The sequence below is a fragment of the Tamandua tetradactyla genome, chromosome X, assembly GCF_023851605.1.
Source record: "Tamandua tetradactyla isolate mTamTet1 chromosome X, mTamTet1.pri, whole genome shotgun sequence".
In the NCBI taxonomy this organism is placed as follows: domain Eukaryota; kingdom Metazoa; phylum Chordata; class Mammalia; order Pilosa; family Myrmecophagidae; genus Tamandua; species Tamandua tetradactyla.
Window position 1 is genome coordinate 92,594,253 of NC_135353.1, and position 107,820 is coordinate 92,702,072.

Below are 107,820 nucleotides of genomic sequence, written 5' to 3' on the forward strand. Positions count from 1 at the left end.
TAAAGCCAAGCTTCTCCCGCCCCCTGCTGCCGTTGGGCTGAGGCGCAGCTAGCTTCAGGCGGAAGTCATCGTTTTGGCGCTACCCATCCTATTGCCCTCGTCCGCCACCAAAAAACCAAAAACCAAACAAACAAAAACAACCAGAGTGCTTCTGTCACCTGTAGTTTCTTAACCTCAAGCCAGATTCTTAACCTCAAGCTGTTATTGTACCATATGAACGTCTTATAAATCATCTTCTACATATTTCATCCTTTCCCAGCATGAATTAAATCACTTTTTTTTTGGTGTAACCTGACTCCACATGTAAATGCCACAACTAAGAACTTGCCTTCACCCTGCCATTAAAAAATGACCAAGGAGGGGGAAAAAGTCTTGTATTGAGGTTTGAGGGGGAGATCTACCTTCACATAGCCAACCCAAGCTTTGAACCGCTTCCCCCCATTTAACAATTTCGGTAATCCATCATTTTAAACACCTAGAAGATTCCAGGGATGCAAAAAAATATTAGAGTATCTATCATCATGAGTTGATGAGAGCCATAAAATGTAACAATGCAATGCAACAAACAAGTGATAGAGAAACCATTTGAGGAAACAGTATATTCTTTTACTCCTGTTTTTCCAATCTTACTTTTTTTAATCTAGGACTTAGCAAAATATAAATATTAACAATAAAACGGGGAGAGGCTTACTAATCTTACTTATTTTCGAAGCAAGATGTGGTCTTTTCATATTTCTTCTCAAATCCGTATCTTAATATGTAGGGTGAAACTAATCACAGGACCATTTGTACTTTTAACTGGAACCATTTGAACCCAGTTCTCACAGAAGAGCACCAAGTCTGAAAATGTTGCAGAACTCAAACTAGTACACAATATACAAATATTAAATAAGTTAATAATTGTAAAAGGCTTAGAAAAGTCTCTGGCACACAATACACATACCTAAGTGTTAATTTCCATCCCACCTGTTGTCAAATTCCTATTAAGCCTTGACAGACATTTAAAACCTCCCAAACCAAATGAAATTTTAGAACTGAATTATATATTTCAGAAACAATTATCCCTTCCCTCCCCCTTACACCCACCAATATAAAGTCACAACTTGGTTTGCAACTATAATATTAACTCTGCTTTAAGCTTTCAAAGAAATTCACTAAAAGGCAGAAAACAGAAGTATCACCTTATCAGAGGAACATCAAATCTACTAGCTCTCTAGTTCTTTTATACAAATATTGAAGTTTACCTTTATGGGCCACAGGATCCTCTACAAGTCACGTACATTTAGGCACTGAGCCTTTCCTTCACTCTAAAATATCTTGTATCTGTAAATGCATCATCCTAATCCCCTTTATCAATGCATAAGCATATTAACATTTTTTCACAATTACTATAGATATATATTATTTTGACTGACCTTTCAAATTAAGCATATATTCAAGAAGTCTGGTTTGCTGGTGTCAGATAATTAAGTGCCCCACAAACGCTTATTAGATAGTTTTAATACCTCGACTAAAGTTATTTGTCTTCAGGGTGTGAACTCAACTGTGCCTCTACACTATCACAGCACCTAGAGTGTTGTTTATTAAATCAATTTTAAAAGAACAGATCACAGGTGCTAAAATAATTGTTTTAAAATGAAATTAAGAATTATTTATGATTCACCCTAATTAAAAAATACTTCATAGCCCTCTAACAACACTGTAAAGACTGACGATGCTTCTAAAATAGGTCAATTACCTAAATTCTTCAGATATACATATACTTAATAGGAAGACAATTTGATGACCTTCCAACTCCAGGTATTAAAACTCTTAACTGAGGTGATGTGCTATGGGATAAGTTTAGTACATTTTGTGTGAGAAGATAAAATTTTGTACCTGAATGTGTAAACTGCAAAACCAGAATATTCTGACGGCATAAAGAATTTCAAGATTTAACTACTACCATTCTAGTAGTGGCCATGATAGTTTTAGAATTAATCATTAGGACAAGGTTAGTTATAAAATTAAGTTTTAGAAGCTTGCTCTCAGTGATGAAAAGATAATTAATGGGAGACTGAGAATTCCTTGAAGACATGTTTATTTTGCTTAATCATATCTCAGGATTACATGTGAATAATACTTAGAACTATTATGAGGAACATTCTAAATATGAGATATTTGTCCCAAATTTTTTTAAATAATGGTACTAGTTACCGGTTTTGTAACCTACTTATTTTGCAATAAATTTTTCCCACTCAAATCATGTAATTATTGACTTTAGTGCATTTGATGAGAAGCTAGGACATACTATGAAAGCACTTCTAGTATTTCACAGTAAGCAAAAATACTTAGAAATATTTGGTTAAGTTTAAATCCTTATATACATTAGGTAAATTTGGAGATTCCCGAAAGCCACTTACCTAAACTTTTTATAGTTATCAGATAAGTGGATTTTAGTAATCTCTAAATCTAGCTAATATAGGCAAGTTACTCAACTGAAATTTCATTTTCTTCATATTTGACCATTGCCAATGCACTACTGCAAACTATTTTATAAGCCTTCAACCAAGGAAGTAATGAAGCCCTTGGTGCAAATATTTTCTTCAGCTATACATGAAATCCCTTATCATATAATGAATTTAGGATAATCTACAAAATGAAACATTGTTATAATTACAATAAGGCAACAGAAGAGGTCACAGATAATTGTGAATCAACTATTTTTTATGTCAGTAAACTGTTTTTGACAGAACACTTCTTTAGTAACATTTTCAACTTCTCTAAACAATGCTATATAAAGCTCTAAATAAGTGTGCCAAGGAAGCAAGGAGCAGGCTAGTTTTCAAATATCCTAGTAATTTTCTATGACCACTCTTCCATTTGATTCTGATGACATCTTAAGTTCTCCAGGCAGGAGTGAAAAGAACTTAATGGAAATTCCAAACCTACACATAAATGAGGTACAAAAGGATTAAGTGTAACCAAAATCTGGATACCAAATTTTTAGCTCAAAGATGATTTAAAATACCTCTTGAAATCATGAGCTATAATTTCAGACTTGTAGGTGATAGCCAAATTTTCCTTTTATACTACCTTACAGAGAAAAGATATTTAAGAATTGTATAGCATTTAGACTTTAATATTAAGACAAAAGTTAAATAAATGAAAAGTGATCAAACTTGGTTTCATTTACAAAGGAAATAAAGCCTCCGATAAAGGTTTCAAATGTACTTTATTTCTTCAACAATGTCATATTTTAATGGGTACACAATGCTTTTACTTGTCATGAATTATGAGTTGCTTTTGAAACATTTTGGTATCACACCAGCTGGGATGATTACTGATCTCTCCATTCCTTTGGGGTGACTCTGCCAACAGGGGACAGGTTCCATTCTATTCCAATTTGTGTTGCTGTCTGTAAGAATTAAAATGTTGTCAGTTACACATATTTAACTCCAAGTCCCCCTTCTCTCACAGCCCATTTCTTGAAAGTGACAAAGATATTTTGCTCTATAGGTTAGAAATACACAGACACTCATCTGAGATATAGCCCTCCAACAGATTAAAACAGCAGTGCTGTCCAATAGAACTTTTCTGAGATGATGGAAGTGTTCTAAATCTTTGATATCCAATACAGTAGTCATTAGCCACACATGGTTACTAAGCAAGTGAAATGTGCCTAGTATGACTGAGGAACTGAATTTTTAATTTTATTTAATTCAAATTTATATGCCATAGTTCTATAGTACTTGCTCAAAACATTGTTTCTTTCCATTACAACCAACTAAATAACCACGAAAGAGCTAGTTTTAATAGCCCTTCATTCTTAAGGACTTTATTTCTAAAAGCTCCTCTGATGACACATTTGTTCAACATCTGCTTATCCTTCTAATTATGTACACAATTATTTTAATAGTAGATCTGATTTCAGGATGATCAAGTGAAGAATGGAAAAAGTGTACTAAATAAAGTTTGTTTATCAAGGCAAGAGTTGATTTACCATTTAAAACCAATATAAACATTTTTTATAATTTCAGATTTTCTATTTTTAACCAACAAGAAGAGTGACTGCTAAGTATATTATTAAATATACAGATGTAAAAAAGCTAAAATATTGAAAGCAAATTACTTTACATCTCATCCATCAGAAGCACTGTCCTCAGTTCCAAGCATACAATTTTAAAAGAAAAACTGATAAGTGGACTGTGTCCTGGACGGTGAAAGTCCTGGAAACCACATAGCAAAAAATGACTGATAGAACTTAGGATGTTTAACCTGAAAGAGATGATTCAGAGAAAGAGATGATTGCAATTTTCTAATATCTGAGAACTGTTACATGGACATGGGATCCAAATTTCTATATAGCAATAGACTAATGGGCAGAATTTGAAGGGAGGCAGATTTTAACATACCCTTTTAACATCTACCTTTTACAGGTACATGACATGAAAATGGCTGCTCCTGATCCAGTAAACAACTTGTTATTGAAAATGGATGAGTACTGAATGTGGAAGAAGAAATTCCTGCATTGCTTAATCCTAACTATAATTGTATGCTACTGTGTTAAAATGTGTTGAATACACGTGCCAAAGAGGAATGAGAAACAACTAAAACAGAAATTACTAATCAATAGTACTTACATATGTCCATACAGCAACACAGAAAGTAGCTCCACTAGCTAATACAGCATTACCATATTTGTCATGGAAATCAGGTGCGCGTTTCTGGTGGCTCAGCCTTGCCATTGTTTGCTGAATGCTTCGAACTTAAAGAAAGAAAAAAGGAATACGGAATCATATCTATCAATTATCAGAAAAAACAGAACTATGTGACTCATACTGCCAATCAAAGAAGCCAAGGAAATTAACTTTACAGTATTATGCAGTGCAATAAAATATTAAAACACTGTAGTTAAAAACAAAGTAGCATACTTTGAAATACATCTAAAATAAGACTGATGGATAGATAATGTGATAAACACAGCAAAATGTGAACAGGTGCAGAATCTACATGATAGGTATATGAATGTTCATCTGAAAGCTCAATTTATACAATTCTTCCAACTTTTCTGTAGTATGAAAATTTTCATAACAATGCTGGGGAAGAATGCAAAGAGGTGATGTTAGTCCATTCACTAAAAAAAGATATTTGTATAACCTCTGAAATTTGGCTCCTATTCATTAATTTGAACACTGATGTCTTAAATTTTCACTAATGTTTACTCAACAGTGTTCAACAACTCACAATATACAAGGGTAAATAAACTCAAAATAAACAAGTTAAAGCACACTAAATATTTATGGCCATAAAAAATTTTAAACCTAAAAATCAGGGCAATTTTGATTTTTAAAGAAATACTGATGAATAAGGCATCATGCTAAAAGAAATGGAGTATATAAAAATGTGTAAGACGCAGACCCTGTCGTCAGGTAACTTCCAGTATAGAGATTAGATATGTAAATATGTATTACTAAAGTACAAGGAAGTAGAATTTTAGCTAAGCAGTTTGAATGATAAGTACAATTTGATAATGAAAATGTGGGAAGGGAAATATGGACAAAGACAGAAAAGCCGAGCGTACTGGAAAATCAACTTTGGTTGAAGGACAAGGTATGTAAGTAATAGGGGTAACACTAGAAAGGATCATGAAGGGCCTTGAATGCTGGGCCACTTTTTTTTTTTTTTTGGTAGCTAAAGGTTTTTGAGCAGAATGACAAGTTTAAAACTCTGCTTTTTACTCAAGTAGAAAGGGTAGAACAATTATTTTTCAAATTGCCTCCAGAGGTACTTAGGAGGGCCGAGGAAAGAGCCTGGAAAAGGCGTTATTTTTGATGCTTTGTTTTGTTTTTTGCTTCCTCTCCAATCTATGTCACAAGTCCCAATTGTTTTAATGAGGGCTTCAAAAGGTACTTTTGTGTTAAGTATTGTAATGAAAAGCATGTTAGAGAAACAGCAATGTTGCCCATTCCCTACCAGCATTTAGCACCTAATGGCTTTTATGTAATACAATAGGTTATTTCAGGAAACTTATTTGACCTTTATTGGCATCTTCTTATAACTGCTTTACACAGCTTGTTTTCATCTTATCCGACAAGTGCAAGAACCTGCAGTGTGAGAACAATTACAAGCTATTCACATATAGGACATTTCTCCCTAAATGAGAGAAAGAGAAACTTGTCAATCTCACAATATATTCTGTTCTCGAACAGTTAAAAAATGTGTGCTGAATTCCACCTTAAAAACAAAAGACAGTAAACACTTTCCTGAGGTGCAAGTCTCTACTACTTGTTCAAAGGAAAAAGAAATGAAAAGTGATCACCAAATTGATGTAAGTTTGGGTAATGGATGGTGGTGTAGGTAGCACAATATTGTGAATTTAATACCATAAATTGTATAATTTAAAATGGATAAAACATGAAATTTTAGATGGTATCTTTTACCAGAATAAAAATTTTATGAAACATAAAAGTATTTTTTTTAAAAGTGATTTAACAAACAACTCGGCAATACTTCATGACCTCAACACTCAGAGGATACCCAACAAGATTTCTTTAGACCTCTCCTCTGTAACAAGAAATGGTTTAGTTACCGCACACTGGTAATCTCATACAATCCTCAATAACCCTATGAGGTAGGTATCATTTACTAACCCCCTATTTTCCAAAGAGGGAAACTTAGGTTCAGAAGTTAAATTATTTGTCCAAAGTACAAGAAATAATAAATGTGACTTGTGGGATATGAAATGACAACAGGGCAACTATTTTTTTTTAGCTATTTTCAAAATTGCCTGAGTGTTAAGAACACAATCTAATAATACCCCCAATGACTGTAAAATGAAAAAGAAAAAAGGCTAAACAAGCTAAATGGTTATTCCTTAAGGTCACCTTCACTTTTAAACTGGTAACGCTGCAAAATTAATTACTCAAGGTCACCTTCAGTGCAAACCAAGTATAGAATTTTTCTCTCTAATCTAGGATATTTTCAACACATAATGCTGGTCTCAAATTTTCTCTATACCTGCCTAATTTTTAGATTAAAAAAAATGACCACAATTGCTTTCGAAAGAGCTAATATTCAGTTAATAAACCACAAATTAGTTCAAAGTTGTAATACCATTCAGATTGTCTCCCTGCAATTAAACCAGACGAAAAGCTAAATTTACAGTTTCCTTCCATTATGGCTATAGGAATTGAATAGGAAGTTCTACGTGGAATTAGGAATACATGTACTCCCATAGCTAAAATTTAGGGAATCGCTTAAGGAACAATTAAGGAATTTGGGAAGTACCCACCAAGCGTGTCAGTCCCTGAAATAGTAGGCTAGTGCATAACAAGAAAGCAGGCCTAGGCTATGACTCTCCGGTAACAGAGAGATGGGAACCGAAGCAGAAACTCCGGGTGAGAACGCCAATGTTAAGGACATCTTTCCAATTACTTGGGGGGGTGGGGGGTGGGGGAGGGGGAAGGGCTGAGGACAGATGAAGAATGGATATAAGTCTTCTGGAAATGATTTGCTCACCTCTGAGACGACTCAGTACGTTTTTGGCTAAAGGAAACATCCTGAAGTTGTAGACACGATTATGGCAACTGCAACTGCTGGCTTGACGTGATCTAGCGTCCCTTACCCTTGTAAAGAGCCCTGAAAAACAAAATGGCTTTCGGCAGGAATCCTTAAAGAAATTTGATGAGATCTCGCGATAGTTGGAAAAAGCCTGCAGAAATTGTCATCTTTTCTCCGTAGAAGAATGAAGGGTTTTGGGAAATGTAGTTTCAGACTTTATAAATGACCTATGATGTTGTTTAAGGAAGAGTTAAGAGAACCCTTTGAAACCAGTTTAGGGCTCTTTAGAAGAAAGCGAAGACACCATTCTTAGGCTGAGTCATTTAAGGCATCAGCTTCAAGATGGTGTTTAAGTTCCACAGGCTTGGGTTTGTACACACTAGCTCGTTCTTTCTATCGCCCCAAAACTTCCTTTACTTCTTTTTGTCTCCTTTTATTGTATAGTAATTGGCTCAACTTTTTTATTTTGAAATAGTTTCAAATTTAGGGAAGATTTGCAAGGACAGTAAAGTGATAAAGCAAATATAGCAAACTGTTGATTGTAGAATCTTGGAGGTGGATATTCAGAGTACAATTTCTTCCATTTTTCTTTGTTTGAATATTTTAATAATAAAATATTGGGGGCAGGGAAGAACTGTGTACTCATTACTTAGGTACATTAACTAGGAATATTTTGCCACATTTGTTCTCTCTTTCTTTATATATATATGTAGTATTTTTCTGAACTAATTGATAGTAGGTTGCACACATTATATCATGCACCTGTGCCTGTTAATACTTCAGGGTTCATTCCCAAGAGTATCCGCTTACATACAACTACAGTACAATTAATCAAATTTAGGAAATTTAATACTAATACAATACAGCCCATATGCCAATTTCACCAGTTGCCCCAATAAAGATGTCTTGATGTACAATCCAATACAGGTATATGTATTGAATTTTACTGTCATGTGTCTTTAGTCTCCTTGAACATTGAATAGTTCCTCAGCCTTTCTTTGTCTTTTATTGCATTGATTTTTTCTCCTTACAGGTAAACTTTATTTTCTCACTTTTACATATGAAGAAAGTGAGATGGAGAATCCTTAAGTGACACCTAAAAGATCAAGATCAGGCCATCATAAGTGACAAAACTGGTAATGATCCTTCTTTCAAGCCAGTTATTTGGTACAGGTTCCCTCAATTTGTGCTTGTCTGAAGTTTCCTTCTGATTAGATTCAGTTTATTCATTTTGGCAGAAATTCTACATAACTAATGCTATGTTTCCTCAATGCATCTTATCAGGTGGTATATGATCCCAGTTTGTCCCATTATTGATAATGTCAACTTCAATCATTGGGTTAAAGTAATGACCACTAGGTTCCTACTCTATAAAGTTACTGTTTTTCCCTTTGTAATTAATAAGTCATTTGCACAGAATTCATTGAGACTATGTGAATATCCTCTTCTTCCTCACACTTTCACCCATTACCTTTTGTATCCATTGGTGAGATTTGCCTAAATCAGTTATCAATATGAAAACTGCAAAATGGTAGGTCCCATGCTCTATTATTCCTTCTATATTTAATGCTAGTTATTCCACTTTAAGGAAAATTTTATCTTCTTCCCTATTTATTTATCAGTATGACTTCATGGGTACCTATTTTACTCAGTGGATTCTAATACATTACTGTCATGATTGATTTTAATGATGGAATTGTCCCATTTGTGTTCAGTGAAATTCTCTTCAATCTGGCTTCTATGTCCCTTTGACATGTCACCATCATTTTTTGACCACTTCTTTACTCTCTGGCACGAGATGTTCAAGGCTCATCTTGCATTTTCTGTAACCCAGCCCTGGAACCAGCCATTTCTCTAAAGAATCCTTATTTCCTTTAGTGTAGACATTTAGTAACCTAGAGCTGGGCACTAGATGTGCTCATTATTATTAAGGTGTCATTGCTTCTAGTCCTTTCAGCGAATAGAGCTGGGAATATATATTAGAAATCATATTTATATGATACCTCCAATTTCAGTCCAATCCCCAAAAGTTCTTCCTTGCTTTTCCTCATATCACATTTGTATCTCCCTTATTCCACAATGAGAATCCTAGCTCCTGAAAACATCAATGTTTTCATTTATTACCTTGCACAAAATATATTTTCAGAATTGCTAAACCACCCATATCACTATGAAAAACAAAACCTACTAAGTAGAATTCAAGATTTTCTTGTTTTTATCTTTTAATTCAAATTAAGAATCTATAATAGTGTGTTCATAAGTTTAGACTAGTTCTTTCTTTCTTTAGTGTGGTTATGTTTTTTTAAAAACATTTTTTATTGTGAAATATAACATACATATAAAAAAGCAGTAAATTTCAAAATACATTGTAACAGGAAGTTATACAATACAGTTCAGAGTTTGGTATGGGTTACAGTTCTATAATTTCAGGTTTTCCCTTCTAGCTGCTCCAAGACATGGAGAATAAAAGAAATATCGATATGATGATTCAGGAGTCATACTCATTTGTTAAATCCTGTTTTCTCTATTATAACTCGTCCTTCTCCTTTGATTCTTCTCCCAGTCTTTAGGGCTATTTGGTAGATGCCCATTCTTTTTTTTTTTTTTTCATGTTGAAAAGGGGTGTTGACATCAAGGGATAGGAAGAGGCAACTAGTTAATGTTCTTGGAGAGGCTCTGGGATGTATCCAGGCCTTACGTTAAGCTGTACAGAATTAAAAGCCCTCATTCCCATTCTGGGCCCCATATGTTTGGGTTGTTTGAATTATCTATCCAGACAGGTTGAGTTAGATTACACATCACAGAAAATTCAGGTTTTGGACAAAGTAAACCTGTCCTCCTTTGGTCTCATAGAGTAGGAGAAGTTCTAAAATACAATGTCCTCCTTACACCTGTATTCTGATTTACCTTAGTGCCAACCCTATCAACTTTATTCTTATCTCTAATTGAAGCTTGATCCCATTTTCAATGTCTTTAACAGTTGTTGTATGTGGTAATGCTGACTTTCAGACACGCGTAACTCCTACTCTGAGTCTTAGGTGTCATACAGGTATTCAAAGTTACAGGGAAATACTAGGTTATACATATATTTGACACAGCCTGTCAAAATGAAGAAACAACAATTACAGCTCCAAAGTAAATGAGACTGCTATAAGAGCTTACAATCTAGGCCCCAATTTTTTTATAAGTATTTTCTGAATGAGACCATACAATATTGGCTGTTTTGTTTCTGGCTTATTGTGCATCACAAATTGTCCCACAGGTTCATTCACAATGTTGCATGCCTCCGATTTGTTCCTTTCTGTAGCAGCACAACATTAGATCATATGTATAAACCACAGTTTGCCAATGTAATTCTCAATTAGTGTATCCTTCAGCCACTTCCATCAATTGGGCATCATGTATAATGCCCAAAGAAAACAGTACATGTCTCACATTATCCTCACTAACTGGTATAATCATCAACACTCTTAATTTTAGACAATTTTCATTGTTCTCAAGTGAAAAATAACCGATAAACACACGCTCACCAAATAGAAAACAAAAACCTCCCCTTAACTCTTGTCCTTCCCCCCCCAATTATTTATCCCTGGTATTACTATGGTACTGTTCATGTCTTCCTGTTAAAACATAGCATGCAATAGTAGTTTTCTCCCTGTTTTCTCATATTATAAACTGTTTGCAGAGGATTCATAACTTTGAAGTAGTTCATGCAAGAACTTATTAATATTTGAAGAGTTATTCGGTGGGATACATGGCTCTATACAAGCCCTTTCAATCCTATTCACCTTCAATATGGCAATATTACTTATAGACCCACTAATGAACTGCCTTCACTCTGTCCATTCCCTTACATTTAAGTTCAACCTCATTAGCTAACCATTCACCCACCCCTAGCTTCTGTGTATGTCGAGGTCCCATGTATTCTGTATTGTAAGCTTCTGAGTTTACCTTTACCAAGATCATAAAAGCGAAATCATATAATATCTATCATTTTGTATCTGGCTTACTTCAGTCAGCATTATGTCCTCAAGATTCATCCATGTTGTCATATGCTTCAGGATGTCATTTCATCTCACTGCTGCTCTGTGAACTTTTTTCAACTCCAATTTTCATTTTCAAAATTTACATGCAGTAAAATTCACTCTTTTTTACGAATGCATAGGGTTTGGGTACCACCACCACAATTAGGAACAGAACTGTTCCATCACCATAAAAATTCCCTTGCATGGCCCCTTGTAGTCAACCCCTTTCCTCTCACCCAACCCCTGGCAACTACTAATCTGCTTATCCTTTTGGTTTTTGCCTTTTTCAAAATATCATAAATAGAATCATATGTCTTGGTGTATTTTACTTTGCATTTTTCTTATTGAGTATCCATACATATTGCTTTTCATATCTCTATATCACCTCTCTTTGCTTAAGAATAAGCTGTCTTCATTTCTGTACCTGCCTCTTTGTCTCTCCAACATAATGAAATTATGTCATATGATATGTTCCATCCCATCAAAATACATTCAAATTATAGGCAACTGACTTTATTTTGTTGGGTTTTTTTCTCTTGAGTATACTATTCTTCACTAGTAAAATCATCCCTAGTCAACTCACTATGATAAACAGAACTTGGTCAAATAAATGGAAACTTCTTCAGCTATGTAGGATTTTTATTATATTTAGATGGGTGAATTGGATGTTTAATGAAAACCCTATATGACCATGATAACTTTTTTTTTCCATTCTACATATATATTCAGTAATTCTCAATATCATCACATAATTGCATATTCATCATTTCTTAGAACATTTGCATCAATTCAGAAAAAGAAATAAGAAGACAACAGAAAGGGAAATAAAACAATAATAGAAAAAAAGATTATACATACCATACCCCTTACCCCTCACTTTCATTGATCACTAGCATTTCAATCTAAATTTATTTTAACATTTGTTCCCCTTATTATTTATTTTTATTCCATATGTTCTGTTCGTTTCTTGACAAGGTAGATAAAAGGAGCATCAGACACAAGGTTTTCACAATCACACAGTCACATTGTGACAGCTATATCATTATTCAATCATCCTCAAGAAACATGGTTATGGGAACACAGCTCTACATTTCCAGGCAGTTCCCTCCAGCCTCTCCATTACATCTTGAATAACAAGATGACATCTACTTGATGCATAAGAATAACCTCCAGGATAACCTCTCAACTCTGTTTGTAATCTCTCAGCCATTGAAACTTTGTCTCATTTCACTCTTCCCCCTTTTGGTTGAGAAGGTTTTCTCAATCCCTTGATGCTGAGTCTCAGCTCATTCTAGCATTTCTGTCCCACGTTGCCAAGAAGGTCCACACCCCTGGGAGTCATGTCCCATGTAGACAGGGATAGGGTGGTGAGATTGCTTTTTGTGTTGGCTGGAGAGAGAGGCCACATCTGAGCAACAAAAGAGGCTCTCTTGGGGTGACTCTTAGGCCTAAATTTTAAGTAGACTTGACCTATCCTTTTTGGGGTTAAGTTTCATATGAACAAACCCCAAGACTGGGGGCTCAGCCATAGCTTTGGTTGTGCACACTGCTTGTGAGAATATCAAGAATTCAACTTGGGGAAGTTGAATTTCTCCCCGTTCTCATCATTCCCCAAAGGGGGCTTTGCAAATGCTTTTCCACTCACTGATCGAATCACTCTGGGATTCATTGGGACATCACTCTGGACAAACCAACAAAATCTCATGTCCTACCTGAGATTCCAAGTACTTATGGCATTCAATGAAACTATCTACATAAATTATATTAGGAAATGCACTAGTCAAAATATAAATTTTGTACCAAATAAACATTTTTTGCTTTAGTCTCACACATAAGGTGATATTTTAAAATATTAATTACCATCTATTTTCAGCACCCTGCAATAATGACATTCCTTTGTTCTTCCTCATGCAAAAACATTTTTAAAATTTGTACATTTAGTCACTATTATTATACACTCTAGGCATTCCTAGATTATACCATCTCAATCTTTATCCTCTTTCTTTCTGATTTCATTTATGTCCCCAGCCCTCCTCCCTCTATCATTCTCACATGCAGCTTCATTCAGTGGACCATGATAACTTTTTAAAAGAGCCTTTCAATCGTTTGCACCCATCTCTGTAACAAAAATAACATGACAAAGAGGGCATTTGCTGTCTATAACCCATAATTTGAGTCCTTGGTGGTGCTTTAAGTATCAAGGCGTTTAAAGAAAAACCAACAACAACATGAATAGTTTTAGAATTTTTGATGTCCTCGTTCTCAGTGTGCCTGCTCCGATTTCTGGAACATAGGAACTATTCAAAGAGTTCTTGGTCATTTAGTTTGTAAAACCTCCCTCAGTGATATCACGTATATTTTTGCTTTCCAGTTTTTAATTTGTAGTACTTTAGAGGCAAGATGAGACAGAGACAACATGGGAGAGTAAGGTAGTTGTTAGTAATCACGTAGCTAGGTGTCATTTTTCTAGGATATTTTACGAAAAAGGGGAATTTCAAAATTTTCTGAATGAGCCTCTGGGTGTGAATGCGTCTCTGCGGGCGGGGGAAGGGAAATACACCGATTTATCACCCTAAAGCCATTCGCACTCCAAAAATATCCACGACATTTCACAAGTGCGCGTGCATGTTCCGAGAGCCACTAAGCGCGTCATTTTACGTAAAATGAAAAGGGACTTCCATTATCCTTAACGGGCCAATGAAAAACCTCCAGATTATCTTTTTTCTATTGGCTAACGGGAACCAATTAGAAGTGAACTGTCTTTTAGCGGGCGTCTATTGTAGCAAGCTATGACGTAACAGGACGCGCCGCCCGACAGGGCTGAGCTGGACCAATGAGGAAAGCTATGGGGTCGGTTTGCCTGTTCTCACGCCCCACGCTCAGAGCCAGCCAGAGGAAAGTTTCGCTTACTGGAGGGAGAGGAGCGAACATGGCAGCGCTATGCTGGCTTCGGTGTATTTCTGCGACTGTGGCGCTGGCGCTACTGCTCATTTACCCAGTTCCCTCGGCCTCTGCCCAAAGGAAGAAGGAGGTGAGGACGTTGTTTTCCGTAACAAGGACTTTTCCCAGTGAGAGTGGGGCTTGAGAAGGTCTCTGTTGTCTTTATCCCGCCCCCTTTTCCCCGCCTGTGCGTTGCTTTGGTGGTTTCAGTTCCGCCGTTTTAGGAGTTCTGGAGTTCGCGAGAGCAGGAAATATAACTCTTTGTCCTATGGTCATGAAGAGACTGAGAGTTGGGAGGGACTGGGTGACAACTTCTATAGGCCTGTAAATGTGCATAGCTACTAGTTTTTACTTCTTTCAGTATGGGCCTCATGGGGGTGGGTGTGGGTAGTGGTGGTGATTAGGCTTTATGTCCGGGGGCTAAATATATCTCACCGTCTTTCTGCTGTCTGCAGGTGTATCTCCCCCATTGCACATATAAGAGCTATATATTTTTTGGCAGCATTTCTTGTTTCAGGAGTATAAGAATTAGACTTAAGAGTAAAACTATACTAGGTTAATTGATTCTCCAAATAATGGTTTCAAAGCCATTTAGAATATAAGCACTTAACGTACTTTCATTCATCTGCAAATATCAAGCGTGGCACGCACTGTTCTAGACATTTGGTATACATTAGTGAGCAAAACAGCGATTCCTCCATCTGGAATTTACAGGCTCTGAAGTGGGAAAGTACAGTATTCTTTACTAACCTTTGAGCAATCAAAGCAGAGGAATTTAAGCATTGTGTTTGGAAACGTTTGTGACTCAGAGCCGTATACGTTTAGAATTTTAAAAGATTATTAATGATTATATATACCAACGCTCTAATTTTATAGATGAGAAAAACCGAGTCCTGAGTTTACACAGTTAACTGTTGCAGAAGAACTAAAACCCTAGGTCAGTCGGTTTAATGATATTTCCTGTGCATTCTGTGCTTCCTCTAGTACACAAAACACATAAGTACACTTTTTAAATATCCTTTAAATATCTCAGATGCTTGCCACGTGAACAAAGTTAAGAAAGAAGCTGTTTTCTCTGTTTCTGAATATTTGAACTATTCCACTAAAAAATAAGCTAGCAAATTGAAGTGAATTACTTATTAGATTGGCAAAAGTAAATTAAAATATGTGCCATTATAAGTAGTATCATAAAATAAGCAGGCTCATACCCTGGGAACTAGAAATTGATGTACTTTTTTAGGAGAGTTTCTAGTGATTCTTACATTGAAAACGAGGTGCAGAGCAGTACATAATTTTATAGTCTAGATCTCTTTTATGTTTAAAAAAAACCTGTATTCACGTGTGTGGATATGTGGAGAGAAATCTTAATAAGGATATATAACATTTGGTAACAGTGGCTATTTCTGGAGAGTGGAATGTTTGATGAGGGAAGCACTTTCACTTTTTTTTTTTTTTTTTTAAGAAATGAGATTTATATTAAAACATGGCTTTTCTTACGGGGCATACTTCCTTTCAAACCAGCACATTCCACCCTCTGGCCCCTAAAAAAGACATGTTTTCAAATATACAAAATACATTAATTTCATAACAACATCAGAAATCCTTAAACCTATCAGTAGCAATATGATGAAGTACAAAATTAGAGACAGTATAAAATCTCATCAAGTCAGTTACAGACATGATCTGTCCTAAGGCAAAATTTTCTCCATTAGCTCTGGACCTTTGAAAACTCATAGCAAGTTATTTGCTGCCAACATATAAAGGAGGAACATTCACAGGATACATAGACACATTTCCATAGGGAGGAAGGAACACAGGGGTCACCGGACCCATACAGTTTCGAAAACCCGCAGGGCAAAGTCCATTAGATTTCAAAGTCTGAGACTCATTTATCCTCAAGGCTTTAGAAAGTGGCAGTCCCACCCTTTCCAAATGCCTATGCCTGCCTCTCTCTGAATGCAACCTTGGGGGATATTGGGGAGACCACCTTTCTCTCGGCTCCACCCTCTCCAAGCATTGGGGCCGCACCCGGGCTCTCTGCCATCTCCGGGGCACACGCTCAGCCCCTCCATGTGGTGGCAGCCAGGCTCTCCCCCAACCCCAAGAAACGTGCTTCACCCTCTCCAAGGCCTGAGGCGGCATGACTCTTCCACTGCAATGAGGTGGAAGGCCCATTCTCTGCCTTTGGGGCAAACTCACCCTCTCCACAGGCTTGGGTGGGTCCACTCTCCTGGCCCAAGGCTTCCTGACTTCACACCTCAGCCTCCACGGTTTTGCCTCTGAAGTTATTTTTCCTCCAATGTGTCCCTTCTCTGAACCCCTCAGTCCAGACTGGCAGCGGCTCTGTTTATACAGGTCCCATAGCACTCTCGTTGGCTTTCTATGCAGTAGCCTTGGATCATGCCCATCAGACATAAGGAGTTTCCACAAATCTTTCCTGGATAACTCCATGTCCGATCCTGACTTTCTCTGAAATGACTGACTGGTTCCACATTTGGTTAAATCCACACTATACTCTGTAGTCTCCCTTTCTGTAGGCCCAGAATTTTATGGGACCTCAATTTCTGGTTTCTTTTTACTCAAGAGTTCAGTTTTCAGCTTATCTCTTTCATGTCGCATTTCACTGTAAGCTGCAAGGAGAAACCAGACTGCACTTTCAATATTTAATTTGGAGATCTCTTCTGCTAAATATTCAAGTTCATGGCTTTTAAAATCTGCCTTCCAGCCAATACCATTAGTCAACTTTGCCAGATTATCTGCCATTTTAAAACAAGGATCACCTTCCTTCCAGTTTTCAATAACACGTGCCTCATTTCTTTCTAAGGCCTCATCAGATTTAGAGTCCACATTTCTACCAACAGTCTCTCCAAAGCATTCTAGGCCTTCTCTATCAAGCTTCTCACAACTCTTCCAAAATCTTCCCTTTATCCATTTAAAAAGCCGTTCCAACATGTTTGGTATTTGCAAACTGCAGCAGCAGCACCCCACTCTCCGGTACCAAAATCTGTTCTAGTTTGCTAGCTGCCAGAATGCAATATACCAGAAATGGAATGGCTTTTCAAAAGGGGAATTTAAGAAGTTGCTCATTTACAGTTCTAAGGCTGAGAAAATGTCCCAATTAAAACAAGTCTATAGAAATGTCTAATCAAAGGCATCCAGGGAAAGATACCTTGGTTCAAGAAGGCCGATGAAGTTCAGGGTTTCTCTCTCAAGTGAGAAGGCACATGGCAAACACAGTCAGGGCTTCTCTCTCGGCTGGACAGGCACATGGCGAATACGGTGTCATCTGCTACCTTGGTCTCCTGGCTTCCTGTTTCATGAAGCTCCCCGGGAGGCGTTTTCCTTCTTCATCTCCAAAGGTCGCTGGCTGGTGGACTCTCTGCTTCATGGTGCTGCAGCATTCTCTGCTCTCTCTGAGTCTCCACACTTTCACTTTTTACTGTATTTACTGATATTGACGGAATTTTTACAATGACCACATATGGCAGTTAGACAGTATGCCCAGCAAAGCCATATTTTAATCCTGATCCAATCTCTGGCAGTCAGGCCTATTGTTTAGGGTGGGAAAGTTTGATTGGTTTGTTTCCATGAAGATGTGGCACACTCAGTTGTGGATGTGACATTTTGATTAGATTGCTTCTGTAGGGATGTGACACGCCCAATTGTGGGTGTGGCCTTTTGATTAGATGAAGATGTGACTCCAGCCATTCTAGGTGGGTCTTGATTAGTATACTAGTGTCCTTTAAAAGGGGAGACATTTTGGAGAAACCTCACATGCAGGCACTCAGAGAGCAAGAAGCAACAAAGCCAACCTGAGGCCCAGATGGTTTGGAGATGCAGGGCCCAGCAGATGTCACCATTTGCTTTCTCATGAGATGCTAAGCAAGCCAGAACCTGGAGAGAGCCAAGGGAAGCCAAGAGATGAAATCCAACCCTGGAGATGCCAAGTGAGAAACCCCCACGGGAAATAGAGGCTGAAAGCACCAGAGCCCAGGAGCAAGGTACCAGCAGATGCTAGCCAGGTGCCTTCCCAGCAGATAAAGGTGTTCCAGACAGCATCAGCCTTTCTTGAGTAGTGGTAACCTCTTGTTGGTGCCTTAATTTGGACATTTTCACAGCCTTAGAACTGTAACCGTGTAAAGTAGTAAATTCCTTTTGTAAAAGCTGTTCCATTTCTGGTATATTGCATTCTGGGAGCTCTAGCAAACCAAAACAGGCAGTTATTGCAATATTCTTGCCAGAGTATCCCTTCATGGTCACTGTTCAAACCTTTACTGCTCTTGCAGGTATATTTGCAAAGTATAAAACAGTCTCTATAGCTTCAGTCATACTGAATTACCTGCCTTTCTTAATCTCTTGCTTTTGGTCCCTGCACTCCCAGGAACTTGTGCTAGTGTCTTGCTTCTTCTTTTCTTCCCACCCCATTTACCTGAGGGATCCTACACTTCCTTCAAGTGTTAGTTCAAGTAGGTCAAGGTAACTAACACATTACCTTCTGTGTTAGTTTGGAAGCTGCCGGAATGCGATGTACCAGAACTGGAATGGCTTTTACAAAGGGGGAATTTAATAAGTTATAGTGTAAAGTTTTAAGGAATTCAAAGTGTCCAAATTAAGGCACCAACAAGAGGTTACTTTAATTCAAGGAAGGCCGATGAGTCTATCAACTGGGAATTCATGTGACTGGCATCTGCTGGTCCCTTGCTCCTGGGCTGTGATGCCTTGAGCCTCTGTTCCTACGGGGGTTCCTCGCTTTCCTTCTCCGGGGCTAGCTTTCATCTCTTGGCTTCCCTTGGCTTTCTCCAGTTTCTGGCTTGCTTAACATCTCATGGTGACATCTGCTCAGCTCCAAGCATCTCTAAATATCTGTGTCTCTGTTCTCCACATGTCTGCATCAGTGTCAGCCCTGCTGTGAAGTTTCCATCGGCTCTGAGGCTTCTGTTGTTTCTCTCTCCAAAATGTTTCTTCTTTTAAGGGATTCCAGTGATCTAATCAAGACCCACCCGGAATGTGTGGAGTCACATCTCCACCTAATCAGAGGTCCCACCCACAATTGGGTGAGTCACATCTCCATGGAAATAAGCTAATCCAAAATTTACAACATACATTATTGAATCAGGATTAAAAGAATATCTGCCTCCACAAGATTGAATCAGGATTAAAACATGGCTTTTCTGGGGTACATAATACTTTCAAAACGGCACACCTTCTTCCTCAGCTAGGCTTTTCCTAGTTCTCCCAGGTGAATTGAGATGAATTCAGCACATTATATTGCCATTGTTTATATAACAGCGCGCGCGCGCGCACACACACACACACCATTAAGCTGAACATCTTGAATGCAGAAACTGTTTTTATTAAGTTTTCTTTCCTTTAGACTTAGCAGTATGTCAAAAAGTCCTCAGTAAACATAGAATTAATTCACTAACTGTGCACATACAGAGTCACAAATAAGTTTTTTGTAGGTGTGCTGTTCTGGTTTGCTAACTGCTGGAATGCAATATACCAGAAACGGAATGGCTTTTAAAGAGGGGAATTTAATAAGTTGCTAGTGTATAGTTCTAAAGCCAAGAAAATGTCCCAGTTACAACAAGTCTATAGAAATGTCCAATCAAAAGCATCTGGGGAAAGATACCTCGATTCAAGAAGGCCGATGAAGTTCAGGGTTTCTCTCTCAAGTGAGAAGGCACATGGTGAACACAGTCACAGTTTCTCTCTCATCTGGAAAGGCACATGGTGAACACGGCATCATCTGCTAGCTGCTTCTCTTGGCTTCCTGTTTCATGAAGCTCCCTGGGAGACATTTTCCTTCTTCATCTCCAAAGGTTGCTGGCTTATGAGCTCTCTGCTTCTCCTGGCTATGCCATTCTTCTGTGCTCTTTCTGAATCTCCTCATATTCCAAAATGTTTCCTCTTTTATAGGACTCCAGAAACTTATCAAGACCCACCCAAATGGGTAGAGACATGTCATCACCTAATCCAGGTTAACGACCACTCTTGATTAAATCACATCTCCAGGGAGATGATCTGATTACAGTTTCAAACATACAGTATTGAACAGGGATTATTCTACCTTTATGAAATGGGATTTAGATTAAAACATGGCTTTTCTAGGGGCATACATCCTTTCAAACCAGCACATTTGCTTGGGTTTCACTGCCTAAAATTGAATTTTCTCATCAGTAAACATGGCATTGATAAAGGCTGGTAAAGATTTTGTTTGTTTTGTTTTTAACCCTTCCCATGTATTCTAGTTTCCTAGCTGATGCGATGCATATACCAGAAACAGAACAGTTTTTTTGGCAGGGGTGGGGGGGCATGGTCCAGGAATCGAACCCAGGTCTCCCACATGGAAGGTGAGCCACCTGTGCACCCCAGAACAGCTTTTAAAAGGGGGATTTTTTAAATTGCAAGTTGAGAGTTCTAAAGCTGTGAAAATGTCCAAACTAAAGCAAGTATAGAGAAATGTCCAATCTAAGGCATTTAAGAAAAGATAACTTGGTTCAGGAAGGCCAGTGACGTTCAGGGTTTCTCTCTCAACTGGAAAGGTACATGGTGAACATGCGAACGTCTGCTAGCTTTTTCTCTAGGCTTCTTGTTTCATGAAGCTCCCCTAGGAGTGTTTTCCTTCTTCATCTGCAAAAGTCTCTGGCTGCATGGGCTCTCATCCCTCTCTTGGCTCTGAAGCTTTTTCCAAAATGTTTCCTCTTTTAAAGGATTCCGGTAAACTAATGAAGACCCACCTGGAATGGATGGAGTCACATCTCCCTCTAATCATAGGGTAATTCCCACAATTGGGTGGGCCACATCTCAGTGGAGATAATCTAATCAAGTTTCCAACCTGTAGTACTGAATAAGGATTAAAAGAAAAGGCTGCCTCCACAAGATGGATCAGGATTAAAATATGGCTTTTCTAGGGTACATAATCCTTTCAAACCAGCACACCATCTAACTGGGAATGTTTAGATTGTATTTTTATTTATTTATTTATTTATTTATTTATTTATTTATTTATTTGTGCTACATAACCACATACAAATACAAACATTCTTATCGTATGATCATTCTGTTCTTGTTATATAATCAGTAACTCACACTATCACATAGTTGTATATTCATCATCATGATCATTTCTTAGAACATCTGCATCAATTCAGAAAAAGCAATAAAAAGAAGACAGAAAAAAATTCATATATACCATACCCCTTACCCCTCCCTTTCACCGATCACCAGCATTTCAATCTACTACATTTATTTTAACATTTATTCCTCCTATTATTTATTTATTTTTAATCTATATATTTTACTTGTCCATCGATAAGGTAGACAAAAGGAGCATCAGACACAAGGCTCTCACAACCACACAGTCACACTGCGGCACCCATATCATCATACAATCATCTTCAAGAAACATGGCTACCAGAGCACAGCTCCACATTTTCAGGCACTTCCTTCCAGCCTCTCCATTACATCTTGACTAAAAAGATGATATCTATTTAATGCGTAAGAAGAACCTCCAGGATAACCTCTCGACTCTGTTTGGAATCTCTCAGTCACTGACACTTTTGGTCTCATTTCTCTCTTCCCCCTTTTGGTCGAGAAGATTTTCTCAATCCCTTGATGCTGAGTTCCAGCTAGACTGTATTTTTAAAAATTACTTTGATCTTCGAACAGGTATTTGCACATTGATGTTCATAGCAGCACTATTTACAGTTGCCAAAAGATGGAAACAATCCAAGTGCCCATCCACAGAAGAGTGGATAAACAAAATGTGGTACCTACATATGATGAAATATGCAGCAGTAAGACAAAATGTGGTTCCAAAGCATATGACAACATGGATGAACTTTGAGGACATAATGCTGAGTGAAATAAGCCACATACAGAAGGGTAGAAACTGTATGATCTTGCTGTTACGACTCTGGTAAAGATAAACTCAGAGGCTTATATAATGTAGCTCATAGGGGACTTAGAGATATACAGGAGCTAGAAATAGATGGATGATTATCTAATAAGATTGAACGTAAATATAAGGGAACAGATAGAAGTCACAGTAGTCTATTAGTGGGGTAATAAGTAACATTGCCATAGTGAAAGTGGCTATGATTGAAAGGGATTGTGTAGAGTCATGTATCCCACTGATTAACTCTATAATTATAAATAAGTTCTTGCATGAACCACATCAAAGGTTTGATCTTATACAAAGAATCAATAATAGAGGGGTGTAGGGGGAAAACTGATATTGCATGCTATGGCTGGTAGTTAACAGGAAGACATGAAAAGTGCCACAGCAATATTAGGGGCTATTAATTGGCAGGGAGGGACAAGAGATGGGGGAGGTTTAGATTTGATATTTGGTAAGGCCGTGTATATTGGTTCTTTGTCTCTTTGGGCCAGTGAAAATGGTCTAGAATTGAGAGTGCTGACAGTTGAATAACTGAGTGAGGACACTGAGACATGGATTGTTTATTTTGGACATTATCTATGATGCCTGACAGATGGATGGGGCTGAAAGGCACAATTACTGAGAAGCAGATGGCTAACTGTGATGTGTACATATAATGGAATATTGTGCGACTACAAAAAGGAGTGAAGTCGTGAGGTACCCAGCGAAGTGGATGAAATTTGGGCGACATTGTGCTGTGCAAAATAAGCCAAAAACAAAAGAACAAATATGGTATGGTCTTTTTAGAAAATACTTACAAGAAAACTGAAGCCTAGATTGTAAGCTCTTACAGCAATCACGCTTCATCTGGAGTATTTCTAGATCCTGAAATGCTGTCCTATATGTGTATAAGCTGGTATTTCCCTGGAATTTTGGACACCTCTATGACACTAATACTCACCTGGAATTCTGCAGCTCTGAAAGTCAGCATTGCTACATACAACAGTTATTAAGGTATCCGAAAAAGATATCAGCCTTCAATTAGAGATAAAACATCTTGGGACTAAGGTAAATCAGAATACAGGGCAAAGGCTGATAGCATATGTATTCTAGAGCGTCACCTATTTATGAGACTAAAGGCAGAGAGGTTTATTGCATCTAGAACACAATTAAATGTAACACACAATCTAAATCAACCTGCCTGGATAGGTCGTTTTAACAACCTAAACATGGGGAACCTAGAATAGAAAGGAGGCCTTGTAATTCTGTATGGCTTGACATAAAACCAAGATACATCCCAGATTATGGTGGGCTGATAATTAAAAAGTATTGGTAGAGTACTTAAGGCTCCAAAGGGGAAATATATATGTATGAAACTGTTAAACTTTCCATTTGGGAAATGCTGGGTACCCTCTCAACCATTGGGGACTCCCAGAAAATGAGTGAAGCCTTTGATTTTTTTTTTAACTTTTTTTATTATATAGTATAACATTTATACAAAGCAAAGAAATAAAAAAGCAATAGTTTACAGGGTCCTAGATTATAAGCTTTTAGAGCAGATGCTTCAAGTCCAGAGTGGTGATTATTATTTCTGGATTCTGAGAGGCTGTTATATATATATATAACCTGATATTTAGAGAGAAGAATGAAGCTGAACAGGTTGGGGGTTAAAGTAGTTCAGAACATGTCAGTAAGGAAGACAGTGTCCTTATTTTAGAACCCAACATACTCATTGAGACTCAAGGAAGAAAGGTTTATTTGATCTGGAACTGAAATTTTCTGTAGTGCATAATCTAATTCAACTTATCTGTTTAGCTCATTTGCACAACTAAAACACAGAGGGCACAGAATGAGAAAAAAGTCCTTTAATCCTGTGTAGATTATTGTAATGCCCGGAAACATCCTCAAGTATATTAACCAGATAATAAAAAAAATATTGGCAAAGTCCCCTGAGGGAGGGAAGAAAGACTATGAAACTATTAAACCTTGCCATCAGGGAATCCCCTGATACTGTGTTAAACCTTAGGGATACCCTAATCAATAGGCCATGTCCTCAACATGAGGCTTACTCTTCTTAAGCTTATGTAGGTAGCATAGAAGCTTAGACTACCTATAGGCATGCCTAAGAGTGACTTTTGGAGGACCTCTGTTGTTGCTCAGATGTCGCCTCACTCTCTGTAAGCCCAACTCTGCTTGGGACATGACATCCAGGGATGAAAGTCTCCCTGGTGACGTGGGAGAGGACTCCCAGGGATGAATCCAGACCTTGCACTGTGAGGTCAACAATTCCATCCTGACCAAATGGGGGAAAATAAGTGTAATTAATAAAGTGTCAGTGGCAGAGAGAGTTCAAATAGAGTTGAGAGGCTACTCTGGAGGTTGCTCTTAGGCAAACTTCAGGTAGAACTTGCTACCTATCATAACCTGCCAACCCCCAACCAGGACCATTTCAGCCAATCCTAAAGAACACCTAGGGCAATTTATAAGATTCCATAAGGGTTCCAGGCACTAGAGTAACTTGCCAGAAACCTACAACCTCCAGATGGGTCCCTAGTCCAGATAAGTTCTGAAATGTAGCCCAGCCATCCAGAACATCAGATAGTTCAATCTCCCTACCCCAAGACAGTGGCAGACCCTTCCAATATTAAAAATTTAAAATTGCCATAGCCCAAACAACCCCAATGAGAGGTATGGAAAGATCAAAGGTGATGGTGGAATTATACATAGAAGATAGGACTTAACAAATGAAGATGAATGATGAATCATTAAATTGATATCTCTTTTAGTCTCCAGTATCTTAGAGCAGCTAGAAGTAAAAACCTAAAATTGTGAAATTGTAACCCATGTCAAAGTCTGAAATATGTTCTACAACTAATTGTGGTGGTGTGCTTGGAAATTTGTAGCTTTTTTGTATATATGTTATTGGTCACAAAAAAAGGAAAAAAAGTTGATTGTGATGAAAAAAGTATTTAAGCCCTCTAGCCTCCTATATTTTGGAGTAGTTAGAAGGAAAAATATAAGGGGATCATATGGCAGCTCATGAGAAACTCTGAGATCTATCCTGTAACCACTTTTTGAAGAATGCTTTGAAAGCTATTGTTTTTTATTTCTTTGCTTTGTATATATGTTATACTATACAATAAAACATGTTTTAAAAATTTTAAAAAAACCTCCCATATTTCTATCTCCTAATGGCCTCTGTTCTTAACTAAAATTCTCCAAGTTCATTCATTAATGTTAGTTCATATCAGTGAGACCATACAGTATTTGTCCTTTTGTTTCTGGCTAATCTCACTCAACATAATGTCCTCAAGGTCTATCCATGTTGTTATATGCTTCATGACTTTATTCTGTCTTACAGCTGTATAATATTCCATCGTATGTATATAATACCACAGCTTGTTTAGCCTCTCGTCTGTTGATGGACATTTGGGCTGTTTCCATCTCTTGGGAATTGTAAATAATGCTGCTATAAACATTGGTGTACAAATGTCCATTTGTGTCCTTGCCCTCATGTCCTCTGAATAGACACCTAGCAATGATATTGCCGGATCATATGGTAATTCTATACTTAGCTTCCTGATGATCCACCAAACTGCCTTCCACAGCGGTTGTATCATTTGACATTCCCACCAACAGTGAATAAGTGTGCCTCTTTCTCCACATCCTCTCCAATACTTGTCATTTTCTGTTTTATTGATAATGGCCATTCTCATAGGTGTGAGATATCTCATTGTTGTTTTCATTTCCCTACATTTTCTTCTGAAAGTTTTATGGCCTTAGGTTTATTGTTTAGGTCTTACATCCGTTTTGAGTTAATTTTTATATAGGGTATAAGCATCCTCTGTCATTCTGGCTATTGATATCCAGTTCTTCCATGTCCATTTATTGAAAAGACTGTTTTGTCCTGGTTCATTGGATTTGGGGGCCTTGTTGAAGATCGGTTTACCATAGATTTGGTGGTCTATTTCTGTGCTCTTGGTTCAAATCTGTTGGTCAGTACTTCAGTCTTTGTGTGAGTACCATGCTCTTTTTATTTTTAAGCTTGATTTGTAAACTTTTTAAAACATTTTTATTGATAAAGTGTAACATACAAAATATAAACATTCTTAACATACAAACATTTCATTTGTGGTGTACAATCAGTGGCTCACAATATCATCACGTAGTTATATATTCATCACCTTAATCATTTTTTTAATATTTGCGTCTCTCCAGAAAAAGAAAGAAAAAAGGGAAAAACTCATACATACCATACCTCTTACCCCTCTCTCTCATTGACCACTGGTATTTCAATCTGTTCAGTTCATTTTAACCTTTGTCCCCCCCATTATTTATTTTTTATCCACATTTTTTACTCACTTGTCCATAGCCTAGATAAAAGCAGCATCAGACACAAGGTTTCCACAATCATACAGTCACATTGTAAAAGTTTTTATCATTATACAATCAACTTCAAGAAAGAAAGCTACTGGACCACAGCTCTATAGTTTCAAGACTTCTGTTTATCCACTTCAATACACCATAAACTCAAAAAAGGGATACCTGTATAATGCATAAGTATACCCTCCAGGATAACATCTTGAGTGTTTGAAATCGCTCAGCCATTGAATCTTTATTTTGGTTGACACCCCTTTTAAATATGAAGAAATTAGAATGGTCATTGCCCAAATATCCCTGATGATTGGGAGAATGATCAAATGAGAGAGAGGAGTTGTAACAGAGTCAAATGATTATGACTATTGGGTCATCAAATATATATTTCTTTTAGTTTCTAGTCTGTTAGAACAGCCAGAAGGAGATACCTGAAATTGTGAAACTGTAACCCATAGTATACTTTGAAATTTGCTCTATACCTGCTTGTTAAGCTCTACTTTGAAAATGTATCACTTTTCTGTATATGATATATTTTACAAAAAAAAAAGTTTAAAGAAAAAAAGCAGTACACTTTTGTGGTGTCCTACATGGATCCACCCCCTGCCTCCATCACCCCCATGCTCCCAGTGCAGGTTCTGGTTCAGATTCTGGAGGGACCATTGTAACCTTTGTTCACATACTGGGGACAGCCTGGAGGACTAAACACGGACACTCGTTGCATGTGTCCTGTCCCAGAAAGTGCTTCATATGTAGAAGGCAGCTCACAGAACCCTCCAACAGAACAGTCAAATAATAGCTGCCTGGGCAAAGGTTTGCTGGCTGTGGAAGATAACAGTGCAGAGCCTGGATCCATGAGGAAACACTTTTTCCTATGAAAGAGAAGACATTCAGATGTCTGTAAAAAATGGAAATTCCTAGGGACAAGTAGGCGTGCCCAGGACAAGATGTATTTGTGCCTTGGGCTATTGCCTATACTTATATTTAGGACAAGTAAAAGCTCCAAAGGAGAGCACTTGCATAGGCCAGTTTGCAAATCTGAGAAAGATTTTTTCTTTTTCTTTATTCTTTTTATTCATTATTTGTTAGCTCCTGGCAGTCAAAGAAATGTCTTTCATTACACTCACTGGACACAAGGTTAAAAAAACAGACATCTCAGTGTCCACAGTCCAGACTTAGCACATTACAATATCAAAATGTCTGGGTTGCAACAAAAGATTACAAATGATCAGGAAATGATGGTTCCTGGAAAAGAGAAGGATAAAGAATAAGAAACCATCAAAGGGGCATTCCCGAATTCTGAGAAACCAGACAAAGACTTTAAAAAAATAGTCATAAATCTGCTCAAATAGCTTACGGAAACATGAGCAAAGAATTAAAGGATATCAGAAAAATGATACATGAACACAAGAGAATGTCAATAAGGAGATAGAAATCATGAAAGGAACCAGAGCTAAAGATCATAGTTACAGAAATAAAAAATTCCTCAGAGGGATTCAACAGCAGGTTGGAGCTGGCAGAAGAGGAAATGAAGATAACTGAAATTATTCAGTCTAAGGAACGGAAAGAAAAAGGAATGAAGAAAAGTGAGCAGACCTGGAAAGATCTGTGGAATACCATCAAGCATACAGATACACATTATGGGAGACCCAGAAGGGGAAGAAAAAATATTCTAGAAATAATGTCTGAAAACTTCCCAAAATTAATGAAAGATATGAATATACAGATCCAATAAGTGCAACAAACTCCAAACAGTATAAACCCAAATAGATCCACACTGATATATATAATAATCAACCTGCTGAATACCAAAGATAAAAAGAGAATTATGAAAGCCATAAGAGAAAAGAAACATATCATGTATGAAAGAGCCTTAATAAGACAAGGTGCCTATTTCTCTCGGGAACTAGAGCCAAAAAGGCAGTGGGGTGACATGAAGTTTATGGGATAAAGAACTGACTGACAGAAAGTAATTGCTGCCTGAGAATTCTATATCAGGCAAAACTGAGCGATAGGTTAAGACATTACCAGATAAATGAAAGCTCAGGGAATTTATCACCACTAGACTGGTGGTACAGGAAATGCTAAAGGAATTCTTCTGGTTGAAAGGAACAAGCACAAACAGATCTAAGTCATGAGAAGAAATAAAGATCTTCAGTATAGGTAATGACGTGGGTCAATATAAATGTCAACACTATTGAATTTTTGTTTTGGAATTCCACTTTTTACTTTCTAAAATACAAATGCATGAAAAGTTATAATAGTAGTTCAGTGGTAGAATTCTTACCTGCCACGCAGGAGACCTGGATTCAATTCCCGACCCATGCATTTCCCAAACGAAGAAACCAACAAGAACAAACAAACAAAATTCAAAAAGTAGTGCTGCAGTGACAGGATACTCACATGGGAAAAGAACGAAAAGTGACCCTGCCCACAGCATATTAAAAAAATATATATTAAAAAAGTAATGATACATGAGTGGCCCAGCTGGGCAGGCAGCACTCAGCCACTGCTCCATCGCTGGGTCACTCACTGGCTCTCTGAGGTGTGTGGGGCGTCCAGTCCCCAGGCCCTGGTGAGGCCCGGTACAGCGGGATGCTGCGGCAGCCATGGAGGGCGATGGGCCAGGTGGACGGGCGTGGTGATGAGCTACCCTGGCCATGTCCAAGGTAATGACCAGGCCCAGCTGCCAGTGGTGGCGGGCAGGAAGGAGAAGTGCTCCTTCAGCAAGCGACTGTTACAGAGTGGCCGCGCGGGCAGTGATGGTGGTGGTGGTGGCAGCAGCTGCTCACGGGGTCTGGGGGTCCCAGGCCTAAGGTGCCTGCCTCACCCTCCATGGCATGCTTGGTCAGCAGCTTCGTGAGTCCTGTCCTCAAGACGCTTTCCACACTCTTGCACCTTAGCTCGGAGAGCACTGCCCTAAACTGTGGCGGCCTCATCGGCTGCTTCCTGCCTGGGCTGGCCACTGTGCCTGCACCGCCCACCTGTACCTCAGAGCCGGTGGTAGGGCTCCTCAACCACGGCAACACGTGCTTAATGAACGCCATGTTCCAGAGCCTCAGCAACACCAAGTTATTTGCGGAGTACCTGGCGCGGCCAGAGCCTGAGCCAAGCTGCCTGCAGGCCGTGGCGCACAGGGCCCGGGAAAGGTCATCGAGCAGCTGGCGCATCCAGTGCGGCCCTCTGGATCCTGCAGCACAGCCATGACTTCAAGAGTATTGTATCAAAGAATGTGCTACAGTATTGGGGGAATTCCCAGGAGTTTCAGCTGTGGCTTTTGGACCGAATTCACGAAGTCCTCAATCATGCTGGTCAAGCGTAGCGCCCAGCCTCCTTTAAAGCCACCATTAGAGACTGATGGCCTGAGGGACCATCCTTTCCTGTCTATAGTACTTTTGTGCAAGAACTTTTTCAAGCCCAGTGCAGATCTTTGCTATGTCCTCATTATCAGAAACAAAACAACACTTTTGACCCTTTCCTTTGCATCTCTTTGCCAATTCCTCTACCCCACACAAGGCCTCTCTATGTCACATACACAGTGTATCATGGAAAATGCTGTCACTGCATGAGGGTCGGTGTAGCCATGCCTTTGTCTGGGAGTGTTGCCAGACTTGGGGACGCAGTGTCTATGGAAACAAAGATCTCCGCTGATCAGATTGTGTTAACGGAAATGTACTACAGTGGGTTCCATCATTCCTTCTGTGACACAGACAATCTGGAAATGGTCCATGAAAACAACTGCATTTTTGCCTTTGAGACTCCAGAAATATTTAAGCCTGAAAGAATTGTCAGTCAGAGAAATTCACTAAAACAACAATCTAAGCCACTAGAAATTTGCCTTGGATCACCACACACTGACTTCCCCTGCACAAACAGCAGTAAAACAAGGGAAGATGGACTTACCTTCTACAAAAGTGGGAAGTGACAAGATTGTTCTGTTGGTATGTAACTGAGCCTGCACTGGGCGATAGGCAGTAAGGGAAAAGGTTTGGATTGCCTTTTGTGCTGCACTTAGAGAACACTATAGCATGGGACCTTCTGCAGAAGGAAATCTTGGAGAAGATGAAGTATTTCTTGAGGCCTTCAGTTTGCGTTTAGTTGTGTCCATTCTGTTTGCGTGCGGTCAGTATTGTGGGAATAACATACTTGTTGCCCCAGGAGGAACAGTCTCTCTGCCACCCAACAATAGAAAGGGCATTAAAATCTTGTGGACCAGGTGGCACTGCTCATGTGAAATTAGTTTTAGAGTGGGACAAAGAGACAAAAGATTTCTTGTTTGTAAACACTGAAGATGAGTATACCCCTAATGCAGAAACTGTCCATTTGCAAAGAGAACGTCATCATTAGCCTCAAATTTGCACTTTATTCCAGTGTTTCCAACTCTACACCGAGGAGGAACGTCTTGCCCCAGATGATGCCTAGCTTTGTCTGCACTGTAAACAACTGCAGCAGGGGAGCATTATGTTAAGCCTGTGGACTCTACCTGATGTGCTTATTATACATCTGAAGAGGTTTCGACAGGAAGGAGGCAGGCATATGAAACTTTGAGAACATGGTCAAGTTCCCTTTGACTGGCCTGGACATGACGCCTCATGTGGTGAAGAGAAGCCAAAGCAGCTGGAGTTTGCCATTCCGTTGGTCCCCATGGAGCCAGCCCTATGGACTTGGGTGGGACCCTGAGGACTACATCACAGGTCTGCAATGGTGTCTGTTCTGATGAGTCCCTCAGTTGAGTTTTGCTTGTGTCAGGGTCAGTTTGCTTTAGAACTATTCTCCTTGTTCATTTTTTCTTCTACTATGTAGTATGCCAAATATGAAGGCAGTTTTCATCATCTGGATCTCTAGCCAAGAGCAAATAAACTAAAATTATTTCTCCTTAAAAAATGCATTTCAGGCATTTCTCAAAAATGTTCATCCTTTAAAAATCTCTAGTAATCTAATCAAGACCCACCTAGATTGAGTGGAGTCACATCTTCATCTAATCACAAGATTACAGCCACAAATGGGCATGCCACATCTCCATGAATATAATCTAATCAATAGTTTCCACCCTGCAATATTGAATCAGGATTAGAAGAAATGGCTGCCCCCACAAGATTGGATCAGGATTAAAACATGGTTTTTCTGGGGTACATAATACTTTCAAACCATCACATGGAGAAATGGGAACTTTAGTACATTGTGGAATGGCTTTGAAATAGTACAACTGCTGTGGAAAACAGTTTGGCAATTTCTCAAAAAGTTACATACAGAACTACCATATGACCCAGCAATCCCACTTCTAGGCATATACCCCAAAGAACTGAAAGCAGAGACTTGAACAGGTATCATTGGGTTGATAGTTTGCGGTTCCTCAGAAAGTTGACATAGAATCCTACTTCTTGATTTATACCTAAAAAGTTGAAAGCAGGGACTCGAGCTTATATTATTAAAAAAAATTTATTGTGAAATATAACATATACACACATGCAAAAAAAAGCAATAATTTTCAAAGTACATTTTAACAAGTAGTTACAGGACAGATTCCAAAGTTTGGTATGAATTACCATTCTACAGTTTCAGGTTTTTCTTTCTAGCTACTCTAAAACACTGAAAAGTAAAAGAAATATCAATATAGTGATTCAGCAGTCGTACTCATTTGTTAAATCCTATTGTTCTCTATTATAGTTCCTCCTCCTTTGAACCTTCTCTCAGTCTATAGGGATCTTTGTGCTATGCACATTCTAATTTTTCCATGTTGTAAAGGGGTGTCAGGAATATAGGATGGGGGATGGAATTAGCTGATACTCTTGGAGAGACTGGGTCCTCTGGGTTTCAGGACTTGTCTGGTCTAGGAACCCTGTGGAGCTTGTGGGTTGCACTAACGTTTTTACATCAATGTTTATAACAGCATTATTCACAACACGCAAAAAGGTGGGAGCAGCCGAAATGCCCATTAACAGATAAATGGATAAACAAAATGTGGTATATACATAAAATGGAATATTATCCACTCCTAAGAAGGAGCATGCTACAACATGGATGAATCTTGAAGACATCATTTTCAATAAAATAAGCACACATAAAAAGAAATATTGTGTGATCTCCTTGATATGAACAACCTAGAATAAGAAAATTGATAAAGAAACTAAATTATAGGTTACGGATGCTGGGGAGTAAGGGGAATGAGAAGTTATAGCTTAAAGGGAGCAGAGTTTCCATTTCAGGGAATGAAAAATTTGGGTAATGGATGTTGATGATGGTAACAATATACTGAGTGTACTTGATACCACTGAATTGTATGCTTGACACTGGTTAAAATTAGAAACTTTTTTTGGCTGCTTTTTTTTTAATTAAAAATTTTTTTTTAAATACAAAAAAACACCAGACAAACGCAAACATTGTTAACTTTTGATCATTCCATTCTATGTATATAGTCAGTAATTCACTATATCATCACATAGTTGCATAATCATCATCATGATCATTTCTTGGAACATTTACATCTATTCAGAAAAAGATAAAAAAGAAAACAGAAAAAAATTCATACATTGCATACCCCGTACCCCTCCCTTTCATTGATCACTAGCATTTAAATCTAAATTTATTTTAACATTTGTTCCTCCTATTATTTATTTTTATTCCATATGTTCTACTCATCTGTTGGTAAGGTAGATAAAAGGAGCATCAGACACAAGGTTTTCACAATCACACAGTCACATTGTGAAAGCTATATCATTGTTCAATCATCATCAAGAAACATGGCTACTGGAACACAGCTCTACGTTTTCAGGCAGTTCCCTCCAGCCTCTCCATTACATCTTGACTAACAAGGTAATATGTATTTACTGCATAAGAATAACCTCCAGGATAACCTTTCGACTCTGTTTGGAATCTCTCAGCCATTGACACTTTATTTTGTCTCATTTCACTCTTCCCCCTTTTGGTCGAGTAGGTTTTCTTAATCCTTTGTTGCTGAGTCTCAGCTCATTCTAGAGGTTTTCTCAGTCCGTTGATGCTGAGTCTCAGCTTATTCTAGGATTTCTGTCCTACATTGCCAGGAAGGTCCACACCCCTGGGAGTCATGTCCCACGTAGAGAAGGGGAGGGCAGGGAGTTTGCTTGTTGTGGTGGCTGAGAGAGAAAGAGAACACATCTGAGCAACAAAAGGGGTTCTCTTGGGGGTGACTCTTAGGCCTAATTTATTAAAAATTTATTTATTAATTTAAAAAATTTAGCAAACCAAATAAAACATTAACATATATAATCAGTAATTCACAATATCATCACTTAGTTGCATATTCATCATTTCTTAGAACATTTGCATTAATTCAGAAAAAGAAACAAAGACAATAGAAAAAGAAAGAAAACAAACACAGGAAAGAAAAAAAAAAGATTATACCTACCATACCCCTTACCCCTCACTTTCATTGATCACTAGCATTTCAAACTAAATTTATTTTAACATTTGTTCCCCCTATTATTTATTTTTATTCCATATGTTCTACTCGTCTGTTGATATGGTAGAGAAAAGGAGCATCAGACACAAGGTTTTCATAATCACATAGTCACATTGTGAAAGCTTTATCATTATTCAATCATCCTCAAGAAACATGGCTACTGGAACACAACTCTACATTTCCAGGCAGTTCCCTCCAGCCTCTCCATTACATCTTGAATAACAAGTTGATATCTACTTAATGCATAAGAATAACCTCCAGGATAACCTCTCGACTCTGTTTGGAATCTCTCAGCCATTGAAACTTTGTCTCATTTCACTCTTCCCCCTTTTGGTGGAGAAGGTTTTCTCAATCCCTTGATGTTAAGTCTCAGCTCATTCTAGGGTTTTCTCAATCCCTTGATGCTAAGTCTCAGCTCATTCTAGGATTTCTGTCCCACTTTGCCAGGAAGGTCCACACCCCTGGGAGTCATGTCCCACATAGACAGGGGGAGGGTGGTGAGATTGCTTGTTGTGCTGGCTGGAGAGAGAGGCCACATCTGAGCAAGAAAAGAGGCTCTCTTGGGGGTGACTCTTAGGCCTAATTTTAAGTAGAGTTGACCTATCCTTTGTGGGGTTAAGTTTCATATGAACAAACCCCAGGACTAGGGGCTCAGCCTATAGCTTTGATTGTCCACACTGTTTGTGAGAATATCAAAAATTCAACTTGGGGAAGTTGAATTTCTCCCTGTTCTCACCATTCCCGGAAGGGGTCTTTGCAAATACTTTTCCACTCACTGATCGAATCACTCTGGGATTCATTGGGGCATCACTCTGGACAAACCAACAAAATCTCATGTCCTACCTGAGATTCCAAGTACTTATGGCATTCAATCAAACGATCTATCTACATAAGTTATATTAGGAAATGCACTAGTCAAAATATAAATTTTGTACCAAATAAACATTTTTGCTTTAGTCTCACACATAAGGTGACACTTTAAAATGTTAATTGCCATCTATTTTCAGCACCCTGCAATAATGACATTCCTATGTTCTTCCTCATGCAAAAACATTTTTAAAATTTGTACATTTAGTCACTATTATTATACACTCTAGGCATTCCTAGATTATACCATCTCGATCTTTAACATCTATCTTTCTTTCTGATTTCATTTATGTCGCCAGCCCTCCTCCCTCTATCATTCTCACATGCAGCTTCATTCAGTGTTTTAATATAATTATATTACAGTTAGGTAGTATTGTGCTGTCCATTTCTGAGTTTTTGTATTCAGTCCTGTTGCAGTTTGTATCCCTTCAGCTCCAGTTACCCAATATCTTACCCTATTTCTATCTCCTGATGGTCTCTGTTACCAAGGAAATATTCCAAGTTTATTCACTAATGTCAGTTCATATCAGTGAGACCATACAGTATTTGTCCTTTAGTTTTTGGCTAGTGTCACTCAGCATAATGTTCTCAAGGTCCATCCATGTTATTACATACTTCATAAATTTATTCTGTCTTAAAGCTGCATAATATTCCATCGTATGTGTACCCAACAGTTTGTTTAGCCACTCGTCTGTTGATGGACATTTCGGCTGTTTCCATCTCTTGCAGTTGTAAATAATGCTGCTATAAACATTGGTGTGCAAATGTCCGTTTGTGTCTTTGCCCTTAGGTCCTTTGAGTAGGTACCTAGCAATGGTATTGCTGGGTTATATGGCAATTCTATATTCAGCTTTCTGAGGAACCGTCTTAGGCCTAATTTTAAGTAAGCTTGACCTATCCTCTGTGGGGTTAAGTTTCATATAAACAAACCCCAAGATTGGGGGCTCAGCCTAGAGCTTTGGTTGTCTGCACTGCTTGTGAGAATATCAAGAGTTCAACTTGGGGAAGTTGAATTTTCCCCTTCTCACCATTTCCTGAAGGGGACGTGGCAAATACTTTTTTATTCACTATTCAGATCACTCTGGGATTTATTGGAGCATCACTCTGGACAAACCAATAAAATCATGTCCTACTCAAGGTTCCATGTACTTATGGTGTTCAGTTAAGCTGTCTACATAAGTTACATTAGGAAATGCACTAGTCAAAATATAAATTTTGTACCAAATAAACATTTTTGCTTTAGTCTCCCACCTAAGTTAAAATTTTAAAATATTCATTACCGTCTATTTTCAGCACCCAGCAGTAATGACATTCCTTTGTTCTTCCTCATGCAAAAATATTTTTAAAATTTGTACATTTAGTCACTAAAAATGAGAAAATTTGAGTTGTGTACGTGTATATATATCTACAATAAAAAGTTACAGGTAAGAGTGCTTGCCTGCTATGCCCAAGGACCTGGGTTCGATTCCTGGTGCCTGCCCATGTTTAAAAAAAAAAAAAAAAAGTTACAAAATAAATATGACGAATTGACAGACGACGAAATGAAAGCTATAAACAAACAAACAAAAATCAGTTGTACTTGTGTGGTCCTATATCTGGGATCTTTATTCTGTGTCTTTTCCTTCACCAATACCCCACTGTCCTAATTTCTGTAGCTCTATAGTAAGTCTTAAAATCGGTTAGAGTAGTTCCAACCACTCTTTCATCTTCAAAATTATTTAACTATTGTAGTTTCTTTGTAGTTCTTTTGTTGTGTGTGTGAGGCAAAAATTTATATAAAACCAGTCTATTCCCTTCTAATACAAAAAAGTTGTAGAATTGGGCATAGCCCAAATACCCTCAATGATTGGGCAAAAGATCAAAGATGATGGTGGAGTTATATAGAAAAGGTAGGGTTAACAAATGAGTATGATTGCTAAATCATTATATTGATATTTCTTTTAGTCTCCAGTATCTTAGAGCAGCTAGAAGTAGAAACCTAAAATTATGGACTTGTAACCCATACCAAGTTCAGAAATCTGTTCTACAACTAATTGTTGGGATGTACTTTGAAATTTATTGCCTTTTTGTATATATTATGTTTCATAAAAAAGAAAAAAATAGAGGTAATAAAATAATCCCTTTAAAAGAACATATAATGTCTGATTAAATCTCATTGTGAAAGAATATAATTTTAAGAATAATTTTCATCAGGCCCAGATAAAAATTTTAATTTCACGTCTCTCCCATTTTCTCTGTATCGCTGCTCATTAGTCTTATTTTTAAGTAAGGTACCTAGGTAAAAGGAACTGTAAGTGCTAAGTTGAATGTATTAACAGCATGCTCCTTTTGTGTTTTTTAGATGGTGTTATCTGAAAAGGTTAGTCAGCTGATGGAATGGACCAGTAAAAGACCTGTAATAAGAATGAATGGAGACAAGTTCCGTCGCCTTGTTAAAGCCCCACCGAGAAACTACTCCGTTATTGTCATGTTCACTGCTCTCCAACTTCATAGACAGTGTGTCGTATGCAAGTATGAACTTTCAGCTACACTTTAAATTAATTAACTCATGAGATTTTAATCATTTCTTAATCCCAGAAGAACCAAAGTAGTTCAATGGTATATAAATAATTAGTTGTGTAAATAATTATGTACCTAATATGGAATATATAAATAATTAGGTACATAAATAATTATATACCTAATATAGAAATTCTAAATGAGGATGTCTATGGTAAAACATAATGCTGCTTTTCTTTTACAGTGGTTCTTATTTGTCTGTATTAGTTCGGGCACAGAGAGCATTGATAAAGTATTGTGGTATAACTTTAAAAAAATTAAACATTCACTTTATAAATTGGTATCAACTTATATAAATAAAATCCAGCATTGACGTAGTGTTTAGTATTTATAAGTGCTTTCAACTTCATCTTCTTGCTTTCACACAATAGCCCCGAAGGTAGATGAAGCAAATATTTTTCCATTGTGGAAGAAGCAAGCTCCAAACGTTTAACTGGTATCCCCAAAGCCTGAGACATTTATTAATGGAATAATGGTATCTACATTCAAATTTGGAATATGAGAGAAACAAAGAATTGGTTTTTTTAAACAGAGATGCATGATTTGAGATTTTCCTCATTCCAGAATATTTGCGATGGAGAATAATCTCATTTAAACTTTCATCAAACAATGATTTAATAATTTTATTTTACTGTTTCTGAATGTTTTTAGGTATAAAAAGTAATATTTTTAAAAAAATAACTGATAGATAATTCAAAACAGTTTTTAAAAATGAAATAACTTTTTTCAAGCTTCTCTAGTTTATTTCAAGTTAAAATAAAATATAAATAATCATAAATATATAACAAAGGAGATAACACATCATCTAATAAAACAGCATTTGCTTTTTAGTGTTTTTTTACTATTATTTTTAGATCAGTATATCTGATCTAAGGATTCACTTTAATCCTATGACAAAACCAATCTATGTAGAACTAATTTAGTAAGAACTTAGAAGCTCTCCAAATTCTGGCAGCTTGGATCATATGAAGGAATAGACTGCCTTCTTTCAGAATGATGTGCTATTTTATCCAAAGCCTTGCTGTTTCGAGCATCTGTGACCATCTGTGGATCCTTTCTTAGTGTCTCTGGAGCCTTTCTCCCTCTGTCTCCAAAATGTCTCTCTTAGCTTCTCTCTCTATGGGTATTTTCTTTCTGAGCTCTCTCCGAAATGTCTCTCTCTTAAAGGGCTCCAGCAAGGGGATTAAGACCCACCTTGAACGAGCTGGGTTACATCTCCATGGAAACAACCTAATCGCATGATCCCATCCACAATAGGTCTGCACCCACAGGGATGAGTTAAAAGAACGTGGGCTTTTCTGGGGTACATACAGATTCAAACCAGCACACTCCATCCTCTGGACCCCAAAAAGTCATGTTCTTTCCATATGCAAAATACATTCATTACATCACAATATCAAAAATTTATATCATTTCACTAACAATAAATAAGTACAAAGTCTTATTAAAATCAGTTACAGGCATGGTTTATCCTAAGGCAAAATTCCCTTCCAGCTGTGGACTTGTGAAACTTAGAATAAGTTATCGACTTCCAATATAAAAAGGAGGGATAGTCATAGGATAAATATTCTCACTGCCAGAAAGAGAAAGTGAAAGGAAAACAGGCATTACTGGACCCAAAGAGTTCTGAAAACCTGTAGGGCAAACTGCACTAAATTTTAAGGTCTGAGAATCATTTATAGAATGATGTTTTATCCTCGGGGCTTTGAGAGAGCAGCAGTTCCTCCCTCTCCAAGGGCTTATGCAGTGGCCCTGCTCCCTCCAAACACTGGGGTGAGGGTTGCAACATTGGGGACTATTGGGAGTACACCTTGTTCTTCATTTCACCTTCTTCAAGCATCTGGATGACACCCAGACTCTCTACCATCTCCAGGGCACAGGATTAGCACTCTCCGAACAATAAGAGTCATGGTCAGGCTCTCCCCAATCCACAGGGAATGTGCTCCACCCTCTCTAAGGCCTGAGACAGCAACATTCTTTCTGAACAATGAGGTGGAAGGTCCCAGCCTCTGCGAACTCCAAGGCAAACTCTCCCTTTCCACATGCTTGAGTGGATGCACTCTTCTGACTCAAGGTATCTTAGTTCTAGATCTTGGCTTCCATGGTTCTGCCTTTGAAGTAATTTTTCTATCAGACTGTCCCTTTTAGTCCAGACTGGCAGCCTGGACCTCACAAAACACTTGTTTATTTAGCATGCAGTATACAGGGGTCCCACCCATCAGACAATAGGACTTTCCACAAACCCTTTCTGGACTTTCCATTTCCAATGCTGGCTTGTCCTGACATGGCTAACTGGTTAAATCTTCACACAGGGCTCTATTCTCTGGGAACTCACCTGCTAGAATTCTCCAAGCCATCAATTTCTAGTCTTTGAATCCAAGAGTTCAGTTCTCAGCTTATCCCTTTCCTCTCACATTTTACTATAAGCCTGCAGGAGAAGCCAGGCTGCATTTTCCACATTTAACTGGGAAATCTCTTCAGCCTAATATAGCTGCTCGTCACTTTCAAATTCTCTTTTCTTTCCAACACCAGGGCTCAATTTTGCCAAATTCTCTGCCACTTTAAAACAAGGATCATCTTCCAGTTTACATCAACACATTCATCATTTCTTTCTAAGTCCTCATCAAAAGTATCTTTAGAGTCCATATTTCTGCCAACAGTCTCTTCAAAGCAATCTGGCATTTCCTATCAAATTCCTCACAGTGTCTCCAGAATCTTCCATTTATCCATTTATAAAGCTGTTCTAGCATTTTTGGTATTTGCAAATCACAACACCCCACTTCTGGTACCAGAATCTGTTTCAGTTTGCTAAAATGCCAGAATACAATATACCAGAAATGAATTGGCTTTTTCAATGAAGATTTATTAGGTTACAGATTTACAGTTTTAAGGTCATGAAAATGTCCAAATTAAGGCATCCAAAGGGAGATACCTTGACTCTGAAGAAAGGCTACTGTCATCCAGGGTTCTTCTGTCACATGGGAAGGAACATGACTGACATCTGCTGGTCCTTTGCTCCTGGTTTCCATTGCTCTTAACTTCTGATTCCAGTGACCTTCTCTCTGAGCATCTGTGGGTCCTTTCTTAATGTCTCTGGGGCCTTTCTCCCTCAGTCTCCTAATGTCTCTGGGTATTTCTTTCTCCCTTAGCTTCTCTCGCAGAACATTTCTCTTTTTCAATGCTCTCTCAAAAAGACAAGGACTCCATCAAGGGGATTAAGACCCACTCTGATTGGGCTGGTTCACATCTCCATTGATACAACCTACTCAAAAGCTCCCACCCACAATAGGTCCGCACCTACAGGAATGGGTTAAAAGAACATAGGCTTTTCTGGGTCATGTAACAGATTCAAAACAGCACACTTGCTAACTTTTCTTAAGGGATTTTCTCCCAGGAGGTAGGGTATAATTAAGATATTTGTTCCAGAATATTTGTTTTTGGGGTTGTATGCTGAATATAAATTAAACATAAGTAGAAGAAGGAAAAGAATAGGAAGTATTAATTATTAATAAACAAATTCTAGAATTATTCCCAATTCAGTCATTTCTCTCACTAGGAGTCAAACCTATAAAAAAAAGTCAATAAATAAACCAGCTTCTACATAAATGTGATTTATATTTTTATTAAATGTAATTAATATTAAATGTAAACTAATGGAATTCTTACTAACCCAGGTTTTTACTGGTATCTTACAAGACAAAATTTGAATTAGCTCACACTTTCCTACACACTCAACAAATAAAAATTAAGCAACAGCAAGCTGTTTAATACTATATATTTGATACTATTGTGATGAAATGTATAAGAAAGATGCCCTACCTTTATCATCTGGGGAAATAAGTTACACATGTGAAAAGCTGGCAATATAAAGCAGTTTATGTTTAAGTATCAGATGAACTATTTAAGTAATAAATACTGTAAAACTTCAGAAGAACCTTAACAGGAATGGTTAAGATTGGTATAGTTGAGAAGATAGAACCTATTCTAGGCCTAGACAAATGGATCAGATTTAGATAGAGGTAGAATATTCTGAAAGCAGTGATGTGCATAAAGGTGCAAAGATAGGAGTAAATAAAGTACTGGGATTAAGGGATCCTGTTTGAGATTTATTAATGATAAGGCTAGATAAAAATCTAGATACATTATTTGGAACCAGATGATAAAAACCCTTGAATAACTGGTGAAAGAGTTTAGAGAGAGTGGTTTTCAAGGAGAGGAAGAATTTCAGGAAAGCATTAATTTAGGAAAAAATATATATATTGTGGTATAAAAAGATTGGAGTGGCAAGGGCTAGAGTCAGTATTTTAATATCCTCAGATATTAAAGATCAGACTTTGGATGATGGCAATGAAAATAACAAATGAAGAGCTGACAGATATTGGAAACAGGGTATGGGAAATAAAAGTTAAAGATGACTTGAGGTTTTTTTTCCAGTTTTTTTTTAACTTTTATTAATTAAAAAAAAAACAAAACATTAAGATATTATTCCATTCTACATATACAATCAGTAATTCTTAATATCATCACATAGTTGCATATTCATCCTTTCTTAGAACATTTGCATCGATTTAGAAGAAGAAATAAAAAGACAACAGAAAAAGAAATAAAACGATAATAGAGAAAAAAAAAGATTATACATACCATACCCCTTACCCCTTGCTTTCATTTACCACTAGCATTTCAAACTAGATTAATTTTAACATTTGTTCCCCCTATTATTTATTTTTATTCCATATGTTCTACTCTTCTGTTGATATAGTAGCTAAAAGGAGCATCAGATACAAGGTTTTCACATTCACAGAGTCTCATTGTGAAAGCTATATCATTGTTCAATCATCATCAAGAAACATGGCTACTGGAACACAGCTCTACGTTTTCAGGCAGTTCCCTCCAGTCTCTCCACTACATCTTGAACAACAAGGTGATATCTACTTAATGCATAAGAAGAACCTCCAGGATAACCTCTCGACTCTGTTTGGAATCTCTCAGCCATTGACACTTAGTCTCATTTCACTCTTCCCCCTTTGGTCAAGAAGGTTCTCTCAATCCTTGCTGTTAATTCTCAGCTCATTCTAGGGTTTTTCTCAGTCCCTTGATGCTGAGTCTCAGCTCATTCCAGGATCTCTGTCCCACATTGCCAGGGAGGTCCACAGACTTGAGGTTTTTTTAATATGAATTCCCTAGACTTCTCTTATATTTCTCCTAGTAATTCATCTGACTATATTTTTATTTATTAAGTAAAATTTATGCTTTAGATTTTAAAAAAATGATTACTACTGTAGTCCTACTTTCTCTGGAGAAAATACTTCTATCTTCTCTTTAAACTCTTAAAAATAACTTAGAGTATTAAAGATTATTGTAGAGACAATTAGCTGGAAATTTCCAGTGAAATTGAAAGAGCTTTAGGATGAGTGATAGGCAGAAAGAATGAAGCAGAGTCAGGCAATTACTACTTTCTGGTGGAATCCTCAACATTTGGGGTAAGATTTCTCATATGCCCAAACAGTGGCAGTGTTTTCCAAAGTTTGTCCTGCTGCTGTTAGTAGAACCTGACTTGCTTGCCATTCCCCACCCCCCACCGTTAAAGAAGCTTTGCTGTTGCTTGTTCAGACCTGTTTTACTGCTGATAAACTATATTGCTTTTAAAAATTGCTTCATATGTTCTCTTCACAACTATTATGATATCCAGGCAAGCTGATGAAGAATTCCAGATCCTGGCCAATTCCTGGCGATACTCCAGTGCATTTACCAACAGGATATTTTTTGCTATGGTGGATTTTGATGAAGGCTCTGATGTATTTCAGATGGTAAGGTCTTTGGTTTATTCTGTTAAATAGGAAAAGGTAAAATGTGGATAAAGTAGAGTACATTTTTTAAAATGACCACAAAAAGTTAAATAGAAGAGGTCTTATGGAAGATATGGAGTAGAGAACTAAAAGCTGAGCATGAGCTAACCGTGAAATGTAGCGGTCAATGATAGCCTATTGGAAAATGGAAATTGGGATAATAACTGTTAAGTAACTTGAAGTATGAGTCATGGTAGGCCATTATACCACCATGATGTTTTACTGTGGTTAATTTGAAGTCCTTGACAGAACCAGGTACCTATCTTTATCCCTTTACTTTTTGTCCTACTGGAAAAAAATACATCTTGTTCAAAGCTAAACCCTTGTCCTCTTCCCTAGAGTCCTTACCTACTTTGTGAATCATGACCCCTTCGTACTTGTATTTTTCACTTCACCCTCTGTATTAGTTCTTTCCCTTTTCCTCAAGCACATATATTTAATTTTGTCTTTGTTTATAAATGTGTCTAACTCATGCGTTTGGGCATGATTTGCTCAACATTAATTTAATAATACAAAAAAAGGAAAGATCTGAGTATAATTCTTCACTACATCTTCACACCAGTGTCTCCAATCCAAAAATTTATGTCCCATATTGAACTGATGTCTTTTCCCACTCTCGTCCAAACCTGGTCTTACTGTGGTTTTTTTTTTGTTTGTTTGTTTGTTTTGTTTTGTTTTGTTTTCTTACTGTGTTTTATGTCATTATTGACTTCTTTGTTGTCTTCATCTTCTACATATCCCATAGCCATCCCACTTTTCCATTCCAAGGCCTTCATCTTCTCTCGCTTAAACTAATGCAATAGTCTTTTAACTGGTTCGTTTACCTTTCATATAGTACTTTCTCCCTATTGCCTGCTGTTTTGGTTTGCTAATGCTGCTGGAAATGCTATATACCAGAAATAAGCTGGCTTTTAATAAGGGAATTTATTAAGTTACGAGTTTACAGTTCTAAGGCCATAAAATGTCCAAAGTTAGGCATCCAGGGAAAGATCCTCGACTCAGGAAATGGCCAATGACATTTGGGGTTTCTCTGTCAGCTGGGAAGGCACATGGTGACATCTACTAGCTTTCGGTCCTGGCTTCTTATTTCAAACAGCTTCCCCAGAGCATTTTCTTTCAGTATCTCCACGTGTCTCTTTCTGTTGGCTCTGAAGATTTTTCCAAAATGGTTCCCTTTTAAAGGACTCCAGTAAGTGAATTAAGACCCACATTGAATGGGCAGAAATACATCTCCATGGAAATAACTTAATAAAAAAGATCCTGGGCAGTGCAGTGGTTGGCCCAGTGTGCAGAATTCTCGCCTGCCATGCTTGAGACCTGGGTTTGATTCCTGGAGCCTGCCCATGTCAAAAAAAAGGTCCCACCCAAAAATATTGAATGAGGATTAAAGAATATGACTTTTCTGGAGTACACAACAATTTAAAACCAGCACATTCCACCATCTGGACCCCAAAAAGACATGTTCTTTCCTTATACAAAATACATTCATTCCATTACAATATCACAAGGCCTTAAACCATCTCAGTAACAATACAAATACAATAAGATATCAAAACCAGTACAAAATCTCATCTAGGCCAATTACAGGTATGGCTATCATAAGGCAAAATTCTCTGGATAGTCAGAGGATAAATGTTCCCATTTCCATAGGGGGAATTTGGAAAGAACACAGAGGTCACTGAACCCAAACAATTCTGAAAATCTGCAGGACAAACTCCATTTCAAAGTTGAGAATCATTTATCCTCGGGGCTCTGGAAAGTCACAGTCCCACCCTTTCCAAGGCCTATACGGTGACTCTCTCCAAACAGTAGGGTTAGGGTTGCAACCATGGGGGACATTGGGAAAACCACCTTCTTTTCAGCTCCATCCTCTTCATGCATGTGGGACAGCTCCCGGGCTCTCTGCTATCTCCAGGGCACAGACTCAATCCCCTCAGAGCAATGCGATGGCACCAAGACTCCCCAGGGAATGTGCTCCACACTCTCTGAAGCCTGGGGCACCAAAACTTTTCCTGAACATCAAGTCAGAAGGCTCACCCTCTCCAAGTGCATGGGTGTATCTGATCTCCTGGCCCAAGGTTTCTTGGCTTCAGACCTTAGCTTCCATGGTTCTGCCTTCAAAGTTATTTTTCCTTCACCTTGTCCTTTTTCTGTCCGTTTCAGTGTAGACTGACAGTTATACAGATCCCACAGCACTTGTTGGTTTTCTATGCCATATACTGGGGTCATACCCATCAGACTAAGGCTTTCCACAAATCCTTTTTGAATGACTCCATCTCCAATCCTGGCTTTTTCTGAAATGCCTGACTCGTTCCATGTTTAGTTAAATCCTTATGTGGGATACTGTTCCATTGGGTCTCCCTTTCTGGAAACCCAGAGTTTTCCAGATCATCAATTTCTGGTTTTTGTACCAAAAAGTTTAGTTCTCAGCTTATCTCTTTCCTGTCACACTTTGCTATAAGGTGAAAGGAGAGGCCAGGCTACATTTTCCACGTTTAGTTTGGAAATTTACTCAGCGAAGTATCCCGAGTTGATTGCCTTCCTTCCAGTTTGCAATAATACATGCATCAGTTCTGTCTAAGGCCTTGTCAGAAGTATCATTAGAGTCCATATTTCTACCAACAGCCTCTTGAAAGTATTCTAGGCCTTCTCTATCAAACTCCTCATAACTCTTCCAGAATCTTCCTCTTAACCATTTAAAAAGCTGTTTCAATGTTTGGTATTTGCAAACCGCAGCACCCCACCTCTCTGGTACCAAAATCTGTTTTGGTTTCCTAATGCTGCCAGAAATGCAGTATACCAGAAATGGGTTGGCTTTTAATAAAGGAATTTATTAAGTTACAACTTCATGGTTCTAAGGCCATAAAATGTCTAAAGTAAGGCATCCAGGGAAATATAACTGACTCAGAAAAGGGCCAGTGATTTTCAGGGTTTCTCTGTCAGCTGGGAAGGGGACATCTGCTGGCTTTCTCTTCTGGCTTCTTGTTTCAAACAGGTTCCCTGGGTGCATTTTATTTCTGCATCTCCAAACACCTCTTTCTGTGTTGGCTCTGAAGCTTTTTCAAAAATGGTTCCCCCGTAAAGGACTCCAATAGGTAGATTAAGACCCACCTTGAATGGGTGGAGATACATCTCCATGGAAAGCAGCTAATCAAAAGGTCCCACCCCAATTGGGTGGGTCACATCTCCATGGAAACAATTAAGAAGATCCCACTCAACAATATTGAACTGGAATTAAAGAACATGGCTTTTCTGGGCTACGCAACTGTTTCAAACCGGCACACCTGCTATAATATTTCCTAAAGTTTGATCTACAGAGTATTAATATTAATAAGAATTACTTCGGAAAAAATTAAGTTTGGAACACCGTAGCATAAACAAAATAGAACTGGTTTATTTACTTCAGGGGGTCAAGAACTGTGAAGGATCTGAGATTTTACTCTACTTAACAAGCTAACAGTTAGTTGTTACTGTTTGGCTCCAGGTCAGAGGAGTTTATTGCTCACAGCAACTGCAGTATCCAGACTATAAACATTTTCTTACATGAGTTCCTTACATGTAAGGGATGATTCCTACAGGGTGATGGAAAGAGGATCAATGGGTTGCATTATTAGGGAGGTAGTCTAAGTCTAGAGAACCCAAATCTTCTATAATGGGCAGTAAGCATACCTGCCCTTTGCTTTAGAGGGAGACTCTCATCATTGAGAACATTGTCCAAAACAAAGACAGTCAATGCCTCTATTCTAAAGACATCCCAAACCTCAAGAATCCCATGGAAAATTGTTTCCAAACAGGATTTCTCAGGGACTTTAACATGCTGATGTATATTATATCTTTCCACTAGGAGGATATAGTATGCAGAATTTCCCAAATTTTGGAACAATTAATGGAGCATTTTTACCAGATTCCAGTAGAACATAATTTTGGAAATAGTTGTCAGTAGATTAAAACCAGAATTCCTTACTCCTTATCAATTCATGTACTTTTTCCTCTAACCCCCCAAGACCACCTTTCCCATAGTCATATTATGCCAGTACTATCTTATTTCAACATTGTTCATTGTTCTTTTACAACAACATGAAGTATACTTTCTTCCCCTTCCCTTTCTCCCCCATTCAAAATTCTGCATATCCTTTAATCCTCATTTCAGTTGCATCCATGAATCCTTTCCAGATTCTTCAGATGAAATGTGGGTCACATCTTTTCTTGGATGCTCACAGTAATTCCCTTATGTTTCTACTATACACTTATCTACATTCTATCTTATAACAAAATTAGCCCTATAATTCTTCACAGTCCCTCTTAGAATATAGGCAGACCTAAATCCTGAGGCTATTAGTGCTAAGCACATAATGGATACTCAGTAAATGTTGAACAAACAGCTTAATGTTCCAATTTTACATTATCTCATTGTGCTACTCATATTCCAGTCTCACATGGCCATCTCCAAAGAGCCAGATGTGTATATTTATAAATCATGCTACATAACCTAAAGGGTTATTGCATTTAGGCTTATTAGACCAATGGAAACAATTTCTAGAATATAAGAAATTGCTTTTTCATTCTCTGTTTTTCAAGTTGTGATTGTTTAAAAAAGTTATAATTCCATCCATTTTAATAAAATGCACATAATGATCTTCTGCAATTGCTTTTTTGTTTGTTTGTTATTTTTTGTTTTTTTGTGCGTGGCCAGGGAATCGAACCTGGGTCTCCTTCATGGAAAGTGAACATTCTACCACTGAACCACCCATGCACCCTGAAATTGATTTTTTAAGCTACAAATCCATTTTTTTCTACTTCAAATACTTTGTAGTATCAATGCCTATTATTGCATTTTAGAGCCACATTTAAGAGTTAAAGGAGTAAGGATAGTAGCCTTTCCATCTGTGGAAGAAATTCAAGTCTTTCTCCAAGTAATAGTGTATTATGCCAGAATGTACAAAAACTTAGCATGGTTGAATGAAAACCTACCAGATCTTATTTTGGCTTGTTAATATTCAAGGATTTTCAGTTTGCAAAATATTTTTAAAGAACTGATTTTGTATAAAGATATCTTTCTATTAATCAGGGAAATGAATAACAAAAACAATAAAAAACAGATTTTTGCCCATCAAATCAACTATTGGCAAGGGTGCAGGGAAATAGATACTTTCCTACAATGATGGGTAGAAGTATAAATTGTTAAAGCATCTTTGGAGAACAATTTGGCTATGTCCTTTTTTTCTTCCAGCATTTTTATAGGGAACTTGTAAGGTTTATAGAAAAATCATACAGAAAGTACAGAATCCCCTTATATCCCCTCCCCACACAGTTTTCCTATTATTAGCATTTTGCATTAATGTGGTACCTTTGTTAGAATTGGCAATGCCTTATTACTGTAATTATATTAACTATAGTCTATAGTTTACATTAGGGTTCACTTGCTTTTTATAGTTCTATTCTGCTAAAATATACAACCTAAAATTAAATATTTAGCCACTTTCAAGTATACAGTTCAGTGGTATTAAATTTACAGTGTGCTACCATCACCACCATCCATTACCAAAACTCTTCCATCACTCCAAACAGAAACTCTGTACCAATTGAGTATTTACTCCCGATTTCCCACCTCCATCCCTGCCCATCCCTGCCCTAAATTAGAACTTGCATTCTAATTTATTATTCTAAGAATTTGCATATTTTAATTATTTCATATAAGTGAGATCATACAATATTTGTCTCACACGTGTACAGGGAGATAGGTACAAGGATGTTCACTGTAACATTATTTTTAATTGAAAACAACTAAAAGTCCATCAGTAACATAATTACTTAAACCGTGAGAGTGGGACTGATGTACTATCATGGATAGAGATATCAAATGTGGTTGAATCAAAAGGAATTTTCAGAATGATACAGTTAATATGATACCATTTATGTTAAAAATCAGGCATAAAGCAATATTCTATGTTTTTGTTGGTATGTATGCATATACATATATGAATAAATTAAGAAAAGCCTGAAAATGATAACTGGCTACCAGAATGGACTGAGATTACTCCCTGTAACCCTGTAATGTTTTAAAATTATTTCCCCCTTTCTTTAATATATTATCATGAAATATGTTCAAACTTAAAAGAGTTTAAAAAGTAATACAAACCCCATACAGAGAATTCCAACATACCCCTACCACCCTCAGGTACCCAGATTCACCAATTTTAATTTTTTTGCCACATTTTCCATGTCATTCTGTCTATTCATCTATCTGTCTATTTATTTCATGATCCATTTTCTGCACACCTGAAGGTAGGTTGTATACTTCATGTTCCTTGAATACTTAATACTACCATGAACATTACCTATTCATTTACATAACCACTTTAAATACAGTCATTAAGTTCAAGCAATTTAACATTGATATAAGACTTTCGGTCTATATTCCAGTTTCTCGTATGTCCCAGTAATGTCCCTTTGAGCCTTGTCTTCTCCCTTGCTAGATCCCATCCAGGATCATGTATTGCATTTAATCGTCGTTGTCACTTTTGTTGCTCTCTTTTTTTTTTTAAATTGTGGAACCATATATACAATGTAAGCTTTCCCATCTCAATCACTCCCCAGCATACCATTCAGTGAGATTAATCATATTCACAATACTGCAGTATCCTCAGCACCATCCATTACTAAACTTTCCCATCTCCCCAAATAGAAACTGTACACCCAGTTTGCGTTAACTTCCCATTCCACCTGCTCCCTCCAACCTGTGCCAAACATTCTGTCTCTATGAGCTTGCATATTGTCTAATATTTTCTTTTTATTACCATGGGGCTTAAATTTAACATCCTAAATCTATAACAGTTTCATTTGCTTTGATACCAAATTAACTTCAGTAGTGTTCACAAGCTATGTTCCTATACCCCTCCATCTCCACCTCCTCACCTTTATGTAGTTTTCTAACATATTTTTTCTTTTTTTTTATTGTGAAGAATAACATATATACAAAAAAAGCAATAAATTTCAAAGCACACCCCAACAATAAGTTATAGAACAGATTTCACGGTTTAGTATGAGTTACAGTTCCACAAGTTTAAAATTTTCCTTCTAGTTGCTCCAAGACATTGGAGATTAAGAAATATCAGTGTAGTGATTCAGCAGTCATACTCATTTGTTAAGTCCTATCTTCTCTATTGTAATTCATTCTTCTCCTTTGATCCTTCTTTGAATCTTTAGGGATATTTGACATACCATTCTAACTTTTTCATGTTGGGAGGATGTCAATAATATGGGATGGGGCGTGGAACTAGTTGATGTTCTTTTTTTTTTTAATATTTTTATTGACACATCATCACACATATACTGTCCATACATGGTATACAATCAGTGGCTCACAATGTTATCACATAGTTGTGTATTCATCACCATGATCATTTATAGAACATTTGCATCACTCCAGAAAAAGAAATAAAAAGAGAAAACTCATATATCCCGTACACCTTACCCCTCCCTGTCATTGACCACTAGTATTTCAATCTACACAGTTTATTTTACCCCTTATCCCCCCATTATTTATTTATTTATCTATCTATATTTTTTATTCATTTACCCATACCCTGGATAAAAGGAACATCAGACACAAGGTTTTCACAATCACACAGTCATATTGTAAAAGCTATATAGTTATATAGTCTTCAAGAATCAAGGCTACTTCCCTCTAGCCACTCCACTACACCATAAACTAAAAAAGAATATCTTTATCTATATAATGCATAAGAATAACCTCCAGGATAACCTCTTGACTCTAGTTGATATTCTTAAAGGGGCTTTGCCCTCACTTTTGGAAGACAGTTTTGCTAGATATAGAATTCTTGGGTTAAAATTTTTTGTTTTCAGCCTTCTTACCTCCATGGTTTCCAGTGAGAAATAGCACATAATCTTATTGAGGCTCCCTTGATTGTGACATGTTGTTTCTCTCTATTATTGGCATTTCAGAGACTAATTATGATATGATGCAGCATGGGTCTATCTGGGTTTATCCTGTTTGGAGTTCATTGAGCATCTTGGATGTGCATATTTGTATCTTTTATTAAATTTGGGAAGTTTTCAGCTACTATGTCTTTGCATATTCTTTCTGCCCCTTTCTTTTTTCTCCTTCTGGGACTCCTACAGTGTATGTATTGGTATGTTTGATTCTGTCTCACAGGTTCCTCAGGCTCTGTTTTAGTTTGCTAAAGCTGCCAGAATGCAATATACCAGAAAACGGATCAGCTTTTATTAAGGGGATTTATTAAGTTAAAAGTATACATTCTAAGGCCTTAAAAATGTCCAAACTAAGGCACCCACAGAAAGATACCTTAACTTCAAAGAAAGACCAATATCTGCCTGGGTTTCTTTTATCACATGGCAAGGCACATGGCCATCATCTCCTGGTCTTTTCTTAGCTTCTCTGGAACAATTCTGGATTTCTTCTCTTAGCTTCCCTAGCTCTCTACAGGTTCTGGCTTGTCCCTCATGGAAAGGTACATGGTAACCTCTGCTAGGCTTTGATTCCTGTTTAGTTTCTGTTGCCTCTCTCGGCTCATGGCGTTTTCTAGGGCTTCTGCTTTTGCATACATCTGGATCTCTGTTGGCTCTGAACTCTTTCTTTCTCCGTGAACTCTCTTAAAGACTCCAGTAAACTAGGTCTGGAGAGTGAGGCAGCCGTGGCTATGGTGGCGTTGGCGTTGGCAGCTCAGCACTGCTCTGCCAGAAAATGACCTGTGGCATAACAGTTATTAAACTGCAAAACAAATGGGAAAGAACAAAGAACATTTGTCACAGGAAGGCTACTGAAAATGCAAAAATGAAGCATTTGGGTGGACTAATTATACTGAATTCAGCTTTTGTGAAATTTATACCATACCCTAAAATTGACTTCTTCCTAGACAGAAATGCATAAGGAGTGTCCTGTTGGAAATGAGTTGCCTGTTTTAAGAACTGATGTATCTAGGTCTCACAAAACCTGGAACTGTTCCTAATCAAATAATATTCTAAATAAAAAGAATATAGGAAAAGGAAATATGAAAATATGAAAGATGGCAAGTCCAGGTAGGAGTATCTGGAAGATATTAAAAGCCAAAAAAATCAATGCCTACAAGTTGCTGCAAATAAGTCAAGACCTGATTAAGTCAAAGAATACTGACTTGTTTTTTCAAAGCTTTTGTAGGGGGGCCAAGCCCTGAAGCATCTCACTGCCATATTGATCAGGGAGGGGTGTTCCCCTTTTTTTATGGTGGCAAAATATACTGTTTTGAAAGTGTTGTGTACCCCAGAAAAGCCGTGTCCTTTAATCCTGATCCAATATTTTAGGGTGGAAACCCTTTTGATTAGATTATCCCAGGAAGATGTGGCGTGCCCAATTGTGAGTGGCTTTTGGCTAGATGGAGATATGATTCTGCCCATTCAGGGTAGGTGTTGATTAGTTTACTGGAGTCCTTTGAAAGGACTTTCTTCAAACATTTTGAAGAAACCTCAGGTACAGATACTTGAAGAACAGTTGCTTCAGAGCTGACAGAGCCAACAGGAGACCCAGATATTTGGAGATGCAGGACCCAGCAGACGTTGCCATTTGCCTTCCTGTGAGATGCTAAGCAAGCCAGAAACCAGAGTTGTATCCCGGAGGAGCTAAGTAAAGGCCCATCAATGAGAAGGATCAGACCTGGGGCATTCCAGGCAAAGACTTTTAAAATATGGTGCTAAATATGCTCAAAGAACTAAAGGAAAACAGGAAAATGACAGATGAACACAAATAAATTATCTATAGAAAGATGGAACAACTTTTGAAAGGAAAATGCATTTATATATTGTTTAGGTTTTTATTTTGCTTTTTTTTTCCAGACACATCTTCAAAAAAGATCCAAGGTGGTATAATTAAATATATATCAAAAGAAAGAATATGGCCTAAAAGTAGGCAGCAGTTTGGTGGTCTGGACACTGCGGACCCATAAATTGAATTTTAACAGTGCAGACAGTATGTATTTGGCTCTGGAGACCTTGTTTACACTGACCAACTATAAAAATCTGTGGGCATTGGTCACCAAAGGGCTAATCTGTTCATTCATTCGGTATAGTACACTGGCAGAGAGACCAAGATACCATATCCACTTATCAGTACACTCTCTCCTTTATGGAAAAGTATTAAAACTATATACTGCTAGAAGAGTTTTAATGTGAGTATAGAATCAAAGCAGGAAGTTGAATTATTTTATTGACTGATGTCTTCAAGTTAAAATTGTTTCATATAAATCAATCTCCACTATAAGATTTACCTGCTAAGGGGATCTCAATACTTGCATCTGTTGATTAGGATCTTTCCCCTGGACTTAGTGAGATTTTCTGTTTTCCAAAAGTACAGTTATACCATGTCAGGAAACATAATGCAGATGGGTAGGTTATGGATTCTTTACCTCAGCAATTCCACCGTTGTCTTTTCAACATACCATCATGTCATGATGAAGAATAGAGAAATGTGATGTTAGTGAGTAAACATTTGTAAACTCTTTTAGAATTGATCATTTCTATATATGGCTACCAGTTTATATTGGTTTTTACTACAATTTTTGAGCATTACAGTATTCTGATGTTCCCCCCCAATTAAGGATAAACCCTCTTTAGAACTTGCTTCAGCTACATATGGCAGTTAGTTATCATAAATTTATCTTTTTTGCATAATCTCTAAATAGATTAAGATAGTTGAGGTATGGGAACACATTACAATTCTAATGGAATAACATGTAGATTTCTTAGCTAGTAATTTATATTTGGTCAGTAAAGTGAGTGGTTAAGATCATGGCAGCCTTGGGTTTGAGTCTTGGCTCCAGCATTACTGACTGTAATTCCTCAACCTTTGTAAACCTGGACTTCCTCATAGTGAAATGCCTACATTTCATGATATTCTTTTCAGTTAAGATTATTTTCTTGATAACTTACATTTTCATGAACTCCTCTCTATTCAGCTAAACATGAATTCAGCTCCAACTTTCATCAACTTTCCTGCAAAAGGGAAACCCAAACGGGGTGATACATATGAGTTGCAGGTGCGGGGTTTTTCAGCTGAGCAGATTGCCCGGTGGATAGCTGACAGAACTGATGTCAATGTAAGTTTCTCTACTTTGTTGAAAGTTACTTTTAGTATCTCCTTTGACTCTTAATCAGAGGTCCTGATTGGTCTTGTGTCAGTATCAATGAGGTGATAAGCAATAGTTTGTCCCCTCATAAGTAGCATTTAACAGAATCATACTGATGAAATAATGAAATTACAAAGCGTCCTTTATTACACCTATTCAATTCAGCATCAAAATCACTCCTGATCTATTTTTCTTTTGACCTTTTATAAAGTACATGGGCTACCTAGCTGTATGTGGCAGATCTTTTTTAATCTAAAAAATGTTATGTTGTATACAGAATATTATACATATTACATCTTATTCGAGGATATGATGTAGATTATTTTTATTGGAATGAAATGAATAAGTATCATTTTTCCTGGAAGTAACCATGCTAATTTTTATTTGAATTAATTTCAAGTTATTTGGACCCATATAATTGATGAATAAATTTTATACTTAAAAATGCTTTTTCTCTCCTTTCTACTTAGATCAGAGTAATACGACCCCCAAATTATGCTGGTCCCCTTATGTTGGGATTGCTTTTGGCTGTTATTGGTGGGCTTGTGTATCTTCGAAGAAGTAATATGGATTTTCTTTTTAACAAAACTGGATGGGCATTTGCAGCATTGGTAAGTGAAGTTTAGAAGAAAAATTATTTGAATAAAACTCCTAATACTGCATTTTCAGGGAAGCTTTCATTTACATGAGAAGTAGCATTTTGTTTATTTCCTATATGAGAGAAAGGGTTTTACATCATTTTATTTTCTGCCTTAAAATCAGTTTATTTCCTCCATTATCCCATTAGGATGGCCATAGCTTTGAGGAATTCATTGTACCCAGTCTTTATTCATCCTAAAGGTTAGACAAAAGGCTTTTTCAATATTCAATTTTGAAACTTGTATAAGCTTATTTATAATTTTAAAAGTGTTAACATTTTAAAGTAAATATTATTGGATTGTAGTTCTTGTTATCCTTGTGGCAAAATATAAGCCTTAAGAAATAATCATTTATCTGAAAAAAAAACTTCTTTATCATGTATTACCTGAACATATATATCTATTTTTCACATACCTACTAATCTAATCAAGATGGGAACTGCTAGACTATGTTATATGAATATTTACTAATTTTTTGTTTCCTAGTGTTTTGTGCTTGCTATGACTTCTGGTCAGATGTGGAACCACATAAGAGGACCACCATATGCTCATAAGAATCCCCATACAGGACATGTGGTAAGAGAAGGGCAGTATTTCTTTCCATTCAATGCCAAACCAAGTTAACCTTAAATGATTATTACCCTATGAGATTAATGCCAGCGTACAAAGAAACTACATTTATTTTTAACTTTCATTCTCTCATTTGTTAACAAGTTTCAATTGCTAAGAAGGCCATGCAGTACTTTTCTTTTGGTACAAAAACTACATATTCCCCACCCCCCTCCACTCAAAGAATTGGGTGGCTGTATTACAGGAATGAAACCAGATGATAGATATGAAAAGAAATAGTCACCACTTATACTGGAACAACAATGTTAAGAATTCAGGTATTCTGTCAGGATTATTACCAGCATAGTAAAAAATATTTCCATCTGGATCTTTTTAAATTTGAAAGTGATCACATTAAAAACCTGAGGTTACAAGGGATCACAATAATAACCAGAATTCCATTTTCCTTCTCAAACCCCAGGGGAAAGGTATTTGGAATGAGTTTCTTTTGGGAAAGACTGGCAGGAAGTAGAGAAATCTCTGGCCATTCTTAAAAATGCAGTACTCTTCAAAGTGAGAAGTCCTTATCCCATTTGGTAAATCCTTTTGACTAAATTGGCTAAGAATGAAAGGCAGGCTTCATCTGAGTAGAATAATTGGTCAGGTACTTAGGCATCTGCCGTTTATAGGTACTCTGCTAGGTATTATTAGAGATACAGTGGTAAATAAGAAAAATATGGTCCCTGTTTTCATGGAGTCCACATTATTGTACCTCATATTTTTGTAGACTAGTTTTCTCAGATATTCTCTTTTTGAAAGCATAGTATAAATGCAATGAAAATACAAATAAATAATAATACAGAAATAGCTTTTATAGTAAGAAATTTATTTACTAATCAGTGCAAAGATGCAAATATGTTACATGCTTACATACACAAGGTCAACTTTTTGTTTGTTTGTTTTGCATGGGCAGGCACTGGGAATTGAACCTGGGTCTCTGGCATGGCAGGCAAGAACTCTGCCTGCTGAGCCACTGTGGCCTGCCCTCAATTAATATTTTTATATGATTTTTAAATAGCCCATTTTAGAGTTAGGCTACCAAAAGTTAATATATATTTAAAGATTCCATTTTGTCTTTTTATCCCCAGAATTATATCCATGGAAGCAGCCAAGCCCAGTTTGTAGCTGAAACACACATTGTTCTTCTGTTTAGTATCCTCTTTATAATAAGTCTTAGTGCTGCATTTATATTTGTCTATTTTCTCTTTATCTACTGTTTTCTCCACAGCATTTCATTGGGGTTGCTATCTTATTAATGCAGGTCATAATATCCTTTGGAAATCATTATTATCTTATCTCTCTTGGCCAAATAAGCTGACGTCCACCAGGGGCAAAGCTGTAGTCTGATAAAATCAGGCTTATTGGCTTATTGCTACAAGGGAGACTACATCAGGCATCTTAACAAGAAAAGATAGAGTTATAGGATTTGGGGGGAAGATGGAGTTTAGGTGAAATTTACATGAATTTTTTTTATTAGAGAAGTTGTAGTTTACATAAAAATCATGCAGAAAGTACAGAGTTCCTGTATACTGCCCTCACACACAGTTTTACCTTTTATTAACATTTTGCATTAAGTGTGGTAGTCTTTGTTACAATTGATGAAACAATATTATTATAATTATACTATTAACTATAGTTCATCATTTATATTAGAATTCACTGTTTGTGATGTATAATCCTGTGGGGTTTTTTTAATACAATTTTATTGAGATATATTCACATGCCATACATTCCATTCAAAGTATACAATCAGTGGCTCACAATATCATCACATAGTTGTCCTTTCTTCACCACATTCAATTTTGGAACATTTTCAATATTAAAAAACAAAAAGAGAGAGAAAACTCAAAACATCCCATACCCCTTATCCCCCTCCCGCCCCCATCATTGATTCCTAGCATTAGTGTGGTACATTTGTTACTGTTGATTAAAGAATATTAAGATATTGCTGTTAACTATAGTTCATAGTTTGCACTAAGTGTGGTTATTTTTCCCCTATACCACTCTATTATTATCTCCTTGTAATAGTTTCACACATTTGTTCTAGTTCATGGAAGAAATTTTTTATATTTGTACTGTTAATCATAATCATCGTCCACCACAAGATTTACTGAGTTCTATAGTCTCATGTTTCAACCTTTGGCTTTCCTTTTGGTGACATATATGACCCTAAATTTCCTGTCAACCACATTCACACATTATTCAGCACTGTTAAGTATACTCAAAGTAATGTGCTACCATCACCTCTATTCATTTCCACACATTTAAATTTTTATTCTAGTAAGATTTATACAAAAAATTTCTTCTTTTAACCAATATATAATTCAGTGGAGTTAATTACACTCACAGTGACGTGCTGTTATTAACACCATCTATTAGCAAAACTTTTCCATCATTTAAACCATACAGTCTGTACCAGTAAAGCATTAATACCCCATTCCCTACCCCCACCCTGACCCCTGGTAACCTGTATTCTAGTTTCTGAATCTATGAATTTTCTTATTCTAATTATTCATATCAGTGAGATCATACAATATTTCTCCTTTGGTTTCTGGCTTATTTCTCTCAACATGCTGTCTTAGAGTTCGTCGATGTTGTCACATGTATCAGAATTACATTCTGTTTATGACAATAATATTCTCTGATGTGAAATTGGTACTTAATCTTAAGAGGCATCCTTGGATGTGACATGCTTCTCTTTTGACAATTACAGAATTTTCTCTTCGTCTTTGGCATTCAGCAGTGTGATCAATCATAACATGATGCTGTGTGGGTCTTTTTGGGTTTATCCAAATTAATATTCATTGAGTATCTCGGATGTGAATATTTGCATCCTTCATTAAATGTGGAAAAATTTCAGCTATTATGGCCGTGAATTTTCTCTGTCCTTCTTTCTTCTCCTTCTGGGACTTCCGCAGTGCATATATTGGTATGTTTGATTCTGTCTCAGGTTCCTCAGTTTATGTTCACTTTTCTTCATTCTTTCCTCTTTCTGTTCCTCAAACTGGGTGATTTCAATTGTTTTACCTTCAGGTTCACTGATTGTTTCTTTTGCCAGTTCCAATCTGTTATTGGAACCCTGTAGGGGATTTTCCATTTCTGTGACTGTGGTCTTCAGCTTTATTTGGTTCCTTTTCATAATTTCCATCTTTCTACAGATATTCTCTTTATGTTCATCTGTCATTTTCCTGATTTCCTTTAGTTCTTTGTCCAAGTTTTTCTTTAGGTCTTTCAGCATATTTAGGACCATTTTTAAAGTCTTTTCTCAGAATACCCCAGGTCTGATCCTCCTCACTGATGGTTTCTAAAGCTTTCTTTCATCATCTCCTTAGCCTGGGCCATCACTTCGTATTTCTTTGTATGGGCTGCATTCTTTTCTTGAAACTTTGACATGTTTGATAATTTAGTTATTCCTGGAATTTAGAGTCTGGAGTGTCTGTTCTTTAAGATTATATACAGCTAGTCTTATGCCAGTGCTATCCATGTATAATAGAGATAACAAAAAGTAAAAAGAATATGAAGGGACAAAAGAAAACACCTTTCCCAGTCTTTGCAAATTGACCTGTGCAAGTGCTCTCCTTCAGAATTTATGTATACAATAAGTTTGGAGAAGAGCTCTAGGCCAAAGTTTAGGGGCCTTCCTGATCCTGTATTGCACAAGCCTCTTGTCTTGGGCATGTGTATGTAGCTGTATTAGTTAGGGTTCTCTAGAGAAACAAAATCAACAGGGAACACTTGCAAATATAAAATTTATGAAAGTGTCTCACGTGACCGTAGGAACGCAGAGTCCAAAATCCACAGGGCAGGCTGCGAAGCCGATGACTCCAGTGGATGGCCTGGATGAACTCCACAGGAGAGGCTCACCAGCCAAAGCAGGAATGGAACCTGTCTCCTCTGAGTCCTCCTTAAAAGGCTTCCCATGATTAGATTTAGCATCACTAATTGCAGAAGACACTCCCCTTTGGCTGATTACAAATGGAATCAGCTGTGGATGCAGCTGACGTGATCATGACCTAATCCTATGAAATGTCCTCATTGCAACAGACAGGCCAGCGCTTGCCCAATCAGATAAACAGGTACCACAACTTGGCCAAGTTGACACCTGTCCCTAACCATGACAGTGGCCCTACAAATTTCTCCACTTACACTGATACCAATATTCCCTATTCCCTAGGAAAGTTTCTGCATGGTCCCAGGCCCTGCAACATATTTCCTATAGCCAGCATTCCCTTGCCCCAGGCAGCAGGACTTGAGTGCTCTCTTGCAGTGTTCTGTAGGACAGCTCTTTCAGTCACCTTCCGCTTACAGGGCAAGTTATAGGACAGCAAGTCTCTAGACAGATTGGGCAAGACATACATCCTCCAAGTGTGTGAATGAGGTTTACTCTGCTCCCTCCAGAAACGAGACTTGGGTCTGCACTAGTTGCTCAAAATGGCTCAGCACTAAGCCAGTGAGGGGATAGGGGAGGGGCCAGTCAAGATGCCATGAGATCTCATCACTTTTTTTTTTTACTGGCTTTGCTATTAGGGTGATGTTGGCTTCATAGAATGAGTTAGGTAGCTTTCCCTCTCCTTCAGTTTTTTTGAAGTGTTTCAGCAGGATTCATACTAAGTCTTTCTTGAATGCTTGGTAGAATCCATGTGAAGCTATCTGGTCTTGGACTTTACTTTTATGGGAGTTTCTTGATGGCTGATTCAATCTCTTTACTTGTGATTGGTTTGTTGAGATTGTCTATTTCTTCTTGAGTCAGTGTTTGTTGTTTATGCCTTTCTAGGAAGTTCTCCATTTCATCTATATGGTCTAGTTTATTAACATATTGTTGCTCATAGTATCCTCTTGTTATCTTCTTTATATATGCAGGGTCAGTGGTTATGTCTCCTCTTCTGTTTCTTCTTTTATTTATTTGCATCCTCTCTTTTTGTCAGCCTAGTGCAGAGTCCATCAATTTTATTACTTTGTTCAAAGAACGAACTTCTGGTTTTGTTGATTTTCTTGATTGTTTTCATGTACTCAATTTCATTTATTTCTGCTCCAATCTTCATTAGTTCTTTCCTTTTGCTTGTTTTGGGGTTAGTTTGCTGTTCTTTCTCTAGTTCTTCCAAGTGAAGACTTAATTCCTCGATTTTTGCTCTTTCTTCATTTGTGATATAGGAATTTAGGGCAATAAGTTTCCCTCTTAGCACTGCCTTTGCCATATCCCATAAATTTTGATATGTTGTGTTTTCATTTTCATTTGCCTTGAGATATTTACTGATTTCTCTTGTAATTTTCTTCCTTGACCTACTGGTTGATTAAGAATGTGTTGTTTAGCCTCCACATATTTGTGAATTTTCAGGCCCTCTTCCTGTTATTAATTTCAAACTTCATTCCATTATTATCTGAGATAGTGTTTTTTTTATTTCATTCTTTTTAAATTTATTGAAACCTGCTTTGTGACCCAGCATATGGTCTATCCTTGAGAGTAATACATCAGCACTTGAGAAAAAAACTCCACTGCTGTCGTGGAGTGTAATGTTCTATAAATGTCTGTTAATTCTAGTTCATTTATCATATTATTCAAAGTCTCTGTTTCTTTATCGATCTTCTGTATAGACATTTTATGCATTTATGAGAGAGGGGAATTGAAGTCTCCAACTATTGTGGTTGAGGTGTCTATTTCTCTCTTCAGTTTTGTCAGTGTTTGCCTCATGTACTTGGAGTACTCTGGCTCAGGGGGTAAATATTTAGGATTGTTATGTCTTCTTGTTGAATAGTTCCTTTTATTAATATATAGTGTTCTTCTTTGTCTCTTTTGTTTTGCAGTTGAAGTCTAATTTGTTGGATTTTAGTATAGCTACTCCTACTCTTTTCTGATTGTTGTTTGCATGAACTGTATCTTCCCAAACTTTCACTTTCAACCTATTTTTGTCCTTGAATCTAAATGAATCTCCTGTAGACAACATATAGATGGGTCCTGTTTTTTAATCCATTCTTCTAGTCTGTGTCTCTTGATTAGGGAGTTTAATCCATTACCTTATTTTTCCTAATCCATTACCTTTTTTTGGTTTCTTAGTTTGTTTTTAATTTTGAAATGTAGTCACACACCACACAAACCATCAAGCACACAATCCCTGGATTGCAGTATCATCATATTGCTGTACGTACAGCTCCAGGATCGATTTTAGAACATTGTCGTTACTCCAGAATAGAAATAAGAATAAACTAAATAAAACCCAAATCCTCTCCTACCCCTTATCCCTCCCTATTTTTGGCCCATACTACTGGTTTAGTACACTTGTTACTGTTGATGAAAGAATATTAAATATATTACTGTTACCTATAGTTCATATTTTGCAGTAACTATTTTTTCCCATATACTCATCTTATTTATTTATTTTTTTGCATTTGTTGTGGTTCATGGAGGAACATATTTATATACATGACTTTGAACAACCACTATCAATTAAGTTCATTTACAGTAATTCTATTACCTTTTTTCTGTGATTTTTAACTTTTTTTCTTGTATAGTATAACAAATATACAAAGCAAAGAAATAAAAAAGCAATAGTTTTTGAAGCACTCTCCAACAAGTAGTTACAGGGCAGATCCCAGAGTTTGTCATGGGCTACCATATGATCCTCTCATAGTTTACCTTCTAGCTGCTCCGGAATATAGGAGGCTAGAGGGCTTAAATATTTTTTATCATCACAGTCGACTGTTTTTCCTTCTTTTTTTGTGAAAAATGACATATATACAAAAAAGCTATAAATTTCAAAGCACAGCACCACAATTAGTTGTAGAACATATTTCAGAGTTTGGCATGGGTTACAACTCTGCAATTTTAGGTTTTTACTTCTAGCTGCTGTAAAATACTGGAGACTAAAAGAGATATCAGTTTAATGATTCAGCATTCATATTTATTTGTTAAACCCTATCTTCTATGTATCACTCTACCATCACCTTTGATCTTTCCATCCCTCTCTTTAGGGGTGTTTGGGCTATGGCAATTCTAAATTTTTTATATTGGAAGGATCTGTCGTTAACATGGGGTAGGGAGATGGAATTATCTGATATTCTGGGGAGACTGGGCTAGGTTTCAGGGCTTATTTGGACCAGGGACCCATCTGGAGGTTGTAGGTTTCTGAAAAATTGCTCTAGTGCCTGGAACCCTTGCGGAATCTTATGTATTGCCTTAGGTGTTCTTTAGGATTGGCTGGAATGGTCCTGGTTGGGGGTTGGCAGACTATGATAGGTAGCAAGGTCTAACTGAAGCTTGTATAAGAGCAACCTTCAGAGTAGCCTCTCAACTCTATTTGAACCCTCTATGCCACAGATATCTTATTAATTATATTTCTTTCCCCCCTTTTGGTCAGGATGGAATGGCTGATCCCACAGTGCCAGGTCTGGATTCATCCCTGGGAGTCATCTCCCACGTCGCCAGGGAGACTTTCACCCCTGAAGGTTATGTCCCATGTAGGGGGTAGGATTTCACTTGCAGAGTTGGGCTTAAAGAAAGTGAGGCCACATCTGAGCAACAGTAGAAGTCCTCCAGAAGTAACTCTTAGGCATGCCTATAAGTAGTCTAAGTTTCTCCGCTACCTACATAAGCTTCACAAGAGTAAGCCTCATGATTGAGGGCATGGCCTATTGATTTGGGTGTCCCTAAAGTTTGACACAGTATTGGGGATTCCCTGATGATAAGGTATAATAGTTCTATATTCTTTCTCCCATCCCTCAAGGGACTTTGCCATTAGTTTTTGATTACCTGTTTAATATTCTCTAGGATGTATACTGGCATTACAATAATCTATACAGGATTAAAGGACCTCTTTCTTATTCTGGGCTCTCTGTGTTTCAGTTGTTCAAATGAGCTATACAGATAGGTTGAGTTAGATTATGCACTACAGATAACTTCAGTTCCAGACCAAATAAACATTTCTTCCATTAGTCTCAAAGAGTATGTGTGGTTCTAAAATACAGACACTATGTTCCTTAACCCTGTGTTCTGAATTACTTTAACCCCAACTTGATCGGCTTTGTTCTTATCTCTAAATATCAGGTTCTCTCTATATAAAACAGCCTCTCAAAATCCAGAAATGGTAATCCCCACTCCAGACTTAATGTGTCTGCTCTAAAAGCTTACAATCTAAGCCCCTGTTTTCTTGTAAGCATTTTCTAAAGGTGACCATAACATTGTTGTTCTTTTGTTCCTAGCTTATTTTGCCACACCAAATGTCCCATATATTCATTTACATTGTTGCATGTCCCACGACTTTGTTTCTTTTTGTAGCAGCACAACTTTTGTTCATAAGTATGCACAATCATTTGCCAATCTACTTCTCAGTCAGTGCATCCTTCAGCCACTTGCTTTCATCAGATATCACATATACTGCCCAAAGTACACAGTCCATCAACATTCTCAATTTTAGATAATTTCATTGTCCCCAAGAGAAAGCAAACCAATAAACACACTCTTGCCAAATAGGAAATCTAAACCTTCTCTTAACTTTTGTTGCTCTCCCCATTGTTTACCTCTGCTGTTGCTGTGGTAGTGCTGATGGTTTCCTTTAGAACATAGCACATAGCATGCAATAGCAGTTTTCCCCCGGTACCCTGGACTTAAACACCCTTTGTACAAAAATCATATCTTTCGAGTAATTCCTGTATGAACTGATTCATATTTCTAGTGTTAATCAGTGAGACACGTAGGTCGGTACAACCCCTTTCAATCCTGTTCATCTTCAATATGGTAATATTACTTATAGACCCACTAGAGAACCACTTTCACTTTTGTTTCCTTACATTGGAGTTCAACCTCATTAGTAACAGTTCACCCATTTCTAGCTTCTATGTATCTCTAAGTCCCCTATATTCTGTAATATAAACCTCTGATTATACCTTTATGCTGGTCATAAAAATGGAATCATACAGTATCTATCCTTTTGTGTCTGGCTAATTTCACTCAGTATTATATTCTCAAGGCTCTTCCATCTTGATATGTGCTTCAGGAGGTCATTTTGTCTTACTGCTGCATAGTATTCCATCATAAGTATGTACCATGTTTTGTTGATCCACTCGTCTGTTGATGGGCATTTGGTTTCTTTCCATCTTTGGGTGATTGTGAATATTGCTGCTATGAACATTGGTGTGCAAATAGCTGTTTGTGTCATTGCTTTCAGCTCTTCTGGGTATACACTAGGTAGTGCTATTGCTGGGTTGTAGGGAAACTCAATATTTAGTTTCCTATAGAACTACAATCAGTGTTCCATATTGGCTGCACCATTATACATTGTTTATTAGCTCAAGTAACTTTGCTGTAGATTTCTCAGGATCTTCCAAGTATAGTATCATATCATCTGCAAGTAATGAGAGTGTTACTTCTTCCTTTCCAATTTGGATGAAATGATTTTATTTCTTTGTCCTACCTGATTGCTCTAGCTAGAACTTCTAGCACAGTGTTGAATAATAGTGGTGACAGTGGGCATCCTTGTCTTGTTCCTGATCTTAGGGGAAAAGCTTTCAGTCTCTCTCCATTGAGTATGATGCCAGCTATCAGTTTTTTATATATTCCTTTTATCATATTGAGGAAGTTACCTTTGATTCCTATCAGAAAAGGATGCTGAATTTTGTCGAATGTTTTTTCAGCATGAGTTATATGATTTTTCCCTTTCAATTTGTTAATGTGCTAATTATATTTATTTTCTTGTGTTAAACCATCCTTGCATTCCTGGTATAAACCCCACTTGGTCATGGTGTACAATTCTTTTAATGTGTCGTTGAATTCAATTTGCTAATATTTTATTGAGAATTTTTGTGTCTATGTTCATTAGGGAGATTGGCGTGTAGTTTTCCTTTCCTATAACAACTTTTGGTATTAAAATAATATTAGCTTCATAAAATGAGTTGAATAGTTCCTTTTTCCTCAACTTTTTGGAAAAGTTTAAGCAGGATTGGTGTTAGTTCTTTTTGGAATGTTTGATAAAATTCCTCTGTGAAGCCATCTGCCCCTGGCCTTTTCTTTGTAGGAAGATTTCTGGTGACTGATTGAATCTCTTTACCTGTGATTGGTTTGTTGAGATCTTCTGTTTCTTCCTGATTCACTGTAGCTTATTTGTGTATCTCTAGGAATTTGTCCATTTCATCTAAGTTGTCTAGTTTGTTGGCACATAGTTGTTCACAGTATCCTCTTATGATTTCTTTTACTTCTTTAGGGTCTGTGCTAATATACCCCTTCTCCTCTCTCTTTTTTCATTGTCAATCTTGCTAGTGGCCCTTCAATTTTATTGATTTTCTCAAAGAACCAATTTTTGGTTTTATTGATTCTTTCTGTTGTTCTTTTGTTCCCCCATTCATTTATATCTGCTTTAATCTTTGATATTTCTCTTCTTCTGTCTGCTTTGGGGTTAGTTTGCTGTTCTTTCTCAGATTCCTCCAGGTGTGCTGTTAAGTCCTCAATTTTTGCGCTTTCTTGTTTGATATAGGCATTTAGGGCAATAAATGTCTCTCTCACCACAGCCTTTGCCTCATCCTATATGTTTTGGTAAGTTGTATTCTCATTTCATTCATCTCCAGGTAGGTACTGATTTCTCTAGCAATTTCTTCTTTGACCCACTGATTGTTTAAGAGTACATTATTTAATCTCCATGTATTTGTGAATGTTCTCATTCTTTGGTAGTTATTGAGATCCAGCCTCATCCCATGGTGATCAGAGAAAGTGCTTTGAATAATTTCAATATTTTTAAATTTATAAAGACATGTTTTGTGCCCCAGCATATGATCTATCCTGGAGAATGTTCCATGAGCACTAGAGAAGATTGTATATCCTTGTGCTTTGGGGTACAGTGACCTATACATGTCTATTAGGTCTATTTCATTTATCAAGTTATTTAACTTCTCCATTTCCTTGTTAATCTTCTGTCTGGTTGTTGTATCTATAGAGGAGAGTGGCGTGTTGAACTCTCCTAATATTATTGTTGAAACATCTGTCACTCCCTTCAGTTTTACCAATGTCTGCTTCATGTACTTTGGAGCCCCTTGATTGGGAGCATAAACATTTATTATTGTTAGATCTTCTTGGTGAATTGACCCTTTAATTAGCATATAGTGTCCTCCTTTTTCTCTTATGATGTCTTTACATTTAAAGTCTATTTTGTCCAATAGTAGTGTAGCTACTCCTGCTTTCTTTTGGTTACAACTTGCGTGGGAAATCTTTTCCGTCCTTTACTTTCAATCTGTTTGTATCCTTGCATCTTATAAGCAACATATAGGTGGGTTATGTTTCTTAATCCCTTTTGCCAATCTGTATCTTTTAATTGGTAAGTTTAGTCTGTTAACATTCAAAGTTATTACTGAAAAGGTGTTTCTTGATTCCACCATCATATTATTTTTATTTTATTTGTCAGATCTATATATTCTTTTCCCTGTTTCTCTTTGTATTTTTTAAATTACCCTTAGTAGTACTCTTCAATTCTGTGCCGTCCTCCAGACCTCCTTCTCCTATGTTTTTTTTTTTTTTTCAGCCAGCAGAACTCCTTTTAGTATTTCTTTTAGGGCCAGTCTCTTATTGACAGATTCTTTCAGGACTTCTTTGTCTGTGAAAACTTTAATCTCCCCCTCAGGTTTTGTTTTGTTTTAATTTTTAATTTTGAAATGTCCCCATCACAACAGACAGGCCAGCGCTTACCCAACCAGACAAACAGGTACGATCCCTTGACCAAGTTGACACATGAACCTGACCATGACAGCCACAGGGACGTTATGCTGATGCTTATAAACGTGGGCACTCATTGGCCAGGGAGGATATAGCTGTGCGTGTGCACTTGTCTGAGGCACAGGGCCCTTTGTGCACGTGTATAGAAGTGTGGCAGCAGATTGGCGTTATGTTTTTGTGGATTGGGGGCTGATGTGACCTGGCTGTGCAGGTCAGCACTTTCTCAGAGCCGGGAAGTATGGCTGAGGGCCAGGTGCATGCACAGTTCTAGTACTGCTGTAAACTGAGGTTCCCAGAACTGAACGATGTGATTGTGGGTCCATGCACATGCATGGCTCTAGGAGTGCCCTAAACTGATGTGCAGATCTCGGGTGGGGGGAGATCTCAGGGGGCGGGGGGAGACTGCGTGACACTTGTCGGTGGGGAGGCAGCCGTAGCCTGGGTATGGAAGTTAGTGCCCGCAGTCTTTATGCGCTGGCAACACCTTGCGGGGTACAGGGAGGGGGAGATAGTGCTTGGGAGGTATGCAGTAGAGGTGGGTTTGGCTGCACTTGGGGTGGGGGTGTGGGGCAGGTACATGCCCTGGGGGTTGGTAGGATGGCAGTATCTTGAGCTCAGGGAATGGGAGCAGGTGATGGGGTTCAGGTGAGTGGAACATAGGGTGAGTCACCGGTCATGGGGCTGCACTGGTGAGGGTTACACGGCCAAGGAACATGTCCTGGCTTACTTCCTAGTCCCTAGCTTCCGTCCGTGCACTCCTGCAGGCTCTAACACCTCCACACCAGTGTTCAGCCCTCTGCCTCTCAGTTCCTCAGCCTCTGCAACCAGGGCTACCCCATCTTGTGCAGAAGGCTCTCCCAGGTCAGCTGCACTCCCTAATCGCCGCCTCAGTTGCCTTCCTGTCCCTTCTCTAACTTTTCCATGGAGCAGGGTTAATCTTGAGCTACTGCACTCTGCCGTCTTCCTGAAAGTCATGGAAACTTTTGATTGAATTATCTACATGGAGATGAGGCATGCCCAATTGGGGTATGGCCTTTTAATTAGATTGAGATGTGACTCCACCCATTCCAGGTGGGTCTTGATTAGTTTGAGTCCTTTAAAAGAAGAAACATTTTGTAGAAAGGAGAGTAGCCTCAGAGCTGACAGAGAGAGTAGATGTAGACAGTTAGAGAACAGTTGTTTCAGCAAACAGAGACACAGATATTTGGAGATTAGCCCTGCAGACATCTCCAAGAGATGTTAAGCAAGCCAGAGCCTGGAGAGAGCCAAGGGAAGATAAGAGATGAAAGTCAGCCCCAGAGAAGCACAGTGAGGAATATCCAGAGGAACAGGCTGAAAGCCACAGAGCCCAGGAGCAAGGAACCAGCAAATGCCAGCCACATGGCTTACCACACGACAGATGTGTTCCTGACTCATTGGCCTTTCTTGAGTGAAGGTAACCTCTTGCTGCCACCTTAATTTGGATACTTTCACATCCTCAGAATTTTAAAATTGTAACTTATTAAATTCCCTTTTAAAAAGCCATTCTGTTTCTGGTATGTCGTGTTCTGGCACCTTGCAAACTACAACATGGCGTGTGTTATATATTTGCATGAGTAGTTCTATTTTGTGTTCATGGAATTCCTCTTATTAAGGTGAATAAAAGTGACCATGACTTGTGGGATTTTCTTTTTTTTTTTTAACTTAACATAGGACAAAATTAATTAATTATTGCCTTAAAAGCATTGTTGGGGGTGGGCAATGGTGGCTCCGTGGCTGAGTTCTTGCCTGCCATGCCAGAGACCCGGGTTCAATTCCCAGTGCCTGCCCATGTAAAAAGAAAAAATGCATTGTTGGGCAGTGCAGTGGTGGCTCAGTGGCCGAATTCTCACCTGCCATGCCAAAGACCCAAGTTCAATACCTGGTGCCTGCCCATGCATAAAAAAAGTGCATTGTTGATGAATGTGAACATTGTAAGGTGTTGAAAATGGCATGATATAGAGGAAAAAATATAGTCAATGCAAGCTATGGTGTACACTTAACAGTAACATTGTAATATGCTTCCATCGAATGTAACAAAGGCAGTGTGCCAAAACTAAATGTCAGTAAGCAGGGAATATGGGTGAGGGGTATGGGATTCTTTGTTGTAGGAAGAGAAATTTTTCATATAAATTGTGGTGGTGAGGGCATGGTTATGTGATTGCACTAGGAACCACTCATTTTTTGTTTAGGTTGGATATGCGAATAAAACTGTTTAAAAATGAACAGGGAGATACAAGTGCTAGAAAAAATGTAGAAGAAGAGATGTATCTATTCATTGTTGTTAGGGAAGTTGAGAGGTGCTGCCCCTCTGGGGGGCAGTGTGGTAGTTCCACAGGAGGAACAGTGAGGTGGCCATATGATCCTGCAACCCTGTTGCTAGGTATATACTTGGAGGAACTGACTGGGGACAGGAATGGACATTTGCATACTGGTGTTCGTAGCAGCAGTGTTTGAAATTTCTGATGGATGGAGGTGGCCTAAGGGAACAATGAAGAATGCAAGGGAGAACTGGTGTATGCATACATTGGACTACTGAGTGGCTGCAAGAAGGAATGAAGTTGTGAGATATACAATTAGGTGAATGAATCTTGAAGACAGTAGGTTGAATGAAATGTCAGAAACAAAAACACAAATATTATCATGCCTTACTCACATAGACTAACTATAATATACAAACTCGGAGAATTAAAGTCGAGAGCATGGGTTATCAGGTTGGGCCTGTTGTAAAGATTCCTAGATTGTAATCTTTACAGCAGTCACATCTGTTCCAGACTTGTAACTGTTATTTCTAAATTCTGAGATGCTGAGCTATTTGTGTATAACCTGGTCCTCCCTGGAACTTTGGCTATTTGTGTCACACCTGAGACTCAGAGTTGGAGCTCTGAAGCTATGAAGTAAGCATTACCCTATACAGCAACTGTTTAAAAAGTTGAAAAAGTGATCAGACTTCAACTGGAGATATGAATGAAGCTGATACAGATAGGGTTAAGGTAAATAAATAATACATGATAAACGATGATATGGTCTGTATTTTAAAACTTCAACTTCTGTGTGAGACCAAAGGAATAGATGTTTATTTGGTACAAAATTTTTATTATTGGTAGCACATTATCTGACTTAACTCGTATGGTCAGCTTACTTGAACACCATGAGTACGTGGAATCTTGAATAGGGAGTGAGATCTTGTTGGTTTGTGCAAGTTAGTGTGATGCTGATACATCCCAGAGTAATTTGGGCAGAGAATATAAAAGTATTTGCAAAGTCCCCTTGAGGGAGCTTGGGAAAAAGGAAGAAATATTCAACTTCCCCATCTGGGGAATTCCTGATTTTCCCACAAGCAGTAGGAACAACAAATTCATTAGGCTGAGCCCTCAATATTGGGGTTCTCCCCTATGAAATTTATTCCTGCAAAGGCGAAGCTAAGGCTCCTTTAATTATACCTAAGAGTCACCCCTGAGAACCTCTTTGGTTGCTCAGATGTGGCCTCTCTCTCTAAGCCACCTGGACAGGTGAACCTCACTGCCCTCCTCCCTATGTAGGACATGACTCCCAGGGATAAACTGGAACCTACCATCATGGGATTGAGAAAGCCTTCTTGACCAAAAGGGAGAAGAGAGAAATGAAACAAGATAAAGTTTCATTGGCTTAGAGATTTCAAACAGAGTCAAGAGGTTATCCTGGAGGTTATTCATATGCATTATGTAGATATCCCTTTTCAGTTTATGGTATATTAGAGTGCCTAGAGGGAAGTACCTGAAACTGATGAGTTGTGTTCTGGTAGCCTTGATTCTTGAAGAAGAGTATATAAAGATATAACTTTTACAGTGTCTGTGATTGTGAAAACCTTATGTCTGATGCTCTTTTTTTTTAATTTTTATTAATAAAACCAATCAACATACAATATGAACATTCTTTTTTCTTTTCCACCACATAGTTGTATATTCATCATCATGATCATTTCTTAGAACATTTGATGCTTCTTTTATCTAGGGTATGGAAAGATAAGTAAAAAATATGGATAAAAAATAAATAAATAATATAGGATAAGGGGTAAAATAAATCAGGAAGATGAAAATACTAGTGGTCAATGAAAGCAAGGGTTAAGGAGTATGGGATGTATGAGGTTTTTCTTATTTCTTTTTCTGGAGTGATGCAAATGTTCTAAAAAATGATCATGGTGATAAATACACAACTATGTGATGATATTTTGAGCCATGGATTGTACACCATATGGACTGTATGTGTGATATTTGTGAATAAAAATATTTTAAAAGATAATAAGGGGGATAATGGTTAAAAAATTGAGTAGATTGAAATACTTGTGGTCATTGAGAGGAAGGGTAAGTGGTATGGGATGTATGAGTTTTTCTTTTTTTATTTCTTTTTCTAAAGTGATGCAGATGTTCTAAAGATGATCATGGTGATGAATACACAACTATGTGATGATATTGTGAGCTATTGATTGTATACTTTGGATGGACTGTATAGTGCATGAAAATATCTCAGTAATAATATTTAAAGAACAAACGAACATAAAGTTCATTGTTGAAATTCTGGAGAAATTTTTTAGAAGGTGTTTTTCAAATAAAAATTAATTTCTAGTCTTTCAAATGGTACGTGTTTCAAATATTTCTTTTTGAAGGGTGGTTGAAGTGTTCAAAGTCCTATTTAATATTTTTAAATATGTATGGGATAGGGATAATAGTTGAGAAATGTACAGGTAGGTTATCAAAGTAAGTTTCAGGAAAGGCATTTTGTCTACAAATTATGAGTCATTTGTTTAAAAAATCATTTTTTATTTGTAAAATGAAATTATCCAACCTTAATATTTGTATTATGTCTTTGTGTTAAATAATTGTCATACTGTATGGGCACAAGATTACTTATTTTGATTATTTTTTAATTAAGAATTGATGGTTTAAATACTCATTTTAACTTTCTTTATGAGAGACTAGAGATATTAAGTTATTATCTCTTTTATGCCTTTGTGAATTTCTCCTTAACCAATTTTTCTAAGATGGTGGGGTGACCTTAGGGATGGTGCTTTTATGTGAAGCTGCTACCTCTGACATGGATATTGGAAAGCGAAAGAGTAAGTTACATCCTTTGCAAAAAGTGTAACAGTTTTGCCTTTAATGGGGAAAAAGAATGTCCTTTTGAATGGTCATTATAGAAAATGTGGAAGAAATGGGAATATAAAACATTGGGGTTGGGGGAAGATTCATCCATTTTTCCACCACTATAAAACTAATAATTTTATCATATATTTCCTTCGGCTTTTCAAAGCATTTAAATTTGAAGCTGTATGAATAAAATTTCCAATCTAGTACTTCCCTTTTTTAACTGGACTAGTTTCCTAAGTTAATAAATATTTTCCAATACATAATTTTTAATTGTACTCTAATTATAGTATAATTTACTTGACTGTTATAAATACTGTTATAGTGACTATCATGATGCATTAAGCTTCTTTCTCATTTCATATTATTTCTTTAAAAAAGATTATTGTAAATAGAATAAATGTGTGCTCCTGTATATGAGTGTTTTCAATTCTCTTGATTTTTTTAAACTGATGATGCCACGTTCTCCAAAAATTATAGCAATCTAGATTCCTACTGGTGGTATTTAAGAATGCTTGTTTCATTGTATTACATAATCTCGTGTGTGTGTGTCTTTGCTTGCTAAATAGATAAGGAAGAAATGTTATATTATTTTTTACTTCAATTATTACTGAGATTATTTTTTTTCCCTAAATATTTATTAACCATTCATGTTTTCTCTTCTGTCTATTGTCTTTTAGTCTTTTGCCATTTATCTGTTAAAGTCAGTCTTTTTCCTGTTGGTTTGCATGAACTATAAATGTCATCAAAATTAACCTACCTAAATAAAATCTAATATTTATTTTCTAGAACAAAGATGAAGATATTGGATTTCAAATTTGCGGGTTATCTATTTTGATGAATTGATGAATTTTTACTTGTTAAGAAAAAAAACAATGTGTAAATTTTTGGTTCAGTCAGTATATATCTTTTCATTACATGATTTTGTAAAAATTGCCTATTTCACTATTCAAAATTGGGAAAAGGTCATATAGGCACATTACTTGTATGAATTTAAACTGATAACATTAATTAAGAGCCTTGGAAATAATCACCATTTGATCATTTCTAAGATTTTAACCAGATGAAATAATCACAATTAATAACAACATTTATTTAGCACTTATTTATCAGGAAGTGCCTTAAGCACTTTTTGATATATGTAAAAAGTAGGTTACAAACATGTATGCAGAATAATGCTGTATATGTACATGTAAATATATGTTATATTGGGGGAAAAACTAACTTTTCAACACTGAGCATGTGTTAATACTCAGAAAATATTATTTTTAACATTTGTATTTTAGCAACTAATCATAAAGTTTGAAGATTAGTAAACAAAAAAATTGTTCCCTAAGTATAACAAAACTAAAAATTATTTTTAATGTCAGGCAGTAAATATGTTTCTCTAGAGCTTCCATTGCTATAACATACATGCTTCCCCACATCCCTGCCTCTATGGTCCTTAGCCAGTTTTAGTCCAGGGACTCAAAGTGTCTTGAGTCATGATACATACTTGAACACTTGGAGTTCAATATGTAGGATTAAAGTTAACTGCTATACTGAATCTGAGCATCTGGGATTAGTAGAGAGATTATGAATTCAGGGCTAGGATTCATATTTTTTTCCTCATGATTCAAACGAGGAACCCATGTTTAGTTAGTTCCTCATTCAAAGCAATATAGTTACCTGTGCATGAATAAAGTACTTTCAAAGAAGGCTGTCACAATGATGTTATCAGATGTCTTTAAGTCAGTGTTTATCAATAATAAGGCCACTTTTAAAGTTTTAAAAGAGGTTTATTAAGTTAGTGAGAATTTAGTGATTTTCTTTTCATTAATAAAATGTTTCTGACAATTCTTGAGTGTGGTGACCATAAAGGATTTCATGCAATTAAATTGCACAAGTATATAAATGGAACCATTATTATATTGTAATGGAACAAATTAAAGGTGAAGGCAGACTTCTGAAGGTTAAAGAATGGAGAAGAAGATTGTTGCATAGTTGAAATTTAACAATAATTCATATACTAATTTTTACTCTTGGAAGTATAGGGTAAGATTTGTGCCCTAATTATATAGTATGCATAATATGCTCATTTTACACTCCTTTTGTTTTTCTGCAGTAATGTGTGTAGCTGGTATTGGACTCGTTGTATTATTCTTCAGTTGGATGCTCTCTATTTTCAGATCTAAATATCATGGATACCCATATAGGTATGATTTCTTAATTATTATTTGTATAATGATTACCTATACTTGTAATGATTAGAATTGATGTTGCTTCATAACATTTTCTTGTATATATATATTTTTTGCTCTTCTTGCAAGCTGTTCTAGCTTCTAGAGCAAAGGGATATGCTTTAATTTGGATATGTTACACATAAAAATTAATTCAAGATAATTATGGTATATATGACTTATCAGGAAGACTCTCAGTATTATTCTGACATCACCTAATTTAACCTAGAAATCTATACCAACACATAATGATTGTAACATTTTACATCATATTTTCTCTCATGGTTCCTTATCTGTATACTATACTTCCTCCTGAGGAAGTATTCTACTCCTCAGGGTTGTTTAGATGGCATAAACAGAACATTTGAACAGAATTTAGTTTGTAGAGAGTATATAAGAAAAAGTGTTTAAAGAGATATAGTTTGCTTGAAATGTTTAATAAATTAAATGAGTTTAATAAAACTCAGGGAAAATTATTCTCCTAGTACAGCTTCTGGATTTTACCTTACTAATAGCCAAAAGAAATGTACCTGCATAATAAGGAATGTTCTTAGTTTTCTATCTGAGTGTCAGTTAATACAATTCTTATTTTTAGTACATCCCTATACTGTTGTATCATAGACTGTGAACACTGAAGTTAAAATATATCACCTAGTATTTTTGAGGCATAAATTCTTTCTTCATATTATTTTTAATGGAAATTATTAGTAATTTTGAATAACTTCCTAGTTGATTAATTTTATTGTGACCTCTTGATCAAAGAACAACATAAATTAATCTTTTTCACTTTTCTTTTTTATTTTTTTGTCAACTTATGTAGTTTTAAGACAGTTGCCACCTAGAACTTAGACTGCTTTACCTTTAATATTCCAACTTTTTGCTTTTCTTCTTCTGTGTATATGCATGTTTAAATAATTTGTCATCTAGAAGAAGACCTAACAATCATAAATATTTATGCAGTGAGCCAAAGTGCTCCAAAATACATGAGGCAAACACTGAAAACAGAGATAGACACATCTACAATAATGGTTGGAGACTTCAATACCCCATTCTCATCAGTGGACAGAACATCTAGACAGAGGATCAAAAAGAAACAGAATTTGAATAGCATAGTAAACGAACTATATTTAACAGACATTTATAGAACATTACACACCACAATAGAAGGATAGACCTTTTTCTCAAGTGATCATGAATCATTCTGAAGGACAGACCATATGCTGGGTCACAAAGCAAGTTTCAATAAATTTAAAAAGACTAAAATCATACAAAACACTTTCTCAGATCATAAAGGAATGAAGTTGGAAATGAATAATAGGCAGAGGGCGAGAAAATTCACAAATACATGGAGGTTCAACCACTCTTAAACAACCAGTGGGTTAAGGAAGAAATTACAAGAGAAATCAGTAAATGTCTCGAGACAAATGAAAATGAAAACACAACATATCAAAATTTATGGGATGCAGCAAAGGCAGTGCAAAGAGGGAAATTTATTGCCCTAAATGCATATATCAAAAAAGAAGAAAGAGCAAAACTCGAGGAATTAACTGTCCACTTGGAAGAACTAGAGAAAGAACAGCAAACTAACCCCAAAGCAAGCAAAAGGAAAGAAATAACGAAAATTAGAGCAGAAGTAAATGAAAGTGAGAACCTGGAAACAATCGAGAAAAATCAGCAAAACCAGAAGTTGTTTCTATGAGAAAATCAATAAGATGATGGACCCTTAGCAAGGTTGACAAAAAGAAGAAGAGAGAGGATGCAAATAAATAAAATCAGAAATGGAAGAGGGGACATAACCACTGACCCTGCAGAAATAAAGGAAGTAATGAGAGGATACTGTGGACAACTTTATGCTAATAAACTAGACAATGTAGATGAAATGGACAACTTCCTAGAAAGGCATGAACAACCAACATTGACTGAGAAGAAATAGATGACCTGAACAAACCAATCACAAGTAAAGAAATTGAATTAGTCATTAAGAAGTTCCCCAAAAAGAAAAGTCCAGGACCAGATGATGGCTTCACCTGTGAATTCCACCAAACATTCAAGAAGGAATTAGTACCAATTCTGCTCAAATTCTTCAAAAACATTGAAGAGGAGGGAAGACTACCTAACTCATTCTGTTAACTATTCTAGTTTGCTAGCTGCTGGAATGCAACACGCCAGAGATGGGTTGGTATTTAATAAAAGGGTATTTATTTCTTTTAAAATGTGTAGTTCTTCAGAGGAAAGGCAGCTAACTTTCAACTGAGTTTCTTTCTTAAGCAGGAAGGAACAGGGTGATCGCTGGTGGCCTTCTCTCCAGGCCTCTGGATTCCAAGAACTTTCCCTGGGGTGATTATTTTCTGCATCTCCAAAGGCCTGGGCTGAGATGCGAGTGCTGAGATTAGATATGCTGAGCTGCTTGGGCTCTGCTACATTGAGCTCTCTCATTTACCTTCCAGCTAATTAAATCAAACGTCATTCATTACAGCAGGCACGCCTGCTAGCCAATTGCAGATGTAATCAGCAACAGATGAGGTTCACATGCCATTGGCTCCTGTCCACAGCAATAGAACTAGGCACCTTCACCTGGCCAAGTTGACACCTGAACCTAACTACCACAGAAGCCAAAGTCACCCTCATAGCAAACCCAGACAAAGATATTACAAGAAAAGAAAATTACAGACCAAGCTCTCTAATGGATATAGATGCAAAAATCCTCAACAAAATTCTTGTAGATCAAATCCAGCAACACATTAAAAGAATTATATACCATGACCAAGTAGGATTCATCCCAGGTATGCAAGGATGGTTCAACATAAGAAACTCAATTGATGTAATACACCATATCAACAAATGAAAGCAGAAAAGCCACAGGATCATCTTGATTGATGCAGAACAGGCATTTGACAAAATTCAGCATCCTTTCTTGTTGAAACACTTCAAATGATAGGACTAGAAGGGAACTTCCTCAACATGATAAAAGGAATATATGAAAAACCCACAGCTAACATCATCCTCAGTGGGGAAAAACTGAAAACTTTACCCCTAAAATCAGGAACAAGACAAGGATGTCCACTATCACCATTGTTATTCAGCATTGGAAGTTCTAGCCAGAGCAATTAGACAAGAAAAAGAAAAAATAGAAGGCTTCAAAATTGGAAAGGAAGAAGTAGAACTCTCACTGTTTGCAGATGATATGATACCATATGCTGAAAACCCCAAAAAAATCCACAGCAAAACTACTAGAGCTAATAAATGAGTACAGCAAAGTGGCAGGTTACAAGATCAACACTCAAAAATCTGTAGTGTTTCTGTACACTAGTAATGAGCAATCTGAGGGGGAATTCAAGAAAAAATTCCATTTACAGTTGCAACCAAAAGAATAAAATATTTAGGAATAAATTTAACTAAGGATACAAAAGACCTATACAAAGAAAACTACAAGAAATTCCTAAAAAAAATCACAGAAGACCTAAATAAATGGAAGGGCATACCATGTTCATGGATTGGGAAATTAAATATAGTTATGATGTCAATTCTACTTAAATTGATTTATGGATTCAATGCAATACCAATTAAAATCCCAAAAACTTACTTTTCAGAAATAGAAAAATGAAAAACAAAATTTATCTGGAAGGGCAGGGTGCACCGAATAGCCAAAAATATCCTGAGAAAGAAAAATGAAGTAGATCTCACACTACCTGACTTTAAGGCATATTATGAAGCTACAGTGCTCAAAACAGCGTGGTACTGGCATAAAGACAGATATACTGACCAATGGAATCTAATAGAGTGTTCAGATATAGACCCTCTCATGTATGGACAGTTGATCTTTGATAAGGCAGCCAAGCCAACTCACCTGGGACAGCACAGTCTATTCAACAAATTATGCCTAGAGAACTGGAGAGCCACATACAAAAGAATGAAAGAGGATCCATATCTCACACCCTATACAAAAATTAAGTCAAAAGGATCTAAGACCTAAAACTTTTAGGAGAAAATGTAGGGAAGTATCTTATAAATCTTATAATAGGAAGTGGTTTCCTAGATCTTACATCTGAAGCATGAGCATTGAAGAAAGAAAGAAAGAAATGGGAGCTCCTCAAAATTAAACACTTTTGTGCATCAAAGAACTTAGTCAAGAATGTAAAAAGATAGCCTACACAATGGGGGACAATATTTGGAAGCGATATATCAGATAAAGGTCTAGTATCCAGATTATATAAAGAGATTGTTCAACTCAACAACAAAAAGACAGCAAACCCAATTAGAAGATGGGCAAAAGACATGAACAGATGCTTCTCAGAAGAGGAAATACAAATGGCTAAAAGGCACATGAAAAGATGCTCACCTTCCCAGGCTATTAGGGAAATGTATATCAAAACCACAATGAGATATCATTTCACACCCACCAGAATGGCCATTATCAATAAAACAGAAAACAACAAGTGCTGGAGAGGATGTGGAGAAAGAGGCACACTTATCCACTGTTAGTGGAAATTTCGAATGGTACAACTGCTGTGGAAGGCAGTTTGGCGGTTCCTCAGAAAGCTAAGTATAGAATTGCCGTATGGCCCAGCAATACCATTTCTAGGTATCTACTCAGAGGACATGAGGGCAAGGACACAAATGGACATTTGCACACCAACGTTTATAGCAGCATTATTTACAATTGCCAAGAGATGGAAACGGCCCAATGTCCATCAATAGACGAGTGGCTAAACAAGCTGTGGTATTATACATATGATGGAATATTATGCAGCTGTAAGACAGAATAAAGTTATGAAGTATGTAACAACATGGATGGACCTTAAGGACATTATGCTGAATAAAATTAGCCAGAAACAAAAGGACAAGTACTGTAATGTCTCACTGATAAGAACTAACGTTAGTGAATGGACTTGGAGAATTTCAGTTAAGAGCAGAGACCATCAAGAGATAGAAATAGGGTAGATATTGGGTAATTGGAGCTGAAGGGATACAGATTGTGCAACAGGACTGATTGTAAAAATTCAGAAACAGATAGCACAATACTACCTAACTGTAATACCATAATGTTAGTACACTGAATGAAGCTGAATGTGAGAATGATAGAGGAAGGAGGTCTGGGGACAAAAATGAAATCAGAAGGAAAGATAGATGTACTAGTTTGCTAGCTGCTGGAATGCAATATACCAGAAACAGAATGGCTTTTAAAAAGGGGAATTTAATAAGTTGCAAGTTTACAGTTCTAAGGCTGAGATAATGTCCCAATTAAAACAAGTCTATAGAAATGGCCAATTTAAGGCATCCAGGGAAAGATACCTTGGTTCAAGAAGGCCAGTGAAGTTCAACATTTCTCTGTCAGCTGGAAGGGCATGTGGCGAACATGGCAGCATCTGCTGGCTTTCTCATGGCTCTAACAAAAGGGACATTCTCCAAAATGTTTCCCCTTTTAAAGGATTCTGGTAAGCAACTCCACCTTCAGTGGGTGGAGACACACCTCCATGGAAATCATCTAATCAAAAGTTACCACCCACAACTGGGTGGGTCATGTCTTCATGGAAACAATCAAAATGCTCCCGCCCAGCAATACAGAATGAGGATTAAAGGGCATGGCTTTTCTGGGGTCCACCATAGATTCAGACTGGCACAATAGGTGATAAAGACTGAGATGGTATAAACTAGGAATGCCTAGAGTGTATAATGATAGTGACTGCATGTACAAATTTTAAAATGTTTTTGCATGAGTAAGAACAAAGGAATGTCAGTCCTGCAGATTGTTGAAAATAGATGGTAATTCATATTTTAAAACTTTAACTTATGTGTAAGACTAAAGCAAAAAGTGGTACAAAATTTATATTTTGACTAGTGCATTTCCTAATATAACTTATATAGACAGTTTAATTGAACACCATAAGTACATGGAACCTTGAGTAGGACGTGAGATCTTGTAGGATTATCCAGAGTGATGTCCCGATAAATCCCAGAGTGATTTGAACAGTAAATAAAAAAGTATTTGCAATGCCCCCTTGGGTGAATGGCGAGAAAGGGGGAAAATTCAACTTTCCAATGTTGAAGAATTCCTGATATTTTCATAAGCATTGGGGACAACCAGAACAGTAGGCCAAGCCCTCAATCTTGGTGTTTATTCGTATGAAACTTATCCCCGCAAAGGATAGGCTAAGCCTACTTATAATTAGGCCTAAGAGTCGCCCTCAGAGAACCTCTTTTGTTGCTCGATGTGGCCTCTCTCTCTCAGCTACCACAGCAAGCAAACTCACTGCCCTCCTCCTCTCTACATGAGACATGACTCCCAGGGTTGTAAACCTTCCTGGCAATATGGAACAGAAATCCTAGAATGAGCTGGAACTCAGCATCAAGGAATTGAGAAAACCTTCTTAACCAAAAGGTCTAAGAGAGAAATGAGACAAAATAAAGTGTCAATGGCTGAGAGATTTCAAAGTCTAGAGGTTATCCTGGAGGTTATTCTTACACATTATATAGATGTCACCTTTTAGGTTAAGGTATAATGGAGAAGCTGGAGGGAACTGCTTGAAAATGTAGAACTGTGCTCCAGTAGCCATGTTTCTTGAAGATGATTGTATAATGATATAGCTTTTGCAGTGTGACTGTGTGATTGTGAAAACCTTGTATCTGGTACTCTTTTTATCTACCTTATGGACAGATGAGTAAAACATATGGATTAAAAATAAATAATAGGGGGTACAAATGTTAAAATAAATTTAGTAGATTGAAATGCTAGTGATCAATGAAAGGGAGCGGTAAGGTGTGTGGTATGTATGAATTTTTTTCTTTTTATATCTTTTTCTGAATTGATGCAAATGTTCTAAGAAATTATGATGATGAATTTACAACTATGTGATGATATTGTAAGTTATTGATTATGTATCAAGAATGGAATGATCAAATGGTAAGAATGTTCATGTTTGTATGTTGTTATGTTTAAAAAATAAATAAAACGGAGAAAAATGGAATACAGGTATAGAATGCAAAAAAAGTAGAAGTCCCCTGAAGGGGTGGAGAAAGGCTATGGAACTATTAAACGTTACCATCAGGGAATCCCTTGATACTGTGTCAAACCTTAGGGATACCTAAATCAATAGGCCATGCCCTCGATCATGAGGCTTACTCTTGTGAAGCTTATGTAGGTAGCGGAGAAGCTTAGACTACCTATAGGCATGCCTAAGAGTTACTTCTGGAGGACCTCTGTTGTTGCTCAGATGTGGCTTCAGTTTCTCTAAGCCCAACTCTGCAACTGAAATCATTGCCCTCCCCCCTACGTGGGACATGACATCAAGGGATGAAATTCTCCCTGGCGACGTGGGAGAGGACTCCCAAGGATGAATCCAGACCTGGCACCGTGAGATCAACAATTACATCCTGACCAAAAGGGGGGAAAGATGTGTAATTAATAAAGTATCAGTGGCAGAGAGAGTTCAAATAGAATTGAGAGCCTACTCTGGAGGTTGCTCTTATGCAAGCTTCAGGTAGATCTTACTATCTGTCATAACCTGCAAATCCCCAACCAGGACCATTCCAGCCAATCCTAAAGGACACCTAGGGCAATATGTAAGATTCCACAAGAGTTCCAGGCACTAGGATAACGTTCCAGAAATCTACAACTTCCAGATGGGTCCTTGGTCCAGATAAGTCTTGAAACCTAGCCCAGCCTCTCCAGAACATCAGATAGTTCCATCTCCCTACCCCGTATTAGTGACAAACCCTCCCAATTTCAAAAATTTAGAATTGCCGTAGCCCAAATACCCCTAAAGAGATGTATGAAAAGATCAAAGGTTCTGGTGGAATTATACATAGAATATAGGACTTAACAAATGAATATGAATGCTTAGTCATTAAATTGATATCTCTTTTAGTCTACAGTATTTTAGAGCACCTAGAAGTAAAATCCTAAAACTTTGAAATTGTAACCCATGTCAAAGTCTGAAATATGTTCTACAACTAATTGTGGTGCTGTGTTTTGAAATTTATAGATTTTTTGTGTATATGTTATTGTTCACCAAAAAAGAAGGAAAAAGAAGTTGATTTTGATAATACAAGAAGTATTTATGCCCTCTAGCCTCCTATATTCTGGAGCAGCTAGAAGGAAAAATGTAAGAGGATCATATGGTATCCCATAACAGGCTCTGGGATCTATCCTATAACCACTTTTTGTTTGTTTGTTTGTGTGTTTGTTTTAATTTTTTAATTTTTAAAAAATCTATAACAACAAACAGACACAAATATTCTTAACTTATGATCATTCCGTTCTACATATATACAGTAATTCACAATATCGTCACATAGTTGCATATTCATCATCATGATCATTTCTTAGAACATTTGCATCAATTCAGAAAAACAAATAAAAAGACAACAGAAAAAAATTCATACATACCATACCCCTTACCCCTCCTTTTCATTGATAACTAGCATTTCCATCTAAATAAATTTATTTTAACATTTGTTCCCCCTATTATTCCTATAACCACTTTTTGAAGAGTGCTTTGAAAACTATTGCTTTTTTCTTTGTTTTGTATATGTGTTATACTACTCAAAAAGTTGAAAAAAATGATCATGGTAAAGAATACACAACTATGTGATAATACTTTGAGCCACTGATTGTATAAGTGTGGATATTTCTAGATGAAGATATTTTTTTTAAAAAAAGATAAAAACAAAAAGATAAACTATATATTTTAGAAATAAAGTCTACGTTTTTGTTAGAGACTAACAGACTGTTGTATATTTTTTATTTCAGCTTTCTGATGAGTTAAAGAAGCTCTCTGAGATATGTAGACACTGGATTAGTGGAAATTGAAAATCAGAAAACATGCGTATTTGAAAAGAATGCAAGTTGTGTATTTTATATTACCTCTTTTTTTTCCAAGTGATTTAAATAGTTAATCATTTAACCAAAGAAGGTTTATAGTGCCTTAACAAGCAGTTTCCTGTCAAAATCATGAAGCATTTGGATAAGATTCTCCTTTTCATTACTTTTCCCTCTCAGAGAACTTTATGGACCATGTAATTTAGTAGAATTCAGTATATTAGAAATATTTTTTAATTGCTACTTCATTTAATTTGGACAAGGCTCAAAATGGTTTTAGTTAACTTTTGGCCATCTAATTTCATACTGTCTTATCCAAAGGTGGAGAAAGAATCCTGAACAAGTGTTCCCCCATATCTATTTCAGATAACTGCATCAGTAATACATTCTTAGTTCTTCCATCTTTGCATGGATATGTATACTTTGCATGAATTTCCTTTTAGGCAGAGAAACCCTAAGGGTTATATGGTCTCCTTAAAGTAGAAGGCCATTTTCAGAGTATACGTCTAGCCTTTAGGAAGAAGGCTAGCCAATCCTCTTCCTCCTTGGTCTTTCCTACAAAATACAATGCTTTCTATGTTTCTTGGTAGTTGTAGACATTAAAAATATCTTAATACAGAATTATGACTTCTGCATCAATGTGATGGTAAATACCTTGTACTTGGAAAGATTTCAGATTCATTCCATCTCCTAATACTCTTTTATTTAAAATGGTCCATCTCTAATAAAAATATAGTTTAGGGATAAATCAGTGTAACTTAAAAATGGTCTAAAGTGTTTCTGCTAGAGATTCACTTATTTCATTGGTACTTAAGTGAATAATAGGCTTCACAGTTGATTCTATATTACTTTTACAATATATTTCATTAACCTTGATGCTTAAAAAGAGGACCTAGAGTAGAAAAAGAAAATTATGAAATATTGAGTTGTTACTTGTGTATAGAAATTAAATGTTTTCTTGAAAGCTGTTCTGATTTGGCTATTTTAGCCTTTTTTTCTCTCCCTGTAAGTGGCAAAACAAAGTAAAAATTTGAAGGAGTTTTGTTTGAATTTTATCGTTTTCATCAATGGAGATAACTACATGTGCTAACCAAATATCTGTGAAGTATATAAATTGATGGTTATCATTAGCTATAACTGTAACCTCCCTCGTAGTTATTAAAAGTAACCTGAAATGCCACTATAATGGAAGTATGCAAATTGTGATTGTGATTGTGAAATTTTTAAAAAGTTTTTAGAAGTATCATATTTTTTTAAACTACTGTGACTTCTTATTCCGATTACCACCTAATAATATTCCCGTGTGGTGTAGAAGTTTACAGAAGAAAGTGGATATAATTGCCTCAGAAGAAATGTTTTATGTGGGTTTTGGATTTTAGGTTTCTGTTAGTAGATTTGGTGGGTGTTATTTGGAGCCACTCTTTTGTTAATTGCTCCCTCTAAATTGTGTGATTTTGGATCCCTGTTTCTTGTATTTGTCTTAGGCCAAAGTAATTTATGCTATGATTCTTATAGTTGATTCTTGTGTAAAAATGCCCGCATTTTGACAAACCGACCAGGGGAATACTACTGCCATTTAATCTGTATAGCTCCAGATAATTAGTCCTGAGCATTGAAAGAATGAAAGTTCTTGAAATTTGTTTTGTCTCCCTTACTTTAAGAGCACATTGTTCTTCTATAAGGAGAAAAGTAGTATTCTGACTAAAATCTGTGGAAAGCAGATTTGCTACACTTAAAATAGTATTACTTTTATGGATATTTTGAAATTGGCTTTCATCTGAAGTGCCTTAAGTAGACTCTTAATTTACTTTCCTAGTAGTGGTTTAAACATCACTTGTCATGCATTTTAAAAATATTACTCAAAATGATACATTGTAGTGGCAGAAATAATCAACTGTCTGGCTGTTTGCTTTTTGACTATTTCAATAAAGTTTTATAATCTAAATTCTGAGTCTTCAATTAGCGTTTAAAGAAAGGTAAGTTTAAAACACTAAACTAGGATTTAAAGTTAGGATATTCCCTTTTGAAAATATAATTAAATTTCTTATTGTCCTAATGACAGAGTTTGATAGGCCAACTTCCTTAAATATTCCTAGATTGAGATAGATTCTTCCATGACTCAATACATGGTCCATCATTAAAGTTTTCATCCATTAGATTAGTCAGAACAGCCAGGATAAGTGAATAAATGACTGTTTTCAGTGGTTTATCTCACTCAGAAAACACTTGTCAACTAGGTAATTCTTTTTTTGGTAAGAAGTAATTGATTTGAAACAATTACCCATATCATCAAGTTATATAAGATTGAACAGCAGTGTATTTGCAAATATGGAGTAAAAACATTAGACCAGGAGTAAAGAGTTCTGACTTTGAATCCTTGTTCTGGTACGGCGCGGCTGTGTGACTGTGGACAAATCACTTGAACCTCTTTGGACCCCTTTCCGTATTTGTAAGGCAAGCACACTGGACTGAACTACCTCAATGTTCCTTCCACCGCTGTTCTTTGATGTAAAATATTAATGATGTATTTAGATTTCAAATAGATATTATTTGTGGTACACAGGTTTGGTGTTTGCATCAGTCAGGGTTCTACCAGATAAACAGAACATGTAGGATAGATGGATGGATAGATGAATAAGGAGGTTTGGTAGAGAGATGTTAAGTGATTTATTTCAAGCAGTTGCCTTACACAATTGTGGGGTCTGGCTGGGTAACTCCAAAACCTGTAGGGCAAGCCAGCAGGCTGGAAATTCTTGGGCAGGAGCTGATGATGCAGTTCAGAGACAATAGTACTTCATGTGCAGGGTAACTTTAGGTCTTTCTTCAGACCTTTAACCTGATTAGATGAGGCACACCCACATTATCAAGGATACTCTCTTTTACTTAAGTTACCAGGTTGTAGGTGTTAGCCACATCTACAAAATACCTTCACAACACCTAGATTCACGATTGAACCAATAAGTGGGTACTATATCCTAACCAAGTTGACGTATGAAGCTATCAACATGGTCTACCCCTTGTCATATTTCCACCTAATGTGATGAACTGTCTGCATATAACTGAAGCAAAATTTTTTTCTAGTGGATCACTAGGGTTAATACTGGTGTCACTCCGATTTCCGTCTTTTGACTTTTAGAACTGTGAATCCTCGCTATGGGAGAAAGCACCATAAATTGGAGAACATTGTCCCAGGCCTGCAAAGTAGTCACAACCAGTTGGCTTCATAGTTCAGTCTTCAAAAGGGCAATGCACCATTCTGTCAATTCCGCTCCTTCAGGATGATTAGGAATGTGACAACAGTGAATTCCATGAGCATAGAATTTTGCTGTAAAATGAGTTCCTTTACCAGAAGCAATGCTGCATGGAATACCATGATGATGGGTAAGGCATTCTACACGTCCACCGATGGTAATTTTGGCAGAGATGTGGCATGCAGAGAAGGCAAATTCATGTTCAGAGTAAGTGTCTATTCAGTAGCAACAAAACACTGCCCTTTCCATGATGGAGGTAGTCTAATGTAATTAACCTGCCACCATATAGCTAGTTGATCACTTCAGGGAATGGTGCCATATCAGGAACTGAATGTTGGGAGAATGGGCACTCAGCAGTGACTGTAACTAGATCAGCCTTGGTGAGTAGAAGTCTGTGTTACTCAGCCCATTCATAACATCCATCCCTACCATCATGGCCATTTTGTTCGTGAGCCCATCGGACAATGACAGAAGTGGCTGGGGAAATAAGCCAGCTGGGAGACACAGCATAGATCATCATATCTACTTGGTTATTAAAATCTGAAGTCATCCTCTGGTGAGCATTCACCTGGCAAACAAATATCTTCACATTTTTGCCAATTCAGAAGGGTTTATCCACAAGCAAAACCCCCAGACCTCTTTGTCACCAATTTTCCAATCTGTTCCAAGTCCCTGACCATCCAACCAAACCATTGGCCACAGCCCATTTATCAATATATAATCACATCTCCAGCCACTACTTCCAAGCAAAATGAAAAGCGAGGTGCACTAAAGTTCTTCCCACTCGGTGTAATTTACTTCACCACTTTCCTTCAGGGATGTCCCATGAAAGGATTGTAGTGCGACAGCTGTCGACTTTCAGTTGGTACCTGTAAATCATGCAGAACCATCTGTAAAACAGGCCTCAGTTTTGTCTTCCTCAATCAACTGAACATCGGGAACTCCCCAAGAGGCCAAAGTTTTGGGCTGGGAAAGAGAAAGTAAAGTGGCAGGAGTTGGGGCCGGGTGCATGTAGGCCACTTCCTTGTGTAACTTGTGCCTTCAGCCTGCTCAAGCCCGATCTCATCTATACCACTTCTATTTGAAGACAGAGTACTGCTGTACACAACTAACTTTATGGCTTGGTGGTCAGACAACACCCAGTTCATAAGAGCATCTCAATTTTTCTGTTAACTTGGTGGCTCATGGTTAAGTGTTCTGTTTCTACTAAGAAGAGATGCAGGCAAAAAACTGTTTCCAAAGGGAGAATAGATATTTGCAGAGGATGTCAGGGCTTTGCTCCAAAATCGTACAGGCCTGCCCTGTGCCCCTGTGTGTAGGGGCCTGACAGCCTCTCTATCTGCCACTGACACTTCAAGAACAATTGGATCCTGCATGTAGTGGAGAAGCTTAGCCTACCTATAGGCATGCCTAAGAGTTACTTCTAGAGGACCTCTTTTGTTTCTCAGATGTGGCCTCACATTCTCTAAGCCCAACTCTGCAAGTGAAATCATGGCCCTCCCCTCTGTGTGGGACATGACATCCAGGCGTGAAATTATCCTTGGTAGCATGGGAGATGACCCCAGGAATGAGTCTGGTCCTGACACAGTGGGATCATCGATGCCATCCTGACCAAAAGGGGGAAAAGAAGTAACAAATAAGGTATCAGTGACTGAGAAAGTTCAGATAGAGTTGAGAGGCTACTCTGAAGGTCACTCTTATGCAAGTTTCAGTTAGACTTTATATTATAACTTTCCAAACCTTAAGCATAGCCATTTCAGCCAAACCTAAAGAACATCTATGGTAATATATAAGATTCTACAAATGTTGCATGCACTGGGATAACTTTCCAGAAACCTACAACATCCAAATAGGTCCCAGGACCTGGTAAGTCCTGAAACCTAGAGGGCCAGACTGTCCAGAACATCAGCTAGTTCCATCTTCCTACCTCATATTATTGACAGCCCCTTCCAACAAGAAAAAGTTAGAATGGGCACAGCCTAAATACCCCTAAAGAGTGGGATAGAAAGATCAAAGGTGATGGTGGAGTTATACAGGGAAGGTAGGGTTTAACAAATAAATATGATTGCTGAATCATTATATTGATATTTCTTTTAGTCTCCAGTATTTTAGAGTTAGAGGTAAAACCTAAAATTGTTTAATTGTAACCCATATCAAACTCTGAAATCTGTTCTACAACTAATTGTTGTGCTGTGCTTTGAAATTTATTGCTTTTTTGTAAATATGTTATTTTTCACAAAAATACTCGATTGTGATGATAAAAAAGTATTCCTTCTAGCTTCCAATGTTCTGGAGTAGCTAGAAGGAAAAATCTGAGATGATGATATGGTAGCTGTGACAAACTCTGGGATCTGTCCTGTAATCTACCTGTTGAAGAGTACTTTGAAAAGTATTGCTTTTTTCTTTCTTTGCTTTGAATATATGTTATATTATACTATTAAAAAGCTATAAATAAACACAGTTGGACTTGGGGATCATATGGTCCAATTACCAGAGTGGCTGCCTTCGTAGTTTCTAGTCCCACTCAAACCTAGCAGCTTTTTGGCTCAGTTGATAAATGGGCCAGTGTATCACACCCAAAAGGGGAGTATGTTGTCTCCAAACTTCAAAGAGTCCAGTTAGGCATTATGCCTCTTTTTTGGCTGTAGGAGTGGCCAGATAGATCATATTATCCTTCTCCTTAGAATGGATATCTTGATATACCCAAATCACTGGATCCCTAGAAATTTCAATGAAGTGGAAGGTCATTGAATTTTTATTGGATTTATGTCCCACCCTCTACTACACAAACGTCTTACCAATAAATCTAGAGTAATTTCTACTTCTTCACTAGGTACAAAGCAACATAATGTCATCAACACAGTAGACTAGTGTGATACCTTATAGAAGGGAAAGGTGATCAAAGTTCCTGCATACTAGATTATGCAATAGGGCTGTAGAGTTAACATACCTCTGAGGTAAAACAGTGAAGGTGTTTTGCTGAACTTGCTAGTTGAAAGCAAACTGTTTCAGTGGTCTTTACTAACAGGTATCAAGGAAAAAGCATTGACCAGACCAATAGCTGCATACTAAGTATCAGGAAATATGTTAATTTGTTCAAGTAATAAAGAGACCTCTGGAACAGCAGCTGCAATTGGAATCATCACCTAGTTTTTACAAAAATCCACTTTCATCTTCCAAGATCTGTTTGCTGGACAGGCCAAAGAGGAAAGTTGAGTGGGGATCTGGCGAGAATCATGCCCCCCACCCTTCATCCTTCAAATACTTGATGGTAGCAGTAATCTCTGCAATTCCACCTGGAATGCAGTATTGCTTTAATTTATTGGTTTGCTATGTAGAGATAGTTCTAGTGGCTTCAATATACCCTCTCCACAGGTCAGGGAATCAATATGGGGGTTCTGCCATTTGCTAAGTATGTGTATTTGGATGATGCATTCCAGAAACAGGGAAATGGCCACAGAATGGGTTTGGGGCCCAATAAGACCCATTGTGATGCAGACCTGAACTAAAAATCCTTGATTACCTGACACCCATTAAACCCCTGCAATGACTGGTAGACCACAGTGACATTTGGGGCCTGCAGAAATTGTCACTTCAGAGGCAGTGTCCATTAATCCCCAAAACCTTTGGTTATCTTCTTTTCCCTAGCACACAGTCACCCTGGTAAAAGGCCATAGGTCTGTTTGGGTTAGGCTGGGAAAAAGATTAACAGTGTACTCTTATGCAAGCTTCAGTTAGACCTTGTTACCTATCATAACCTGCCAACCCCCAACCAGGACCATTTCAGCCAATCCTATGGAACACCTAGGGCAACATATAGGCTTCCACAAGGGTTCCATGCACTAGAGTAACTTTCTAGAAACCTACAAACTCCAGATGGGTCCTGAAATCGAGGTCCCAGCCTCTCCAGAACATCAAATAGTTCCATCTTCCTACCCCATATTAGTGACAGACCCTTCCAATATCAAAAATTTAGAATTGCCATAGCTCAAACACCCCTAAAGGGAGGTATGGAAAGATCAAAGGTGATGGTGGAGTTATACAGAGAAGATAGCATTTAACATATTAATATGAATGCTGAATCATTAAATTGCATCTCTTTTAGTCTCCAGTATTTTAGAGCAGCTAGAAGTAGAAACCTAAAATTGTGAAATTGTAACCCATGTCAAAGTCTGAAATATGCTCTACAACTAATTGTGGTGGTGTGCTTGGAAATTTATAGCTTTTTTTGTATATATGTTATTTTTCACTAAAAAAGAAGGGGAAAAAAAGTTGATTATAATGATAAAAAAAATATTTAAGCCCTCTAGCTTCCTATGTTCTGGAGCAGGTAGAAGGAAAACTATGAGAGGATCGTATCTGGAATCTGTCCTGTAAACTACTTGTTGAAGAGTGCTTTGAAAACTATTGCTTTTTTATTTCTTTGCTTTGTATATATGTTATACTATACAATAAGAAAAGTTAAAAGTAAACAGTATAAATTATTGGCAATGTAGCAGGTTCCTTCTGTAGAGAGACCTGGCCTTCCCTTCATTCAAGGAGTTCTGGGTCTGTAAACTCTCTCAAGTCTGGTAGTTGATGAGGGACTGAGACTTCCTGTTTTTGTTGTTGAAGTTAGATTTTTGTTTGCTTGACCTACATGTGATCAAGTAAGAATTGGCTTATAAAGATCAAGTAAGAATTTAGTAGGCTGCCCATCTTTTTCATGTCTAGGTATCCCATGATCAACTAGCCAAAGCCCTAGGTCTTTGCCAAGTCAAACTATTCTGATTACTGCTTTCACTCTGCTGTCCATTACAGTAACCAAACCCACGTGCTCTTAGGTGATTAAATTCCACCCCTTGGTTTCTGCCAACCTGGGATCCAATCATCTCCATTGCATTTAAGGATCCCAGTTCAGTGTCAGTAGTTTCCCAAATGCTATCTGACCTTCAGAGAAAAGTGACCACAGAGCTATTCAGGGTTGCTGGGCCTCCTCTCCAAATTTAAGGGTGAAAGGCATGTGTTCTGGCCACTCTACTAAGCACGTCTTACATGATAAATCTACTCTAATATTTCAATCTCCATAAACTTTTGGATACCTTTCACTACCTTGTACAAAGGTAGTTCTTCATTTCAATTTCATTTACTGTAGGCCATATTTTAGTCAACCAACCAAACTGTTAGAGCTCTTTCTAACCCCTCTAGTTACAATGCTGAATCCAGAATATCTTCTTAGTGGGCCATTATCAATAAATTCAGCCTGTTCCATCTTTATGGCCCTTCTGCTATTAACCCAAACGCTTGATGTTCATTCCCACACATATTCTCCTGATTTCTGTCTGTAAAAATAGAGGAAAAAACTTGCAGTTCTTTTGGATAATAGTGTGCCTTCTCACCGGTCACACCTTGTACCTCACCTTGTTCAACCAGCTGAGACTTCAGTGCAGTATTACGTCTGGAAGCAAAGAGGGATAGTGAGGTGGGTCCTGAGAAGAATTAGCAACTTCTTGCAAGTCAATATCCTTAGCAGATTACTTTCTGGATTTTCTGGCAAAATGAGAGTTAATCTCAGATGGAGGAAAAAGGGCTGCTTTCTCAGGGAAAGCTGTTATAGGTTTGTTTGCCAAAGTAGGGTAAATCTCTTTGAATGGATGTGAGAGGGATGCTGACTCAGAGGAGGACTTTACGGGTTTATCCAGCAAAGAATACTTGGAGAATTTAGGGTTTCAATATTCCCATCTTCACCATGATTTGGAATGTGTCCCTATTCCAATGTTCAAGAACCCATTCCTTCCCAATCAATGCCCTCACTAAATTAGAGGAGCACCCTTCAAGGCTGGGGATTCAATTTACATTGTCATTCAGCTACCCACAAGATTAGACTCTACATTTGGTTTTCAGAAATCACAGACAACTATGGGAGCTGGAAAGTCTGAACTCCATAGTTGATCATGTTGCAGCAAGTTTCAGAACATCATTCCATTATACAGCTCAGTATTATCCATTGTATGTTTATACCACATTTTGTTTATCCATTTTTCCACTGATGGATATTTGGGATACTTCTACCTTTCAGAAATTGTGAATAATGATGCTATAACTATTGATATACAAATATATATATTTCAGCCTCTGCTTTTAATTATTTCAGTTCTTTTGGGCATACACAAGAAGTGGGATTGCTGGGTCATATTTAATTCCACACTTAACTTTCTAAGGATCTGCCAGTCTTTCCACAGTGACTGCAACCTTTTACATTCTCACAAGCAACATACAATTGTTCCTATTGCTCCATATTGTCTCCAAAGCTTGTTACTGTTTTTTTTTTTTTAATAGTAGCCCTCCTAGTGAATATGCAGGTTATATGTCATTGTAGTTTTGATTTGCACTTCCCCAATGCCTAATGACATTGAGCATCTTTTCATATACTTATTGGCCATTTGTATGTCTTCTTTTTTAGTAATGTCTATCGTATCCTTTACCCGTTTTTTAATTGGGTTGCTTGTCTTTATATTGTTGAGCTGTAACCGTTCTTTATATATTCTGGACATTATGATTATCAGATATAGTTTCCAAATATTGTCTCCCACTTTGTAGGTTGTCTTCACTTTATTGATAATGTTCTTTGATGCACAAAAGCTTTCAATTTTGGTGAAGTCTCATTTATGTTTTTTCTTCTTTTGCACGTGCTTTTGACAAAGTCTAAGATACCATTTCCTACCACAGTCATGAAGATTTTCCCCTTGGTTTTCTTGTAAAAGTTTTATTGTTTTAGCTCTTCGATCCATTTTGAGTTAATTTTGTTTCCCCTTGGTTTTCTTATAGAAGTTTTATTGTTTTAGCTCTTCGATCCATTTTGAGTTAATTTTGTAAATAGGGTAATGTAGGGATTATTTTTGTTCTTTTGCATATGGGCAACCAGATTTCCAAGAACCATTTGTTTAAGAAACTATTCTTCCCACATCGAGTGGACTTGGCACCCTTGTCAAAAATCAGTTGGTCATCTCTTTCTCTAAGCCCAACTCTACAAGTAAAATCATTATCCTCCCCCCTACTTGGGTCATGACATCCAGGTATGAAGGTCTCCCTGGCAATATGGGATATGAACCCCAGGGATGGGCCTGGCCCTGGAACCGTGAGATAATGCCTGACTGACCAAATGGGGAGAAATAATTATAACAAAATAAGTTATCAGTGGCTGAGTGAGTTCAAAAAGAGTTGAGAGGCTATTCTGGAGGCCACTCTTATGCAAACTTAAACTAGATATTGCTATTTACCATGGTTTGCCAAACCCCAACCAAAACCGTTCCTGTCAACCCTAAAGAACACCTAGGGCTTAATCTGAGATACTGCAAAAGTTCCATGCACTGATTACTTTTCAGAAACCTACAACTCACATGAGTTCCTGAAACCCAGAGGGGCTAACCTCTCCAGAACATCAACTAATTCCATCCCCCATCTCACATTATTAACAGCCCTTTCCAACATGAAAAAGTGAGAATAGGCATAGTCCAAACACTAAAATTGGGAGAAAGATCAGAAGACACAGGGAGGGCTTCTGGAAAGATGGCTGAATAGGTTAGGTCGAGTTCACTGCTGCTCCAAAGAACAGCTAGAGAAGGGAAAGAAAAAAAGATCAGGAGAGCAATTCTATGGTATAAGTGACCTGGGAGGGTCTTCTATACCACATGGGGAGGCCCTCGTTGAAAAAGCAGAAGTGAGACGCAGAACCAGAGACAGGCCAGCTGATGCAAGCAGCCTAGCATGCCAGAGGCCCAGAGCTGTCAGTAGTGCATGGACAGGGAGACGGGGACAAGGAAGTAAGCCTAGCCACATTCTTTTAGTGTGCTACCCTCATGCGTACCACCCCTGCCCTGTGATCCACAACTCCCCCCACACTCCACAAACCTGGTCCAAACACAGCTCTCCAAGCGCCCCCGCTCTGGTCACCCTCCTTGTGCATCCTTGCCATACCCCTGCCCATGCATGCATACAAGCCTGTCCCAGCCCAATCCATATCTCCAGCACAAGCACATAGTCTCGCCCCACCCCTCCAGATACCAGTGAACACTCGCCTAGCCCCTCGAACCCCATCTCCCCGTCTGTCCCCTGCAGGTAGTCACCTTCACATCCGGGCCACACACGCACCCAGCCCATAGGTTGCTGAGCCCCACACAGTCCCCCTATGAGCTCTGTGCACATGCACACCAGGGCCCCGCTCCCCAGCCCATTGTACACCAAGGCCCTGCCCCTCAGACCCACACACACCAGGGCCTTGGCCCCAGATCCATGCACTAGCACAGCCACCTCCTTCCTGCCAGGCACCCATGTATCTATGCATGGACCCCTTGACCCCTGCACTCCACCCCCACTGCCCCAAACACGTACACACCCTTGCCCCACCCCACAGCACAAGTGCACTTTTACCATACTTGACAGGTTTTCTCAGGCACATCTGTTCCACATAGCCTCTGCCATGCACAAGAGGGCACCCCTACACCACCCCAGCCCTGTACCTGAGGACATGCACCAGGGTTCTGTCAAACCATCATCATCCACCCCTGGAACATGTCCCACAACTTCCATGACCTGTGCCCCACCCCTACACACTCATGCATCAACAACCGGCCCCTATAGACCCCTCCCTCTGCACAAGGACACATCCACACTCCAACCTCCCTGTGCCCAGACTTCTGTGCCCTGTACCCCCCACACACTTCATGCACCCACCCACATCCTGCCCACCTACCGGCACCAGCACAGATGCTCAGCACCCCCATCCATCCCCTGTTGTGCCCTACTTCTGTGTCCTGAACTCCAAGACCTGTCTGAGCTGCACCTCGCCCCCATGGGCCTGCACTGCACATCCACATCCCCGTGACCCGAACCCTATGCTCACAGACACCAGCATAGAGCCCCTAATCCTTGCATACACCTGCACTGCAACCCGTCACTACAAAGTGGTGCCCCTCCCCATGCCCTGCATCCTGCTCCATACCCCTCCCACAAATACAAAGCTTTAGACTACTGAAGGAAGTCAACATTCAAAGTAACCATATTAAGAAATTTACATGCCACAAAGACAACAGAAGATCACTAACCATGTGAAGATGCAGACAGATACAGTCCAGTCTAATGACCAAATTAAAACACCAGAGGAGACAAAGACTTTGGAAAAACTGATCAAAGATGTTCATATGCCTTTACCAAATAAAATCAGTGGGATAGCTAATGACATGAAGGAGATCAAGAAGACACTAGAAAAGCATAAAGAGGAATTTGAAAGAATAAAGAGTAAAATAGTAGATATCACAGAAATTAAAGATGCTGTAGTCCAAATAAAAAGTATACTAGAGACACACAACAGCAGATTTGAGAGGCAGAAGAAAGAGGAAGTGAACTAGAGGAAAGGACAACTGATTTTGAACACACAGAAGAGCAAATGACAAAAAGAAAATGAAAAAACTTGATTTGGATCTCAGGGAAATGATGGACAAAACAAAGCAATAAAAAGAATCATCGGTGTCTCAGAAGGAAAAGCAAAGAGTAAAGGGCTAGGAAGACTAGTGGAGTTTCCAATGGGACAAAACTTCCCAAACTTTATAAAAGACATGAATATGCAAATCAAAGAAGCCCAACAAATTCCAAATAGAATAATACCAGTCAGGCCTACCCCGAGACACATACAAATTATATGTTGATTAGTCATTGCGCTGGTTTGAAAGTATTTCTGTACCCTAGAAAAGCCATGTTTTAATCCTAATCAATCTTGTGGAAGCAACAGTTTCTTGTAATCCCTATTTGGTACATAGGTCGGAAACGTGATTAGGTTATCTCCACAGAGATGTGACTCAATCAATTGTGGGTATTAAACTTGAATAGATGGAGATGTGTCTCCACCCATCCTTTTGGATCTAAATTAGTTTACTGGAATCCTATAAAAGAAGTATTTTGGAGAAAGCTTCAGAATACCACAGAACCACAAAGTGGAGAGTCCACCAGCCAGTGACCTTTGGAGAAGAAGAAGGAAAACACCCCCTGGGGAGCTTCATGAAACAAGAGGCCTGGAGAGAAAGTCAGCAGATGCCACCATGTTCACCATGTGCCCTTCCAGCTGAGAGAGAAACCCTGAACTTCATCGGCCTTCTTGAACCAAGGTATCTTTCCCTGAATACTGTAGATTGGACATTTCTATAGACTTTTTTAATTGGGACGTTTTCTCAGCCTTAGAACTGTAAACTAGCAACTTTTTAAATTCACCTTTTAAAAAGCCATTCTGTTTCTGGTATATTGCATTCTGGCAGCTAGCAAACTAGAACAGTCATATACTAGTCAAATGTTGAAGAGAAGCAGAAAGTCCTGAAAGTGGCAAGAGAAAAACAATCTACTACATACAAGGGAAACCACATAAGACTCAGATCAGACTACTCAGTTGGCACTGTGGAGGTGAGAATGCAGTGGTATGATGTATTTAGGATCCTGAAAGACAAAGACTTCCAGCCAAGAATTCTATACCCAGCCAAATTGTCTTTCAAAACTGAGGGAGAGATTAACATTTTCACAGACAAACAAAAGCAGAGAGAATATATCAAAAAGAGATCAGCTGTACAAGAAATACTCAAGGGCGTTCAGTCAGCTGAAAAAAAAGACAGGAGAGGGAAGCTGGGAGGAGGGCACAGAATTGAAGAATACCAGTAAGGGTAACATAAAGGATAAAAAAAGAAAGAGGGAAAAGAACATATAGATTTGACAAATAAAATCCAAAGATAAGATGGTGGATTCAAGAAATGCCTCTACAGTAGTAACTTTGAAAGTTAATGGACTAAACCTACCAATTAAAAGATACAGATTGGCAGAATGGATCAAGAAATATAATCCAGCTAGATGCTGCTTACAAGAGACTCCTCTTAGACACAAGGATACAAATAGAGTGAAAGCGAAAGGATGGAGAAAGATGTTCCACACAAGTTGTAACCAAAAGAAAGCAGGAGTAGTTATACTAATATCGGACAAAATAGACATTAAATGTAAAGACATCATAAGCGACAAAGAGGGACAGTATATATTAGTAAAAGGGACAATTCACCAAGAAGAAATAACAGTCATTTAAATGTCTGTGCTCCCAGTGAAGGAGCTCCAAAGTACATGAGACAAACATTGGCAACACTGAAGGGAGTGATAGACGTTTCAATAATAATAGTAGGAGACTTCAGTACACCACAATCCTCTATAGGCAGAACAGCCAGACAGAGGAACAACAAGGAAATAGAGAACTTAAACAATTTGATAAATGAATTAGACCAAACAGACATATAAGGTCATTACACCCCAAAATACTGGCATATATATTCTTTTCTAGTGCTCATGGAACATTCTCAAGGATATAGCATATGCTGGGGCCCAAAACAAGTCTTTATAAATTTTAAAACATTGAAATTATTCAAAGCACATTCTCTGATGAAAATGGAATGAAGCTGGATATCAATAACCACCAAAGAACAAGAACTTTCACAAATATATAGAGATTAAACAACACAGTCTTAAACAATGAGTCGGATAAAGAAGAAGTTGCTAGAAAAATCGGTGCTTTCTGGAGACAAATGAAAATGAGAATACAGTATATCAGAACTTATGGGATGCATCAAAGGCTGTGCTGAGAGGGAAATTTATTGCCCTAAATGCATATTTTAAAAAGAAGAAAGAGCAAAAGTTGAGGACTTAATAGCTCACCTGGAGGAACTTGAGAAAGAACAGCAAACTAACCCCAAAGCAAACAGAAGAAGAGAAATAATAAAGATTAAAGCAGAGTTAAATGAATGTGAGAACAAAAGAATAATAGAAAGAATCAATAAAACCAAAAGTTGTTTTTTTGAGAAAATCGATAGGCCACTAGCAAGACTGACAAAGAGAAAAAGAGAGAGGATGCAAATAGACAAAATCAGAAATGAGAGGGGGGTCATTAACGCAGACCTTGAAGAAATAAAAAAAAAAATCATAAGAGGTTACTATGAACAACAATACACCAATAAACTAGACAACTTAGCTGAAATGGACAAATTCCTGGGAATTCACAAACAAGCTACACTGACTCAAGAAGAAGTAGAAGATCTCAACAAACCAATCACAAGTACAGATTCAGTCAGTCATCAAAAATCTTCCTACAAAGAAAAGCCCAGGGCCAGATGGCTTCACAGGGGAATTTTATCAAACATTCCAAAAAGTACTAGCATCAATCCTGCTCAAACGTTTCCAAAAATTTGAGGAAAAGTACACTACCTAATTCATTTTGTGAAGCTAACATCACTTTAATACCAAAACTGGGTAAAGATGCTACAAGAACAGAAAAGTAAAGACCAATCTCCCTAATGAACATAGATGCAAATATTCTCAACAAATCAAATCCAACAGCACAGTAAAAGAATTATGCAGTGACCAAGTGGGGTTCATACCAAGAATGTGAGGATGGTTCAAAAGAAGAAAATCAGTTACTGTAATACAGCACATTAACAAATCAAAAGGGAAATATCATATTATCATCTCGATTGAAGCTGAAAAGGCATTTGACAAAATGCAACATCCTTTTCTGACAAAAGCACTTTAAAGCGTAGAAATCAAAGGTAAGTTCCGGGTCAAGATGGCAGCTTAACAACGTGTGCATTTTAGTTCATCCTCCAGAACAACTACTAAATAACCAGAAACAGTATAGAACAGCTCCTGGGGCCACATCAGTGACCAGACACACAGCATACCCCAGTCTGGACCAGCTGGACCAGCTGTGAGCACCCCCCAGAACCGTGAGTTCCCAAAGCTGCAGCGGCCAGTGCCCCTCAGCCACAGGCCACTTCCCAGAGGGGAAAGGAAAGGACTTTACCAGCAGCAGGGACTGGGCAAAATCAAACACCAATTAACAAATTCTGACTACTAAAAATAGGCCCCCAGCTTAGGTGAACCTGATCAAAGTGGAGGTTGCTCATTTTTGCCCAGGCGCCAAGGGGGCAGGACTGACAGAAAAAGGAGAAAAAAAAAGAAGGAAACAGAGGTTTTTGTGGCTGTGTATCTACAAAGGCTTGACTGCCTCTGGATAAGGCGGCAGGACTTTTCAGGCTGCAACTGCCCCAGGCCTAGACAGAAGTGAGCTCTTTTGGGGGCTTATCTTGAGCTTGTGCCTTCCCCAAGGAAGGGGTGAAGCCCCACCCAGGTGGAATCCCTCCATCAAGGAATTCAGACACCAGGGCTTGGTAATTTGAAGCCATTAAAACCAGCCTACAACCTCTCCTCTGTCTCCACCACGCCCCCAGCAAGGAGAGTCTGCCAAAGTTAAAGGTACCACATCATCTTATGCTGGTGGGACCTGCAGTCAGACAAGCGCCACATACTGGGCAGGATAAGAAAAACAGAGTCCAGAGACTTCACAGGAAAGTCTTTCAACCTGCTGGCTCTCACCCTCAGGGAAAACCGACACAGGTGACTCTTTCCTCCAGATAGGAGGCCAGTTTGGTCTGGGAATATCTAAGTAGACCCTCCTAAGTGTGTGTGTGGGGGAAGGCACCACACAAGCAGGGCAAGAAACAAGAAAACAAGAACTGAAAAATTCTCCTCTGTTAAACAAAATTTAAGCTAAAGGTCCAGATAAAGCTGAACAGAATGTCAAAGAACAGATAGACAACAAATTCATCCAGCAAGAAAACCCTAGATAAAAGAAGTGAAAGCAATCTCCAGAATAAACTAATTAAGGTAATTAAATGCCTAGACGCCAGCAAAAAATAACAAATGACACTAGGAAAACTGAAGATATGGCCCAGTCAAAGGAACAAACCAACAATTCAAATGACATACAGGAGCTGAAACAATTAATTCAGAATGTACGAACAGACATGGAAAACCTCATCAAAAACCAAATCAGTGAATTGAGGGAGGATATAAAGAAGGCAAGGAAAGAACAAAAAGAAGAAACTTAAAGTCTGAAAATACAAATCACAGAACTTATGGGAATGAAAGACACAGTAGAAGAGATGAAAAAAACAATGGAAACCTACAATGGTAGATTTCGAGAGACAGAACATAGGATTTCTAAACTGGAGGACGGAACATCTGAAATCTGACAAGAAACAGACACTATAGGAAAAAAAATGGAAAAATATGAGCAGGGACTTAGGGAATTGAAAGACAGTATGAAGTGCACGAATATACGTGTTGTGGGTGTCCCAGAAGGAGAAGAGAAGGGAAAAGGAGGAGAAAAACTAATGGAGGAAATTATCACCGAAAAGTTCCCAACTCTTATGAAAGACTTAAAATTACAGATCCATGAAGTGCAGCGTACCCCAAAGAGAATAGATCCAAATAGACATACTCCAAGACATTTAATAATCAGAATGTCAGAGGTCAAAGAGAAAGAGAGGATCTTGAAATCAACAAGAGAAAAGCCTTCCATCACATAGAAGGGAAGCCCAATAAGACTATGCACTGATCTCTCAGTAGAAACCATGCAGGCGAGAAGACAGTGGGATAATATATTTAAATTATTAAAAGAGAAAAACTGCCAACCAAGAATTCTATATCCAGGAAAACTGTCCTTCAAAAATGAGGGAGAAATTAAAATATTTTCAGACAAAAAATCACTGAGAAATACTAGAGTATTTTCTGCAAGAAAATACTAAAGGGAACACTAGAGACAGATACGAAGACAGAAGAGAGAGGTGTGAAGAAGAGTGTAGAAAGAAAGACTATGAGTAAAGGTAAAAAGAAGGAAAATTAGATATGACATATAAAATCCAGAAGGCAAAATAGTAAAAGAAAGTACTAGCCATGCAGTAACAACACTGAATGTTAATGGATTAAACTCTCCAATCAAAAGACATAGCCTGGCAGAATAGATTAAAAAACAGGACCCATCTATATGCTATCTCTACTCAAAGGACACGAGGCCAAGGACACAAATGGACATTTACACACCAATGTTTATAGCAGCATTATTAACAATTACCAAGAGATGGAAACAGCCAAAATGTCCATCAACAGGCAGTTGGCTAAACAAACTGTGACATTTACATAAGATGGAATATTATGCAGCTGTAAGACAGAATACAGTTATGAAGTATGTAACAACATGAATGGACCTTAAGGACATTATGCTGAGTGTGATTAGCCAGAAACAAAAGGACAAATACTGTATGGTCTCACTGATATGAACTGACATTAGTGAATAAACTTGGAATATTTCCTTGGTAACAGAGACCATCAGGAGATAGAAATAGAGTAAGATATTGGGTAATTAGAGCTGAAGGGATACAGATTGTGCAACCGGACTGAATATAAAAACTCAGAAATGGACAGCACAATATTACCTAACTGTAATACAATTATGTTAAAACACTGAATGAAGCTGCATATGAGAATGATAGAGGGAAGAGGGCTGGGGCATAAATGAAATCACAAAGAAAGATAGACGATAAAGATTGAGATGGTGTAATCTAGGAATGCCTAGAGTGTATAATGATAGTGACTAAATGTACAAATTTTAAAAATGTTTTTGCATGAGGAAGAACAAAAGAATGTCATTACTGCAGTGTGCTGAAAATAGATGGTACTTAATATTTTAAAATTTCAACTAATGTGTGAGACCAAAGCAAAAAATGTTTATTTATAAATCTATACTTTGACTAGTGCATCTCCTAATATAACTTATGTAGATAGTTGATTGAACACCTTAAGTACATGGAACTTTGTATAGGACATGAGATTTTGTTGGTTTGTCCAGGTGATGCCCTGATGAATCCCAGAGTGATTTGATCAGTGAGTGGAAAAGTATTTGCAAAGTCCCCTTTGGGGAATGGTGAGAATGGGGGAAAACTCAACTTCCCCAAGTTGAATTCTTGATATTCTCACAAGCAGTGTGGACAACCAAAGCTATAGGCTGAGCCCCCAGTCTTGGGGTTTGTTCATATGAAACTTAACCCCAAAGGGGATAAGTCAAGCCTACTTAAAATTAAACCTAAGAGTCACCCCCAAGAAAACATCTTTTGTTGCTCAGATGTGGCCTCTCTCTCCAGCCAACACAGCAAGCAGACTCACCACCCTCCCCCTGTCTACGTGGGACATGACTCCCAGGGGTGTGGATCTTCCTGGCAGCGTGGGACAGAAATCCCAGAATGAGCTGAGATTCAGCATCAAGGGATTCAGAAAAACTCTAGAATGAGTTGAGACCCAGCATCAAGGGATTGAGAAAACCTTCTCGACAAAAGGGGGGAAGAGTGAAATGACACAAAGTTTCAATGGCTGAGAGATTCCAAATAGAGTTGAGAGGTTATCCTGGAGGTTATTCTAATGCATTAAGTAGATATCACCTTGTTATCCAGGATGTAATGGAGAGGCTGGAGGAAACTGCCTGAAAACGTAGAGTTGTGTTCCAGTAGCCATGTTTCTTGATGATGATTGAACAATGATATAGCTTTCACAATGAGACTCTGTGAATGTGAAAACCTTGTGTCTGATGCTCCTTTTAGCTACCATATCAACAGATGAGTAGAACATATGGAATAAAAATAAATAATAGGGGGAACAAATGTTAAAATAAATTTAGTTTGAAATGCTAGTGATCAATGAAAGGGATCAGTAAGGGGTATGGCCTGTAAAATGTTTTTTTCTGTTTGTTATATTATTCTGTTGTCTTTTTATTTCTTTTTCTGAATTGATGCTAATATTCTGGGAAATGATCATGATGATGAATATGCAACTATGTGATGATATTGTGAATTGCTGAGTGTATGTGTTGGGAATGTTTGTGTTTCTTGTAATTTTTTTAATTAATAAAAAATTAAAAAAAAATCAAAGGTATCTTCCTCAACATGATAAAAGGCATATATGAAAAACCCATAGCCAGCATCATACTCAATGGTGAGAGGTTGGAAGCTTTCCCCGTAAGATGGGGGAAAATACAAGGATGCCCTCTGTCACCCTTATTTTTCAACATTGTACTAGGAGTTCTAGCTAGAACACTCAAGCAGGAAAAAGAGAAGGCCTCCAAACTGGAAAGGAAGAAGCAAAACTTTAATTATTTACAGATGACACAATCCTAGGAAAATCCTTAGAACTCTGCAATAAAGTTGATTAAGCTAATAAACAAATTCAGCTTTGTGGCAGATTATAAAATGGACATGCAAAAATCAGAGTAGTTTCTATACACAAGTAAGCTACCTGAAGTGTCAATTAAGGGGAAAAAACTCCATTCAAAATAGTAACTAAATGAAAACAAGTATCTATGACTGGACTTAATAAAGGATGTAAAGACTTGTATACAGAGAATTACACAACATTGTTGAAAGAAAACAGAGAAGATCTAAATAGGTGGGAAGACATTCCATGCTCATGAATTGTAAACTTTAATGTAGTTCAGGTGTCAATTTTACCCAGATTAATTTACAGATTCAATGCAGTAACAATCAAAATTCCATCAACCTACTTTGAAGACTTGGAAAAGCTACTTACCAAATTCACCTGGATGGGAAAGAGACCCCTAATAACTAAAAGCGTACTAAAAAGGAAGAAGAAAGTGGAAAGATTAACACTCCCCAATTTTTAAAAACTTTTTTTTTTTTTGGAATGGGCAGGCTCTGGGAATTGAATCTGGGTCTCTGGCATGGCAGGCAAGATTTCTGCCACTGAGCCACCGTTGCACCGCCCAAACTTTTTTTTATTGTATAATATAACATATATACAAAGAAAAGAAAGAAAAAAACCAGTTTTGAAAGCATTCTTCAACAATTAGATACAGGGCAGATCCCAGAATTTGTTGTGGGCTACCATGCCATCATCTCAGATTTTTCCTTCTAACTGTTCCAGGATATAGGAACACTCCCTGATTTTAAAACTTATTACATAGTGACAGTGGTCAAAACAGCATGGCACTGGCACAAAGACAGAACTATAGACCAATGGAATCAAATCGAGAGCTCAAAAATAGACCACCAAACCTGCAATCAACTGATCTTTGACAAGGGCCCCAAATCCACTGAACTGGGTCAAGATAGTCTTTTCAATAAATGGGCATGGGGGAAGAGTGAAATGAGACAAAGTGTCAATGGCTGAGAGATTCCAAACAGAGTCGAGAGGTTATCCTGGAGGTTATTCTTACGCATTAAGTAGATAACACCTTGTTAACCAAGATGTAATGGAGAGGCTGGAGGGGATGGCCTGAAAATGTAGAGTTGTGTTCCAGTAGCCATGTTTCTTGATGATGATTGAATAATGATACAGCTTTCACAATGTGACTGTGTGATCGTGAAAACCTTGTGTCTGATGCTCCTTTTATGTACCTTGTCAACAGATGAGTAGAACATATGGAATAAAAATAAATAATGGGGGAACAAATGTTAAATTTAGTTTGAAATGCTAGTGATCAATGAAAGGGAGGGGTAAGGGGTATGGTATGTAAAATTTTTTTTTCTAATTTTGTTTTATTTTTCTGTTGTCTTTTTATTTCTTTTTCTGAATTGATGCAAATGTTCTGAGAAATGATCATGATGATGAATATGCAACTATTTGATGATATTGTGAATTGCTGAGTGTATGTGTTGGGAATGTTTGTGTTTCTTTCTTGTAATTTTTTTATTAATAAAAAATTTTTTTAAAATAAAAAAAGATCATGGTGATAAATACACAACTATGTGATGATATTGTGAGTCACTGATTGCACACCATGTATGGAATGTATGTGTGTGATTTGTCAATAAAAATATTAAAATAAAATAAAATAAATGGGCATGGGAGAAGTGGATAGCAACAGCCAGAAGAATTAAGGGAACCCTTACTTCAGTTCTGTACAAAAATTAATCAAATTGGATCAAACACCTAAACATAAGAACCACTACCATAAACTCCTAAAAGAAAATGTAGGTAAACCTCTTCAAGACCTAGTGATAGGAGGTAGCTTCCTAAACTTTACACCTAAAGCACAAGCACCAAAAAAAAAAAAAAAAAATGAATGGGAACTCCTCAAAATCAAATGCTTTTGTGCCTCAAAAGACTTTGTCAAAAAGGTGAAGAGGCAGCCAACTCACCGGGAGAGAATATTTGGAAATCACACATTGGATAAAGGTTTGATATCTTATATACCTAAATATATCATACCACTCAACAACAAAAGAACAAGAAACCTAATTGGGCTAAAGATACGATAGACATTTTTTAGAAGAACAAGTACAGATGGCTAAAAAGCACATGAAGAGATGTTCATTTTCACTGGCTATAAGGGAAATGCAGATCAAGACTACAATGAGATACTACCTCACACCTCTAGGAATGACTGCTATTGAACAGGAACCTATAAATGTTGGAGAGGATGTGGAGAAATTGGGATACTTATGCACTGCTGTTGGGAATGTATAACGGTACAGCTGCTGTGGAAGACAGTCTGGCGGTTCCTGAGAAAATGAAATACCAAGTTGCCCTATGACCCGGCAATACCACTACTCAGTATATACCCAGAAAAGATGAAAGCAGAGATTTTCACACCGATGTTCGTAACAGGACAATTCACAATCGCTAAAAGATGGAAACAGTCCAACTGCCCATCAGTAGATGAGTGGATTGACAAAATGTGGTATATACATACAATGGAATATTATTCAGCAGTTACATGAAATGACGTCCTGAATCACATGACAAAATGGATGAGCCTTAAGGACATAATGCCTAGTGAAATAAGCCAGACACAAAAAGACAAATACTGTATGATTCCACTTTTATGACCATGGTAAAGGTAAAATTAAAGGCTTATAATACAGAATATAGGGGACCTAGACACAGAAGCTTGTGATGGGTGAATGGTTAGCTAATGAGGTTGAACTTAATTGTAAGTGTATAGACAGATGTGAAGGCAGTTCACTAGTGGGTTTATAAGTAATAATACCATATTGAAAGTTAACATGATTGAAAGGGGTTGTATAGATTCATGTGTCCCACCAATTAACACTACAAATACAAATAAGTTCTTGCATGAACTACTGAAAAGGTATGACATTTGTACAAAGAGTGTATAATTTGGGGATATAGGGAGAAAAATGATATTGCATGCTCTGGGCTATGTTTAACAGGAAAACATCAACAGTACCACAGCAGTAACAGGGGTACATAGTAGGGGGAGGGATAAGAGTTAGGGGAATGTTTGAATTTTCTATTTGGTGAGGGTGTGCTTATTGGTTATTCTCTTGGGAACAGTGAAATTATCTAAAATAGAGAGTGTTGATGGACTGTTGAATTTGGACATTTTACATGAGTCCCAGTATATAGAGTTACTGACTGAGAAATAGATTGGCAGATGATTGTGTAAACATATGATCGAACACAGTGCTGCTACCAAAAGGAATGAAGTGACTCATGCAACATTGTGAATGAACCTGTGGGACATTTGGTGAGGCAAAATAAGCTGGAAACAAAAGTCCAAATATTGTATGGTCTCCTTTAGAAAATGCTTATAAGAAAACAGGGGGCTAGATTGTAAGATCTTACAGCAGCACATTTAGTCCACAGTGGTAATTTTTATTTCTGGATTTTGAGAGGCGGTTTTATATATGTATAGCCTGGTATCTAGTGATAAGAATGAAGCCAATCAGGTTGAGATTAAGGTAATTCAGAACACAGGGGTAAGGAAGACATTGTCTATATTTTAGAACCTCACCTACTCTTTGAAACCAAAGGAAGAAGATTTATTTAGTGTGGAATCTAAACTTTCTGTAGCACATAATCTAACTCAACCTGTCTGGATAGCATATTTAAGCAATCAAAACACAGGGACCCCAGAATAAGGAGGGCCTTTAATCTTGTACAGTTTAATGTAATGCATGAATACATCCTACAATGAAGTCC

At 37.6% G+C, this 107,820-nt stretch overlaps 2 protein-coding genes and 1 pseudogene across 2 annotated transcripts; 2 read left to right on the forward strand and 1 right to left on the reverse strand.

Moving 5' to 3' along the window:
- Positions 1-3,195: 3,195 nt before the first annotated feature.
- Positions 3,196-7,656, reverse strand: COX7B (cytochrome c oxidase subunit 7B). The gene is made up of 3 exons (XM_077144846.1): positions 7,501-7,656; positions 4,623-4,747; positions 3,196-3,397 (listed from the first exon to the last, which is right to left on the reverse strand). Exons 1-3 carry the CDS (start codon positions 7,538-7,540, stop codon positions 3,320-3,322), a joined length of 243 nt encoding a protein of 80 aa, XP_077000961.1. The 5' UTR covers positions 7,541-7,656; the 3' UTR covers positions 3,196-3,319.
- Positions 7,657-14,364: 6,708 nt separating this feature from the next.
- MAGT1 (magnesium transporter 1) lies at positions 14,365-84,775 on the forward strand. The gene is made up of 10 exons (XM_077145527.1): positions 14,365-14,598; positions 37,410-37,579; positions 43,317-43,434; positions 54,441-54,581; positions 55,082-55,222; positions 55,736-55,825; positions 56,947-57,010; positions 72,586-72,660; positions 74,793-74,883; positions 83,657-84,775. The coding sequence occupies exons 1-10, from the start codon at positions 14,401-14,403 to the stop codon at positions 83,670-83,672; spliced, it is 1,104 nt and encodes a 367-aa protein (XP_077001642.1). The 5' UTR covers positions 14,365-14,400; the 3' UTR covers positions 83,673-84,775.
- On the forward strand, positions 29,231-32,175 carry LOC143670959 (ubiquitin carboxyl-terminal hydrolase 31 pseudogene; annotated as a pseudogene).
- Positions 84,776-107,820: the final 23,045 nt, after the last annotated feature.

Coding starts and splice junctions, on each gene's coding strand:
- MAGT1 (XM_077145527.1), top strand. CDS start 14,401: ATGAGGAAAGCTATGGGGTCGGTTTGCCTGTTCTCACGCCCCACGCTC. Junction 43,435..54,440: donor GCTCTGATGTATTTCAGATG/GTAAGGTCTTTG, acceptor CTCTCTATTCAG/CTAAACATGAATTCAGCTCC. Junction 72,661..74,792: donor GGATATTGGAAAGCGAAAGA/GTAAGTTACATC, acceptor GTTTTTCTGCAG/TAATGTGTGTAGCTGGTATT.
- COX7B (XM_077144846.1), bottom strand. CDS start 7,540: ATGTTTCCTTTAGCCAAAAACGTACTGAGTCGTCTCAGAG. Junction 4,748..7,500: donor CGTACTGAGTCGTCTCAGAG/GTGAGCAAATCA, acceptor TCTTTCTTTAAG/TTCGAAGCATTCAGCAAACA. Junction 3,398..4,622: donor GTGTTGCTGTATGGACATAT/GTAAGTACTATT, acceptor TAATTCTTACAG/ACAGCAACACAAATTGGAAT.